Source organism: Cyprinodon tularosa, unplaced genomic scaffold (assembly GCF_016077235.1).
Source record: "Cyprinodon tularosa strain WSP-4 unplaced genomic scaffold, ASM1607723v1 ctg781, whole genome shotgun sequence".
Taxonomy (NCBI): Eukaryota; Metazoa; Chordata; class Actinopteri; order Cyprinodontiformes; family Cyprinodontidae; genus Cyprinodon; species Cyprinodon tularosa.
Genome location: NW_024039542.1, coordinates 207679 through 351857, shown reverse-complemented (window position 1 = coordinate 351857; position 144179 = coordinate 207679). Strand labels below are relative to the sequence as shown.

General features: G+C 42.1%; 5 protein-coding genes and 1 pseudogene across 5 annotated transcripts in view; 4 read left to right on the top strand and 2 right to left on the bottom strand.

Moving 5' to 3' along the window:
* Positions 1-3311: 3311 nt before the first annotated feature.
* Positions 3312-7131, top strand: LOC119773753 (annotated as a pseudogene).
* A 24491-nt stretch (positions 7132-31622) lies between these two features.
* On the top strand, positions 31623-80354 carry LOC119773752. The gene is made up of 45 exons (XM_038270879.1): positions 31623-31761; positions 32552-32840; positions 44077-44191; positions 45440-45613; positions 45888-45994; positions 46079-46216; positions 46774-46925; positions 47029-47055; positions 48661-48697; positions 48773-48836; positions 48919-48964; positions 49029-49201; positions 49284-51269; positions 52664-52802; positions 53676-53737; positions 53825-53924; positions 54120-54212; positions 57397-57461; positions 57536-57638; positions 58188-58394; positions 58478-58567; positions 58652-58722; positions 60701-61366; positions 63581-63732; positions 64646-64825; positions 65334-65364; positions 65443-65590; positions 65759-65972; positions 66068-66251; positions 66332-66478; positions 66559-67021; positions 71389-71894; positions 71976-72128; positions 72266-72441; positions 72688-72781; positions 72926-72952; positions 73284-73361; positions 73550-73684; positions 73751-73863; positions 74019-74148; positions 75290-75571; positions 75655-75881; positions 76041-76230; positions 79606-79651; positions 79736-80354. Exons 2-45 carry the CDS (start codon positions 32641-32643, stop codon positions 79864-79866), a joined length of 8622 nt encoding a protein of 2873 aa, XP_038126807.1. The 5' UTR covers positions 31623-31761; positions 32552-32640; the 3' UTR covers positions 79867-80354.
* Positions 80355-85374: 5020 nt separating this feature from the next.
* On the bottom strand, positions 85375-93363 carry LOC119773750 (myoD family inhibitor domain-containing protein-like). Its single transcript, XM_038270877.1, has 3 exons — positions 93216-93363; positions 88680-88925; positions 85375-85733 (listed from the first exon to the last, which is right to left on the bottom strand). The coding sequence occupies exons 1-3, from the start codon at positions 93271-93273 to the stop codon at positions 85462-85464; spliced, it is 576 nt and encodes a 191-aa protein (XP_038126805.1). The 5' UTR covers positions 93274-93363; the 3' UTR covers positions 85375-85461.
* Positions 93364-115169: 21806 nt separating this feature from the next.
* Positions 115170-129045, bottom strand: LOC119773756 (forkhead box protein P1-like). Its single transcript, XM_038270882.1, has 16 exons — positions 128959-129045; positions 128300-128468; positions 126552-126656; positions 125646-125723; positions 124355-124403; positions 124117-124231; positions 123720-123827; positions 119454-119541; positions 119174-119284; positions 118499-118637; positions 118336-118406; positions 116765-116866; positions 116567-116688; positions 115829-115898; positions 115635-115756; positions 115170-115559 (listed from the first exon to the last, which is right to left on the bottom strand). The coding sequence occupies exons 2-16, from the start codon at positions 128453-128455 to the stop codon at positions 115430-115432; spliced, it is 1566 nt and encodes a 521-aa protein (XP_038126810.1). The 5' UTR covers positions 128456-128468; positions 128959-129045; the 3' UTR covers positions 115170-115429.
* A 3103-nt stretch (positions 129046-132148) lies between these two features.
* On the top strand, positions 132149-137238 carry ppp1r3ab (protein phosphatase 1, regulatory subunit 3Ab). Its single transcript, XM_038270878.1, has 4 exons — positions 132149-132972; positions 133340-133407; positions 133506-133594; positions 134568-137238. Exons 1-4 carry the CDS (start codon positions 132149-132151, stop codon positions 137214-137216), a joined length of 3630 nt encoding a protein of 1209 aa, XP_038126806.1. The 3' UTR covers positions 137217-137238.
* Positions 137239-141799: 4561 nt separating this feature from the next.
* The window catches only part of bmt2 (base methyltransferase of 25S rRNA 2 homolog), an 11207-nt gene continuing 8827 nt past the window's right edge, over positions 141800-144179 (top strand). The window contains exon 1 of the mRNA XM_038270876.1: positions 141800-142079. Within this exon, the coding sequence (XP_038126804.1) occupies positions 141806-142079 (274 nt within the window). The 5' untranslated portion in view covers positions 141800-141805. The remainder of the gene's footprint in view (positions 142080-144179) is intronic.

Here is a 144179-nt window from a genome sequence, read left to right as displayed (position 1 = left end):
AATGAACCTGACAACAGCCAGAAATGATAGCCTATATGGAGAAAGGGAGAAATCTGGATGGATGGATGGATGGATGGATGGATACTCTGCCTTCTCAACCTACTGTATTTTTTATTTTAAACATTATTTGATGGCCTTTGGCAGGGATGGAGATCCATATTTTATGTCACACACAGAGTATACATCTAGATAGATAGATAGATAGATAGATGTTGCAGTATCTATAACAACCCAAACACACAGGATTTCAGAATTAGACATCCCCAGTTATTAATTTCATATACTCACCGGATCTGAATGTCCTGTTATAAAACTTCCCATGGCGTTCCCCTCTGATGTCATTTACGTTGAGTTGCAATAAATGCTAAACTTTCTGCAGGTTCTTGTCTTTGTCGTCCGCTCTATTCAGCTGGCTTTGGAAACACACGGCGAGAAGGTGGGGGTCGGGTGGTGAGGTTTACGAGGGCGAGAAACGCAAAAGTAACGCAATAGTTACTTTTACTAGTAACTAGTTACTTTTATTGTTGAGTAACTCAGTTAGTAACTCAGTTACTTTTTGGGAGAAGTAACTAGTAACTATAACTAATTACTTTTTCAAAGTAACGTGCCCAACACTGAAGATGTGTAACCACTGCACTGGCAGTCCTAAAACATTTTTTGCTCATTCAAGGAGTCATAAAAATCTTGCCAACTACAGATTTTCATGTGGCATAGAAACTTGTTCTGCCAGTTTCAGAACTTTTTCTGCGTTAAAGTCCCACATGTACAGAAATCACACTACTATGTCAAAAATAAAAGACTTTTCAGCATGATGGTGATCACAAGGGTAATGTTCCAGGATGTGATTTTATTGCCAATAGTTCTTATTTGCTTTGCATTCATTTAAGAGTACACATACGTAATGGGAAAAAAGTCACTTGTCCTTTTCAGGGGTGCTCAAAATGTTTCAGAGTGCGCTCATCTTTTGCCACGCACATCTCAAGAAAACATAGACAACCAGCTGTTCCACAGCTGGAAGTACCGCAAAATCCAGATGTCCAAATCCAAGATGCTCAACTTGAAGACTCTCAGGTGCAAGATGATGGTGTAAATTCACATTTTGGACATCCTGAAATAAATTTAGAGTTGAGCAATGACAGATTTTTAAAGAATCTATCATTGTTTTACTTAAAATTGCAGGCTAAAATGCTTTTGCCAGCAACAACAGTACAGTGCATGATTGAAGAATTTCAAGATATCCATAGCACTGGAATGAGGCAAGTAATTAAAAAAGTAGAGGAGAAACTACAACAGCTGAGGTTGAATGAGGGTCAGATACAGGAAATTGTTAAAGAACTTGAACAAGAGGATCTTTTAACTATTTACAATGAAGGAATCTTGAGATCGGATAGAACCAGAAAAACGTACTTTAAGGAAAAGTTTGACTATGTTGCTCCAAGCCAGATGTACCTTGGAACAGACATTAGTGGTAAAGAACGCTTTTGTCAGTACGTGCCTGTAAAGGAGACACTTGCTGCCTTGTTTCGGCAGTCAACAGTGAAAGACCAGTTTGCACAATCAAAATTACTAGCACATGATGAGATGATTTTGAATGATGTAAATGATGGTAAAAACTTCAAACAAAATGCTATTCTACAGACATTGCCATCCTCCATTTCAGTTATTTTGTACATGGATGCCTTTGAGGTGACAAATCCTTTAGGTTCTGGAAAAAAGAAACACAAACTCATGGCCATGTACATGACACTTGGAGAAATATTACCACATAATCGATCCAGTGTTGACCCTGCACAGCTTGTCTTGCTTTGCAGAGAACAGGACTTTAAATCTTTTGGACCAGACAAGGTATTTTCCCACCTTATCAATGATTTAAAAGATTTAGAGGTTTCAGGATTTAAGCTGGAAGATGGAACCAACCTTAGAGCATCACTGATTGCCATATGTGGAGATAATCTTGGTTCACATTCAATTGGTGGATTCACTGAAAATTTCAGCAGTAGCAAACATTTCTGTAGATACTGTTTGGTTGACAGAGAGACGTTTGTCAAATCTCCACTTGTTTTTGGCTCACAAAGAACACCTGCAAACTACAATGACAGCATTCAACAACTGACTTCTGACCGTAACATAGTGGATGGAATTAAATGTGATTCCATTTTCAACTCACCGACAACGTTTCATGTGTGCTCTGGTCTTCCTCCATGTCTTGGGCATGACCTTTTTGAAGGAATAGTGTCCAATGATTTAGCTCTTTACATTAAGCATCTGATCAAATCTGAAAAACATTTCACTTATGAACAGATAAATCAGGCAATCTCACAAACAAGGCTTTTTGGCAGTGACTCACACAACAAACCGTGTCAGATAAAGGAAAATGCTACAAGGCTTAGTGGTTCAGCAGCACAGAACTGGTGTTTCTTACGATTGTTGCCAGTTTATGTTGGTAAATGGATCAAAAATCCCTTAGAGAGCGAGATTTGGCAGGTATGCCTAAAACTCAGAGAAATAGTTGAGTATATCTGTGCTCCAAAAATTAATCATAATGAAATTGCATTCTTAAAGGTTTTGCTGGAGGAATATGTAGAGCTACGTAGCACCATGTTCCCTGACCATCCTCTTAAACCAAAGCATCATTACTTGTTGCATTATCCAAGCCTTATTCTAAAGTTTGGGCCCTTAATACGGTTGTGGACACTGAGGTTTGAGAGCAAACACTCTTATTTCAAGGAGTGTGCTAGAAAACTTCACAACTTTGTACATTTAAGCAAAACACTAGCAGAGAGACATCAGCTGCTTCAGTCGTACCTAGGATGTGGTGAGTTATTCCCACCTCTCATTCAGATTGCAGGTGAGGCAAATGAGCTTGATGAACAGTCATACAACAAAGGCATACAGATTGTTTTAAAGAGCCAATATTGACAAAAACAAAACCTCTGAAGTTTCGGCAGTGATTTATAAAGGGACCAAATACACAAGAGGACTTATTGTTCCTCTTGATCACAGTGGTGACACTTTAGTCTTCGGGAAAATATCCTTGATACTGACTGATGAAAAACAGGTCCACTTTGTTGTTCAGGTACAACACTCAGTTCTGTTAGTGGATCTGGGAGTATATCATTTATATAACTCAGATCATAACTATGCATATGTGAAAGCAGAAAAGTTGCAAGACTATTATCCACTGCAAGTCTATCATATCTTGAACCTCCCTGTTGTTTGTTTGCATCACTCAGTGCTTTCTTCTTCCTAGGAATGGATGTTGAATGGATCCAGGAATTTCAGAAAGTGCTGCCAGAGTTGGACCATGAAAAATGACCATTACAGGACACCTTTCATCTGTGGTTGGAGTAACAAAGAAGGAGGACCTTGCTTTTGTGGAGAAGGAAGACTTCCAAGAATATCTGACACCCATACAGTGCCGAAAAGTAATCCAGGCCTTCAAACAAAGAGGTGCGAAATGTATTCATAAGAGTCTTAAAGAAAATAGTTGAAGACACATTACCGTTAGAGTGTGTCCAAACATGTTTTGATGGAGTAATTGGGTGAGACAGCATTTGATCTACTCAAATACTTTTAAACAAGATTTATCCTATCATCTTTTAGTCTCAGATAGAGGAAATAGACACATGTAACACCTAATTTTCAATAGTATCGTCTGGTTACTGGGGATAGTCACAGGTTAAAAAATTATCCGACAGATATATGTTTTACTTCTTTTTAGTTTTAGTGTCTGTTGATGTCGTTTAATGCATGTGACATTAATATGAATACAAAACTGGTCATCAAACAGCTTCATCCAACACGTGTAAAATGTCTTGTTTATATGGGTTAAATATATCATGTTATTTACCTATCATCACTTATAGTGAGTTGGACAACAAAAAAAAACTAAAAAAGTGTTTTTCAGACAGTACTTTTTGTACTGTGCCTTTCCCTCTGTTTGGTTTACACAGAAGCTTCTTTGCATCTGTTTTCTCTTATCTGAGCTCTTATTGATACAGAGAAAAGTTACATTTTCATCTAAAAGTTTTCTGGTCCCTTTGGGTTATATTTGAAATAACGAAAAGGTGCTGTTGTAAATTGTTTGAGCACACATTGAAGTTTTAAACCATTCATAGGTAATTTGTCTAAATATGTATATAGTTAATAAAAGAATTGTACGTTCTGGTATATATACTTTTTTGATTAAATGATTTAGACTTATAAAAATGTATTATTGTTTTTTTTTTCTTCTTTAAAGAACTGAATGACAAAGGGACCAGTGAAGTCACCATCACTCTAAGTGAAGAGATGCCTCCCCTTTCATCTGTAGGTGCAGACAGAGGAACTGGTTGGTCCTCCTTCACACCTCATCAGACACAGTCATATTTTCCTGGATCCAGCCTGGCAAAAGCTCAAAACTCTTGGATTCTCCAATTCCAAATACCATGGGAACAGATGCCTGTATCCTTGTCCCAGGCAATCTTGAGAGGGCAGAGGGCTAGCCCAGCAGACAGGAGAGCAATGGTGCGGGTTGTGGTTTCTGCTATGCAGCAACACTGTCCAAACCTTAACAGAGCTGCTTGCATAGAAATAGCAAAGATGATAGTTTCAAAGTATCCACTGACCTTTTCAGACATGACTGAGGAAGGCGAACAAATTGGAATAGGATATTATTCCCTTATAAACCAGCTGAAGACAAGAGTGGAACATGTCAACAGAAACAATACAACTGAGAGAATACGTAAACCACGATCAACAACACAGAGCAATTCCAAACCCTCAGCTAAAACAACACGTTGTAAAGTGGACAGCTATGGCTGTGTAAACTGGCAGCCAAAATGTCTTCCCGAGGGAGAAACGACTCTTTGGAGAAAAGACGACAAGACATGGTTGCCATATTTCAGTCGGCTGGACCTAGAGCAGCAGATTGGCCAGATGTAGATGCTTCCATGTCTCTCACATACATTTATCAGCGGCACATGATCAATGGGTGCCCTCCTCCAAGTATTAATGACATACAAGAACAATGGCCTTTTCTGTTTATGAAAAGAGGACTCTGCGATCACTTCAAAATCCTCACAGAGATCGACATTTGTGGTCGCCTTGGAGTAGCTCTTCAGACAAAAGGGAAGAGAATTCTGGACTTCTTCCGAAGAAACCCTCACAACAAAAACATTCAGCGTGTTCTTCAGGATATTGACGGGATCTCAGCAATGCAGCAAAACAAGACAGCCATAGCAGCAGTACTTCTGCTGCTGAACCACTTCGTTGAAGAGGAGGAGTCCATCTTCATTTTGAAAGATGTAAGTTGGCAAATCGTCAGAGAAACAATTTGTGAATATGCTCACTGTATATAATTATTGGGCTGCATGTTAAGCATGTTGTAATTCCTAATTTAATTCTGTTTAAGACGACTTCAACAAAAGCATCCATTGAGAGGGGCGTGACATTGCCTTCATCACCAAGACTGATAAGGAAAGCTTTACATAATCTTGAAGAATTTTTTTCTTTGATTGTAAGTGTGCTTTTTTCAAAGTGTGCGTTTTTTATCTTTTAGGAACCACATACCTTGATGCAGCAAAGTGGATGGTGAGCATGGAGGGAAAGGTGGTCTACATTTTGGATGAGCACCTGGGCTTTGCAGATGCATTCTCTGTGTTTTTTGGAAGCTACTATGCCTTCAACCTTGAATACCAGGAGCCAGCATGTGCAACACTTGAATTTATTCAGCGGTAAGTGCACTTTTCTTTTTTTTAAGGCACTGGGAAGGCTTATACAGGCATGGATAAGCAACTCCAGTCCCTGGGCCCACTGTTGTAAAGATTTTAGATGGTTCCCTGCCGCTGTTGTGATTTTTGTGCTGTATAATTGTTATAGTGCTAGTCAGGACGCCATAATGTTATATAACAATAAATTTAATGCCCACCCAGCGGATGCTAAATTTATGTTTTGATATTTGGCATCAGCCTCTTAGGGGTGGCAGCAATATTATTTAATCAAGTTCTGTTTTGGCAGTTTTAACACCTGAAAGTGTGAATGAGCACTCTAATGTCAGGCATTAGATCAGACTTAGCTTTCAGTCCATTTCGAGATCTGGGTCTCGGACCTTGCTGGATATTGGCAGGGCTCCTTCGATGTGAATCTTCTGGGAGGGCTTCACGAAAGAGGAAGAACAAGGCACAGCCAGTCGCTTTTGTTATCCAGGCAGAATTCCCTCCTCTGTGGGAGGACTTTATCCTCTCTTGCGGTTTGGTCCCACATGAGTCCCTGAAGGCAAACTGCAGGCGACTCTCATTTTGCTCCCCCATTCATGCGAGATATCAAGATGGACATTGGTTTACCATGTCCAAAAATTCTCCATCATTATTTATAGCACTAAGCATGCAGAACTTGAAAGCAACCGTCATTTAATTTGAGTCAAGTGTGTTGCATGGGAACATCTAAAACCTTCAGGATAATGGTTTTCAAGGACAGGAGATGCTGATGTGGAATGTGTTCTGTTATTATTAAACTGAATTGTTAATAGAGTTTAAACTTTGAATATTTTCATTCTTGAATATTTACATTAGCTTGAATAAACATGATTATTCAGCAGTGGAACATAACATGTAGTTGAAACTACTTTAATCTTACTATAAATGGTTATTGGATTGGATATTGCGTCCCGCTGGGTCTTGGCAGGACTTTGTGTGGAGTTTGCATGTTCTCCCCATGTCTGGTTTCCTCTGGGTGCTCCAATTTCCCCTACCACTAAAAACATGCTCTGCTAGGTTAGGTTAAGTTGGGCAGCGCCTTCCACGTCAGCATGGCCTTGTACATCCAAGTTCCCCCGGAATGTTCCAAAATTGTAATTTCCCCAAGGGGATAAATAAAGTGTATATATATATATATATGTATAATTTTTTTTGTTTCTATTATTATTATTCATACGTCTGTTTTTTTGCTTGTGTTTATTTTGCCATTAATTTTCATCTTGCTTGAAGGTTCTTCTTGAGAATAAATCCAGAAGATGGAACAAAATGCACCGCACGGACTGGAGTGAGTCAGAAGACTGGAGTGTTGGTGAAGCGGAAGACAGCCACTATAAACAACAGAGTGCTGTCCTTTCTTTGCCAGCTAACAGACTTTGAGTGGAAGAACTTGAATTAGGTAAGATTCTTCCCATTAAGATATCTTCAAAATGGATGCTTGTACTGTAGTCTCGGATACTTATACTGATGTTCATTTTCCTTATCCTTTATAGGTTCTGTGCAGCTGCAGCTGAAGACAAATACAATCTCATGAAATGGGGCTACACCCTGTCCAGGTTCATCATCCATTACACACACAAAGAACCACATGCACATTCATTCTTACCTGGACTGTCATTTAGAATGTAAGCCTGCACCTAGCAGTCAATATAAGGTTCATTTGATCAATTTATGTTTATGTAAGGTTCTTCTTTTTTTCCTTTTTGAGTGCAATCAAATTCTTACAAAAGAGGTTGAACGGTTATACTGTTTAATGCTGTTTCTATTGTTTGTTACAACTGTTGTTCTTTGAACTACTGATTTTAATAATATGACTTGAATTTGAATGAATAACGACTTAACTAAATGTTTGAACTGGACGATCTTAAGGAAGTGATTTTGTTACATCTTTTAAGCTCTGAGCAAATGAAAAAAGTATTGTCTATAATAATATGAATTAAACTGAGAATTCTAGCTGAAAGTCACACATTATCTTGTGGTTCTTTTACCATTTGTTAGTGTTTTAAATAAAGACCAGAATTTTTTGGAATATATATGTCTGTTTTTGATTTATTATAATTGTTAATAACAAATCAATTAAGCAAAATTAGCAGGCTTATTGAAAAAACTGCTCAACCATTAAAATCAAAGCTATTTTAATTCAGTTGTTAAGAATTTTACATTAAGTCAGTGCATGAAAAATACTATATACAAATCTAAATTAATATATATATTAATACATATATATATATATATATATATATGTATATATATATAGAGAGAGAGAGAGAGAGAGAGAGAGAGAAATACAGTATTTTACTGTAAAGTAAGCATTTCTACAGTAGTGGTACTGTATGTTGAGTTTACAGTAACAACATTAGTTACTGTAAACTCAACATACAGTACCACTACTACTACTACTGTAAATGAAGATTACAGTAACTTACTGGCAACCGTGTTGCCAGTAAGTTACTGTACAAAACCCATTGAAATGTCTAACAGTGTAGGCTGCACCATGGCTTGCACATGGGTGCCTTATACCCGAGCTGTCTATTCTGGCAGGTGGGCAGCATTTGCTGCCTGGTGTGGTGATAGGTGGCTGGACCCCATGAATTGTCCCATCCCACCCTTGCTGACCTTTCTTTAAGGCTATGTGGCAACCATTCCCATTGACACACTTGGTTCAACAGTTGCCCTGTTGGAAGATGTAGGGACACCGTTCAGTTTGGCAGTAGAGCTTAATTGGCTCTCGGGGAAGACTGCCATCCTGCTTGCCATGGCCTCTGCTAGGTGAGATGGGTAATTGTATGCCCTTTCTCTGTCTATTGTTGCCAGTGGAACCAGGATGGCTTGGGGGTTACACTGTGGACTGATGCCTAATTTGTCCTGGAAGTCCCCATGGTGGCAAGCAGGCTCTTTCCAGCCTAACCTGGGCAGGTCAGAGTAACCTAACGGTGTCAACATTCTTACCTCCTTACCCAGTAAGGAGGTAAGTATGTTCATGTTCTTATCTTATATTCTACTTGACTCAGCCTTCCCTGATTACCTTGTCTTACCCTAAGGTTGTTGGGTTTTATACTAATCTAATGGTTCCGGCTTTGCAGGACCTGGACCTTTGACCCTTGGTATTTATGAGAGTTCTTAGAGGGGAGCATTTTATTTTTGGCATGCGCTCTTCTCTTAAACTGTGAGTCATTCTGCGAAGCAGCCTCCTGGTCGGCACAGAGCACCTTATCCAGGTTCTATCGGGTGAACATGGCCACACCTCATACTATACATCTCCTGTACAGAGCATCCTGCAGCAACCACATGGTGCATCCCACTGATGTAGGTGCTGTTGCTGCTGCCGGGTCATGGTGTTTTTTTTTTTGCATTTCTAGGGACCCTGTTGGCATACCTCATTAGGTGCCTGAAGAACCGCCTCTGGCAGTCAGAAGGAATAAAATTAAATGTGAATTAAGCATGTAACTACGTTTCTTTGAATCCCGGATGACCACCAGAGCATTTGGTTCCTCGGTCTCGCAAGAAGATGTAGGGACTGAACTGCCGGTGTAATGTGGTTATATAGACTTACATTGAACACCGGTTAGTCACAGGTGACTTTGTTGATACTAATTCTCGACCTGCACAAGTGCAACACTGATCATTCAGGGATAAAAAAACACCGCCTCTGGCTTTCATTTGGGATTCATAGAACCATAGTTACATAAATAAGTCATGTTATCCATAATCAATGGAGTTAGAGGTTGTTTCTAAACCTGCCAGTTTTAACTTTAACCATTTAGATATTCTTCTACCAAAAACTAAAATAAAAATATGTAAACACATTTAGTGAACATTTAACTGCACTTCCCTAAATTTTAACATGTATTGAGTTTAACATCAGTGCTAGCACCAATTCACTCACCTTTATATATGGTCCCAATCGGTAGAGTTATTAGACAGCATCAGGTTAATTTTCACTGTTATGCTGATGATACCCAGCTATATCTGTCTATAATCCAGATGAAGCTAACCCATTACATAGATTACAGGTATGTCTGAAGACATAAAAACCTGGATGACTCTTAACTTTCTGCTTCTGAATGCAGACAAAACAGAAGTTATAGTCTTTGGACCAGAGTCTCTGAAAAAGAAGCTGATTAGTCAGTCACTTCATTTGGATGGGTTTAAACTGATTTCAGATAATAAAGTAAAAAATCTTGGTGTTTTTTTTTTGATCAGGACCTGTTATTTAAATCTCAGATCAAAGAGGTTTCTAGAATTTCCTTCTTTCATATTGCAAAAATGAGAAATCTCTTTTCCAGGGGTGATGCTGAGAAACTAGTCCAAGCATTTACTTCAAGGCTGGACTATTGTAATTCTTTACTATCAGGAAGTCCACAAACTGTGGTTAAAAGCCTTCAGCTGATCCAAAATGCTGCAGCCAGAGTTCTGATGAAAATGAAAAAGAGAGATCATATCTCTCCTATCCTGGCTTCTCTTCATTGGCTTCCTGTTAAATCAAGAATAGAATTTAAAATCCTCCTTCTCACATATAAAGCCTTAAATGGCCAAGCTCCATCTGATATCAGAGATCTGATTGTTCCTTATGTTCCTAACAGAGCACTTCGCTCTCAATCTGCAGGTTTACTAGTGGTTCCTAGAATTTCTAAAAGTAGAATGGGAGGCAGATCTTTTAGTTATCAGGCTCCTCTCCTGTGGAACCAACTACCAGTTTTAGTCCGTGAGGCAGACACCCTGTCTACTTTTAAGGCTAGGCTTAAAACTTTCCTTTTTGATAAAGCTTCTAGTTAGAGTGGCTCAGGTTATCCTGAGCTATCTCTATAGTTATGCTGCTATAGGCTTAGACTGCTGGAGGACATAGGGACCCCTTTTTCATCATTCTGCTTCATTCTATCTCTATTCTCCCACTCTGCAGAATCTGTTAGTTCAATCTCTAACGTTCTGCTCTCTCTGCTTTTCCTCATAGTAGCTTCATCTGGTCTGTTCCTGTTTGGCTGTGACTCCATCCTGGAGAGAAATATCAGCTGTGCTGCTGCCATCAACACCTTTGTTTCTAGATGTTGGAGCTTGGCCTGTTTTCCAGTGTAGTCCTGTTTCTCTGACAGTGACTAACTGGATGTGCTCTCTTCATCCTCTGACATGGGAGCTGGCTCGGAGCTCGTCTGCCTGGCTGTGTGTTTCCTGGACGGGGCCGCCTGTGGAGCTGGTTGGCAGTTGCCTTTTGTATCTATGCTTCTTTTTCTATGTCTGCTTCTGTCTCCTTGAACCCCAGTGGGCCTCAGCAGATGGCCGCTCACACTGAGCCTGGTTCTGCTTGAGGTTTCTTCCTGTTCAAGGGGAGTTTTTCCTCTCCACTGTCGCTACAAGCATGCTTAGTGTGAGGGATTGCTGAAAAGTCAATGAGTCAATGCAATCAACTGGTTTTCCTTAGATAGAAAACTACATCAATTTAACTGTATGATCTGGTTAAACTGTAAAGTGCCTTGAGATGACATGTGTTGTAAATAAATAAACTGAATTGAATTGAACATATTTGATAAAGATTTTTTTTCTAAAGACGATCAAATAAATTTTTTCATCTCATCCAAAATTACCCTCTTCAGTCCATCTATTAGAGTAATTCTTCTCAAAGTTACATAATCCTAAACCCCAACTAAACTCGCATAACAAAACTAACCCAGCCCAGAAAACCTCAGAATATAATGTTCCATTACAGTAGCCAATCAGCTTCTACATCTACTTCAGCTGAAAAATCTGCATCATATCTGTGAAACTGTCACTTAGATCCAGCTCAACATCGCCATGGATGGAAGGCAGATGATTCGGGTTCTTCTCTTTGGTAATTTTCAGATTTACCAAGATATAAATTATGATGACCATGATATTTATAAAAACTAAAGTGGGCTACATTTAAAGTTTAGATCTCCTTAATGTTGGAGCTTTAATCCTGTAACAATATTAATGTACTGCTTCAATGCCTTTCTTTTTCAGGACTTATTTCCTGTAATCTCTGCTCCATTTCTGCTTTAACGCTGGAGACGATTGTACGACCTGGAGACAACATCACCCTCTACTGTGACTGCACCCGGTCCACTGGAGTACATATAGTATGGTTTAGAAACTGTTCCCGTGAACACCAGCCGACTCTTGTAGTGAAGACAGTTGGAGACATAGAGTATTTAGAGGAAAGGGAAAACTTGTTCCCTCGTTTTAAATTTTTAAAGAATGAGTCGTCCAACTCCTATGACCTGCTGATCATAAACGTCACTGGATCTGATGAAGGACGTTATTACTGTGGAACAACTGAGCCAAAAGTGGAGAGAGATGAAAACATGAAACATTTCATGAAAAATGTCTACATCTATGGAAACATCACCACAAGGATCACAGTCTGTAAGTTCTTCTTTCTAATTATATCCCAGAACTTCTAGAACAATTGCTCCACAAAAGTTGGAACCAAATGTTCCCACATAAATGTGCATTAAATAAAGATGAAACATTAAGATGTTACAGAGTGGATTAATTAAAAGGATTTATTTGTTATTAAAAAAACACAAGAGAAAACTTTTGAAAATTGGTATAAACTTTTTCTTAGACAAAAAAAACTATTATTCAAATTATTCAATCATTTGACCTTTATTTTCCTAGGAAAGAACCATTTAGATCAATATCCTTTTGAAGAGGGAAGTGGTGAAGGTTAAAAAGAACAAAAGAAATAAAGAACTCTAATAAAATCTTTAATTCATTCATTCATTATTAGTTAATTAATTAATTAATTAGAAACAGTTCCAAATGTACTGAGTGCATTAAAAAATGTTTTGGAGTTTTACAAACATTAGGTCGGATTTCTTTCATCAATCAGCAGATAACCATTCGTGATTGTGATTAATAAAGTGATGCAAATCATAGTTATTTACTGCTAGAGATCAGGAAAGGACATCCACAGTGTGAGGAGGCGATTGAGAAAAATGGATCTGTGTGTTAAAACTACACAGCAGAACAATGTTTAGCTGTCCATTTAAAGCTCATAAAAAAACTACAATACATTTTTTAAAATACTTTTACAAATAAAAAATCTTTCTATAAAACAAAAATTAAGACATAATTGAATTTTTCCCAAATGTTTCTCTGTTTTAGATGCAGAGACAGTGGAGGAGTGGGGTTTGTGCTGGAAGCTGCTTTTCCCCGTCTGTCCTTCTGTTTTTATTCTTTCCTTGGTTCTTGGTTCCTTCTTTTGCTTGAAAATGGGTACGATTATATACTAAATATACATCCTTATAAATCAATATTTCTATTACATTACTTTGATTTATTGCCTTTTACATGCTGCACTCCCATTTTAATTATTGCAGAAGCAACTGATGAAAAGAACAACAAATCTGACTCTATGGGACCTCACGGAAAAACAGAGGTAACCACCCGAAACTCATTTATCAGTTAGTTATGAACAGATTTTTAACACAAATTAGAAACAATAACTTCACTTTCTGCCATATAATTGATGGATTACAGTTTCAAATACCTATTTTATTTCTAATAGAATTGCCATAATTCTTAATCAGATCTATTATTTTAGGGAGAAAATGTGCATTTTGCTGCCCCGGGAGACCATCCAGCATTGCAGAAACCAAAGAAGAAGAAAACAATCCAAGGCTCAGATCTAAGGATTTTTACTGCTGTCATCTACACCTTGAAAGCTGAGGATTAAAATGTGCTGTAAGGTTGGATGATAGATAGAGGAATAGTGCTGTTGCTCTTCCTCTAGATCTGACATATAGTTTCCTCAGTGTTGGTCTTCAGAATGAAGCGATAATTTACAACGGATAACAAATACTCAGTTAATGATGTCTGTATATAATAAAAACTCAGACCCAGTCCTTTATGTGTGCTGTATTAGTCGGACTCTGACTCTGCCACTGACCAGTCAGTCATCATTTATTACCAACTGATGCTTTAAGATGCTAAGATGTGACGACATGTTTGAAGGTATTAAAGAGCTTATATCCATCCATCCGTCCCTCTTCTCCAGGTTATTCCATCAGGGTCCCGGTGGGGTGGGTCTCCTGCAGTCTATGGGTGGGCCTGTATCCTGTCAGTTTTTTAAACTTTTTAAGACTGATCCAATTCCTGTTCCTTCTAATCAGGTGAAATGGTGACTTTCTTTTGATTTTTGCATCTGTGATTAATCCCTGTTAGTTCTGCTGCCTGAGCTGCACTCCCTCTGTGAAACCTGTGAAAACAAGGAGATGGAGAATATCTAAATATAAAAGCTTCCTTGAAAAAGCATCTAGCTTAGCCAGTGCCTCCACTGCAAACTATTTCCACTTTGTCCAATCAGTGAACAGCAACACAAGACAGAAAGATGGTTCTGGATCAAAGTTGAGACCAAGAGGCTCTTTTAGAGGCAAATCTGGAGAGAGCAGCAACCTCTCTTCTTTCTTGTTAACATATTTTCTTTACCATGCAACAAATATCTAAGCTGAATTATCAGTTGAGTGATGTACAGTGCCTTGAAAGTAATAACCGACCTTTAAAATTGCATTTCCTTGTGAAGAATTAATGAAAAGTGGGACAGTATCAGGAAGTGAAAGAAGATTTGACTATTTTAAACTTTTGTAAGAAATAAAATATTGCAGTGGGGGGTGCTAAATGAATCAGCTCCTTTACTTTCAGTGCAGCAAACTCTCTCTAAAAGATCAGTGAGGAGCTCTAAATAATCCAATGACCTAAATGACTGATGATGATCAATAGAATCCACCTGTATGGAATCAGGTCTCTGTATAAATGCAGCTGCTCTGTGATTGTCTCAGAGGACTGTTTAAAGTGCATAAAGCATCATGAAGATCAAGGAACACACCAAGGACTGAACTTTAAGACCAGCATAGTGACTCAAGCATTCATCATCACCATCCTCTTCCAGATTGACATGGTCACTAACCTGTTTCTCTTCTGTAGAGGCTCCTGCCTAAGACGCCCTAGTTGCAGCCACTGCAGATCCCTTCCGTCTGTTTATTAATAAACACTTTTGAAGTTGTCCCACTGTCTGTCTGGCCTGATTACTTGGTGTTCTCAGTCATATTTAGGTTCTTCTTCACCTCTCTGATGAAGGCTCTACTCCCTTGATTGCTCAGTTTGGCTAGATAGCCAGGTCTAGGAAGAGTTTTGGACATCCCAAACTTCATGTAAGCATAATGAAGGCCTAGTGCTCTTAGGAAGGAACCTTTAGTTCTACAGTACCCTTTTTTGTAACTTTCACCAGATTTGTACTTTGCCACTATTCTGTCTCTGGGCTTGTTGGACTGTTCCTTCAATCTCATGATTCTCATTGTTCTGACATGCACTGTGAGGTCAGGTGTTTTTTTAAGGTTTGTGTTAGAAATATTTTTTTATACTCCGTTTGTGTTTCATGGGTTGTGTACTAATGAACTATTTTGATGTATAATGTGTGATTCATCGTTTATTAACTCTTGCTAAAGATCGTTCCAGATAAAGGTCATGCAACGGACAGGTTGTGAAAGAGGCCTGAACATCCTCTATCACATGTTTCTTCTAAACATGTGTTCTTGGAACAATTCGATTGTAAAACAACCACATGCGAGGTCCGTGGGGAGAGAGGGATATACAGCTGAGATCTCGCGAGAGCTGTGTGTAATTTGTAATTTTTGTAATTTTATTAAGGATCCCCATTAGCTGTTGCCATGGCAAACAGCTAGTCTTCCTGGGGTCCACATTAAAAACATACAGTAAAAACAGTTACAAATATAAAATTTTCCAAAAATGTAATTTCTTAAAATTACTATAGGAAGTACAAAAGAACAAGTAAAATAAAACAGGCAATAAAACAAGAACAAATATAATAAAACAGTCAATAAAACAGAAACACTTCAGGGCATCAAATGGAGTCTCAGATTCTTTTTAAAAGATAGTTTACTCTCAGTGTAGCGGATGTAGTGAGGTAGATTATTCCAAAGGTGTAATGATCTATATATAAAGGATCTCTTTAGAGCATTGGTTTTTGGACCTGGTAAAACAAGCTGCCCATTACAAGAACCTCTAGTGTTGTGGTCATGAACAGAATTACTATAAACAATTTGTGAATGTATAAAAGCAGGAACATTACTGCTCATGACTGACTTAAACAGGATAAGTGTATTAAAAAGCAACTTGTGCTCAACCGTAAGCCAGGAAAGGCAGGAATGCATCTGGTTGACATTAGATCTAATGTGGCAGCCCAGTACCAACCGTGCTGCCTTATTCTGAACAACCTGTAGCTTTTTGAGTTCACCCCTGGCAGCAGATGTCCACACTGTAGAGCAATAGTCAAGATGACACAACACTAGACTCTGAACTATTTGACATAAAAGGGGACGGGCCATAAAAGAGCAACATTTCCTTGCGGAACTAATTGCTCTTCCCATTTTCACAATAATATAATTAATGTGGTGAGACCAAGACAGAGAACAGTCTACCATCACACCAAGGAGTTTGGCACTTTCAACTTGTTGAACCGTCAAGTCACAAAACTTTAAGTCAAGCTTTGGGCTTGAGGACAGCTTGTGCCTTGAACCAATTACCATGCACTTAGTCTTAGAGATGTTGAGTGCCAGTTTGTTACTTACCACCCAATCATATACAACATTCAGTTCTTGGCTCAAAACCTGATTTAATTCACCGCATGAAGGTGCAGTATAATACAAAGTGGTATCATCTGCGTACAGGACAGTTTTGGCACTTTTTGTAGCCCAAGCTAGATCATTAGTAAAGATTGAAAAAAGTAAAGGACCTAAACAGCTGCCCTGTGGAACTCCACACTCCAAACTTCTTCTACTGGAGAGGCTGCCATTCAGATAAACCTTCTGTGATCTAAAAGACAGGTAGCTTTCAATCCACTTTAATGCCGAAGAATTAAAACCATAAAATTTAAGTTTCTCAGTTAATAAAGTATGGTCCAGAATGTCAAAAGCAGCACTAAAATCCAGGTACACAACACCTATCAACATAGATTTATCCATCGCTTTAAGCCAGTCATCAGTCATTTGAATCATTGCAGTAGAGGTTGAGTGGCCAGCTCTATATGCATGTTGAGAGTCTGTAAAAAGTTTGTTTTTTACAAAATAATCCTGAAATTGTGCATGTACCAATCTTTCCATAATTTTACTTAAAACAGGTAAAATACTTATTGGTCTAGAGTTCCCCTCATTAAAAGCAGATTTAGTACCTTTAGGTAAAGGAATAACTTTAGCCTCCTTCCAGATCCTTGGACATAGGCCCACATCCAAGCAACGATTAAAAATATGACAGATGGGAGCTGCTATGACACCAGCAGTCATTCTCAGCAATTTACTATCCAGGTTATCTAATCCAGCTAGTTTACTGTCAGGAAGAGAACGGAGCAAATGTTCCACCCTATGGACGTCAACTTGTTTAAATACAAATTCACAACTTTTACCTTTCATTATAATGTTCTTAATACATTCATATGATCTAATGTTGTGTGAAGTGTTCATAGTCTGCCTTAATTGAGATACTTTCTCAATATAATAGTCATTAAAATGATTAGCAATATCACCTGGCTTTGTGAGAACAAATCCATTTGATTCAACAAAGGGTGTGCACACAGTTGTGTTCCGACCCATGATTTCATTTAAAACATTCCATATTCCTCTACTATCGTGCCTCGCCTCATATAACCTTCGTTTAAAGTAGTCCCTTTTTTTTACCTTATTCAATTTTGTGACTTGATTACGTAGAGAACAGTATTTCCGCCTGTCATCAATAGATCCAGAAAGTACAAAGAGTTTTTTAGCTGAATCTCTCTCTGCCATTAGCGACCTAAGACTAAGGTCAAGCCAAGGGGCAGACCTATTTTTGACAACAAACTTTTTTAAGGGAGCATATTTGTTTACAGCATCCATAAACATTGACATAAATAGATCCAGTGCCGCTTCAGGGTTATGCTCACTACAAACCATATTCCAGTTTGCATTAGCGATTTCACTTACAAATAAATCTTCATTAAATTGCTTATAGGACCGTGTTAAAATGATTTTAGCTTTAGGTTTTGGAATCTTTGTTTTTCTACTAATAGCAATTATATTATGGTCACTAAAACCTACAGGCACAGAGATTACCTTAGAGCACTGGAGAGCAGCATTTGTGTAGATGTGGTCAATGCATGTCCCAGAAATAGTTCCATCACTACCAATATTTATTCTTGTGGGGACTTCAACAATTTGGGACAGACTACATGCACTCAATATAGAGAGTAACGTTTTCCTGTTAGGACAAGAATGCACCAACCAGTCAACATTTGCATCACCCAGCAGATAAATCTCTCTATTTTTATCTGATATCTTATCAAACATTTCACACAACCCAGTCATATACACAGCATCTGCATTAGGGGGTCTATAGAAGCAACAAACTAAAAGTGGTTTTAAATAAGGCACGTGTATTTGTACACAGCATGCTTCGATGTCCTCCCTCATCAAATCAAAGCGTATTTTGGCAGGTAAATTATTTTGTACATAAATAGCCACTCCACCCCCAAATCTATTTCTGTCTTTCCTAAAAACAGAAAAACCATCAATGGCTATGCTTGAGTCAGAGAAGGAATCATCAAGATGGGTCTCAGAAACAGCAATGATGTTGATACAATTATCTCTGACAATTTGCTCCACGTCCAGGTACTTGTAACGTAAACTACATACATTCACATGAGCCAACACAAGTCCCTTATGCAAGTTCAACTTAATGTAAAGCATATCCTTACTGGGCACAGTCATAAGCTATCAAAAAGAACATTAAATATATCCAACTATAAAACTAAAAACAGCATGACATCAAAAAAACCACAGACTCATACAAATTTTTCTAAATCCTTCTGACTCCTGACTACTAAAACTCGTGCCTGCTCAGGTGCACCATTAAGTTTTATATAAATCTTACAATTTGAGGACCATGTTGCCTGTATTTTTCCCTCTTTACGCAGGTAACGAGCTCTCTTTGCAATATCAGCATTGCTCTTCGTCAAATGTTCATTAATATAAACTTTTGAACCTTTTAGCTTCTTGGCTTGTCGCAAAAGACTGACTTTATATTTTCTGTTTGCAAATCTAATGATGATGTTAGGTGGTTTGCTTTTGTCTATTTGAGGAAAAGGGTGACAAGCTTCAATGTTCTCCTTGCTTATACTAATGCCTTTTCCGTGGAGAAAATTCACCACCTGTTGCTCCACAGAGTCCAAATCCTGGTCCATGGGCAAAGAACCCTGGATGCCAGACCTCACTGCAGTAGCAAATGAAGAGGGTCTTGTTGAAAGTCCTGTAATAATAACATCATTCATTCGAGTATATTGCTCTAACTCAGACAATCTGCCTTCGAGTTGTACAATCTTAGCATCTTTCTCCTCATTTTGTTTTTTCAGTTCCTTAATGTCTTTCATCAAGCCCATCAGAGAATCTTGCTTACTTGCCATAGTTTCCATTTGGTGTGCCATGAAGTCCACTGATTTCCTCAGCTCCTCATTTGCTCGTTTTAGCTCCTCCATGTCTCTTTTGGTGGCCATGGTTGGAGATAGAGCAAGGTGGCAGTCCCAGCAACCAGGGCAGATTACACAGAGGTGAGGTAGTCAGCTCACATCTGTGCCTGGCCTGGTGTTGAAAGCTGTTGTCTGGCCTGGTGGAAGAGGCTGCTGCCTGGCCTGATGGTGGAGGCTGCTGCCTGGCCTGATGGTGGAGGCTGCTGCCTGGCCTGGTGGTAGAGGCTGCTGCCTGGCCTGGTGGTGGAGGCTTCTGCCTAGCCTGGTGATGGAGGCTCCTCCTTGGCCTGATGGTGGAGGCTGCTGCCTAGCCTGGTGGTGGAGGCTTCTGCCTAGCCTGGTGATGGAGGCTCCTCCTTGGCCTGATGGTGGAGGCTGCTGCCTAGCCTGGTGGTGGAGGCTTCTGCCTAGCCTGGTGGTGGAGGCTTCTGCCTAGCCTGGTGGTGGAGGCTTCTGCCTGGCCTGGTGGTGGAGGCTGCTGCCTGGCCTGGTGGTGGAGTCTGCTCCCTGGCCTGATGGTGGAGGCTGCTGCCTGGCCTCAGCAAACAAAGTTAACAGGCAAGCATTCAACTCAAAAATCCATCAATGACCCGCTTAATGAGAAAGATTAATTAAAAAGTCAAACTAAAACAAAGCAAGACTGGTAAAAAGTGGAAAATAGTATGAGACAGTCCTGATGTCTCAGCTCCTCTTAGAGAGTCTAATGTTGAATTAATTTGTATCAGAGCGAATAAAAGCCAATAAAGCATGGAGCATCTGATCAGAGCAGAATGCATAAGTAAAATGGTGACATACAGGTAATTTAAACACAAACAATTCCACTCAGGTAAGTAAGCCAATAAATGTAAATAAAACAAAGCTGGTTTAAACGTTGACAATTGTACCGTATTTCTGAGGGAACAAACTGGAAGACGAGACCTTGACGAGCCTGGAGAGATACCTGGACGAGTGTTTTGACAACATCGTAATGGGGAAGCCGAGGAATCCCACATCCACAAACACACCTTCTACCAAACGATGTTGGTGTAGTTCAACCAGTGCTGCTTCTACCTCTACTTTTTCTCCCGCAGGAGCTCCAGCAACATCCTGGAATCCATAGACAAAAAGCTAACCAGCTTGGATGCCCGCCTTGCCCTGGTAGAAGTCCTACATAAGGAGTTTCAAGCTCTAATAGAGTCACTGGAATTCAGCCAAGTTCTGCTGGCCTCCGTCAGCGCCGAGAATGAAGCGCTGAAAGGGGAAGTCACCAAACTCACAGAGGGGATGATCCAGCTGTCCGGAGAAAATAAAAAGATTAAGAAATCCATTCTGGACATTCAGTCACGAAGCATGAGAGACAATCTTGTCTTTGCTGGAATCGCTGAACAGCAAGAAGCTGACCCTGAGGCGACAGTCTGTGAGTTCGTCCAGAAGAAGCTGAAAATCCCGGTGGACCAGGTAAAAAACATCACCTTCCATCGCGTTCATTGACTCGGGGGTAAGAAGCCTGATAAATCCTGTCCTAGACCAATTGTAGCTAAGTTTGGGCATTACAAGCAGAAAGAGCAGGTCAGGAGTCAGGGCAGAGAGCTAAGAGGAAAAGATTACAGCGTTAATGACCAGTATCCAAAGGAAATATTAGATCGCAGGCGAGTCTTATTCCCAATCAGGAAGAAATATATTAGTGAAGGCATCAGAGCTACAGTAGCAGTTGACAAACTTTATATTAACGGTCAGTTGTTCAGGGATCAGAAGATCACTCCTTGGCTTTATTAGATGCACAACATGTGGATTTAAAGCATGTGACACCTGATTAAAGTGTATAGAACATTTCACGGTGATAAATGAAATATATGCACAGCTCTAGAGCACGTTTACAAGGTATGACTGTTAGTTACAGCTGGGTAAAGGAAGCATGGGCTGGGGTTCTTCTTCTTTCACCTTTTCTTACTCATTGCACTTTCTTAATTCTCTGTCTTCCTTTTTCTACTTCGTCTGCTTCTTCCCTTTGGTCCACACAATTACAAGCACACGGTTTGATGATACCTGGGTCTAGGTATAACTATTTATTCAGAGGCATGTACTTTTCATCTTCTCACTCACACCTATGGTGAATGTAAGGTTTGTGACATGGAATGTGCATGGAGCCGGCACCAGAGAGAAACAGTTTAAGATTGGATTTATTATTATTATTATTATAAGATTTTTAACCAGCTTAAAAGATTAAATGCAGATGTTGTCTTATTTCAAGAAACACATAAATCAGCAGCAACTGTAAATGATCTTAACTCCCCTGAGTTCCCTGATGTGAATGCAGCCTTCTATAACTCTAGACAGAGAGGAGTAGCAATTTTAATCCAAAAAAACCTCAGTATTACTTTAGTAAAACAACCACATGCTTTGTTATAACATATGTGCTGAGGTTTAAAGTATGATAATTTAGTTTTCCTTTCCCTTAGTTAAACCTCAACTTGTGTAATTAGGGACATCCCCTGACTTCAATAAATAGCGAGGAGAAGGCTAAAGACCGGCAGAGTGGGTTGAAGATTTGTAAATTCTGCAGTCTCTTCCTACTCTCCTTGCGAGTAAAGCTAAATTATTGTCTCTGTGCCTTCTTTCTTTCCCTGTATATATGTATGATGTTTTAGGTGCTTAGACCTTACAGTTTGTGACAGTTCCCCCAAAAAACATTTTGTTGTTAACAAGTTATAAGGGAAACAGTCTCCCTTCTGTGATTTCCAGATTTCATTTACTATTTTTCAAGCAACAAACTAATATTGCAGGATGCTAACACCAGAATGCTTATTCCATTATTCTTGCTTTTGTTCCTGATGGAAATCAAGGACACCTGAAAATGAGGAGGTCAAATCATTGACTTTATTTGGTGATTAACCTAAAGATACTACTTCAATTTGATTTTAGTTAAGACACAAATGTAAAAACTATGAAAACAAGGTTAGGTTTAAGGCCTAAAAACAGCTGCTCATTAAGTGGCCATTTTATTGAAATATGTCTGCCTCAGTGAACAATCAGATAAACTTTTTGTAAAAAGCAAAATGACCCTTTGATATCTTGTAAAACAAACGATAGTTGCAGCATAAATCTGAGAAGACTTGTTTTATCATAAGTATTTTATAACATAATCAATGATAGTTGTATTTTAAAAATGATTTCCTTTGTATTTACTAGTGTCTTGAATAATGTCTTATTATTATTTTTGGAAAGTAAAACAATTCATGGATTAGTTTCTCAGTATCACCCCTGGACAAAATATTTGTATTTTTTGCAGAATTTCCTGGATGACAAGGGAAATCAATCTGGAGCAGGAGGGCCATATTAACACTGCATTTAATGGTTTTAGACTTGAAAGAGCAAATGGGGGATTTTGTTTTGGTTTTCATTGGTGATTTTGAAAAAGCATTAATCAATGAGGTAGCTGTGTCAACTGCTTTTGTGGTTATTGAAAAAGCACATGATATGCTCTGGAATGGTTTTAATGCAGGTGTCAAAGGGAGGACGCTAAACTGGATTAAACACCTTTTAAGAGTGAGTGAGGTTCGGGTTAAATTGGGTGAATGGTTTTCTGTTGCTCTTTTTATTAATAATAGGACTCCACTAGGCAGTGTTATCAGTCCTGTTACCTTCAATATTATGATTAAAGTTATGTTGGATGGTGTGCATTGTAATGTTGACAGATCATAGACAGATTCGCAGATGTTGGAGCCCTTTGGAAAAGTGGCAGAAATGTTTAACATCCATTTAACAATGGTGTGTGCATTAGAAAAGGTTCAAGGCTGTACTGACAAATGACTCCTACCCTGCACGGTTACCACCTTGAAAAAGTCAAGTCATTTAAGCTGATGAAGGTTCTCAGTCATCCAGGTCATAGTCATTCCGTAAAAATTCAAAAAATATCCACTGGACTTGGTTTCCAAGATTTGAAGACGTTTCTCCACCTCTCCAGGAAGCTTTCTCAATTCAAATGTCTGGATCCGCAGTGAGTTTGAGTCTTATATAGACAAAGCCTTGTATCGCTTGGAAACATGCAAATGGTAACCGATGAATGGGTCGTTTGGTACCATCGTTAGCCTGTAATATCTGAAACCTGTCAGACAGGTTGGATATTTTTTGAATTTTTACGGAATCAAGTCATTTAAGTTTCTTTGAATTATGATGGAGATCTCCTTGAGAGGTTTTGGACATTCTTCCACTCTGGAGTTGCCCCTGTTGAGAGGCGCCGAGCAGGAGTGGGCATTCTTGTTGCCCCTCATCTTGGTGCCTGTAAGTTGGGGTTCAGCCCGGTGAACGAGAGGGTTTCCTCCCTCCGCATACGTGTGGGGGGACGGGTTCTGACTGTTGTTTGTGCTTATGCGCCAAACAGCAGTTCAGATTACCCACCCTTTTTGGAGTCTTTAGAGGGGGTACTGGAGAGTGCCCCTCCTGGGGACTCCCTTGTTCTTCTGGGGGACTTCAACACTCACATGGGCAATGGAAGTTACACCTTGGGAGGTGTGGTTGGAAGGAATGGCCCATCTGACCTGAACTCGATGGTGTTCTGTTGGACTTCTGTGCTCATCATGGATTGTCCATAATGAACACCATGTTCAAGCATAAGGGTGTCCATATGTGCTCTTGGCAGCAGGACACCCTAGGCTGTAGTTCAATGATCGACTTTGTTCTTGTTTCATCTGACCTGTGGCCGCATGTCTTGGGCACTCGGGTGAAGAGAGGGGCGGAGCTCTCCACCGACCACTACCTGATGGTGAGTTTGCCATCCTCGGTGGCAATGTCCCAGGGGTAGATGAGATTCGCACTGAGTACCTTATGGCTCTGGATGTTGTGGGGCTGTGTTGGTTAACGCAGGTCTGCAACATTGCGTGGACATCAGGGGGAGTTCCCCTGGATTGGCAGACTGGGGTGGTGGTCCCTCTGTTTAAAAAAGAGGACCGGAGGGTGTTTTCCAACTACAGAGGAATCACACTGTTAAGCCTCCCTGGTAAGGTCTATTCCGGGGTTCGGGAAAGGAGGGTCTGTCGGATAGTCGAATCTTGGATTCAGGAGGAGCAGTGTGGTTTTCATCCTGGCCGTGGAACACTGGATCAGCTCGACACCCTCAGCAGGATTCTGGAGGGTTCATTGGAGTTTGCTCAACCAGTCTACATGTGTTTTGTGGATCTGGAGAAGGCATTCGACTGTGTCCCTCGGGGGGTCCTGTGGGGGTACTCTGGGAGTATGGAGTAGCGGGCCATTTAATAGGGGCTGTTAGCTCTCTCTATGACCGGTGTCAGAGCCTGGTCTGCATTGCCGGCAGTAAGTCTGACTCGTTTCCGGTGAGGGTTGTACTCTGCTATGGTTTCCCTATGTCACAGATTCTGTTCATAACTTTCATGGACAGAATTTCTAGGCGCAGCCAAAGGTGTTGAGGGGATCTGTCTTGGTGGCCTTAGGATTGCATCTCTGTTATTCTCAGATGATGTGGTCCTGTTGGATTCATCAGGGCGTGATCTACAGCTCTCACCGGAGCGGTTCGCAGTGCCTTCTCCAGGTTGGGGAGGGTGTACTGCCCTTAGTGGAGGAGAATAAGTATGTTGGGGTCTTGTTCACGAATGAGGGGAAGATGGAGCGGGAGATCGATAGGTGGATTTGTGTGGCTTCTGCTGCGAAGCGTCCTCTGTACCGGTCTGTTGTGGTGAAGAAAGAGCTGAGCCAAAAAGCAAAGCTGTCGATTTACTGGTCGATCTAAATTCCTATCCTCATCTATGGTCATGAGCTTTGGGTCATGACTGAAAGAACGAGATCACGGATACAAGTGGCTGAAATGAGTTTTCTCCCTAGTGTGTCTGGGCTCTCCCTTTTTCAAGATGGCTGCCAGGGTGCAGACACATAGTAAGGCAGGTCCTGTGTTTTTGCCAAAAAAAGACTCCAAAACCATCAAATTTCCTTGGATTTTGAAATCAACATGTGTATCTTTCATTGCTATATGTTGTAACCTTTTCTGGAGTTTAACAGGCCCTCGGAAAATGGAAAACTCAACTCCACATGCAGTAAAGAGGAATCAATAACTCTTGTTCACAAGATTTCTCAATTCTGGATATGCCAGGCTACCCCCAGGTAAACTTGATCGTTCTCCTGTGGAACCAACTACCAGTTTTAGTCCATGTCTAATTTTAAGGCTAGGCTTAAAACTTTCCTTTTTGATAAAGCTTATAGTTAGAGTGGCTCAGGTAATCCTATCCTATTTATGTTGTTTGCCTGCCTTCTATCAGTGCCAGATTATTCGAGCTGATGTGAGTAACTTACTAGATCATCCCTGGGGGCTTTGGAACTTGTGCTAATATTACTTTTAGCTGGTGATATTGAAATAAATCCTGGACCGGCTCTGAGCACATGCCATGTTGGACTACAGTTAGCAGGCCCAACCCCTGAGCTAACCAGGCTACAATTACAGCTACCCTGGTTCCTATCTCAGCTCCCTGGGTTACAACTTCAGCTAATTAGGCCTCCACCACCTGGGCTACAGCTAACCGGGCCTCCACCACCTGGGCTACAGCTAACCAGGCCTCCACCACCTGGGCCACAGCTAGCCGGGCCTCCACCACCTGGTCCACAGCTAGCCGGGCCTCCACCACCAGGGCCACAGCTAACCGGGCCTCCACCACCTGGGCTACAGCTAACTGGGCCTCTACTACCTGGGCTACAGCTAACCGGGCCTCCACCACCAGGGCTGCAGCTAGCCGGGCCTCCACCACCTGGGCAACAGCTAACCGGGCCTCCACCACCAGGGCCGCAGCTAGCTGGGCCTCCACCACCTGGGCTACAGCTAACCAGGCCTCCACCACCTGGGCCACAGCTAGCCGGGCCTTAAAAGCGCTTTAAAATGTAGACGGATAAACTGGCCAGAAGAAATCCAGCTCGAGTATGTTGGTGTAGAAATTTCACTCTCACCTGCAATGTCTTTTATTGTAATTTGCTTGTAATGTAAACCCTCTGCTAGATTGGATTTTTATAACAACTTAAAACTTCTTCTTAATCATTGTCATTTAAATAAAGAAATTATAATTCTTGGAGATTTTAATTCAATTTTCAATTCAGTTTATTTATATAGCGCCAAATTCACAACACATGTCATCTCAAGGCACTTTACAGTTCAACCTGTTAATGTAAACTAGAATGATAAAAAAGCTAGAAAGAACCTGAAACAAGTCACTGAACATTTTAATTTTAAACAGTTAATAGAACAACCTACTCGAATAACTTCACACTCCAAAACTTTGATAGACTTCTTGTAAATAAACCTGGAAGAATTATCAAAACCTTTAATTACGTAACTTGGTTGTCTGACCATAATGCCATCTTCTCAAGAAAACTTACAAAAAAACGTTTTAATGATTCATATAGGCCAAATGCAAAAGTCTCACCCACAACAATAATTCCCAAAAAACTACTACCAAATCTAGTGGAGCTCTGCAAAGCTGTGATTGGAACGAAATCACTCAAAGTAAAGATGTTGAAAATAGCAGCTGTCTATTTCACAAGAAAATTAACGAAGTAATGTTAAACTTTACCAAAAGGGGAAACCACAACAAAAGAAAGAGAAATCCATTACCATGGATGAATGAAGAATGTAAGAAATGGATGAGAGACAGAGATGAGCAACTAAAAAAATATATGAAATCCCATCTCATCACAGACAGGCATAAATTTACCTCATTAAGAAATAAGGTTACTCAAATTATGCGAAAGGTTAAAGGAACTTTTTTCATGAACATCATTTCTGAAGCAAATGGAAATTCCAAAAAGATCTGGCAAAGTTTAAATGAATTAACAGGGAAGGATAAAAAAGCAAAACAAGAAATTTAGTTCAACATTAACAATATTGCTGTGACTGATCCAGATGTATTGACAAATGAATTTAACAATTATTTTCTAAATTCTGTGAGAGAAATAAGCAAATTATTTCCATCTCCTGATCTTAAACCAAGGTCCATTGATCTCACACAGCATGTTTTTAATTTACGTGAAATAACAGGGCCGGAAGTTTCCAAAATTATTAGTTCACTAAAAAATTCGAAGGCTAAAGACAAAAGAGGCAATTCAGTGGCTTAAATCATACTTATCCTCAAGAAAACAATGTGTAAAAATTGACAGTATAAAATCATCGGTCATGGATGTCTCTGTCGGTGTGCCGCAAGGATCAATACTTGGTTCCCTGTTATTCTCCCTGTACATAAATGATCTTCCCAAAACATGTAATGGTGTGAATTTTCAAATGGATGCAGATGACGCTGTAATTTATACTCATGCAAGAAGTGTTAAAGAGGCAGCTTCTATTCTGACCTCAGCCATGGAGCAAGTGAATGACTGTCTTTTTAAATCATGTTTGCTTCTCAATTTAAAAAAAACGGTCTGTTTGATGTTCTCAAAGCAATCAAAAGAAATAAAAAGCTCCAGAGTATTCTTGAGAGGAGAAGAATTACAACTTGTCACAGAATTCAAGTACCTTGGCGTTATACTTGATTCCACTTTTTCCTTTAAAAATCATATCAAAAAACTTGCCAATACTGTTAAATTTAACCTTAAAAATTTTAAACAAATCAGGTCTTTTTTAACACTTGGTGCTGCTAAAATTGTTCTCTGCTCAATGATTTTATCTCACATTGAATACTGCATCACAAGTTGGTCTCTCACCACAGTTACCGATTTAAAATTAATTGAATCACTGTACAAAAAATCTCAAAAACTGTTTCACCAAAAACCTAATTCTTTCCATGTATGTAATATTTTAAACAAGTACAATCTTTAAAATTTTTGAAAATTGTATATATTTTAAGTATGTATGCTTCATTTATAAAGCGCTACATGGACTAGCCCCACCTCCTATGTCTACTCTGTTCAAACACAAGACTTCAAGTGGCCTGAGAAGCAGGGCCTCCTCAAGAGGAGACTGTGAGGTCCCTCACAGAAGAACAACTTTTGGTCAGAACACTCTCTCTGTGAGAGCCTCTAACATCTGGAACAGTCTTCCTCTGCACATACGGAGGGGCCCTACACTGATCAGCTTTGGAGCTCAACTCAAACTACAGATGAAAACAAACCAGTCATGTAACCACTAAACTTAACATTTCCTTGTGATGCTTATATTGTATATTATATGTTCTTTCTTATGTGTTTGCCTGCCTAGGGACTACGGATGAAAACTAGCTTTGTAGCTATAATCCGGCGTATTTACATTTGTTTTTATACTGATGTTCATTAATGTGCATTGTCCCTATTCAAATAAATAAATAAATAGATAGGATGAGGAGCTCAATCATCCGGGGAGGACTCAGAGTAGAGCCACTGCTCCTCCACATGGAGAGGAGCCAGTTGAGGAGGCTGGGGCATCTGATTAGGATGCCTCCTGGACGTTTCCCTGGTGAGGTGTTCCAGGCATGTCCCACCGGGAGGAGGACCAGGGGGAGAGCCAGGACACGCTGGAGGGACTATGTGTCTCTGCTGGCCTGGGAGCGCCTTGGGATTCCCTCGGAGGAGCTGGACCAAGTGGCTGAGAGAGAGGGACGTCTGGGCCTCCCTACTGAAGCTGCTACCCCCGCGACCTGACCGCGGATAAGCGGAAGATGGATGGATGGATGGATGGATGAGTAACTTACTTATAAAGATCATATAAAGAAAATGGAAGAAAATTGTAATAAAGAAAACATTAATATTATGAGGTGTCTGACTGGAACAATGTGGGGGGCAGGTAGAACTCTAATGTTAACCACTATAAAGCTTTAATTAGGTCAATATTTGACTATAGCTGTGTGGTAAGGACTGCAGCAAAATCTTTGGAAAAACTTGACAGTATACAAGGTAAGGTATTAAGATTGTGTATTGAAGAATTCCTGTACTTTTCGTTGAATGAGGGGAACCCCTGCTCATCCTGCTGTCTTTTCCCCCAGGCTCCGCTGTTACTCTGTCTGCCTGACCACTCTCCACGGTTTGGTCTCCAGCCCACTTTCCAATCCACAAGCCCCCTCTGAGATCGGCTCCTGATCTGGAACCAAGCAGCTGATCTGTCTGAACCAAGCTTAAATACTGTTTTCTGTTAAATAAATAAGATAAACCGATCTTTTGAGTCCTGCCGGTGGTTTCCTTCATGTGGGTCAGAAAAATCCCCTTGATCATGACAGAGTGTCTCCCACGTAACAACTCATTGATTGGATAGAATTCACTGACATCATCTGTGAGAAATCACATGTATTTGGCTGTTAGATATATATCAGATCGATTCCTACTAGACAAACTGGTCTAGAGGCAGCACAAAGGAACAGGGTTTACTCTGTACCTAGAGTTGAAACCAGACCAGTCAGCTGATAAGCTCTTCTAATCAGACTCTTGCTTCAAAATGAATAAATCAGGTTAAAGTTCTTAATCAATGAAGTGCCCTTGAGCAAAGCATAGCGATTCTAAAAGCTGCCAGCGCCCTTACTTTAAGTCAGTTATTATATCCATTAAATTATCGATACCTTCTCTTTTAACTACCTCAGCCATTCTTTAAATGTCACAGACCCGATGTTTCCTGTAGAGAGATATTAATTAACATATATTACACTTTATCTACTGGAATGTTTAATTCCTTACAACAGTTATTAGTTTTGGGGAAAACAGAAAGTGGCCATCTATGGAAGAGAACATTCACAACGTTTCCTCATCCTAAACAAAAAAATGAAGTAACCCAAACTTCTAAGACATCAGGATATCTCTAATTAATGTTAAAACATCTAACACACAGATTAAATAATTAAAAGAAAAATGCCTCTGTAGGACAGATGCTGTTTCTTATTTATTAAATTTGTAGGGAAGTCTTATTTAAATGTCAAATCATTTTGGCTAAAAGTGTATATAAATTTAATCTTTATCAGACAACATTGTCCCAAAGTTTAGAAAATTTCTATTTAAAAAGAAATTCTGTCTGAAAATCCGTTTTTTTCTTTCTTTTTCCGTTATCTTCTGCAGGCCAGTTAGTTTTTGCAGCCTGAATACCTAAATTCGGCCAATCATATATCAACGGTCATCTGTCAATCAAATGTTTTCGGTCATAGCATCTTGATTCATATGTCGCAGCTAATATACGCAGCGGTTGAAACCAGAATCCTTTCCTTTCCCATTGAGTTGCGTCCCAGTGTTCACGGGGATGGACGTCTGTGTCCAGAGCTAACAGAACTGGCAGCGTTGCGAGGCAAGGGCTCAAACATGTACGACTGGAAGCCTTCTACACCAAACCAAGCTTCTGCCGCCCTGGCGTCCTCTTCCACAACATCTTCGTCCCCGCTTTCCTCCTCTAAATAAAAAATGGATGACGGAGGAGACTCATCCACGACCTCCGACACTAAACTCTCCTCCTCTTGCATGTTTCCGCTGTCCATAGCGTTCCTTGACAGCGTCGTTTCTAAGTCACCAATTTAGTGCTACTTGGTCCCAATGGAATTTCCCATTGGGAACCTGCTAGCACTAAGTTTCTAACTGGTTAGCAAGATGCTTCCAACAAACTGACTACAACCAAACTTGCTTGCGAACCTTCCTTCACAACAATCCCGCCCCCTTGATAAACGACCAATCACATTCACTTTATTCACTCGTGTAAAGTCGCGCACCACTCCGTAGAATTCGGAAATGCAACGGTTGTAGCGGCTGTTTCCCTACGACTCTAAGGTGAGAACCACTTTGTACCTTAACATTGGCCATATCAAATGCATCTTAAGTGGTTGAAGTCCTGATTAGTTTCCTAAACTAGGGGTTTCCAAAGTGGGGGTCAAAATCCCCTGTAGAGTCAGGCGACACCAAATCAGGGACGACTGAAATATATGGGGGACCAAAAGGGAAAAATAAATAAATACATTTGCTGTAAATTTAGACAATATACAACTAATTGTGCATTTAAGTTTATATGCAGCACTTTTTATTTGATAAAATATCAAACAATATATAATACCTTTAGATATACCACAAAATTGTACGGGGGATGGATCTAGAATTGTGCAGCCATTATACTCTAGTACCACCTATTAAAATTTAAAAAGAGTTGCTCAATCAAATATGAAGTCTTTTCCCCGGTAATTTATGTATTTGCATGTAGAATCTATAAATTGGTAATGATTTTTTCATATAAGGAAAAAAAAACAAACGGAGACTCTGTTTGAAATGATGATAACACTGATGAGGATGATCTTTTTTTTTCAAGCTTTTTAAAAAAAAGCATATTAAAGAAATGGATCTAATATCAAGAATTTGTTGATGTGCCAAAATTCTAAAGCAGTCAAACATTCAAGAATAGCACCACCGTGTGGTGAAATTCTACTATTACAGCCTAAGGTCTCAGGCTGGTAACCATTTTTTTATATATATATATCTCGAAGTCTCCTATTGGCCCGTTTGCACCCCCTGCTTATTTTTCATTGGTTCCTTGTAGCTTAAACTGCAAGCATGTTCATATGAGTGAACTTCGTTAGCTTCATGAAATAAACTACAATCGACAATCAACAGGTTAGTAACTGAGCTTTTATTCTGCTTTAGCATTTAATCAATAACAAAGTATGTTGGATATGTGGTTTAAAGTCTCACACACGTATTATTACATAATTCCGTTTTCATTTTAAGTCGCCCATAGTTAACAATCAGTTAGTAATGTTTTATTTGCTGCTCTTTCATATTATTTTAACTTCTGCTAAATGATGAAAGCAAAGCGCTGCTGTTCGTTTATAATGGAAGTAAATCTCTGCTGCGCTTCTTTGCCGTAAACCGGTTTTAAATGTTTTAAATGATCCTGTTTGATTAAAATGACGCCGTAGCATTAATCACTGATGGGATGTGAATCAAGGTTTCATTAAAACCGATAAATGTTTAGTTATGTTAAGGGAAGCCAAACGCTTTAGTGTTCTGTGTTAGCTGGAGCTAATCTATGAGTATCTCATACCAACAGTTTTACGGTAGGTTGCTATGGTAACAACCTAACAACAGCAACGTAATGATTGGAAACTTTAGGGTAAAAACATCAGTGAAACATCTACCCGTGGTTTTTATATATATAGTTTATTAAATAAATAGTTTTTTCTGACACGGTCCTTCGGAGGAAAGCTAGGAATAAGCTATGCTATAGTTAGCATACCGTTAGCATAGCTGCTAATTCAGTCATTGAGCACCGTAATAAGACACCGCATCACAGCGCCAGGACTGTTAGAGCACTATTGGTGAGACCGGCACTATTAGACTGATCACCAGGACAAACTGAGCGAGGCTTTCAGTACCTTATTCGGCTTTCTCCGTCTTATTTTAGGGATGGGAGAGCCTCCTGCGGTGAGCCCTCAGCAGCTAACAGGAGGCGAGGAGTGACGCTGAAAGAGGCAGCTGGGATTGCTCTGGGAAATGAAGAAGTTATTCGGCTTTACGAAGAAAAAGAAGAACTCATCTGGCACCTCTGACAATGTCAGCGCTCTCTCTGATGGCTACGAACTGAAAGACAAAGATCTGGGCAAAATCCACAAAGCTGCCCTCCAGGCTGACTTGGCAAAGCTGAAGCAGCTGCTTAAGAAAAATGATGTCAATCAAGTTGACAAGGAAAGCAGGTAATGATGTGCATTAGCTGCTGCTAAGACACAATGGAGATGATTTCTTCCTTGTTTTTACCAATTTCTTGGTTGTTTGGCCTCATTTAGGCTGCAATAATGCTTTTATATGGAGGTTCATCCGGTCCGGAATAATGCTTTTATATGGAGATTCATCCGGTCTGGAATAATGCTTTTATATGGAGGTTCAACCGGTCTGGAATGATGCTTTAATATGGAGGTTCATCCGGTCCGGGATAATGCTTTTATATGGAGGTTCATCCGGTCCGGAATAATGCTTTTATGTGGAGATTCATCCGGTCTGGAATAATGCTTTTATGTGGAGATTCATCCGGTCTGGAATAATGCTTTTATGTGGAGATTCATCCGGTCTGGAATAATGCTTTAATGTTGAGGTTCATCCGGTCTGGAATAATGCTTTTATATGGAGGTTCAACCGGTCTGGAATGATGCTTTAATATGGAGGTTCATCCGGTCTGGAATGATGCTTTAATATGGAGGTTCATCCGGTCTGGAATAATGCTTTAATATGGAGGTTCATCCGGTCTGGAATAATGCTTTTATATGGAGGTTCATCCGGTCTGGAATAATGCTTTTATATGGAGGTTCATCCGGTCTGGAATAATGCTTTAATGTTGAGGTTCATCCGGTCTGGAATAATGCTTTAATATGGAGGTTCATCCGGTCTGGAATAATGCTTTAATATGGAGGTTCATCCGGTCTGGAATAATGCTTTAATATGGAGGTTCATCCGGTCTGGAATAATGCTTTAATATGGAGGTTCATCCGGTCTGGAATAATGCTTTAATATGGAGGTTCATCCGGTCTGGAATAATGCTTTAATATGGAGGTTCATCCGGTCTGGAATAATGCTTTAATATGGAGGTTCATCCGGTCTGGAATAATGCTTTTATATGGAGGTTCATCCGGTCTGGAATAATGCTTTTATATGGAGGTTCATCCGGTCTGGAATAATGCTTTTATATGGAGGTTCATCCGGTCTGGAATAATGCTTTAATGTTGAGGTTCATCCGGTCTGGAATGATGCTTTAATATGGAGGTTCATCCGGTCTGGAATAATGCTTTAATATGGAGGTTCATCCGGTCTGGAATAATGCTTTAATGTTGAGGTTCATCCGGTCTGGAATAATGCTTTTATGTGGAGATTCATCCGGTCTGGAATAATGCTTTTATATGGAGGTTCATCCGGTCTGGAATAATGCTTTAATATGGAGGTTCATCCGGTCTGGAATAATGCTTTTATGTGGAGATTCATCCGGTCTGGAATAATGCTTTTACAGGTGCTGGTCATAAAATTAGAATATCATGAAAAAGTAGATTGATTTCAGTAATTCCATTTAAAAAGTGAAACTTGTATATTATATTCATACATTACATACAAACTCATATATTTCAGATGTTTATTTTGTTTAATTTTGATGATTACAAATGACAACAAATGAAAATCTCAAATTCATCATATCAGAAAATTAGAATATTGTGAAAAGGTTCAAAATTGATGGCCCCTGGTGCCACACTCTAATCAGCTAATTAACTCAAACCACCTGCAAAAGCCTTTAAATGGTCTTTCAGTCTAGTTCTATAGGCTACACAATCATGGGGAAGACTGCTGACTTGACAGTTGTCCAAAAGACGACCATCGACACCTTGCACAAGGAGGGCAAGACACAAAAGGTCATCGCTAAAGAGGCTGGCTGTTCACAGAGCTCAGTGTCCAAGCACATTAATAGAGAGGCGAAGGGAAGGAAAAGATGTGGTCGAAAAAAGTGTACAAGCAAGAGAGATAACCGCACCCTGGAGAGGATTGTGAAACAAAACCCCTTCAAAAATGTGGGGGAGATTCACAAAGAGTGGACTGCAGCTGGAGTGAGTGCTTCAAGAACCACCAAACACAGACGTATGAAAGACATGGGTTTCTGCTGTCGCATTCCTTGTGTCAAGCCACTCTTGAACCACAGACAGCGTCAGAAGCGTCTTGCCTGGGCTAAAGAGAAACAGGACTGGACTGCTGGTGAGTGGTCCAAAGTCATGTTCTCTGATGAAAGTAAATTTTGCATTTCCTTTGGAAATCAAGGTCCCAGAGTCTGGAGGAAAAGAAGAGAGGCACTTCATCCACGTTGCTTGAAGTCCAGTGTAAAGTTTCCACAGTCAGTGATGGTTTGGGGTGCCATGTCATCTGCTGGTGTTGGTCCATTGTGTTTTCTGAGGTCCAGGGTCAACGCAGCCACATACCAGGAAGTTTTAGAGCACTTCATGCTTCCTGCAGCTGACCAACTTTTTGGAGATGCAGATTTCATTTTCCAACAGGACTTGGCACCTGCACACAGTGCCAAAGCTACCAGTACCTGGTTGAAGGACCATGGTATCCCTGTTCTTAATTGGCCAGCAAACTCTCCTGACCTTAACCCCATAGAAAATCTATGGGGTATTGTGAAGAAGAAGATGCAATACAACAGACCCAACAATTCAGAAGAGCTAAAAGCCACTATTAGAGCAACCTGGGCTATCATAACACCTGAGCAGTGCCACAGACTGATCGACTCCATGCCACGCCGCATTGCTGCAGTAATACAGGCCAAAGGAGGCCCAACTAAATACTGAGTGCTGTACATGCTCATACTTTTCATGTTCATACTTTTCAGTTGGCCAACATTTCTATAAATCCTTTGTTTTTATTGGTCTTCAGTAATATTCTAATTTTCTGATATGATGAATTTGAGATTTTCATTTGTTGTCATTTGTAATCATCAAAATTAAACAAAATAAACATCTGAAATATATGAGTTTGTATGTAATGTATGAATATAATATACAAGTTTCACTTTTTAAATGGAATTACTGAAATCAATCTACTTTTTCATGATATTCTAATTTTATGACCAGCACCTGTATATGGAGGTTCATCCGGTCTGTAATAATGCTTTTATATGGAGGTTCATCCGGTCTGGAATAATGCTTTAATATGGAGGTTCATCCGGTCTGGAATGATGCTTTAATATGGAGGTTCATCCGGTCTGTAATAATGCTTTTATATGGAGGTTCATCCGGTCTGGAATAATGCTTTTATATGGAGGTTCATCCGGTCTGGAATAATGTTTTTATATGGAGGTTCATCTGGTCTGGAATATTGCTTTTATATGGAGGTTCATCCGGTCTGGAATGATGCTTTTATATGGAGGTTCATCCGGTCTGGAATAATGCTTTTATATGGAGGTTCATCCGGTCTGGAATAATGTTTTTATATGGAGGTTCATCCGGTCTGGAATAATGCTTTTATATGGAGGTTCAACCGGTCTGGAATGATGCTTTAATGTTGAGGTTCATCCGGTCTGGAATGATGCTTTTATATGGAGGTTCATCCGGTCTGGAATAATGTTTTTATATGGAGGTTCATCCGGTCTGGAATGATGCTTTTATATGGAGGTTCATCCGGTCTGGAATGATGCTTTTATATGGAGGTTCATCCGGTCTGGAATAATGCTTTTATATGGAGGTTCATCCGGTCTGGAATAATGCTTTAATATGGAGGTTCATCCGGTCTGGAATAATGCTTTAATATGGAGGTTCATCCGGTCTGGAATAATGCTTTAATGTTGAGGTTCATCCGGTCTGGAATAATGCTTTAATATGGAGGTTCATCCGGTCTGGAATAATGCTTTAATGTTGAGGTTCATCCGGTCTGGAATAATGCTTTAATATGGAGGTTCATCCGGTCTGGAATAATGCTTTAATATGGAGGTTCATCCGGTCTGGAATAATGCTTTAATATGGAGGTTCATCCGGTCTGGAATAATGCTTTAATATGGAGGTTCATCCGGTCTGGAATAATGCTTTTATATGGAGGTTCATCCGGTCTGGAATAATGCTTTTATATGGAGGTTCATCCGGTCTGGAATGATGCTTTTATATGGAGGTTCATCCGGTCTGGAATAATGTTTTTATATGGAGGTTCAACCGGTCTGGAATGATGCTTTAATGTTGAGGTTCATCCGGTCTGGAATGATGCTTTTATATGGAGGTTCATCCGGTCTGGAATAATGTTTTTATATGGAGGTTCATCCGGTCTGGAATGATGCTTTTATATGGAGGTTCATCCGGTCTGGAATGATGCTTTTATATGGAGGTTCATCCGGTCTGGAATAATGCTTTTATATGGAGGTTCATCCGGTCTGGAATAATGTTTTTATATGGAGGTTCATCCGGTCTGGAATAATGCTTTTATATGGAGGTTCAACCGGTCTGGAATGATGCTTTAATGTTGAGGTTCATCCGGTCTGGAATGATGCTTTTATATGGAGGTTCAACCGGTCTGGAATGATGCTTTAATATGGAGGTTCATCCGGTCTGGAATAATGCTTTAATATGGAGGTTCATCCGGTCTGAAATAATGCTTTTATATGGAGGTTCATCCGGTCTGAAATAATGCTTTTATATGGAGGTTCATCCGGTCTGGAATAATGCTTTTATATGGAGGTTCATCCGGTCTGGAATAATGCTTTAATATGGAGGTTCATCCGGTCTGAAATAATGCTTTTATATGGAGGTTCATCCGGTCTGAAATAATGCTTTTATATGGAGGTTCAACCGGTCTGGAATGATGCTTTAATGTTGAGGTTCATCCGGTCTGGAATGATGCTTTTATATGGAGGTTCAACCGGTCTGGAATGATGCTTTAATATGGAGGTTCATCCGGTCTGGAATAATGCTTTAATATGGAGGTTCATCCGGTCTGAAATAATGCTTTTATATGGAGGTTCATCCGGTCTGGAATAATGCTTTTATATGGAGGTTCATCCGGTCTGGAATGATGCTTTTATATGGAGGTTCATCCGGTCTGGAATGATGCTTTTATATGGAGGTTCATCCGGTCTGGAATAATGCTTTTATATGGAGGTTCATCCGGTCTGGAATAATGTTTTTATATGGAGGTTCATCCGGTCTGGAATAATGCTTTTATATGGAGGTTCAACCGGTCTGGAATGATGCTTTAATGTTGAGGTTCATCCGGTCTGGAATGATGCTTTTATATGGAGGTTCAACCGGTCTGGAATGATGCTTTAATATGGAGGTTCATCCGGTCTGGAATAATGCTTTAATATCGAGGTTCATCCGGTCTGAAATAATGCTTTTATATGGAGGTTCATCCGGTCTGGAATAATGCTTTTATATGGAGGTTCATCCGGTCTGGAATAATGCTTTAATATTGAGGTTCATCCGGTCTGGAATAATGCTTTAATATGGAGGTTCATCCGGTCTGGAATAATGCTTTAATATGGAGGTTCATCCGGTCTGGAATAATGCTTTAATATGGAGGTTCATCCGGTCTGGAATAATGCTTTAATGTTGAGGTTCATCCGGTCTGGAATAATGCTTTAATATGGAGGTTCATCCGGTCTGGAATAATGCTTTAATGTTGAGGTTCATCCGGTCTGGAATAATGCTTTAATATGGAGGTTCATCCGGTCTGGAATAATGCTTTAATATGGAGGTTCATCCGGTCTGGAATAATGCTTTAATATGGAGGTTCATCCGGTCTGGAATAATGCTTTTATATGGAGGTTCATCCGGTCTGGAATAATGCTTTTATATGGAGGTTCATCCGGTCTGGAATAATGCTTTTATATGGAGGTTCATCCGGTCTGGAATAATGCTTTAATGTTGAGGTTCATCCGGTCTGGAATAATGCTTTAATATGGAGGTTCATCCGGTCTGGAATGATGCTTTAATGTTGAGGTTCATCCGGTCTGGAATGATGCTTTAATGTTGAGGTTCATCCGGTCTTGAATAATGCTTTAATATGGAGGTTCATCCGGTCTGGAATAATGCTTTAATATGGAGGTTCATCCGGTCTGGAATAATGCTTTAATGTTGAGGTTCATCCGGTCTGTAATAATGCTTTTATATGGAGGTTCATCCGGTCTGGAATAATGTTTTTATATGGAGGTTCATCCGGTCTGGAATAATGCTTTTATATGGAGGTTCATCCGGTCTGGAATAATGCTTTTATATGGAGGTTCATCCGGTCTGGAATAATGCTTTAATATGGAGGTTCATCCGGTCTGGAATAATGCTTTAATGTTGAGGTTCATCCGGTCTGGAATAATGCTTTAATGTTGAGGTTCATCCGGTCTGGAATAATGCTTTTATATGGAGGTTCATCCGGTCTGGAATGATGCTTTAATGTTGAGGTTCATCCGGTCTGGAATTATGCTTTTATATGGAGGTTCAACCGGTCTGGAATGATGCTTTAATATGGAGGTTCATCCGGTCTGGAATAATGCTTTAATATGGAGGTTCATCCGGTCTGGAATAATGCTTTAATGTTGAGGTTCATCCGGTCTGGAATAATGCTTTAATATGGAGGTTCATCCGGTCTGGAATAATGCTTTAATATGGAGGTTCATCCGGTCTGGAATAATGCTTTTATGTGGAGATTCATCCGGTCTGGAATAATGCTTTAATATGGAGGTTCATCCGGTCTGGAATAATGTTTTTATGTGGAGATTCATCCGGTCTGGAATAATGCTTTAATATGGAGGTTCATCCGGTCTGGAATAATGTTTTTATGTGGAGATTCATCCGGTCTGGAATAATGCTTTTACAGGTGCTGGTCATAAAATTAGAATATCATGAAAAAGTAGATTGATTTCAGTAATTCCATTTAAAAAGTGAAACTTGTATATTATATTCATACATTACATACAAACTCATATATTTCAGATGTTTATTTTGTTTAATTTTGATGATTACAAATGACAACAAATGAAAATCTCAAATTCATCATATCAGAAAATTAGAATATTGTGAAAAGGTTCAAAATTGATGGCCCCTGGTGCCACACTCTAATCAGCTAATTAACTCAAACCACCTGCAAAAGCCTTTAAATGGTCTTTCAGTCTAGTTCTATAGGCTACACAATCATGGGGAAGACTGCTGACTTGACAGTTGTCCAAAAGACGACCATCGACACCTTGCACAAGGAGGGCAAGACACAAAAGGTCATCGCTAAAGAGGCTGGCTGTTCACAGAGCTCAGTGTCCAAGCACATTAATAGAGAGGCGAAGGGAAGGAAAAGATGTGGTCGAAAAAAGTGTACAAGCAAGAGAGATAACCGCACCCTGGAGAGGATTGTGAAACAAAACCCCTTCAAAAATGTGGGGGAGATTCACAAAGAGTGGACTGCAGCTGGAGTGAGTGCTTCAAGAACCACCACACACAGACGTATGAAAGACATGGGTTTCTGCTGTCGCATTCCTTGTGTCAAGCCACTCTTGAACCACAGACAGCGTCAGAAGCGTCTTGCCTGGGCTAAAGAGAAACAGGACTGGACTGCTGGTGAGTGGTCCAAAGTCATGTTCTCTGATGAAAGTAAATTTTGCATTTCCTTTGGAAATCAAGGTCCCAGAGTTTGGAGGAAAAGAAGAGAGGCACTTCATCCACGTTGCTTGAAGTCCAGTGTAAAGTTTCCACAGTCAGTGATGGTTTGGGGTGCCATGTCATCTGCTGGTGTTGGTCCATTGTGTTTTCTGAGGTCCAGGGTCAACGCAGCCACATACCAGGAAGTTTTAGAGCACTTCATGCTTCCTGCAGCTGACCAACTTTTTGGAGATGCAGATTTCATTTTCCAACAGGACTTGGCACCTGCACACAGTGCCAAAGCTACCAGTACCTGGTTGAAGGACCATGGTATCCCTGTTCTTAATTGGCCAGCAAACTCTCCTGACCTTAACCCCATAGAAAATCTATGGGGTATTGTGAAGAAGAAGATGCAATACACCAGACCCAACAATTCAGAAGAGCTAAAAGCCACTATTAGAGCAACCTGGGCTATCATAACACCTGAGCAGTGCCACAGACTGATCGACTCCATGCCACGCCGCATTGCTGCAGTAATACAGGCCAAAGGAGGCCCAACTAAATACTGAGTGCTGTACATGCTCATACTTTTCATGTTCATACTTTTCAGTTGGCCAACATTTCTATAAATCCTTTGTTTTTATTGGTCTTCAGTAATATTCTAATTTTCTGATATGATGAATTTGAGATTTTCATTTGTTGTCATTTGTAATCATCAAAATTAAACAAAATAAACATCTGAAATATATGAGTTTGTATGTAATGTATGAATATAATATACAAGTTTCACTTTTTAAATGGAATTACTGAAATCAATCTACTTTTTCATGATATTCTAATTTTATGACCAGCACCTGTATATGGAGGTTCATCCGGTCTGGAATAATGCTTTAATGTTGAGGTTCATCCGGTCTGTAATAATGCTTTTATATGGAGGTTCATCCGGTCTGGAATAATGTTTTTATATGGAGGTTCATCCGGTCTGGAATAATGCTTTAATATGGAGGTTCATCCGGTCTGGAATGATGCTTTAATATGGAGGTTCATCCGGTCTGTAATAATGCTTTTATATGGAGGTTCATCCGGTCTGGAATAATGCTTTTATATGGAGGTTCATCTGGTCTGGAATAATGTTTTTATATGGAGGTTCATCTGGTCTGGAATATTGCTTTTATATGGAGGTTCATCCGGTCTGGAATGATGCTTTTATATGGAGGTTCATCCGGTCTGGAATAATGTTTTTATATGGAGGTTCATCCGGTCTGGAATAATGCTTTTATATGGAGGTTCATCTGGTCTGGAATAATGTTTTAATGTTGAGGTTCATCCGGTCTGTAATAATGCTTTTATATGGAGGTTCATCCGGTCTGGAATGATGCTTTTATATGGAGGTTCATCCGGTCTGGAATAATGCTTTAATGTTGAGGTTCATCCGGTCTGTAATAATGCTTTTATATGGAGGTTCATCCGGTCTGGAATAATGTTTTTATATGGTGGTTCATCTGGTCTGGAATATTGCTTTTATATGGAGGTTCATCCGGTCTGGAATGATGCTTTTATATGGAGGTTCATCCGGTCTGGAATAATGCTTTTATATGGAGGTTCATCCGGTCTGGAATAATGTTTTTATATGGAGGTTCATCCGGTCTGGAATAATGCTTTTATATGGAGGTTCAACCGGTCTGGAATGATGCTTTAATGTTGAGGTTCATCCGGTCTGGAATGATGCTTTTATATGGAGGTTCAACCGGTCTGGAATGATGCTTTAATATGGAGGTTCATCCGGTCTGGAATAATGCTTTAATATGGAGGTTCATCCGGTCTGGAATAATGCTTTAATGTTGAGGTTCATCCGGTCTGGAATAATGCTTTAATATGGAGGTTCATCCGGTCTGGAATAATGCTTTAATGTTGAGGTTCATCCGGTCTGGAATAATGCTTTAATATGGAGGTTCATCCGGTCTGGAATAATGCTTTAATGTTGAGGTTCATCCGGTCTGGAATATTGCTTTAATATGGAGGTTCATCCGGTCTGGAATGATGCTTTTATATGGAGGTTCATCCGGTCTGGAATAATGCTTTTATATGGAGGTTCATCCGGTCTGGAATAATGTTTTTATATGGAGGTTCATCCGGTCTGGAATAATGCTTTTATATGGAGGTTCATCCGGTCTGGAATGATGCTTTTATATGGAGGTTCATCCGGTCTGGAATAATGCTTTTATATGGAGGTTCATCCGGTCTGGAATGATGCTTTTATATGGAGGTTCATCCGGTCTGGAATGATGCTTTAATATGGAGGTTCATCCGGTCTGGAATGATGCTTTAATATGGAGGTTCATCCGGTCTGTAATAATGCTTTTATATGGAGGTTCATCCGGTCTGGAATAATGCTTTAATATGGAGGTTCATCCGGTCTGGAATAATGCTTTAATATGGAGGTTCATCCGGTCTGGAATAATGCTTTTATATGGAGGTTCATCCGGTCTGGAATAATGGTTTTATATGGAGGTTCATCCGGTCTGGAATAATGTTTTTATATGGAGGTTCATCCGGTCTGTAATAATGCTTTTATATGGAGGTTCATCCGGTCTGGAATAATGCTTTAATATGGAGGTTCATCCGGTCTGGAATGATGCTTTAATATGGAGGTTCATCCGGTCTGGAATGATGCTTTAATATGGAGGTTCATCCGGTCTGTAATAATGCTTTTATATGGAGGTTCATCCGGTCTGGAATAATGCTTTTATATGGAGGTTCATCCGGTCTGGAATAATGCTTTTATATGGTGGTTCATCCGGTCTGGAATAATGCTTTAATATGGAGGTTCATCGGGTCTGGAATAATGCTTTAATATGGAGGTTCATCCGGTCTGGAATTTTATAAAACGGGTGAATCCAAACGAAGCACCTAGTTGAAGTGAACTCGGGGATGTTTTGCCTTATTTGGTTGTGGCCGGTAGTTTTGTCGCGCTGATATTGGCATCCAGACCAGCTCACTGGCTCAAGAATAGAATAGAGGAATAGAGAATAGAGGAATAGAGAATAGAGGAAGATGGAAGACAGCAGTTTAGCTGTTTCGCCTACAGTTGGGTTTACTTCTACTAGAATTAGAGAGCAGGAAGTTTCTCTATTGAAGATGAAAAACAGGTGGAAATGCAGCGTTCCAGGCTGACCGGAGGAGGCGGAACATTTTCACAGTCTTGGCTGGGCGGCTGACTGGACCGTACTGGGCGAACCGAGCCGTCAGCTCCAGGGCTGGTCCAAACCCGACCTGCTGACTGATAGAACATATTAATGGACAAAAAAAGATTTTTGGATGCAGAATGTTTGTTTTTCACAATTGTGGTAATAATTTCTCTGAGTGGGTTGCTCTTTAAGCTAAAGGCATGTTTTAGACTCTAAACTAAAGTTAACGATTAATCGATTAGTAAATTAGTTAATGATCATTTCACTAATTGATTAATTATAATTAGTCTGATTTATCTCTTCCAGTTTAGGGATAAACTGGACCGATTGTCAGAATATCTTGTTATTTTACAGCATAAATAAGAAGATTGGGATTAAATTCTTTAATAGAAATTAAAAATCTTGAAAACTTGAAAATCTTTTGCTGAGTTTTGAACTCAGAAAAAAAGACAAAATTAAGAAGTAATTATTTGATTTCAACTGTGTATGATTTTTATTAAAGTTAAACTACTGCATCAAAGTGCATCAATTGGTTGGATTTCTTGGTTTTTCAGTGCAGCGAAATAAATAATTAGATTCCGATCTGTTTGATTTATTTCTATTTATTTGGAGATTTTAAAAAATGCCTGTTAAATGTTTAACGAGATGAGAAACTGTTTTCTTTTTAACAGAACTGCGCTTCATGTTGCCTGTGCTACTGGTCATGCTGAAGTGGTGCAGCTCCTTGTTGATAGCAAAGCCAAGCTTGACCTACGAGACAATCAACACAGATCCGCCTTAATGAAGGTAACGGCGATTCTCAGAGAAAACATGAAGCCTCTCTATTATCTCATGGAGTGTTGCTGATCACATTCCGTCGCTGCTTGTGACGTCATTGCATCCTCTGCTGCCATGCAGGACAAGTTGTATGAATGCGGTTCACACAGGAGATCACAATAAGTCGCATATTTGGAAATCTAAACGACCAAACTAAAGAATCGGACTTCACTAAAAAAATGGACTAGAGCATTTAAAGCTGCAGTGTGAGCGCAGCCTTGGTTACTCATTCAGCTGTTTTTAAGCTGGAAAATAATTTTTTCATCAGGCATCATCAAGGAAACCCAAACACCGCTGCCATCTGCTGGCAGAACTTTCTTATGATTCCATCATTTGGTAGCTTCCAGTGCTTCTGCTCCCGCTTCCCTCGACTTTCAGATTTTATCTCCTGCTTTGTCTCGTCCCTCTGGGTATCTTTTTTACTACCAGTCAATTCCTGGACGTTTCCTCTTTCGTTTCTCACCTCTGCTGGGAGAAGCTTGGCTCTATTGCTGCGACTAATTGCTATTAAAAGAAAAAAAAGGGTTAAACGCAAAAACAGCATAAGTCACCAGGGGACCATAGTGGAATTGGCTTTAGTTTAGCTAACAGCGCTTTAACATCAGGTATGAGGTTGGTTTGATCCAGAAAAGCTTAAATAAATAAAAGTACTGCAGCTGTTCATGTTTATGCTATAGAGCGATAAAGTTAAGCTTCCTAATGTTACTGCTGGCTTGTTTTATTTTTGGGATGTTTTTTCAGTGCAGTTGTGTTTGTAGGCCTTTAACTGAAGTCACATGAAGCCTTACTCTATTCTTTTCCATTATTATCTTGTTATTTTTTAATCATATTTTAAAGTCTCTTTAAGGCCCTTCATCTTTTTTCCTATTAGTGTTGTCTTTGCATTAAATGTGCGTTATTAGCAGATTATGGTGACATAATCAAAGCAATGATTCTATTAACCAAACAGACAATGTTTGGGAGACAAAGGGAGAATGAATTAGAGCAGGAGTCTACGGCTCTGCATGGTCTACCCCTCGACCACATTTACTGACATTTGACAGAAGTTGGTTTAATCATCTTTAGAAGGTTTGGGACCTGGAAAAAAGGACCCAGATTAAAGGCAGAATTAGTCAACATGAGGTTTTGCTTCCCTAAACTCAATGAAATAAAATTTTTTCTTTTCCACTGGGGTTCTTTTCACCATTTCCTTCCTCCTTCATTATGTTTGGTTCACAGGCTGTTCAGGGCCAGCATGAGGGCTGCTTGACTATATTGTTGGAAAACGGAGCCAGTCCCAATCTAGAGGACATCAATGGGAACACAGCCCTCCATTTAGCAGCAAACATCCCGTCGCTATCCATGGCAGGACTGTTGCTGCACCATGGGGCCGAAATCAACGCTCAAAACAAGGTGATTATCGTTCCTGTTTGAATTATAGATTTGGTTGAAATGCTTCGGATTGGAGAATTTGGATTTATACTCTTACATTTTTATCGAGAAAAGTTAAGCTTCTTATATATTTTTGGTTCATTAAAGGGAATATTTAATACTTAATAAGGTGCCTAACCTCTACAAAGACGTTACGGCTGTTTTTATTTACCTCTACATCTCATTTTGCTGAAGAAATATTTCCTCTGAAAACATATTTTGATTAGTTTCAAATGATGTTTGATCTGTGGTTCAGGAGGGCTTCACGCCGCTGACCGTAGCAGTCCGTGAGGACCGGTTAGAAATGGCCGAGTTTCTCCTGAAAGAGACGGCTGACGTGAATTCTCTGGACCGAGAACACAGGCTAGTATTAAACCATCATTTGTCGGCTCTGGGTAATGACCCCCGTGTTTCATGTTCTTCTGCTGCCATCGATTCCACATCCAGGTCTCCTTTGATGCTCGCTGCCGGCGGCGGGCAACACAGGATGGTCAAGCTTCTCTTGCAGTTCCAGCCAGACGTCACGATTCAGGACGACAAAGGCTGGTCAGCTGATGACTACGCAGTAAGAAATGGCCATAACAGGTGAGCTTTATTTCTAAAGCAACAACGGTCTATTAAAGTGAAAGAATCACACCTTTAACTGGAATTCCTGTTAAAATATCAAAACTTATTTATCCTAAATTATACAAACATTATTTTTGCTGGTTTTGATTATTTGTCACAACTGAATGTTGCAACAAATAACCAAAGTTACTGGAAACAGAATTTCCCTGAAGGAGTAATCCCAGCAATTAAATAAAGCTGAGTCTAAGTCTAGATCCTGGTCTGGAAGCAGTTTTCAGCCTGGTTTTCATGCCGTTAGCAGATCCACGGTTTCCACTAATGCAAAGCAAAGGTGACCTGAGCAGATTTTAGGTTTACACTGCAGCCGAGTTTCATTTGATGTTTAGAAATAGATTGTTTTCACTAACATGACCGATATCTGATCATCAAACAGGTTGGTAATCTAAGTTTAAGTGTATCTAGTTTAATTGTGTTTAAATAATGACAAAGCAAAGAAAAATGTGTTTTATCATTTTCTTCACTCATCTTGCATTTAATCAGCGCTTTGATAAGATGACTGTGTTTGTTTTTTGCAGTTGTTGTCTATTGATCACAGAACATGGAACCAAGCAGACTCCTAGAGCCTCCGTCTCACATCCAGGTCCAAGCAAGAAGAAAAACATTTTGGCTTTTCCTTCCCAAGATGTTGACACAAGCTTTTCTTTAGGAGGACCAGCCACTAATAAAGGTGGTAGGCATTTATTGTAATAAGATGATATATGAGTAAGTTTGTTTCCTCATGTCTGACCATCTGATCGTTTCATTTATTCCTCATGCATAACCGGATCTAGAGCGTGGAACAAATGAAGCAGGGGGAGGTACTATGCTTGGATGATCTTAGTCAGTTGCAGAGGGTTGAATGGTCTTCCACTGCGCTCACCAGGCGCAGGGTCGACCTGATCTCCTGCGCGCCGCGCTGACCATCGCTTTGCTAGTCAGACGAGACGCTCACCGCTTTCAGTGTTCAGACAGAATCCTTCTGCCTTTTAAATGCTGGAAATGTTGAGAAAATGATTAAACTCTAAAAGGGCCAAATGAAGCGATTGATTACCTCTTTTTCACATTTCATACAAATTTAGATGTTGCTGCTTATTTGGATATTATGGGATAGAATGATTCAAAGAGGCAGAGAAGAAAAGTCTGAAAACAGTGTGGCGTCCATACGATGTGTAAAGAAGCACCTTAAAGACTTGCAGTTATATTACTGGAGCTACTGACTGCTTTAAATTTAAGGATTTTCTAACTTAACATCAGAGACCTTAAAACTCACGTGAGCTTCCCTGATGTTCTATCTTATAAATACATCCTCCCTCTGGCTCCGATTATAGCAAACAGTCTAAATTACTTTGCAGATGATACTCAGCTTTATAAATGCTAAGTGGAAATCAATGCATGGCTTTGCTAAACTTTACTTCAGCTGAATAAAAACAATACATGAATACATATAATTTATATTTTTTAATTCAAAGGAGGACTGATTAATAAAGGCAGGAAATCTTGGCCTTCAGAGGCATGTAGAAACAGTCAGTCACCCTTTTATCAATTTGAGAACATTTCCAGGATTAAAGGACTAATTTCTCTTCAGGATCTTGATAATTGAATCCATTAGTTGAATTGATTGTCATCATCAGTCTGCTTAAAGTGGATCATTGCTGCCGCCGGCGTCGTCACCAACGTATGGAGCACATCACGCCACTTCTAACGTCCTTCCACTGACTCCATCTTTTTCACCTCAAACACTGTAAAATACTTCTAGCTTAAAATCAAGGTTTAAAACCTGTTTCCTTAACTGCTAAAACTTTTAAGAACGGGATTTTTGATTCATTGGCTTAAAGTCTAAGACGTTAACTTTTGTGTCTAGTGTTGGTCCAATTGCTGTTTTTCTAAGTTAATTGATCAAACTTGTACTTAGGACTAAAACAATTAATTCGAATTAATAGATTATAGACATAATCATAAACTAATTTAGTTATTAATTAATCATTAACTGGAGTATAGAGACTAAAACAGGCCTTTAGCTGACAGAGCGACTCACTTTGAGCACCAATTATACAGAGATTATAAAGAAAACATGTTAACATTTCACATTTAAGATTTAAAAAAAAATCTTCTGTCAATCTGCTCTATAATCCAAAACTCCTCAAGTGGAAAAGTTTTAGTTCAGTTGATTACATTTCTTTTGTTATCCTTTGACTATCTAATTATTAATCGATTAATCGGAAAGAAATCGACTGTTTAATCAATTAGCAAAATAATGGTTAGTCTCAGCCCTACTTGTACCATTGTGTTAGTAGTTGATGCTTCAGTTTAAAATAGAACAATAATACTTCTATCATTTTAAAGTTTAGTCCTGCTTATTCCTTTGTTTTCTATAAATCCCTCTGAATGATCCTTTTAATTAAATGTTTTATTTTGTTTTGCAGATTTGGAAGATGATTCCTTGTCAGAGTCAGTTAGTCGGTATGCATGTTTCTTTTGTTGCATTTAAACTTTGTGACTGATTTCCTGGTTGTAAAGTATTTTCTTTCCTCTTAGAGCTTCTAAAAGTGCGAATGATGAGTGGCCTTCAACAGAGGATGAGGATGAATCTGCAGAAAAGGTTAGGAAGGCTTATTTCCCATCATACACAGCAGCTAATATTCTTGGAATTTAACGTTCAGTTTTACTTTTCTGAATTTTAGAAACCATCTAAGATCAGCCAAATATTTGGATCTAAAATGGGAAAAGGTAACAAGAATCACTAGTTTAGTCATCTTTTGTAAGCGATCTCTGATCCCCGCCTGCCCCGTAGCTCCTGTGCTACCCGAAACGTCCCGGAGTGACACAGAATCAGAGGAGGAAAGTGAAACTGGTGTCCAAAGAATCCCAGCCTCTCCTCAGCACCCAGTAGATCTCCCAGCCGTTTCCTCCCTTCTTCCCAAATCACCCCGGATGGCTTCTACTCCTCTCCCAAGCGCTAGAAAGGTACATTTGTTTGTGAAAAAGCTTTTCTTGTGACGACTTTCTCTCCTTCTGTTTTTTTTTTTTCCTGAATGCCAAAAAATAAGGAGAAAGTTCACTAAAAGGAGTAAAAGGAGAGCGATATTTAGGGGCTAACAACTCCCAGCAGGCAGCCTCTGTCAGTGAGGACTCTGAAGAAGACGCAGAGGAAGAAGAAATTGAGGAAGAGGAGGAGGAAGAAGAAGAAGAGGATGATGATGAGGAGGAGGAAGAGGAGGAGAGTGTAGAAAGTGATGAAAGTGAAGAAGAGGAGGAAAATGAGGCTTATGAATCTGAGGCAGAAGGCTCTACGGTGGATTATACCACAGCTGATGCTCAAAACGCTCCTTACACTGATTCCCCTCCTCCCACTGGGTCTGCTGTAAAACTCCAGATTAATTATATATCGGAGAAAAGTGACAAAGCAGAGGCAGAAAACACGGATCTCAACAGACCCGATGGAGCCCAAAGCTTTGCCCGGCCAGCAACACTAGATGTTGCAGAGGACTGCATTGTTTCTGCCATTAGGGTGGAATCTAAGCTGTCTGATGAAGACGAGGAATGCATGAAGCCATCACATCTCCAAATCAATCCAAATCAATGTCCAACAGAAAGATGGGTCCGGTCACCTGGCAGGATCAAAGATGTAGGGTCAGACAGAGAAACAGGAGATGAGGACAAGGATTCCTTGAGCGATAAGCAAAACAGTGCAGACAGCCATGATGATCAGGGAGGCAATGAAGAAGAGGGAATGGGCGGCAGCGCTTTGATCGCCCTTCCAAGATCGCTGTTAGCCAAGGTCGGAGAAAACACTGAATCTGATGTGGAAGACCATGGATCGTCAGAGAGGGAGCCTTTTAAACGTAGATCCTCATGGGGCTCCTCGATGGAGGGAAGTGACGCCGACGAACCTGAAGAGAGGCAGGCAGATGATCACGTCCTACAACAAGAACAGGATGTTCCAGCACTGGGAAAGCAGCAGCAAGCAGCTTCTTTACCTCCAGAAGTGGAGCAGCATGCTACCTCATTGGAGTCTTCCTCACCTCTATCGCCATCTGCAAAACCAGGTCTGCAAAGTTCTCCTGAGGCTCGAATCAAACCAGCTGCAGCAACTGCAGGTGAATCTGACTGGGATTCTTCCGAAGCCGACAACCAAGAAGATCCTGGTGCTAAATATGACGCTACCTCAGCTGATTCTCAAGCAGCTGCTGAGGCTCACTGCAAGGTGAAACATACGCACCAATTCTCCTTGGAAGAAGAGGACAGACACGGGATTTATAAAGAATCCAGTGACCCCTCCCTGGTAGCACCCGAGAATGAAAGCCCTAAACAGGCAGCGTTTGAGGACGGAGAACCAGCAGCGTCTTTCTTGAAAATGGAAGAAAGGTTTGATTCTGAAAAGGAGGAAGGGGGCAGCAGTAGTTGGGAAGATGAAAGTGCTGATTCAGAGAAGCAGCTAACATCACTTCCAACTGATGTCAATTTGCCGTCACTGAACCCCGAAGACGGAAGGTCAGTCGATGAGAAAGACGCCAAAACAGACTTTATTCAGGCTGATGACAACAAAGTGATTCCCTGCTCCCTTATTGATGGACGTTATGATGGCAAAGATGAAACCAAAGCTCAGGGAGAACAGATGCATGCTGGGAAAATCCAGAGTAAAGACAGTGAGTCTAGTGAGGACTCAGACAGCAAGCATCAAAAACTCCAGTATAGCTTTGCTAGCGCTACAATCAAACCACTAGATGTTCCTGATTCTGTTGGCGCTACTGGTTTGAGTGGACATGTAGGTGGCAGGTCAGTGGATGAGAGTGAAGCTAGATTAACATCATTTGCTCCACTTGAAAATAAAACTGGAAAAACAGGAGGGTCGTATGACGACGGACGGAGCAAAGATCTGGGTGCCAGTGGCCAGCTTCTGAGTTCAGAGGTGTCTGATGAGGCGTTACCTCAGACTGACATTGATGATGTGGACCTAAGCTCATCTGATCCATCTGAGAACACCAGCATGAGATTCCCAGAGCTAAAACACACTGCAGAGACTGATGTTCAGGTAAATCAGAGGCTAACGTTCAGGTAAATCAGGGGCTGACGTTCAGGTAAATCAGAGGCTGATGTTCAGGTAAATCAGAGGCTGATGTTCAGGTAAATCAGAGGCTGATGTTCAGGTAAATCAGGGGCTGACGTTCAGGTAAATCAGAGGCTGACGTTCAGGTAAATCAGGGGCTGACGTTCAGGTAAATCAGAGGCTGACGTTCAGGTAAATCAGAGGCTGATGTTCAGGTAAATCAGAGGCTAACGTTCAGGTAAATCAGAGGCTGATGTTCAGGTAAATCAGGGGCTGACGTTCAGGTAAATCAGAGGCTGACGTTCAGGTAAATCAGAGGCTGACGTTCAGGTAAATCAGAGGCTGACGTTCAGGTAAATCAGAGGCTGACGTTCAGGTAAATCAGAGGCTGACGTTCAGGTAAATCAGAGGCTGACGTTCAGGTAAATCAGAGGCTGACGTTCAGGTAAATCAGAGGCTGACGTTCAGGTAAATCAGAGGCTGACGTTCAGGTAAATCAGGCTGACGTTCAGGTAAATCAGAGGCTGACGTTCAGGTAAATCAGAGGCTGACGTTCAGGTAAATCAGAGGCTGACGTTCAGGTAAATCAGAGGCTGACGTTCAGGTAAAGCAGGGGCTGACGTTCAGGTAAATCAGAGGCTGACGTTCAGGTAAATCAGAGGCTGACGTTCAGGTAAATCAGAGGCTGACGTTCAGGTAAATCAGAGGCTGACGTTCAGGTAAATCAGAGGCTGACGTTCAGGTAAATCAGAGGCTGACGTTCAGGTAAATCAGGGGCTGACGTTCAGGTAAATCAGAGACTGACGTTCAGGTAAATCAGAGACTGACGTTCAGGTAAATCAGAGGCTGACGTTCAGGTAAATCAGAGGCTGACGTTCAGGTAAATCAGAGGCTGACGTTCAGGTAAATCAGAGGCTGACGTTCAGGTAAATCAGAGACTGACGTTCAGGTAAATCAGAGGCTGACGTTCAGGTAAATCAGAGGCTGACGTTCAGGTAAATCAGAGGCTGACGTTCAGGTAAATCAGAGGCTGACGTTCAGGTAAATCAGAGGCTGACGTTCAGGTAAATCAGAGGCTGACGTTCAGGTAAATCAGAGGCTGACGTTCAGGTAAATCAGGAAGGTTTTGTTAGCTGCCTCGTTCTTGGTACATCCTACAGCCGAGATTCCACAGGGCTGTTTTTCACCTACAGCCTCAGTTGGACCGTCCATCCTTCAGTCTCTGGACCAGGTGTCTCACAGGACCATGCAGGTCTACTCTGGGCCCTACAGGGACTCCAGTCCCCAGGAAGACCTCTAACCTTTCTTTTTATCTGTTTGATGTGACGTCAGAAACCATTAAACTTGGTTCCTAACATTTTATGAATCCTTTTCACCAGCAACTAAATTCCACTGAGGATGAGGATGAGCAAGAGGGTGATGAAGAGGACCATGACAACCAGTCTGAAGATGGTGGGAAGGTCTGTGACGCAGCTTCCACTCTTCACAAAGCAGAAGGTGGTCAAGTTATAGAAAGAGGTATGAAAAACTCCTATCAACAAAGATTCCCCATCCACCCACCATCATCATCCACCCACCATCCCTCCATCCATCATCCATCCATCCATCATCATCCACCCACCATCCATCCACCCACCATCCCTCCATCCATCATCCATCCATCCATCATCATCCATCATCATCCACCCATCATCCACCCACCATCATCATCCACCCACCATCCCTCCATCCATCATCCATCCATCCATCATCATCCACCCACCATCCATCCACCCACCATCCCTCCATCCATCATCCATCCCTCCATCCATCATCCATCCATCACCCGCCCACCATCCACCCATCATCCCCCATCCATCATCCACCCATCATCCATCCATCATCATCCACCCACCATCATCATCCACCCACCCACCCATCATGCCCCATCCATCCATCATCATCCACCCACCCACCATCCCTCCATCCATCATCCATCCATCCATCATCATCCATCATCATCCACCCACCATCCCTCCATCCATCATCCATCCCTCCATCCATCATCCATCCATCACCCGCCCACCATCCACCCATCATCCATCCATCACCCGCCCACCATCCATCCATCATCATCCACCCACCATCCATCATCCATCCCTCCACCCAAAGTGATAGCTGTCAGAGTGATAGAGAAAGTTTAGTGAATGGATGATCTTTATTGATCCATTATGTCTGGGATTATCAGCTTTATTTTTTTATCACATCTTGGCTGGATGAACAGGAGAATCATTGTATTTATAAAATATAATTAAATATATTGAGGATCTAAGGATAAAAAATCCTGCTTTGTAATGTATTCTGTATTTTTTTTATTTCCATTGAAAGTAATCAACTTAATTTGTGATTTAGATTTTCGCTCAGAGCTTGGTCTGACCACAGAGGAAGAGGAGGAAAGTCCATGGGACTCTGAAGTATGAAGCAAACAACCACTCCTAATCACATTATTGTTGTTTGGTTTTTCTCAGTTTAAAGGATTCTAATTTATTTTCATTTTTCAGCCCAACTCTGAACTTTCCAACATACCTCATAAAGAGGAGCAAGATCTAGATGGTCTAATTCTAGAAGAAAAGCCTGCTCTTCAGGATCCCCTCAAAGAAAGTAAAACAATATATTAATGATCACTTTTTTCAATGTTTTTTCGCTGTAAAAGTCGTCATTCCAGCCAACATTCCACGCCGCAGAAACCTTTACCTATTCAGTGTTGATGACCAGTGACTAAACCTCCATATAGCTATTGATGTATAGAATGTCCCTTAACCCAAACCTTCCAACAGTTTGTTTTTTCTTTTGTAGATATGTTTTACATTCCTTCTTTTTTAAGAGGGAAGGGATGCAGTAGGATGGCAGAGGTGTGTGTAGGCACGCCACAAGGCAGCCAGGGAGAGGGTACGCCTGTCTTTACTCCCAACTAATCAGAGACCTCACCATCGCTTCATCGTCCGATCACTAGATGCATGCATCATTCACTCTTCCTGCTTTATTCAGCCATATTGGCCTCAAGGGATGTTTTTATTCAGTGCCTTGCAGAAGAAAAGTTCCTAGCTTTTTTCCAAAAGGTTTAGAGTCCTCTTTAAACATATAACAACAGCTCTCAATGTATTTTATTTTAATTGCGCATTGTAGACCAACCCTAAGTAGTGCATATGGCTTTCATAGAGTTTTAGAAGAAAAAGCAAAAACATGGCGTGCGTTTGCATGCTGACTCTTCTTCTGTTGTATCTAAAAAGCTGGTCCAGGGGAACCAGTTAAGGTTAGGTCTGGTTTCCAACACATTATGGGTGAGAAGGATGACACCTAAACCCGCCTTTCTTTCTTGGTGTTGCTTTTGCTAACTCTCAAGCTATGTTTGGAAGAAGTGTCGTAAACGAGAGATGAAGCCTTTTTAGGAAACATTAAGTCTATTTAGTCCTGGATTACAGAGTCAACATCGATTATTGAGGGAGGGGTTTCCATCTATGAGGTGCTCTGTCTTGTATGAATGACAGGTTGGATACTTCTGCACAGAGCCATGGAGATAGAAGAGTTCTGCCAGCGGGAGACCAAGAGAGTTAAGGGCATATTAGACTTCTGTATCCGCACACATCAGATGTCGCTTGGCGCTGGTCGCCAACCAGTTCTGCTGGTTTGCTTCTGCACCGTCGGTCTGGAAATTCTAGGGAGGCACAGCAGTTTGCTGCCACAGCTTAAGGGGAGCCTATTGGAGAACTCGCGAGAACCTCGACGGATTGTACTTCCAAACTTCCTCGATTAACCTTTCGTCGTAGTTGCTCCTCAGTTTTTGATAATGGGGCCCCCGGCACCAAATCGAGAATAATGACCACAAAGACAGCCGGAAAGGCATAGCAAGGACCAATCACAGCGGCTTTTTGTCACTTCTGCTTGAGGACTGTGCGGGTTTGCGACCGTCCGACGCATAGTCAGGATATTTTTTTTAGGTGTGCGACGACAGTTGCAGGGGGGTGTGATCGCGCACAGAGACGGGTTTGACGGTTGAAGAGGCTCTGCGCGGAGAGGGTGGTCATGCACAGAGACGGGTTTGACGGTTGCAGAGGCTCTGCGCGGAGGGGGTGGTCGTGCACAGAGACGGGTTTGACGAATGAAGAGGCAATGCGCGGGGGAGGTGGTCGCGCACAGAGACGGGTTTGACAGTTGAAGAGGCTCTGCGCGGAGGGGGTGGTCGCGCACAGAGACGGGTTTGACGGTTGAAGAGGCAATGCGCGGGGGGGGTGGTCGCGCACAGAGACGGGTTTGACGGTTGAAGAGGCTCTGCGCGGAGGGGGTGGTCGCGCACAGAGACGGGTTTGACGGTTGAAGAGGCAATGCGCGGGGGAGGTGGTCATGCACAGAGACGGGTTTGACGGTTGAAGAGGCTCTGCGCGGAGGGGGTGGTCGCGCACAGAGACGGGTTTGACGGTTGAAGAGGCTCTGCGCGGAGGGGGTGGTCGCGCACAGAGACGGGTTTGACGGTTTAAGAGGCAATGCGCGGAGGGGGTGGTCGCGCACAGAGACGGGTTTGACGGTTGAAGAGGCAATGCGCGGGGGAGGTGGTCGCGCACAGAGACGGGTTTGACGGTTGAAGAGGCAATGCGCAGAGGGGGTGGTCGCGCACAGAGACGGGTTTGACGGTTGAAGAGGCTCTGCGCGGGGGAGGTGGTCGCGCACAGAGACGGGTTTGACGGTTGAAGAGGCTCTGCGCGGAGGGGGTGGTCGCGCACAGAGACGGGTTTGACGGTTTAAGAGGCAATGCGCGGGGGAGGTGGTCGCGCACAGAGACGGGTTTGACGGTTGAAGAGGCAATGCGCGGGGGGGGTGGTCGCGCACAGAGACGGGTTTGACGGTTGAAGAGGCTCTGCGCGGAGGGGGTGGTCGCGCACAGAGACGGGTTTGACGGTTGAAGAGGCAATGCGCGGGGGAGGTGGTCGCGCACAGAGACGGGTTTGATGGTTGAAGAGGCAATGCGCGGAGAGGGTGGTCGCGCACAGAGACGGGTTTGACGGTTGAAGAGGCAATGCGCGGAGGGGGTGGTCGCGCACAGAGACGGGTTTGACGGTTGAAGAGGCAATGCGCGGAGAGGGTGGTCGCGCACAGAGACGGGTTTGACGGTTGAAGAGGCAATGCGCGGGGGGGGTGGTCGCGCACAGAGACGGGTTTGACGGTTGAAGAGGCTCTGCGCGGAGGGGGTGGTCGCGCACAGAGACGGGTTTGACGGTTGAAGAGGCAATGCGCGGAGAGGGTGGTCGCGCACAGAGACGGGTTTGACGGTTGAAGAGGCAATGCGCGGGGGAGGTGGTCGCGCACAGAGACGGGTTTGACGGTTGAAGAGGCTCTGCGCGGAGGGGGTGGTCGCGCACAGAGACGGGTTTGACGGTTGCAGAGGCTCTGCGTCAGAAGCATAAATTAGCCTTCGGGGTCCAGTAGTTTGTGTCCCTCACAATATGCAGGCAGATGTGTGACAGACTTTATACTTTTGGCAATTATTTCTCAAAATACAAAACCATTTGGAAAATGTTCACTGATTGAGACGTTGTACCTTTTTTAGTTCTGTTCATTTTTTTTTTTTATATATATATATTTTTTTTTATCTTCTAGCTCCTGTATGAATTATATTGACTCATAGATAATGCTTTTAGATGTTAATGTTTTGTTTACATGTTTTAAGACGGGTAGAGCTACCTATATATCATTTTCTACTGCCATGCTCAGCTAATGTGTTTGGAAATGTTAGCATGAGCAGCTAACTTCCCTGTGCCATTGCTCTTTGAAATGATGCCAGTTGTTGTCAGAACTCCGTTACCCAGACTGCTGTGCTTCTGCAAAACACTGCATGAGGCAACCTAAGCTTGCTTTCTTTTGAAAATGATGATGTGGTTTAAATTTTGCTAGTCTTGGCTGTTGCTAAAGCCAGTCAGATCAGTCAGTTGGCATGGATCCCACTAAGGCATGTAAGTTCATACTAACCTCCAGCTCATATGCATGAGAATGCTTCTCACCTCCCAACAACAGGAAAAACTCACCGTTTACAGAAAAACTTGTAAGTTGCTGATGTTAAAAAGTTTCCCTTCTTTTGCAGCTGGAAAAGACGGTAAACAGGATGTAGGGGGGGGCGCTGATAAAGACGCTACACTACAGAAAAAGGTGAGTCTGGTTGAGCCTCAGAACTTAATGAATAAAGGCTAAAATAACAGAAATGTGTTTTTAATTTCAACCAGAGTGAAAGTCCAAAACGGGAACTGCGAAGAATTTTCAGCAAACCTAAAGAAGAAATGGACATCGGGGAAGAGCTCGGCGTGGGAGACGTCGACGATCTGGAAGGTGAGATTATTGTTCTTTTTGTTTTGTTTCTACACTAGAAAATCGGATCCTTTATTTTTGAATGATTCCCATCAAACAGGAGAGCTACCGTGTCTAAACCAACCACTTATACCTGCTTCATATTATACTTTTAGAGGATTTCACTTTAAAAATACTTAGTTTAGGACAAGTTCATTCTGTAAACCTTTTCTATTTTCCTTTAAAACTTGTTTCCAATAGCAACTGACTAACAGAAAACTGATAGTTTATAATACAAGAGTGACAGTTGGTGCAGAATGAGGAAAATCATGATTTGATCTAAAAGCTGGTTTGATGTGGGGCTGACTGTTCTTTTCTGTCCACCATCAGCAGGAAAAGTCGCTCAGTCGCAGTAAAAGAGTTTAAATAAAATTAAAGCACTTCAGCTTTTAAACACGACATCTAACTTCTTTAGAGTGGATTGAAAGGGTGTAGAAGCACCCATGGCTGAGGGGGGGGGGTTGATTCGAGATGAACTCTTAATAAACATAATTGATTCCTAACATAGAATGTCTTGTTTATATGGTGCAGATGGATCAGACTGGGATTCTACCAGTATTCCCAGTAAGGGGGCCTTGCCTGGGTACCCTGAGCTCAAAGAGTTTCAGGAAGATGCTAATTCTTCTGGTAGCGAACAGATTGAAGATGCTGCTCCTGCCGGCACACCAACCCAGTCCGCTCCTCAGCCCCGACCCCGTGTGAGGATGAGGATCCCTCAGAAACCGGACAGCGAGGAAGGTGCGTATTTTTTTATCCTCGTTGCATTTCTTAGCGTCTTAAACTATAGATTTTGTTCTTTTATTTATTTTTCCTGCAAACAGAATCAGATTCAGAGCCAGAGAAAACGACAGGCTCTGAAAAGAAGTCTTTGTCTGACAATCAGCTGCAAAATGTTGCTGAGCAGCTGGCAGGTCTGGTTCACTAAGGCTTCTATAGATGACCTGTATGTCTTCACATGCCTGCTATTCTGGCTGCTGACTCTGATCTTCCTCCAGGTTCTGCTGAACTCTCAGTGACGACAGGAAATACTGAAAGAGGCTTAGACTTTGAAGACCAACAAGTAAAGGTGAGAAATGTTGACTCTGCCTTCTAGTCTCCAGCTCAACTACATCGGTCTAAAAATACACCAGATATCCTCACTTTGGTTCCAATAAGTCCTACCTTTGAATATCTTGATCTAAATTGGCTAAACTAAAAATATCATTCAGGTTTTGGCTTTCAATAGAAGCAAAATCTAACCACTGTCTTTCTCAAATGTCTTGAATCTCTTCCCATTTTAAAGTCTGCATCCATGAAGGGTCCCTTAGTCACTGGCAGAGGTTACACATGTCTAATATGCGATAAGCTAAGCGGCTGTAATGCATAGCTGTAAACTGTAGGACAAATTATTTTTGATTTCATTATTTAATCAGTTTCCTTCACAAACAGCTTAAGCTTTAAGGTAACAGAGGCTGGTTGGTTTGAACATCTGTTTTCAACCTACTTAAATGTGGCTGTTTAACCCAATCAACATACTGATTGGTTAACCATTTAATCATCACTGGGATATTCCCCTTTTTAACTCAATTCTATTCAGTTTATTTCTATAGCTCCAATTCCCATATTGCAATGACTGCACTATAGATCACTGTACTGCCTCCAAACTTGTACGATACACAGATAACCTCATCTGGATCAGACTAAAACTCTTACTTTGGGAACTTAGGCCAAACTGTATTTTTGGAGATTTATTCATTGTTATTATAAGCAGATAATAGCCAATAATTACACTATAGATCACTGTAGTGCCTCCAAACTTGTAGCACACATAGATAACCTCATCTAGTTCAAATTACAAGTCTTAATTTGGGAAAATTTGCTAAACTCTATTGTTTGAGATTTATTAATTGTTATTATAAGCAGGCCAGGTGTGCAGTGAACACAACGCTCAGTGCTGTGGTTCCTGTTGCAAAGTATAAATGTCACAAATGCAGGAAGGACTCACCTTGGGTTTGTAAAAACTACTAAATGGGACAATTGTAGCTTCATATGTAGAGATTTTTCTTTGGGTGAAATACTGAAATCAGACTGTTTTTCATTCTCTAACCCGAAATGTTGAATGACATAAAAAGGTGAGAACAGACAAAATACAATTATTCTCTAAGTTTCTTTCACATAGTGAGGTTTGCAATATAAATGAGTCTGTTGGTGAATGGAAAATATAAATAGGCTCTTCTTTGCCTTGTTGGAAAAGCTGGTTATAACCTGTTCTCAGCTCAGGAACTAGGACCCGTATGATATCTGGTTGGTCAATAGCTTTAAATAAAAGATTTAGATCTGACTTTTCAAGATATTCCTGCAGAAAGGTCTGATGTTGCAGAGGAAGGTAATGAAAGTGTTTGGAGCATGCTCTGGTTCTGATGCCAGTTAGTTTCAGCCTTTATCCAGCCTCCTGTAGAAGGACTGGTCACATCACAGGTAATTAGCATTACAACAAGGACACTTAGCAAGTTAGAGTGAATACACAGACTGGAAGAGGGGAGGGGGGCCTGCAGGAAATCTGGAATTCTCTGGGAATTCTAGTGATATCTATGGGAGCTCCATGTGATGACTGAGGAGAATTAGGCAGAGCAAGAGCAACGACGGATTTACAGGAGAAAAGTACATCAGTTTATTATATATATAGAATTGAAAATGGAGGTACGCTGATGCTCTAACAGAAAATTATTAGATGAATAACTATGAGTCCTGATTGTAATTTATCCTTTTTATAGATTCTGGATAAAACAGTTTAACATTTAGACTTCTAATAAACATCACAAACCAAATTCTTCCTGGACTCCTGTAAAACATCTGGAACTAAAAATGCTCCTTAAATCCATGACAGAAAGCACCGCTTTAGTTTATTCTACACGTGAAAAGATCTTTATATTCTAGATGTTAAACGCATCTCACATATAACTAATAGTTCTGAATGTATGTCCCCCCCATGTTTTGAATATTATTATCAATATTATAATTTCTTGTATTTTTGTCGTTTCTTTTGCCTGCTCATAACATCAAAGGACAACAAGGGTGCAGAAGGTGGATGCGACTTCAGTTTGCAAAACTTAGGCCCCGCAGGCTCTGACACTGAAGAACAGGACGATGATGGCCTTAAAGAAAAGTCTGGTGGAGATAAACCCTGGGAGAAGCGCTACGAGAACCTCTGGGTGGAGTTGGAGAAAAAGGAGGTCAAATCCTCCTTTAAGAGTGTCGCTGGGGAATTAAAAGAGAAGTTTGGAGAAATGTTGAACTCAGGGAGTCTGTCAGAAAAGGCTAGCCCTGCATCCAGCTCTGCAGATGATGATTCCAGTGAAGAAGTGGATGAAGAAGTCACTGTTGGACCTGCAGCTAGAGCGACATCTACTGTTCTGCTTACCAGACAGGAGGGGTCCGCTTTAGGGCCCCCTGATCACTCCATGTGTGAGGAACGGTGGCAGGACTGTGATCAGGCAGTTCGGGATCATAAGTCCGCTCTAATCACAGCTGATGTTCCAGGCGCCTCTTCATCACAGCTCAGCGCTGCCCAGGAAAGGGAAGAGCATTTAAACCAAAGGGATAAAACCAAAACCCAACTTCATGAAGCTGGGAGGAGCATTTCACCTTCAGGGTCTGAGCCGCCTCTACATCTAGACGTCTCCAACAGAGAAGGACACGATGAAGAGGACGTGGCAAAGTTTACCTCTGAGGTAGGAATCCTGGGAATGGTGCTCAGAGCAAAGGCCAAGAGGCCACCTATGATTGCTGCCTCTTTCACTGATGCTTCTGAACTTCATCATTCTCTCTTTTCTTAGATACCTGAATGCATCTCTGTTTCAGTTCAGGCCCGTTTCCTTGTTGTTCCATGTTAATTATTCCTTGTCTCGTGTTTCATCATTCATACTACTTTCCCTTCAACACACTGAGCTCTTCCCAGTCCAACCAGTCAGCTAACAGTCAGTGGATGAGATGGTACAAGTCTCAGCTTGTGGATGATGGATGGAATGAGGTTGCGACTACATAGATCCCATCAGGCTAAAGATCACTACTATCTGATTTTAATTTACTCCCATTCTGACAATCTAGTTTTGAAAACCTTTGATCTGGATGAATTAGACCTTTAGTGAGTTTTTAGCATCTTTTCCGTTTAGCACCTCATTGAAAGCTGTTCTTTCTAACGCTCTCTTTCTGTCGTCAAGGAGACGGACTTTCCTTTCCAGCCTCTTTTATAAAGAGATAAAGAAGCTTGCTGAGGACTAACTAACTTCCCATTACATAATGTCATTAAACTTCTACGTTATGCTTTGGTGTTAAACTCCACCCAACCAGATAATTGTGGTATTTGAAGTCCAACAGCTGTAAGGGAAAAATAGTCCTGATTATATTCATTTCACTATGATGGTTTTCCTGCAGAAATAAAAGGGAAAGGCCTATTCCTTTACTTCTAAACAAATTAAAAGATTTTCAGTTCAAAGTTAAAAAACTGTCCTCATAAAGACGTCTATTAGTGGCTAAACATAGTTAAACATTGGTTTGATCAACCAAGACCAACTTTTCATCCTTTTCTAGATTTGCTTTGAATTTATTGGCAAAAAATGTCAAATGAATTAATAAATCTACAGTTTCTCAGGCTAAATAAAAACGGAGCTTCACTATATTAACTGTGGAGACGTACGGCTGATCAGCCATTGGGTCAGAGGGGCGGCAGGACCCTTAATCTGATTAGCAGTTTGAGTTTTAGACCGAATAAAAACTCCTTTTGCTCTAAAACTAATCTGTTTTTACACCATTTAAAACACATTTCAAAAACTGTTAGTACATTAGATTAAATTTAAAATCAAATTAAATGTAAAAACCTGAATCAATACAAACTCTAAAAATATGCTACTATACTCTAATCCCAGACTAGCTTCTGTGATTTTGTTCTATATTCATGTGTCATACATGTACTTTGCATGTTTGTGTAAAACGTGAGTGAAGGTTGCATGAATAATAATTTTCTTTGATGCATGAAATGAGATGATGCGTTTCTTTTAGTTTAGTTTTCTTCTTGCATCCTGGGGAAGCTTTTAGATGTGCTTTAACACGAGATGGCTCAGATAAAATGTTATTTAGTAAAACCATTGAGTTGATGCCAGGAAGCGTTTAATTGAACTTGTTCCACAGTTTTCTAACCTCTTGGTTTATTTTTTGTGCTTCTTAGTTCAGCAGTGAGAATTTAGTTCACTTTGCAAAACGTTTCACCTCTTGAGCTGTTCACATTTTCTTTACCAAATACAAACCTTTGTGTTTTCATGTGATTGATAAAGTTCAGTGCATTTAGTTTAGCATTCAGTGAACCCTCCAGAAAAGGGAAAATGTTTTCCAGCACAGTCTACAAACCTCGAGCTGAGATAATAAAGTAAAAAATCTTGGTGTTATTTTTGATCAGGACCTGTCATTTAAATCCCAGATCAAAGAGGTTTCTAGAATTTCCTTCTTTCATCTGAGGAATATTGCAAAAATGAGCAATCTCCTGTCCAGGGGTGATGCTGAGAAACTAGTCCATGCATTTGTTACTTCAAGGCTGGACTATTGTAATTCTTTACTATCAGGAAGTCCACAAACTGTAGTTAAAAGCCTTCAGCTGATCCAAAATGCTGCAGCCAGAGTCCTGATGAAAATGAAAAAGAGAGATCATATCTCGCCTATCCTGGCTTCTCTTCATTGGCTTCCTGTTAAATCCAGAATAGAATTTAAAATACTAGATCCACTCTTGTAGAATAAACTCAGTAGCTTTCAGGTGTTGGGTCTCCAGTGGAAGCGGCATTACTGAATTATGGATGACAAAGTGCAAAGATCCAAAATGCAGGTTGAAGTCAGGCCTCAGCCTTTCTCAGCCGGATGGTTATTCCTCAAGTATTATATATTTTCTCATTCTTCAGATCATCAGCAAACCAGCAGCTAAACTAGAGGAGGGAAAGCCGTTAGCCTCCTGGGATAGCAGTGAAACGGGGGGAAAACCTGAGACCTGCGCAGGAAGCCGGATGGATCGAGCTGAAGAATGTGATCAGGAGCAGCTTTTTCCTTCAAAAAGGTACGAATCTTAGTTCTGTGCTTTTGTTTCCAGAATAAATAGTGATTCAAGATGGCAGTGAGACATTTGTTTATGGAGACCGTAGGATTAAATGATTATTCCCAAAAAGGATATATGAAGCTGAAAAATAAACTCCTCCCACATGTCTTTGCACTGGTTTAAAAAAAAAAAAAGCTTAAAAGCAAATCATTCATTAATTTATTCATTCAGCTCCTCTCTCTGAATGTTTTTACCTTACTGGTCTCCAGGCTGACCAACATATTTTTCCCACCATCAGTGAGCAGATGGCTTAATGTCGCTCATCTTGTCCTTTATGTTCCACCATCACTAAAGTAAAACAATCTGTTTGCTTCGGAAAGTTTTGGACGAAAGCAGCGAGTGGTGAGCAGAAAAGCTCCTCAAAAGCAAGGCGGCGGAGGAATGATGTTGAGGGTTGCTTTCTCTGTTCTCATGGAAAGTTGTTAAAGTGCACCCCCCTCCCCCATCTGCTTCTGTGGGCACATTTACAGCAGGTTTCATTACAGGCAGAGGTGTGCAGCTGTAAATGGCAGAAATTGGACGCAGCAGTATTTCCCAGAAGCTCCCAGGGACAGAAACCCACAGAGTTAAAACATCAGCGTGTTTTAATTGGTGAAGTGGTTCAGTAGTTGTTCAAGAACGCTATTAATGGGATGTTAAGGAGCTTCTCAGCATGATAGGATCCAAAACGAGCAACAGGTCAACGATGAAATAGTTCAACAAGCAAGAGATTTATCAAAACAAAATGTTCTCAACATTTACTTAAACAATGTTTTTCAACCAGTGTTTGCCGGGGGTGCTAATACTTTTGTCTGCTTAGGTTGCTTTTTTTTTCTCTCAGTTAGACGGGCAGCTCACTGACTATCGGGTTTATTACTCTCCTTCGCATCGACAGAGCTGCAGTCCAGCAGAGCAGCAAGAGGAAAGAGAAGCCAGGTGTAGCAGGAAGATTCCAGATGGAGCTGCAGGCCCCAGGGCCCCCGTCCAGCGGGGCCCCTCAGACCTGCAAACATGAAGATCCCTTCTCTGTGTTTGAGGAGAGTCCTTTAAGTGACGTGTCGGACGATGAAAAAAGGTAAATATGCAATATTCCACTGACCCATGTGGTGTTGCTAATCTGAACACAAAGCAAAGACGTGGGTCTTTGTTTGAAGTCATAAAACCTTTAATTTATTTTGCTGTCACAGTTTGCCCCCCCCCCTTCTTCTGTTCCTGCTGCTTTTGCTAAGCGTAAATATTTTAGGTCCATCGCTTGTTTGACTTCATGAGTAGTTGTGCCTCCTCAGGCAGAAACAGAAAAATATTCAATAACTGATGAAGGTCATGTTGAAGGAGAATGCCGTAACATCTCTGCGTGACCCTAAACTTACCCATAATGCAGCAGGACAATGATCCGAACTCTGAATAACAAAAATCCACATTTTTCACACACGTTAAATAGGCGTTCCCTCTGAGGAGCAGGGATGTCCTCCAGCGTTAACGTTATCGATGATGATATTTGTAACCGTTCCTGCAGACTGCATTCTACCAACAATCATGCTGATCCGCCATCAAAGTGACCTTTCTTTCTCCTCTTTGCTCAGGTTGTTGACTAGAAGGCAGCAGAAAAGGAAGGTACAGTAACAGTTACTGGATTAACCGCTTCTTTCAACCTGATATAGGATTATTTTTAGGTCACTTTTTCTTTTTAAGATGCAGAAGCCTGAAGACATAGACACAGCAGATGATTTAGATGAGCTGACCGAGTCCTCGGACACAGCCACAGATGACATGGACTCGCCCACCTCAGGCTACCGTCACGCCTCCCTCCTCATGCAGAGGCTGACTTCATCCACTTTTGGTAATGAGCTTCTGCAACGTCTAAGGAATCATTTAGGGTCATTCTTCTTTTATATGCAACATAAAAGCAGATAATTCAGTTTGAACGTGTTATATGAACGCTGATTTATTGGTATTATAAAATCTTTTAGGATGTGGAAGTTGGATCTGACTTTGTTTCATTCCTCAGACTCAACCAGTATCACAAAGCTGCAGAACATTTTCCATGAGTATGAACGCGCCATCGAAAAAGTGAAAAGCCGCCATGGGTATCTGGAAGAGAAGGTTAGCCACCTGGAAATGGAAAGGGAGGCGCTAAAGGGCTCCCTGGAGGAGGTTAAAGATGCAAAATCTCTGCTGGAGCGCAACCAGTTAGAACTGCAGACCCAAGTCACAAACCTGAAGTAAGAAAACGTTTCTCATTTTCAAATATTTAGAAAATAATCTCCTCTGGACTCAGGTTTGCTAACAGGATTCTTCTTGGTTTCATTTGATGAAGATTTCAACTGAAGCAAGAGCAGGAAAACCGTCATAATGCCACCATGATGTACAACGCTACCAGGGACAAGCTGCGGAGGTTGGAGGAGCAGCATCAGATGGAGGTTCAGGAGAAGCAGAAAGTGGAGCTGACACTAAGAAACGTGGAGCTGGATATGAGAACGCTGATCAGCAACGCCAAACAGGCGCGTTCTCCTCCTCCTGCCTTTTTCTGCTGCTAACAAAAGCTTCTGTCTATTAAATGTGCATCTATGAATCCTAACAGCTGGAAGAGGAGCACGCCGAGACGCAGAGGCTGCTGGCTCAGGAACGCAGCACACGGGCCCTGCAGGAAAACCTGCTCAACAGTCATCTCAGAAAGCAGCAAGAGATGGAGGTGGAGAACAAGAGAATCATCAGCAGCAGCAGTGAGGTGATGCCAGCGACCTTTTGATCCAGTCTCTGGCTGGTCGTAAACTCCAGATGACCAGTAGGTGGTGTTTTTCTCTGCAGGCTTTGTCTCAGCTCACAGAAGCCAGTGACAGAGAACGAGAGCTTCTCCAGCAGACGGCTTCGCTGCAGGAGCAGCTGTCCATGCTGAGGACCGATCTTGAACGATCGCAGGCGAACGGCGAGCTTAAAGAGAGCCATCTGCTGGAGGAGAACGAGACGCTGAAAGAGCAGCTAGAAGACGCTCGGCGAGACCTCAAAATCAGCAACGACAGCGTAGCCCAGACCGTCTTCACCTGCCACAACCAGCTGGCCGCCCTCAAGGCAGAGCTGGCAAAAACGGCGAGCCGACTGGAAAACGAACGGCAGGCCCGTGAGACGCTGGAGGCAGAGGTGGAGTCGACGCGCAGCCGCCTGGCCGGGGCCGTGAAGGAGGCGGAGCTCCGTCTGGCGGCTCATTCAGACTCTGAGAAAACTTTGATCTGGGAGAGAGAAGAACACCAGAGAATCAGAGACCGACTCAATGGTGAGCAGCGACTTCCTGGGCAAAAACCTCCATTTATTCATCCATTCATCCATCCATCCTTTCATCCATCCATTCATTCATCCTTTCATCCATCCATTCATCCACCATCCATCCTTTCATCCATCCATCCATTCATCCACCCATCCTTTCATCCATCCATCCACCCATCCATCCATCCTTTCATCCATTCATCCACCCATCCATTCATCCACCCATCCTTTCATCCATCCATCCACCCATCCATCCATCCACCCATCCTTTCATCCATCCATCCATCCATCCTTTCATCCATCCATTCATTCATTATTTCATCCATCCATTCATCCATCCTTTCATCCATCCACCCATCCATCCATCCATTCATCCACCCATCCTTTCATCCATCCATCCATCCTTTCATCCACCCATCATCCATCCTTTCATCCATCCATTCATCCATCCATCATCCAACCATCCATCATCCATCCATCCATCCTTTCATCCACCCATCCATCCATCCATCCATCCTTTCATCCATCCATCCATTCACCCATCCATCCATTCACCCATCATCCATCCATCCATCATCCATTCATCCATCCACCCATCCATCCATTCATCCATCCACCCATCCATCCATTCACCCATCCATCCATCCATCCATCATCCATCCTTTCATCCATCCTTTCATCCATCCATCCACCCATCCATCCATTCATCCATCCTTTCATCCATCCATCCACCCATCATCCACCCATCCATCCATTCATCCATCCTTTCATCCATCCATCCACCCATCCACCCATCCATCCATTCATCCATCCTTTCATCCACCCATCCATCCTTTCATCCATCCATCCATTCATCCATCCTTTCATCCATCCATCCACCAGTCCATTCACCCATCCTTTCATCCACCCATCCATCCGTTCATCCACCCATTCATCCATCCTTTCATCCATCCATCCATCCTTTCATCCATCCATCCATTCACCCATCCATCATTCATCCATCCATCCATTCATCCTTTCATCCATTCATCCATCATTCATCCATCCATCCATTCATCCATCCATCATTCATCCATCCTTTCATCCATCCATCCATTCATCCATCCATCCATTCATCCATCCTTTCATCCATCCATCCATTCATCCATCCATCCATCCTTTCATCCACCCATCCATTCATCCATCTATAGAAACGTTTCATTGTTAGTTTAACTTTTTCTGAGGAAGCAGGTTTTTCTAACCACCTGATCTAATCTACTCTAATGTGATCAGGAGCAAATATTAATTTCAGAAGGTTTAGAAATCATCCTCCTGGGGTTAGGGTCGTGATGAAAGCATCTCCATCTTCAGGGTTAGGGTCGTGATGAAAGCATCTCCATCTTCAGGGTTAGGGTCGTGATGAAAGCATCTCCATCTTCAGGGTTAGGGTCGTGATGAAAGCATCTCCATCTTCAGGGTTAGGGTCGTGATGAAAGCATCTTCAGGGTTAGGGTCGTGATGAAAGCATCTCCATCTTCAGGGTTAGGGTCGTGATGAAAGCATCTCCATCTTCAGGGTTAGGGTCGTGATGAAAGCATCTCCATCTTCAGGGTTAGGGTCGTGATGAAAGCATCTTCAGGGTTAGGGTCGTGATGAAAGCATCTCCATCTTCAGGGTTAGGGTCGTGATGAAAGCATCTCCATCTTCAGGGTTAGGGTCGTGATGAAAGCATCTCCATCTTCAGGGTTAGGGTCGTGATGAAAGCATCTCCATCTTCAGGGTTAGGGTCGTGATGAAAGCATCTTCAGGGTTAGGGTCGTGATGAAAGCATCTTCAGGGTTAGGGTCGTGATGAAAGCATCTCCATCTTCAGGGTTAGGGTCGTGATGAAAGCATCTCCATCTTCAGGGTTAGGGTCGTGATGAAAGCATCTCCATCTTCAGGGTTAGGGTCGTGATGAAAGCATCTTCAGGGTTAGGGTCGTGATGAAAGCATCTCCATCATCAGGGTTAGGGTCGTGATGAAAGCATCTCCATCATCAGGGTTAGGGTCGTGATGAAAGCATCTCCATCTTCAGGGTTAGGGTCGTGATGAAAGCATCTCCATCTTCAGGGTTAGGGTCGTGATGAAAGCATCTCCATCTTCAGGGTTAGGGTCGTGATGAAAGCATCTCCATCTTCAGGGTTAGGGTCGTGATGAAAGCATCTCCATCTTCAGGGTTAGGGTCGTGATGAAAGCATCTCCATCTTCAGGGTTAGGGTCGTGATGAAAGCATCTCCATCTTCAGGGTTAGGGTCGTGATGAAAGCATCTCCATCTTCAGGGTTAGGGTCGTGATGAAAGCATCTTCAGGGTTAGGGTCGTGATGAAAGCATCTTCAGGGTTAGGGTCGTGATGAAAGCATCTCCATCATCAGGGTTAGGGTCGTGATGAAAGCATCTCCATCTTCAGGGTTAGGGTCGTGATGAAAGCATCTCCATCTTCAGGGTTAGGGTCGTGATGAAAGCATCTCCATCTTCAGGGTTAGGGTCGTGATGAAAGCATCTCCATCTTCAGGGTTAGGGTCGTGATGAAAGCATCTCCATCTTCAGGGTTAGGGTCGTGATGAAAGCATCTCCATCTTCAGGGTTAGGGTCGTGATGAAAGCATCTCCATCTTCAGGGTTAGGGTCGTGATGAAAGCATCTCCATCTTCAGGGTTAGGGTCGTGATGAAAGCATCTCCATCTTCAGGGTTAGGGTCGTGATGAAAGCATCTCCATCATCAGGGTTAGGGTCGTGATGAAAGCATCTCCATCTTCAGGGTTAGGGTCGTGATGAAAGCATCTTCAGGGTTAGGGTCGTGATGAAAGCATCTCCATCATCAGGGTTAGGGTCGTGATGAAAGCATCTCCATCTTCAGGGTTAGGGTCGTGATGAAAGCATCTCCATTCTCAGGGTTAGGGTCGTGATGAAAGCATCTCCATCTTCAGGGTTAGGGTCGTGATGAAAGCATCTCCATCTTCAGGGTTAGGGTCGTGATGAAAGCATCTCCATCTTCAGGGTTAGGGTCGTGATGAAAGCATCTCCATCTTCAGGGTTAGGGTCGTGATGAAAGCATCTCCATCTTCAGGGTTAGGGTCGTGATGAAAGCATCTTCAGGGTTAGGGTCGTGATGAAAGCATCTCCATCATCAGGGTTTAGGGTCGTGATGAAAGCATCTCCATCATCAGGGTTAGGGTCGTGATGAAAGCATCTCCATCTTCAGGGTTAGGGTCGTGATGAAAGCATCTTCAGGGTTAGGGTCGTGATGAAAGCATCTCCATCATCAGGGTTAGGGTCGTGATGAAAGCATCTCCATCTTCAGGGTTAGGGTCGTGATGAAAGCATCTCCATCTTCAGGGTTAGGGTCGTGATGAAAGCATCTCCATCTTCAGGGTTAGGGTCGTGATGAAAGCATCTCCATCTTCAGGGTTAGGGTCGTGATGAAAGCATCTCCATCTTCAGGGTTAGGGTCGTGATGAAAGCATCTCCATCTTCAGGGTTAGGGTCGTGATGAAAGCATCTCCATCTTCAGGGTTAGGGTCGTGATGAAAGCATCTCCATCTTCAGGGTTAGGGTCGTGATGAAAGCATCTCCATCTTCAGGGTTAGGGTCGTGATGAAAGCATCTCCATCTTCAGGGTTAGGGTCGTGATGAAAGCATCTCCATCTTCAGGGTTAGGGTCGTGATGAAAGCATCTCCATCATCAGGGTTAGGGTCGTGATGAAAGCATCTCCATCTTCAGGGTTAGGGTCGTGTTGAAAGCATCTCGATCTTCAGGGTTAGGGTCGTGATGAAAGCATCTCCATCTTCAGGGTTAGGGTCGTGATGAAAGCATCTCCATCATCAGGGTTAGGGTCGTGATGAAAGCATCTCCATCTTCAGGGTTAGGGTCGTGATGAAAGCATCTCCATCTTCAGGGTTAGGGTCGTGATGAAAGCATCTCCATCTTCAGGGTTAGGGTCGTGATGAAAGCATCTCCATCTTCAGGGTTAGGGTCGTGATGAAAGCATCTCCATCTTCAGGGTTAGGGTCGTGATGAAAGCATCTCCATCTTCAGGGTTAGGGTCGTGATGAAAGCATCTCCATCTTCAGGGTTAGGGTCGTGATGAAAGCATCTCCATCTTCAGGGTTAGGGTCGTGATGAAAGCATCTCCATCTTCAGGGTTAGGGTCGTGATGAAAGCATCTCCATCTTCAGGGTTAGGGTCGTGATGAAAGCATCTCCATCATCAGGTAGATCTGCAGCCGCCACCTGTTGTGGAGGGAAGCTGCATCACTGGCTTCTAGTCTCTATAACAGCGTCTGACTTGATCTGTTTCTCCTCCTAAAGCAGGCTGTCCTTCTTTTATTTGACCGCCTGTTTGTTAACTGTTTTAAAGGTGAATTAGCCTCCCAGCGTGAGGCAGTAAGCAGCCTGTCACAGAAGCTGGCCAAAGCTGAAGCTCGTGCAAACAGCATGGAGAACGAGGTGCATCGGGTCACTCTGCAGCTAACGGAGAAAGGTCTGCTGCTGGACGTCCTGCAGAGAGAGAAGGAGCAGGCGGCGACTCGCACCAAGGAACTAGAAAACGCTCTGCATGCAGAGAGGGAGCAGGTCAGCCGTGCAGCGGCGCGCCATGAAGCAACGCAAGAACGGCTAGCCCAAGCCCAGAGCGAGGCCATGCTGCTACGGCAACAACTAGAGGAGGCCAACAACAAGGGGTCTGCAAAGGAGCGTGCCGTCACAGACGCCCAGGAGCGCTTCACGGACATCCTGTCCAAGCTGCGCTCTGATGGCGAGGGGAGGGTTCAGATGGTGGAGGACAGAAACAAGGAGCTGGCTGCCAAGGCTGCAGATCTTCGTGATCAGATTTATAAGTTAGAGGAAGAAAAAAATGAACGAGAGGTAAGACCGTAGCAACAAGTTCTCCAGGGTTTCTTGTTCTGTTTACCTGAATCCTTCCTGCTCTGCTGTTCGTCTGCATAGACCAGCATGAGGCAGCTGCAACAGGAGCTAGCCGACTCTCTGAAGAAGCTGTCAATGAGCGAAGCCTCCCTGGAGGTCAACACACGCTATCGCAACGACCTGGAGGAGGAGAAAGCTCGGCTCCTCAAAGACAACGACCGACTCAGAGGAAAGGTACCTGCAGAACGAGATCAATTAAAAACAGTCACTGATTAAGGAGCAGAATGACACCAGTTTGAACACAACCTTTGAACCATTTTAGCTGAGCGTACACACTGCAGAAACGCCATTTTCTTTTGACTCTTGCTCAGCTTGATGAAAGCGAGGATCAGTACGTTCAGGCAGAGCGACGGATCAACAGCCTGAAGAGCAGTCTGGGGGACAGGGAGAAGGAACTTAGCAGTGCAGCTCAGAAACTCCAGGAGGCGCTGTCTGCCGCCGCTGCTGCCGAGCTGACCGTCAAACAGCTGGAGGGCGCCGTGCAACGGTACGAACAAACTCAAGCTTTGAGTGAATCAGGTTAAGCATAGAAAACGTTTCTCTGGGTGTTGGAGTTGGTTGGATCTCCGTCACATTTTATTCTTTAGGATTCTGGTTAATTCTGCATGTTTCACCAGAAACCTTTGATTAGATGCTATGATCAGCTTGTTTTTTGAACGTTAACTAATCCAGGGAGCCTCCGTTGTTCTGTGAGGTCAGTGTTCGGCTCTGATGATGATCTAATGTCCTCCAGGCTGGAGATCGAGAACGCCCGACTGGAAGCTGCTGCAAAGCAACAGGCCAATAAGATTGAGGTTCTTCAGAAAGGAGCTCAGGAAGCTGCTATGGTGACCAATCATTTTCCTTCTGAGTCTTTATGCTCCTACTTCAAGCTAAAAAGTAGAAAAAAGTCTCTGCTCTGCACTTCAGTCAGATGTGAGTTTCTTTATTGAAGCTGATGTTAAATTGAAGGCTGTGCGATCTTTTCCCAGCTAGCTGACAGCTCAGCTGGAGGAGGGGTCAGTATTGTAATGTCGCTTCTCTGTGTGGCTCGGTTCTTCTTGCTTCACTGGTTCCTTTTATCCTTTTTTATTTTTAACTAGTTTAAAGTAAATCCATTTGATCATTAAGAGGAAAAAGAAAAGTCGCTTTAGTTTCATCAGGCAGAGCTGGAATAATGAATATCTTGGTGATGGAGATCCTCTTTCCTCTCAATCTGTGGTCTTTCTTTCAGTGGTGACTTTACTAATGCATGTTATGACCTTTAGTTTGCTCTCAGCCAATCAAACCATACATGTTTAGTTGTTTTTAACAGCAGCAGAAACGTTTAAGTTGGGTTCTTTTCTCTAGGTGCGAGGCCGTCTGGAAGACATGGTAACTAATCTCCAAAGCAGCAAAATGACCTTAGAGGAGCAGCTGAACAAAGAGGCAAGTTTCTTATTTTCTCCTCATGATGCCATTTTATTTGTTCAATGTTGTAAAACAAAGAAGTTTCTGTAGGACAGAAGTGGAGGGGAAAAAATATCTGTAGTCTATATGCCAAATCATTAAAAACTGCTTATGATGAGATGATTTTAACTTTAACCAGCAGTTTTTTTGTGTTTTATTGTCCATAGGTCCAAAAACAAAGCAGGTTATCTCACAGCGCTCAGGATTCCCAGACGCTGTGGGAGGAGGAGCTAAAGAGCCGCTCTAAGTTAGGCCTGCGTCTGGCCGAGCTGGAAAAGGAAAAGGGAGAGCTCACCTCTCAGGTGTTTACACTGAAAATATGGACGATGAATCCATCAGCTTTTGACTCACTGAGATGTTAACTCTAGATGGAGATGGAAAAGAAGAAAGCGAAGAAAATGGCCGAGCAGAAGAAGGCGGCCGACACGCGCCTCGATCAGGAGATGAAGAGGAACATGGAGCTTCAGAAAGAAATGTACAGGTGACCTTTGGTCTCTTCTCCGTGAGTCCAGCCTGCTGCTTAGACCCCAACAGGATCCACTAGAACCATCCATCACTGTGCTGTTTATAAAAAGATTTTTATGTCATTTATGAACTTTGTTCTTTGCATATTTATTTAGTAAATCTGTGTTTAAGGCTACGCACTTTATTGAAGACTGCAAAGAAGAAGCTGCGGGATCAATACGGCGGTGGAGCCGAGGCGGCCTCTCTGCGGTTGGATCAGGGCCGACCGGCTGACGCCACTTTGGCATGGATGAAGGAAAAGGTTTGTCCATCCCAGGCTGCCGTAAACTCCACATAATGTGCTGCTTAGATTCTCCGCTGCCTCGAAACAACAGAATCCATTGCTGCAGATTGGGTTTAATAATAAAAAAGATCGATGCTCTTATAAAACATTTAGTTTGAGAGATGCTGAAAAGTTTGGCCTCTAAACCACAAAGTTAAACTCATTATCAAACCGCTTCAGCATCACGACGTCTTCAGGACGATCCGCCTGCTGCTGCATCAATCAGGTGTTAGTTTTTATCCCTTTACTCCCGTATTATAGATATACTTTAGCAGGTTTGGCTCTTTTTTACAGAATCTATATCTTTAGGAAATGTTAATCTATATCTTTGGGAAGTTTTAATCTATATCTTTGGGAAATGTTAATCTATATCTTTGGGAAATGTTAATCTATATCTTTAGGAAATGTTAATCTATATCTTTAGGAAATGTTAATCTATATCTTTGGGAAATGTTAATCTATATCTTTAGGAAATGTTAATCTATATCTTTGGGAAATGTTAATCTATATCTTTAGGAAATGTTAATCTATATCTTTAGGAAATGTTAATCTATATTTTTAGGAAATGTTAATCTATATCTTTGGGAAATGTTAATCTATATCTTTAGGAAATGTTAATCTATATCTTTGGGAAATGTTAATCTATATCTTTGGGAAATGTTAATCTATATCTTTGGGAAATGTTAATCTATATCTTTGGGAAATGTTAATCTATATCTTTGGGAAATGTTAATCTATATCTTTGGGAAATGTTAATCTATATCTTTGGGAAATGTTAATCTATATCTTTAGTAAATGTTAATCTATATCTTTAGGAAATGTTAATCTATATCTTTGGGAAGTTTTAAGGTCTTATAAACGGCCGTAATGAACGGGGTTTAGCCTGCAGGCCTTGAGTTTGATGCAGGCTCTAACAGATTCTTAATTTTCTAACCAGCTTCTCTGTCTAACGGGCATCCCCTCGGCATGACGCTGCCACCACCATGTTTAAGCTATTTCTGTAGATCAACCATTAATAACTCCTGATAAGTTGATTGATTGTTCTTGATTTTAGAAGGTTTCAGAGTGAATTCAAAGGTTGAGATGTTTCTTTGCTTTCCGACCCTTCCTCTGTCTTTAGGTGGATGATCTGCAGGGACAGCTGGAGAAGGAAACGTCTCGTCGTAACCAGCTAGAGAAGATCAACGAGCAGCTTAAGGATCAGGTGGCGTCCCTAAAAGGATTGGGCCGTAGTCACGATGAGCAGGAGAGAAGCAGGAGGCTGCTGGAGGAGGAGGTGTTGGAACTGAGGCGCCGACTGGAGGCCAATCAGATCCAGAGGGAGCAGCACCGCCGTGAGATGGAGGAGAAAGCCCAGCGGGACCTTAAAGACAAACTGGAGCAAGTCAACCTGTTCCTGCAGGTAAAAGCTGGTCCAGCCAGCTGCATGAATCCAGTAACTAAATAACCGCTGCTGCTGCTTCAGCTTAATAAGCTCCTTTCTAGTCCCAGGCAGCTTCTCAAGAACAACTAGACCAGCTTAAAGCTGCCAACGAGGCCAACCTGCGCACCCAGCTGGAGCAGAGGATCCAGGAGCTGGAGGCGGAGCTTGGCCGGGCCCGCAGCGGTCAGCTGGAGAGTCTGAACCAAAGAGAGTCTGAGCTGGAGCGCCACCGACAGCTCTACAATGAAGAGATGCGCCAGCGGAAGTCCCTCGCTGCTAAACTGGACAGGTTGAAGCTTTCTTCACATTTCATTCAATTCAGTTTATTTCTATTGCACCAATTCACACACGTCGTCTCAAGCTCTTCACAGTTCATTTTATCCTTCTGCTTTTCAGCAGCTGAACATGTAGAAGCAGTGAAACTGATTAGCTTCTCTTTGTGCCACAGGGCCAACAGTCGGCTCTCAGAAGCTAACTCCAAGCTGCTCAGCGAGCGCAGCAGGTCTTTCCTGGCTAACGGGAGCCCGGTGCGTCTCTCCCCAGTGGACCCCGGGGCCGCCGTCGGGTCCCTCAACAGGAGCTTTGGTTTTCCCCTCAGTCCTGTGACAGAGCGCGGGGTGGAGGACTACCTGGCTAAGGTCTGCCCAGTCCTGCATTTCACCCTCAGTGTGAGAAATTAGAGAACATTTCATCTGATTTCTTTGGAACTGGAGTTTTTATGTTAAAGTATTTGTTTTCTTTTATAAAAAAAAAAAAAGGATTTGACTTCAGAGAAGAAGTTAGATATGAATAAAACATCCCTACAATTTAGTCTCATAACTATATTTAATGAGGAATTTCCCCAAAAATCACTTTAGATTTATTTTTCTGCAACGTGAAAGATTCAGTTTTTTTCTTTATCATTTCTGTCCAAAGTCTTTTCACTATTACCTCTAACTTGTCTTCTATTTCTCACTCTTTTAGCTTCTAGCTCAAAAGTCTGTTTTCTCCTCCCTTCAGCCAGACTCATAACCAGGTGTGTTGCTGCTTTCAGCTGACTGGTTGCTGTTTCCCTGCTTTGGCCTCAATTGACGCTTCGCTCATCAGAGTCGACAGAAAGTCGGCAAACAAGCTTCAGAAGATTTCGTTAGAAAAAACCTTTTTACCAGAATTGGAGCAAACAGCATCAAGTAGCAGATAATAATTCAGTGTGAGGATAATAAAGCATCCTGCTGTGTGAAAACCTTTAGGTTTGTAGAAAACTAATGAACAAACAGAAACATAAACGCATGAAGTCAGGATTAGAAACTAAAAATCAAACTTTCTTTAGTTGGAAAAGCAACACGGCTTTCCGAAATTAAACCAGAAACATTAACAGGATTATATCAGATAGTTTATAAAGAATAATTATATAAACAATCATTAAGTTCTTGGATGACACGGTGGTGGCAGCATCATGCTGTGGGGTTAGTAAGTGCTGGTAAACAAGGCTGGAAGACAATCGGGTAGATTAACAACTTGATCTCATCAAATCCCAACAGAAAAGCTGCAGATTGTCTCCATGGAAACACAGTAGGGCTGTTTACCCAGCGGGAAATGACTGACCGGTGCAGGACTGCTGCACAGCTAACGATACCTGGGTTTGCTTTGAAATGCAGCTTCTCTGCATGTTTTTAGAAATATCTTCAAACGTTTCACTCTTATCAAAGTAAATCAAAGTTTTCTTTTTCCTCACTTAGTTTTTTTACACTTAAAGTCAAAGTAGGATTTAAAGAAAAGTTCTCTAGATTTTTCTTTGTATTTTCAGCATCTCTGCTGTGGAACCATGAATGATGTGAAAGATGATTCAGTTCTGCTCAAACCAACAGAGTTCTATTAGCTTTCATTGTTTTTATTTTTTACTGGCTCCCTGACCCCCAAATAATGCTGCCTTTCCTAAAACCAAAGAAAGCAAACCTGTTGTTATGCACGTGTCTGGCCAGTAGGTGGTGATAATTGTTTAATTATAAACATTAAGAGGCTAAGTGGAAGAATATAGGAGCATTGGTTTTATTACTATTATCCATCATTTCCTTTTTATTCTGAACATTTTCAACCTCCAGAATAAATAATAACCCATCGCCTGCTGCTGATGACATCATTAAACAACAATCTCTGTTTTTTACAGCAATATGCTGAAAGTTGTTTTTCTTATCTGCATTGGGAGAGAAAAAGCAGCAGAAATCTTTACTTCTATTAAAGTCCTTTTAAACCGAGCCTCAATTCAATTTAGTGTATTTATATAGCGCCAAATTCACAACACATGTCATCTCAAGGCACTTTACAGTTCAACCAGATCATACAGTCAAATTGATACAAAGTTTTCTATCTAAGGAAAACCAGTTGATTGCATCAACTCATTGACTCAAATACAATCCCTCACACTAAGCATGCTTGTGTGTGTGGGGGGGGCAGATTGATGCATTTGTTAGAATCTCACCTGTTGGGTTAGAATCGTACCTGTTGGGTTAGAATCTCACCTGTTGGTTTAGAATCTCACCTGTTGGGTTAGAATCTCACCTGTTGGGTTAGAATCTCACCTGTTGGGTTAGAATCTCATACGTTGGGTTAGATTCGTACCTGTTGGGTTAGAATCGTACCTGTTGGGTTAGAATCTCACCTGTTGGGTTAGAATCTCATACGTTGGGTTAGAATCTCATACGTTGGGTTAGAATCGTACCTGTTGGGTTAGAATCTCATACGTTGGGTTAGAATCTCACCTGTTGGGTTAGAATCTCACCTGTTGGGTTAGAATCTCATACGTTGGGTTAGAATCGTACCTGTTGGGTTAGAATCTCACCTGTTGGGTTAGAATCTCACCTGTTGGGTTAGAATCTCACCTGTTGGGTTAGAATCTCATACGTTGGGTTAGAATCGTACCTGTTGGGTTAGAATCTCACCTGTTGGGTTAGAATCTCACCTGTTGGGTTAGAATCTCACCTGTTGGGTTAGAATCTCACCTGTTGGGTTAGAATCTCATACGTTGGGTTAGATTCGTACCTGTTGGGTTAGAATCGTACCTGTTGGGTTAGAATCGTACACGTTGGGTTAGAATCTCATACGTTGGGTTAGAATCGTACCTGTTAGGTTAGAATCTCACCTGTTAGGTTGACATTTCTTTGTAGTTTTATTGTAGGGTTAGGGTTAGCTTCTAACTGGCTAATCTTCAGCTGGATAAGAGCCAGCAGACCTGCTTGGACCTAAACCATCACCTCAGGTTCTGGGCCGGTCCACTCCTTCACACTCTAGGTCCTTCATTTCTATGAGATGCTGAATTTTAGTTTCTTTTAAAGGTGAAAGTTGAACCACGAGGAAACAAAGTTAATTCCAATCAACTTTCCCGTCAGACACATGAAGCGGCTAAAACCTGAACAGCCACTAAGTTACAGTCTTATACAGAGTTTCTTTGGGTATAGAAATAAATCAAAATCTATTTTATATCAAATCATTTCTTTTAGCTTTATTCTAGTTTCTAAACTGGTTTCTATTAGCTGTTAGTATAAGAAAAGAAACAAAGGTTTGAATTATTTCACTTTGTAATAAATCTGCAAATAATAATCATATATATATTTATATATCTTTAATGAGTTTGACTTTTTCACTGAATTAATAAAATCAAAGTGACTTTAATTTTAACTTAGAAAACACAAACATGAGTTTAAATAAAGCCTGTGAAGCTTTAACAGTAAATAAAATCAGTTGTTTCTGTTCTTATGTCATAAATCAGGTCAGACGTGTTTTTATTGGCTGCTCAATGAGCGCCGAAGTGTTGGATTGATTTATTCCAACATTTCCTTCAGAAAAGATATTTCTCATTATTTAGAGGTTTGAATTTTTTTATTTTTGGAAGAATTTCTATGGTAAAATGCCTCTGAGTTTTTTTATCTTTAACTGGAAGGTTTGCATGACCTGCTGTGTTTGACTGGTTCCTCTCCTGTTTCATCTCACCTGCACTTATTGATTTCACCTTCATTTGTGTTTTCCTGAAAATCCAGATGCAGAGTGAGTTGGATAAAAACATATCGAAAGAACTGAGCAAAGGTGGGAACCAATCCTCCTGTTTCTGATCTTCTTCTTGGATGAAGCTGCAGTTTTTAACCTCAGGCTTTTCTGTTGGTTGGTCAGCTGCAGCAGAGCTGGACGCCGCCTCCATCCGTCTGTCTCCTGTGGGCTCGGCCGGCGCAGCCGAGCTGGACCCCCTCAGCAGAGCAACGCAGCAGTATTTGGAGGTGCTGAAGAAGAACCGTAGGATCTAACTCCACATTTTAGCTGCCAACCATCAGAAACTAAGAAGATTTTAACCCATGTTTGGTTTTTTATCTTGTGTCATGAAAAAAAATCTACTTTATTGCACATTGAGGGAGGAGTCTCTGAACAGGAACAATTTAAAAAAAAAAAAAACCTCAGAAGTATTTTTCTGGATGAAATCCTAGTTTGGATTTTTATTTTGGAGAATTTCTGTATTTGTATTTCTTTGTTTTGGCCAGTTTATGTCGTCTGGTACGTGCCATCCAATGGTGCAATATCTGTTGCAGTCTTAAATATCGATTTATTTATTTACTTAATGAACACTATAAACTTGAAGATGACGAGCTGGATTCCTCTCCGGCTATAAAACATTTCAGATTTTTTAGTTGGTTTGATTAAAAGGCCAGTTTGCTATTTGTTTTTTCTTCAGATAAAGTTTTTATTTTGAAAATATTGCTGTAATGCATCAAATAAATGAGGAAAAAGAAACTATAAATGATTGTTTTCTTTTACCAAACTAATTTTATTTACTGTAAAGTAAAAGATGCAGAATTGTGTCGATAAATAAGAGAAGCTGAGTTATTTTAACCCTTTGATTCCTGATATTTATTTATACATAAAAGTTGTGGTTTTTTGCCTTTAAGGTACCAAAGGTTGATACTTTAAATATTGCACTAGAGGATAAATAGAAATAATTCTAACAGTTTTAATGGTAGATGTTGACATTCAGCATCCAGGACCAGTTGTACCAGAAACAAGTGCTTGTCAAAGGTTCCTAGATGTAGAATAAATAGAATAGAAAATCCCTTTATTGTCCCCCAATGGGGAACTTCTGGTGTTTACACTGAAATCACTCATATTGTCTTTGCTGTTTAAGGAGCTAAAATAATGAGACCAAAGCACAGACGCCCATCTAGATGCTTTATTCTTCAGAGTTAAGATCAGTTTCTTCTTCTGGTGTCTAAATATTTCTGACTCTCAGTCCAAAGAAGAAGATTATTCCAGAAGGTGGGATCTCTGTCGGCCGTCTCAGTGGCATATGTTGAGCTTTTCATGCTACAGAACCTTTTACCGTTAAAAAGCGCTTCGCAAACATTCAATATTATATAGTGAGAATAGACAGACCTCTCTGTCGCTAGAACGACTTTACCAGAATTTAAAAAGATCTTTGCTTCACTTTCATTGCTAGAATTTTTTCTGCATTGTGAAAAAGATCAGATATATTAATAAGTTAAAGATAAGTTACAGATTTAAAAAGGTAAACGGGAACAGGAAGTCAGCTTCTCTGTTTTCCTCATTTCTGAGAACTAATCCTGCAAAAGTTGCTAAAATAATCCAGGATCTTCTTGTATTTAAATGAGAGATGCTGCTTTCCATCAATCCTGGACTCTCATTAGCTGCGTTTTGATGTTCTTTAAAAGTCCCCCTCCTCCTGAAGTGATGCGCTGCTTTAGAAACCATTTTCCTCTCTTATTAAGACAAGGCGGCGTGTTTATGATTGCCCCCCTCTGGTGCGTCTCTCTTAGCTTTGATCCATCCACTCTGCGTCAGCCGCAAATGTTAAGATATTCAAATCTTGTTACATTTATTTTGGTTTCCTTTATAGTGGATGAGCATATCTGACAGACTGACTATTAGCTGTTATTATTTCCCCTTTTTTATAAATACAGACGGCACTTCATAGAGCAGGTATGAACCTGCTTTTGATTGAGGAGGTTACAGCCGTCGTCGTGCAGCTTTGGAGGCGGCGAGAATAAAACAAACAGAATAAAAAGGAGCTTTTTATAAAAATATATAAATTAGCTTGAAAACAATCCGCTCTTCGTCGGGTCATCAGTTGTCTGTAAAACTCAGACTCTTATTCTCTACCTGTCCAACAACTGCGAGGCTAGATGAGCTAAACATAAAGGCTAATTCATTGTTAGCCATCTGTCAGGTGTCCCTCAGTCAGACTTTCCTGCTGGAAGGGGAACCTCCCAATCTAAAATCTTTGGTATCCCATCATGCCGTTTGTTTTTGTTACCCTTGGCCCCGCTAAAGTAAAGAATCCCCACAGTATGATGCAGCCTCCACTGTGTTTGATAATGGGCTCATTTTTCAGGATGATGGTCTCACCAGTTGTTTACATCAATAACAACTGGTGTAAAAATGCTAGAATAGTCACAAATTTTTGCTCTCCGGACATAGAGCTTCTGACTGTTAGCTACAGACCCTTTTACCTGCCCAGAGAGTTCACTGTTGTTACCATCACAGCGGTGTATGTCCCCCCCAGCGCTGATACAAAGGAGGCCATGAGTGTTCTCTATCGGACTGTCTCTGAGCTGCAATCTACACACACAGAGGGCGTTTTCATCATTGCTGGAGATTTTAATCAGGCGAATATGAAAACTGTTCTCCCTCATTTTTATCAACGCGTGGATTTTGCTACTCGTGGAGAGAACACTCTGGACTTAGTTTATACAAACATAAAAGACGCATTCAGAGCAGCCCCCCGCCCCCACATCGGCTCCTCAGACCACCTTTCTGTGATGCTAATTCCTGCATACAGACCCCTGCTGATCAGAGCAAAACCTACAGTGAAGCAGGTGAGGGTCTGGACGGAGGGGGCCATGGAGGCACTCCAGGACTGCTTTGAATGCTCTGAATGGGACATGTTCAAATCAGCAGCAACATATGACAACAAGATCAATGTTGATGAGTACGCCATGACTGTTTCAGCCTACATCAACCACTGCATCGAGGACGTCAGCACAACAAAGACCATCACCACCCGAGCCAACCAACGGCCCTGGATGACTGAGGAGGTCCGCCATGCGCTAAAAGCACAGAACTCAGCCTTCAAGTCTGGTGACAAGGAGGCACTGAGGACAGCTAGAGCCACCCTGAACCGTGCCATCAGGTTAGCAAAGCGGAACCATAACCAGAAAATCCAGCATCTGTTCCACGACGCCAACAACACCAGGAGCATGTGGCAAGGCATACGGGCGATCACAGACTACAACACGCCCCCTGCCCCGGCGGATGAAGTTGATGCTGACTTCCTAAACGGACTAAATAACTTCTTTGGGAGGTTCGAGGTACTAAATCGCACTCCAGCAGTGAAGGCTGTCCCACATCAGGAAGAGGAGGTGCTCTGCCTTGACACAGCCGACGTGTGGAAGACTCTGAGGAGGGTCAACCCGCGGAAGGCCCCAGGTCCCGACAACATACCTGGGCGGGTGCTCAAGGAGTGTGCAGGTCAGCTGGCTGGTGTCCTCACGGACATTTTTAACACCTCGCTGGAGCAAGCCACAGTGCCAGCATGCTTCAAGTCTGCCTCCATCATCCCAGTGCCAAAGAAACCTCAAGTCACCTGCTACAACGACTACCAGCCCGTCGCACTGACTCCCATCATGATGAAGTGCTTTGAAAGGCTGGTAAAGGAACACATCGTCTCCAGTCTCCCCCCAACACTCGACCCGTTCCAGTTTGCCTACCGGCGAAACCGCTCCACGGAGGGCACCATCTCCTCTCCTGTGCGGATGCTGTTCCTGGACTTCAGTTCAGCGTTTAACACCATCATCCCACAGCACCTGGTGGAAAAGCTGGAACAGCTGGGCTTCAACACACCCATTCGAAACTGGCTGCTGGACTTCCTCACCAACAGACTTCAGTCGGTCCGGGTCGGTCAGAACACCTCTGACGTCATCACCCTCAGCACGGGCTCCCCTCAGGGCTGCGTCCTGAGCCCCCTGCTGTTCACCCCGATGACATACGACTGCGTCCCCAGGTTCATCACCAATCACATCGTGAAGTTTGCGGACGACACCACGGTGGTGGGCCTCATCAGGGACGACAACGACCTGGACTACAGAGAGGAGGTGGAGCAGCTGGTGGGCTGGTGCAGTGAAAACAGTCTGATCCTGAACGTGGAGAAGACGAAGGAGATCATCGTCGACTTCAGGAAAAACCGCCCCCACCATGCTCCACTGCTCATCAACAGCTCAGCTGTGGAGGTGGTCAGCAGCACAAAGTTCCTGGGGGTGCACATCACGGACAACCTCACCTGGACTGTAAACACTTCATCTCTAGTGAAGAGGGCACAGAAGCGCTTGTACTTTCTGCGGAGGATGAGGAGAGCCCGCCTGCCCCCGCCCATCCTCACAGCCTTCTACAGAAGCACCATAGAGAGCGTTCTGACCAGCTGTCTCTCTCTGTGGTGTGGAGGCTGCAGAGCTTCTGACTGGAAGAATGTGAGGAGGGTGGTGAGGACAGCAGAAGGAATCATTGGGGCTCCTCTTCCCTCCATTAAGGACATTTCATCACAGCGCTGTGTGTCCCGAGCCCGTAATATCATCAAAGACCCCTCACACCCCCACCATGGACTGTTCTCCCTGCTGCCCTCTGGAAAGAGGTTCCGCAGCATCCGCTGCAGATCCACCAGGTTGTGCAACAGCTTCTTCCCCACTGCCATCAGACTGTTGAACCATTGATCCACAAACCGAACTCTGCACCTATTGCACATTATCGGGCATCAATGCTGCTGAACGTTTAACTTTTAGCCCTTTAATTGTTCATCTCATTTCTATTTTCAATAACGCATTTTTTGCACAAATGCCTATTTGCACTGAACCACTGCAACTTGCACACTGTCTCTTATCCTCTGCACTGTTCACACTTTGACCACTGCTGCACTTTTTGTATTTTTGTATAACTTGTGCCATTTGAAATATCAATGCAACGTTCATAAGCTGTATGTAACGCAATTTTGTCTGTATGCACACTGTGCATACAGAATGACAAATAAAGAAGTCTAAGTCTAAGAACCAATTCCTCTGTTTTCTTTCTAAAGCTTTGGGCCTTCAAGCTGCATCTCTGATCTGCGTCTTGGTATGAGAGCAGTTTATTTTTCCCATCTTCAGTTTAAATGTAACAGAACTAAAAGGCACATAATGTTTTAATAAACGACCACAAGCAGAAAAGGTCTATTGCTTTACATCCAAACTGCCTCCAATGTGACTCCCTCTACACTGCTAATAAAAAACTTGTCATCTCTCGCTTTAATCCTTTATCATATTTGTCAAATAAGGCACTTTGAGGCATAAAGAAGATGCTTACTGTCTCTAGATCTCAGAAGATCTGAGCTGGCTTCATTAAAAAGCTGCAGAGCGAGATGACAGCAGAGAAGCAGACGGTAAACAGCCAAAAATAAATCTAAGTGCCGATAAAGACACTGCTGTCAGTCTGTCCAGGAGAGCAAAGATGCTCATTTAAATCATGTTAGAGCAAGTAAATAGAATTTAGGCTTTGGGTTTTTTGGCCCACAATGCAGCTGTGTTCTGTTAGGGACAACAGGCAGCAGTGGTATCTAATTTAGAGGGTGACGTTCAGGCGGCACGAAGTAAGCGAACCGGCTTGTTCCTCAGTTTGTTCTTATCTTTACCTGCAGCAGAAGTGGCCCTTCACTCATCAGAGCTATAGAAACACATGAAGCATGTAGACACTGTATGAGCAACACTACCTTTCATTGCAACTTCTTTCTATTTTGTTGAACTTTTAAGACAGACCAACAGTCATCTTATTTTCTGGGTGCACGTTTGCATCCCTTCAGATAGACTACTGGCTTAGCCGCGGTGACAGATCTCACAGCAGTCCAGGCAGAACTCCAGAAACTCTGTGGGTTCACAACAAGACTCAAACAGCACCGAGTGGCAGTGGGTGGGGCAGCTGAACTCCTCAGCGGGGGCGTCCTGGATGGCCGAGCAGCAGGAGGAGCAGGCGTGGCAGCAGGAGGAGCAGAGGCCCTGGAGGCAGCAGGAGGAGGCCTCCAGAACACCCAGGAGCACCGCAGAGAACCGGCACCACAGACACGCCAGCAGCAGCTGAAAGCAGGAGTCTGTTAAAATAGGAAGGAAACGACTCAGAAATCTGAGGTCACACAGCAACTTGTCTTGTTTCCTGAAAGCCTTTTTTTGTGTTCACAGAAAAACAGGGATTAGCAAAGCTATTAACCCAAATTAAACGCTTGTGTTGTTTGTGGTGTCAACCAAAAACTTTAAAGAGAAAATGTTGCAGTGATCAAGTGTGATTGTGTTTTTTTAATCACAGCTTGTTTCAGTCCTCGAGGGAAAATCAAAAAAGGCCACAGAGGCTCGCAGGGATGAAAAAACAATCCAGAGGAAGCTGTCACACGATAATTGCTCCGCTGCCCAAATTAGGCACAGATGAAATTGCATACGTTAACCTGACGGTGCGCTGCAGTGCTTATGGTGGGATCATACCTGCTGTATTTATTTATTCATCTGCAGAAGGACCAGAGGGGAGCAGGCTGATGCAAATCCAGCTGTTTTATCCTTTTTACTCTGGAAAGCGGTGAAACAGAGGAGGCAGAATTCCCTGTGGAGCGGGGCCCAACATTTCCCTACTTATTCCACTGATTTATACACAACCCACATGTAACATATGCTAATGCAGGTGTGTATATGAAAGAGGGGCATTGTGGGTAGCTCCTTAATGATATAAAAACTCCTTGGTAAACAAGCATTAACAGGAAGGAAGCAACTGGGAAACTTTCAGATTTGTTATTTGCATTTTAAGTTTTATATTTACCAGAAACATGATTTGACCAAAAAATATGTATTTTTTTTTCTTTTGCTGTGAAGTTCATAACCTTATTCAGTTATTTTAATGCTTGATTAAGCTTCACTTTTTAATTTGCTTAAAAAGTGTTGCTTTTAATCATCTGTTCTCTGGCTTCTTACCATTAGGATCCTATTTGATAGACAAACGGGAAGTAGATGTGATTTGACTTAAAAAAATATAAGACGTCTATAATGTTTTAATTTCTATGACCTTTTTACTTTGCAGGAAATGTCCTTTTCTGGTTTAACCGAGGTCGGTCTCTTTGAGACATGTCTGCCAGCTTTACAAACCTAAAGCCTTAAAGATTGTTTTTCTGTCCAAATAAGCTCAGTTGCAGCGGTACGTTCACACCGAATGCTAAACCACTAAAATCTTCCCAGTTCCGTTTGTTTCTGGTCGCCTTGAAATTCGCCTGCACAGCGAAAGACTTCTATATCATGGAATCTGTTGGTTTCACCTCATCATGGTGGGAATTGGATTTACAGAGCGACAGGCTGTGATTTTTTACTCTAGAAAGCTGTTGCCGTTCCTAGGCTCAACAATTCCTAGAGATGGAACGAGTATGGCGAATACCACCACCTCAATCAGAGTCTAGGTCTGGATGACGGTTACTTTCAGAGGTACTTCCACCTATCATGAGCCATTTCAGGGCCCTGCTTTCCCACCATGGGGGACGAATCACCCAGACAACAGAGGGTTTGGTAAGACGGCATTCTGGAGCTCAGACAAACAGTGGGAAGTCAGGGAGGAAACACCAGCAGATAAATAAACAGAACTAGCACCAGGCTACCAGCCGTCTCACCCTCTGGAACGGAGAACTACAGCGAGGGATTGGAGGAGCTCCAGGGAAGCGGTGGACGAGAGCTGGGAGAGAAGCAAGAGCTGTAGATCAGAGAGGCCTGTCGGGGAAACAGCGAGGAGAGGCTAAAGCAGGCTGGGGCTAACTACAGAAGCTAACTGCAGAGGAACAGAGGAGCACAGTGACAGGTCAGATAATTTACTGAGAGGACAGAACACTGAAGGCGGGGTAGAGTCTATGGCTGCCCAGGAATTGGACACTGGTACATCAGAGAAGCCAGGAGAGGCTATGGCTGGTTGGAGGCAAACTACTGGAGATGAAAGGAGTACCAGGGTGCATCAACGAAGCTTGCCTGGACAGAGAGCAGCGGAAATGGGTAAAGAAGACATCGGCTGGCCATCTACACTGGAGGTAGGATGAAGAAACAGTCCTTTATTAGCCACCCTATCCTCTTGACAGCATTCCACTTCCTCCTTTGTCAACATTATTTTCTCTACCTAGTATTTCTAATTTAAAAAAAACTTGTCTGTTAGGCTAACATAGGTGTAGGGTTAGGCTTAGGGGCAACTGATCCTCTATCCAAGGGTTAGCCAAAGTCGGTCCTCGAGGGCCACTGTCCTAAAAGTTCTTGGTGTTTCTCAGCTTCAGCAGAGCTGATTCTGATGCCTGTTATTCAGTTATCAATGAAATCGACTGAAAAAGGAAATACATCGCGGTTTTATTTTAGATATCATTGTAGGGGGAAAGTGATTACAAACAGGCTCTTTTTTAAAGTTTTATTCATGTAAAATATTGTGGGGTTAGTTGGTTTTGTTGGATCAGATTAAACTGAAAGAAAAATGTTGACACTTGGTGCTTTATTGAACTGCATTAAGCAGATTAACTTGCTTTATTTTAGTGCTATAATCTTCATTAAATTTTTACTTCATGAAAAAATCAAACTAGCTGTCCTGTTGCCTTACACTGCAGCTGCTGTTCATTATTCCATTTCTCTAGCCCAAAAAAAAAACAAAATAGAGAGAAAATACCATAATTTTGAATCTTTTACGATTTGAATAGATGTCTAAAATAGTTTTTATTGAATTTACAATTGTTTAACGTTTGATTGAACCTATAGGATTTGACTCAAATAAAAAAACTGGCCCTGCTATAGACCTGTGGAGGGTGGACCCGGCTATCGAGGGTGGATAGACAGCAGCGCCCCTCGCCACCCTGCTTGGGATTAGCGTCATAGAAAATGGATGGATGGATATAAAACTGCTGCTCAAATATGGAGGCCATCCTTTCCTAACTACCTTCCTAAATATTTCTGTAAGAAAGTGAGAGTTTTGAACATTCTTTGATAGTTTTGGTTCCTTTTCTCTGCATCTATTGAAACAGATCATTTAAGGTGGAGGTTACCTGCAGGTGTAGGAGCAGGTTGGTTGGATCTGGCCCTTCCTCTCCTACTATCGCTGCCCTTATGGCCGCTGTGCACTGAGCCCTGCGGTTGGCTCTGCAGCTGTGAGGCAGGTTTGAGTCTCTTTTCAGTGACTGGGACGCCACACCGAGGACATGTTGGCCTCTGAAGGTCATGTCCAGGCTTCTTCAATGCGTCTGATAGCTGGGAGGCCTCCGTTAGGAGAGCTGGACCAGGAGGAGGCTGGACTGAGAGACACGAAACGAGACATCATGTTAAACAACAAAGCTTTAGGATGTTGGTTTTGATTCATTTGTGTCTTTTTGATGATGCAGACAAAATAGAAATACATACAGAATACAGAATCTATAGTTATATACAATAGAAAACATAAAATATACTATATATAATATATAGCATATAGCTATATATTATATACACAGTAATTGTTAATGTAAGGTAGGAGGACTGGAGATTCTACGCTGGTGTAGCTTCTAGGTCCTGAGCGGGGGAGGGAGAGGCAGTGTCAGGGTGACGGGGGTCTCTGGGCCTTGTTGATAAGGCTGGTAGTGGATGGGAAGAACGGCAGGGTTTGGTCCTGATGGAGCGGGGCTGAAATAGTGAGGGATCAGCCAAAATCTTCTCTGCAGGCCTCAGAGTCCTGGAGGCGTACAGATCCTGGAGAGATGGAAGATTGCAGCCAATCAGCTTCTCTGCAGACCGTATGACATGCTGCAGCAGGGGATGGCAATCCCAGTTCTTGGGGAGAGTAGAGGGGAGGAGGGGTGGGTCTTTTAAGGTAGGGTCCCAGCTGCGGTGGGGAAGTGTCATGGGGGGGTTGACTGTGTAGAAGTCATTCAGGTGATTGGCTAAGTGTTGGTGGTTAATGGAGGGGGGGTCAGGTTAAAGGGGGCCGTTTAATCTGGTAATCTTCTGAGGTCGGATTAAAGTTCCACCTGCTAACCGTAACCCTGAGGTGAAAGATGATCGTCTGCCTCCTAAAACACAGCAGACGTGTCAGAGAGAAGTTTGAGGGAAAGTTTAACGGCTGGAAAAGAGGAAATTAATCAGACACACAAGCAGGAGGCTGGTGGGAACTCTGGAGGAGCTGCAGAGATCCACTGCTCAGGAGGAAACATCTGTGGTGTTAGGTTTATTCTTTATACATCATGTGGATTGTTACTTTGTTAGCCAGATTAGACAGAGCAGAAGGCCTTCCTTCACATGGTGGATGTCACGGTGTGTACGGAGGTCATCTAATCAGGACAGCCTTTGTGTCTTTAAGATACACAGGATATGGACACATCTTGGAGCCGGTCTGATAGAGGATAGCTATCTGTAACCCTGAAGTATAGAAGCAAGCTGCATGGAGTTCAAGACATGGATGGCGTGTCAGTTTCTGATACGGACAGCTAAGCATCAACATGATGCAACACATAGACCCATGAGCTATAAGAAGCAGGAGATGACGTTGTTCCAGGCTCAAACTTTGCCGGACGCTCGCTGACGTGATTTTTGAGCCCACAGCTGTGCAGCTCCAAGCATTTTCTCTGTCCTGTAACGACCTGATCTGGAATAAACTCTGTTACTTTTTTAGTCCTGTTTTATAGTCCTTTATATGGTTTTACCCAGTTTGAGTTAAGAGTAGTAAATAACTTGCTCCCAGGAAAAGAACCTGGGCGCTACAGCCTTCCGTCCAAGGGGACAAATCCTCCTCATTTTAACAGTGGGTAGGACAGCGATTATTTCAACCACCCAACTTTACGGATGAACAACAAGAAAGTTTAATGTTAAAGAAATATAATAAATCAGCATTTTCACAAAACCCAGCAGGGAATCTGGATCAAGGCAGAAATATTTTCTAAATTAATAATATTATCTATGGTTGAAAACCAACATGTATTTGTGGTTAAATATACATTTTCAGCAAATGTACAATTATTCAATAACTTATGAGTGAACATTTCTTCCTATAGAATAAACAGCGTGAAAATGTGATTGTTGCTGTTTTCACGAGGGCCCCTTTGGTTTCCATGTGCACCACTAACCATGAGGTCATCGCCGCTGGTATTTCCTCTGCTAATGAGGTCAAACCTTCAAAGGATTTCCTCTTCTGATCTTAGAGACGAAGCTACAGAAAGCAGCTGGATAATATCTACGTTAGAGACGAGGCTCAGCGACACGGAGACAAACAGCCTCAGACTTCCTCCCACCTGACCCTGCATTCAAAATGGCCTCCGAATTATTAGCAGAAGTTTGGCTGAATCTCAGTTCAGTATTTTACAGATTTGCACAAGCAGACGGGAATCATTCAAATAAAAAGAAAGACATTATGAGTTTTCCTGCTTTGCGCTTCTAAATCACCAACATCTGGTTGTTTCAAAAATGGAGAATAATTTATGGAATCAAGAACCAAACTATTAATCTGGCATAAAAAAAGAAAACCATTTATTGTAATAAAGATAGAATAGTTTATTACTGTAAAGGTTCACTTCTATCAACAAGATGAAGCAGTAAGATTTAAGAGACTTTCTTATTTAAATAAAATCAGTGAGCTGTTGTCCAGTTAGCAGCAGACCTGCCAGATTTTCAGAAATCTGACCCAGATAGAGTAAACAGATAATCCTAACATAAATAATCCTAAACTATTATACTGAGATAAAGTTAGCATTCATAAATCAATGGTACACGAGCTGTATTTATATAGCCTGATAAACCAGACTAAATGTGAGATTAAATGTGTAATTTGTGTCATTTAGTCTGGCCCCGATTAATGAGACATCAGGAGATTATTGATGTTGTTTTTCAAACCATATCTGTGCCTATTGGCCAATGCTCTGACCAATGAGAGCCACTGACTGTGACGTAGGAAGCGCGACAGGAAGCTGGTAGGGGGGTGGAAACAAACAACCTGTTGGTAAAACGGCGAATACGTCCATCTCCAAAATGAATGAGTGTAAAGCCTCTTCATGTTTCAATGGAGATCCCATTGCGCAGCCATGCTTCTGTCTGTAAAAATTACCTCTGAATGTGAAACAGGTTGTGGAAAGACAAAGGCCCTGTAGTGTGCAGATCTGGTCCGGAGTGAAACTAGTCCTGTTGTTTAAATCAACATCTTGTTGAAGACGTGTCCTGACTGTTTCCACTGCCTCTGTTATCGGTATGCATGTGAAAAGTGAAGTAACATCAAACGATACCAGGGTTTCTCCTGCTGCCATCCTTAAATGTTTGACTTTGTTAGCAAAGTCTTTGGAGTTTTCTATGTGATGTGGTGTGTTCCCCACCAAGGGAGCTAAGATATTAATAAGCTGTTTAGCAATGTTGTCTGTTACTGAGTTAATGCTGCTGACAATGAGCCTGAGTGGAGCTCCTTCCTTGTGATTTTTTGGGAGTCCATATAAGCTGGAATTTCCTCCCCTGGATATAATCTGAAATAGACTGTGCTGTTAATTACCGTGTCTTTTTCAAGTTGTTTGAGATAGTTTATTATTTTCTTTTTGTAGCCGCTGGTTGGATCTCTTTTCCAGGATTCATAGGTATTACTGTCCTTCAGTAGAGTGATCATTTTGTCCTGGTAGTCTGAGGTGTTGAGGACTACGGTGCATCTTCCTTTGTCTGCTGGTAATATGGTGATGCTTTGGTCCTGGCTCAGAGATGTTATGGCTTTCATCTCCTGGGGTGTGAGGTTGGAAGGAGGTGGTTTGGCGCTGGACAGGGTAGCTGTTACCTTCATTCTGAGTCGCTCTGCCTCAGTTTCAGCAGGTTGTTGTTCCTGATGGCCGATTCAGTGGCAGTGATCAGTTCCACAATGGGTACTTCTTGTGGAGAAATGGCAAAATTCAGGCCTTTGCTCAGAACATCCGTCTCTGGTTTAGTCATTGGTCTGGATCTAAGTCTAATGACTCTGGAAGTCACGCCCCTTTTTATTGTACACCTGCTGATGAGAGCTCATTAACTCCCAGACGACCAATATAACTTTAACTAAGATGGGAGTTCATGTCAGACATAAGAACAGAGCTAATAAAATGGTAACTTTATAACGATGTTTGACATTAATTAGCAGCTTCGAAAATCCAAAGGGAGCCTTGACTAAACTAAACTGTAAAACTTTACTAAATGTTTCTTTAAGAAAGTAAAAATAATGGAACCTTTTGCAAGAAAACAGTCTAAAATGAATTTTATCATTTAATTATTTGCAAGTCAACAAAGATAAGAAGAAAATGACATCAGATGTGATTTATTTTCTTAAGTCTGAATCTAAAAGAAATTTTCCTTTAGATTCGGCAGAATCTGACGTTTCAGTTTTAACTTTATTACAATAATCGTTTGCATCGATCGCTTTAAGAGTTGAAAACTATTATTAAATTATTCACATGAAACATGATAAACATCAAGTAAAAATCTGTTTTAGGATTTTAACAAAACTTAAATAATTAAAACTTCAGAGCCCATTTATTTAACAATGTGTTTTTTCTGAGAACAGACCTGTTTTTGTAAATAAAAGGATAGAATATATTTTAAAATTGAACCATCCTTGCCTTCAGTTGCGTTGTTCTGTTTTCCTCTCGTTTCCACAGACGCTTCTTCTTGCAGCATCTTGGATTCTCATGACTGGTTTTTCCCAGTCTGTCGCAGGAGCCTCTTGCCTTTTGTCCAAAGCAAAGGGTCAGGAAGCCCCCAGCAACACCCGTCATGCTGACATGAGTCACGGCGCCGCGAGCTGCTATGCTTTATTGTTCTGTGCCTTAACAACAAACCCACTGACCAGCATACTTTAGCAAACATTGCACACGTGTGGTAACTATGCCTGCAATACCAGCATAAACCTGATCAAGTGGCCCACATCAGGCTTAAAATTATTTTCATTTTGTTATCATATTAACATAATCTATAAATTAGAACTAAATGTTGGAGTAAATGACTAATAATCACTTAACAGGTGATATCTACCATCTAATAGGTTCATGTTTCATTCATTCCTTTTTTTCACACTGACTCGTAAAATTCCTTTAAGTTTTTCCATATCTTCTTCAATAACAAGTTCAAGACTCATTATTTTAGCCGAACTCTCTATAGAGAGCGACACACAGAGGCACAGCTTTGTGGTTTATTTACATTATTTAACAAGGGAAAATCAGAAAAGTGCTGCATACATTTAATTCCTTCTCAGCCTTTTCCAGGACGTCCTCCAGGATGAGCCTTAGATCCCTGCAGCTCCTCCAGAGGGACCCTGGATGTTTTTGCAGCTTCTCTGGTCAACACGCCTCTTGCCATTGGTCACATTATGAGATGTCCAGAAATTAAGATCTTTCTCCTTTTTTTATTTAGGGGTATTTAAGTCATGGGAGCTTTTGAACTGCAAAAGAAAAAATCTAAAAACAATATGGTGTTGCTTATAGTTTAAACATTTCTAGTTTAAAATTTTTAAAACTCCTCCACCGCACGATCCCTGCGTCATTTTTGTTATTAGTCACCGCTGTCGGGTAGCAACAGCCTATGGCGGGTCGCTGTGACAGCATGTCCCAGAATGCTTTGCGAGGAGAGCTGTCACAAAGCATTATGGGATATATCTGCTCATCTAGTGATCATGGATGATCACTACTTTTAAGGTGCATCGTGGGAAATTTCAAGTCCACTAGACGTTCATCCTGTTTTAACCACAGGATGAGTTAAAATCATATTACTGCTGAGTTCTGGGCCCACTTCTCTTTGCCCTTTATCTGCTGCCGCTGGGAGAATAATGAGAACAGGGTTTCATTGTTGTGCTGATAACAGCCAAATTTATATTCCATGAAGCACAGAAGATGGGAACTCTATTAGCCTGATGTTGGAAAGACCTGAAGACCTGGATGGTCCTTAACTTTTTAAGATTCACTAAGAGTCAGACTGAGCCGCACAGCTGAGCTTTCCTCCATTGAACTAGGTTTCTATTCCAGAACAGGAAGTCAGGTATCACAAACCTTGGTGTCAAAGTGAATAGAATAGAATAGAATAGAATAGAAAACACCTTTATTGTCCCACAATGGGGAAATTCTGGTGTTTTCAGCAGCAAAGAGATTATAGAAAAAATGGTCACACAAATGTGGACCTTAGAAAAATGTATAAGAATAAGATAATAGTGAAGAGTTAAAAGATAAACAATAAAATACTGTAAAGGAGTTTAACAATATAAAACTGGAGAATAAATAACCAAATATGCAGCTATGGACATTTTTACCAGTAATAGATGTTTGAAAATAGCAGCAACATCAGAGATGTGCAGGATGACAGCAGCAGGTTATTTAACTGACTGAGGTAGAAACTGAGCAGAATCAGCATGAATGGAAGAACTGGTTGACGTTGCTGGGAACAGTGGTGGTTCTAGAATCTTCCAGCTGCTGGGAGGAAGGATCTGTGATAACGCTCCCTGGTGCATTTAGGGTGGATGCTGATCTTAAATCTGACAGCAAGATAAAGGAAACTTTAAGAAAAGTTTCTTTCATTTAGGGCAGGTGACCAAATTCTCTCTAGAGATCATTTAGGGATAATAATCCACGCCTTCATCATTACCAGGCTGGATTACTGTGATGCACTTTATCTGGAGGTTAGTGTCTCCACCATCGCTTAACTCCAGAGAGTGAAAAATGCTGCAGCATGTTTTTAATCTAGCAATTTTAAAAATGAACACATTACCCCCATTTTAGACTCACTACACATCCTCCCTGAACAGTCTATGATTCATTTTAAAGTTTATTTGGTTTTAACTTCCAACAGCGAGTTGTCCTTTCAGCGGTGTTGCTCCATCTTATCTTTCTGTGTTGCTGCACCATTATACACCCACCCACTCACTCAGGTCAGCCAATCAGCTGCTTCTCTCTTTTTTTGGGGGTGGGGGGGGTCGTGCTCCAAGAATGTGGAAGGACCTTCTAATGTGGATTACAAAGTCTACCTCTCTGTCTGATTATAAATCGCCTCTAAAACTTAGATTTCAAAAGATGTTGATTTCAGCCTGTTATCAATTATTTTAAATTATTTTAATTTCATTTTATTTTATTATAGATTTTATATTTCTGGTTTTAATTTTGTTATCTGCTGAGGATGGTTCTCAGGCATCCAGGTCAGAGTCATTCCGTAAAAATGTAAAAACATCCACTGGACTTGGTTTCCAAGGTCTGAAGACGTTTCGCTTCCTCTCCAGTAAGCTTTCTCATTCTAATGTCTGGATCCGCAGTGAGTCTTTATAGACAAAGCCTGGTATCGCTGGGAAACATGCAAATGGAACCGATGAATGGGTCGTTTGGTTCCATCGTTAGCCTGTAATATCTGAAACCTGTCTATGATTCTGAGGGTCGGTCATTAAAGGGGGGGGATTGTCGTTATGGGGGGGATTGTCTCCTGTAATACCTGAAACCTGTCTATGATTGATAAGAGTCGGCCGTTAAAGAGGTTCACAAAAAAAATTAGTTATCTCTTTTATGCTTTTATTTTTTTATTTTATGTCTCCCATTTTAAAGTGGTTTATAAATAAAATTGGATTGGATTGAAAGAACATAAGATAAATTAAACAATTTTAGCACAAAACATAGTACTGTATATATGTATATATATATATATATATATATATATATATATATATATATATATATATATATATATATATAAATGTATAAACTCTTCCTCACCCATTGTGGGGGGTCTTCCCCCCTTTTTTCCCCCAAGCTGGGGTCCTCTCCCAGAGCCCTGGGAGTTTGAGGGTTCTGCCAGTATCTCTGCTGTTCCTAGAACTGCACTCATCTGGACCGAGATGTCTGATGTATTTCCAGGGATCTGCTGTAACCACCCCTCCAGTTTGGGGGCCACTGCCCTGAGGGCCCCAATGACCACGGCTACCACTGATGCCTTGACCTTCCAGGTTTTCTACAGATCTTCTCTGAGCCCCTGGTATCTTTAGGCTTTAATTTTCTTTTTCCTGATGTTGCAGTCACCTGGTGTTGCTATGGCGACCACAACGGCTTTCCTCTGCTTTTTGTCCACCACCACAATGTCCGGTTGGTTTGTCATTACCATTCGGTCTGTCTCTGTGGTGTGGTGGGTCTGGGTCTCTATTGCTCTGGTGCTCAGGGCCTGCTCCTGTGCAGCCATGATGAGAGCCTCTATGCAGATATATGTACATATATATATATATATATATATATATATATATATATATATACATACATATATATATATATATATATATATATATATACATATGTGACCAGCAGAGGGGGTAGATGTTTTTTTTAGGCAAGACGCACCAGAGCACGGAGTAGTCTCCAATGATTTATTAACCAATTTCATTAAAACATTTTTCTTTTAAAACATGGCCTCAGGCCCACTACTCAGCCCCTAGAAGGAAAAGGCATCAAAATAAGGACAATTTAAATTATTCCCAAAAAATTAATGAACAAACAAATCATGCAATGCAAAAGAAAACAAATTAGTAAATCAAAACAAAGGAAAGCAAACAAATTAGTAATTTAAATAATAAGCAAACAAACGGCAAAGAAAAGAACACAACCACTGCAAACAATGGGACAAACTGTCGTTGTCTGACTTTAATGTCTTTTCACGGGGCCAGAGGAGTCGTGCCCTGCTCGTTCCGCCAGCCCAAGCGTCAGCAGGCTCCACCGAGAGCGGCCCAAACAAAACCGGCAAGACAAGACAAGACAGCAGGAGCATCCAAGCGCTGCAACTCCGGAAGAATCCTAAATTAGAAAACTCGTTAATGGTGGATTCAGGTAAAAATAAATTAAATTCTAAACCCGTAGCTTACCCAGATGTGGTGACACAGCCGACCAGGGAGGGAGCGGATCAGCAGGCGAGGGCCGGATGGAAGCCGCTCGCCGCACCAACCTCCAACTGCAGCCGCCAACGCCAGCTGCGCAACGCTGCAGAAACGCACGGCAGGTATTGCACCAGAACCCGACAACAATCCCCAGCCCAGATGGCAAAATGGCACTTACTATTTTGGATGAGCGGATCAAGCACACCAGCCACTTGGGCAGCCGACATACAGTAAGGAAACAAGGCACACGCACCTCGCAGCGGGCTGCTCAGCTTTAAAGCTATCTGCCCCGCCCACCAATCAGTCACTACACCTGGTGTGTGTAGTTGGGAGGGTGGAACACCATCCCACCACATTCTACCCCCCTGTGTTGCATCGTCGCCCCGACGATGAATCTACAAACCTCAGCACCAAGGACGAAAAACTGCTAACTGGGAGTTGGAGACTGGCTGACTAGATCCTGCAGTATGACCCACAGGTCGAGGATGGTGATGGACATTCGAGTGCTGACCAGCCCTGAAACGAACAGTGCGACGCAAGGGTAGAGGAGCTGTCCCAGAAGTTTGAGCAGGGTGACCATGTCCTGAAGCAACCTGTGGAGCTGCAGAGGTGGATGGTACTGAAGTATCGGGGACCAATAAGCACAAATCATCCTCCAAAGAGTCATCCAGTCCCCCTGAAGGAAAGGTAGGTTTTAACTGCAGGGGTACTGGCGTAGGCTCTGGCCCAACCCCAGCTTTCAGCATGTCACGATGCACCTTTCGAGTTCTCTGCAAATCACCTACAGGCGCCACAGTATAAACCGGCCCTCCAGCTGTTGGAGCTCTCACGACCTGATGGATAACCGGGCTAAAGAGGTCCTGGATTTTATGGCGACCTCTAGCACCATGATCGCGCAGGTAAACCAACTGTCCCTCCTGCAATGGAACCTCCCGGATGCCCTGATCATGATGCTCTTTTCTACGCCCTGCAGCAGCCAACAAGTGATCCTTAGCATGACGGAACGCCATAGTTAACCTGGTCTGATGCTCAGCCAGCCAGTCCACCACTTCACCTGGTGCAGGGTCCCGAATGCGACCCAACAAGAAATCCACAGGCAGTTGAGGTTCACGGCCAAACATAAGAAAAAACGGAGACTCGCCAGTGCTCTGATGAGGGGTAGTGTTATAACAAAAGAGTACTTGTGGAAGAGAGGAAGCCCAAGATTATGAAGTGTTCTATTAAAGCGCTCACACTGCCCATTTCCAGCAGGGTGGTAAGGGGTATTGCGCGACTTTTTAACCCCATACAGGTTACAGAGCTGCTGAATTAACGCACTCTCAAAACTCCGACCCTGATCTGAATGAATGCGACTTGGAATCCCAAATCTAAAGAACCATTCAGTGAGCAAAATCTGGGCAACAGTGGCTGCCTTCTGATCCCGAGTTGGAACAGCAATGGTGTACTTACTAAATACATCAGTAACTACAAGAACATTTTCCAGGCCATTTTGTGAATGCTCCGACATGGTAAAATCCATGGCAACAATCTCGTTTGGCCGAGAAGCCAACAGATGACTCATGAAAGTGCCAGAGCTAGATGGTACATTTTTAGCAACCTGGCACCGTTGACACTCTTGTACCCACTGTTTGATGTCATTAGACATCCCCGGCCAGTAACAGCGCTGCCGTACCAACTCTGTGGTGCGCTCCACACCCTGGTGTCCATGCTCTTGATGTAATTGAGTCAGAACATCCGGTTTAAGAACTGACGGCAAAACCAGCTGTAAGACCTCCTCACCACCATCTGACCGATGGACCTGACGGTACACCACACCATCTCTCTCCACGAGACGACCCCACTGTCTCAAAAGAACCAAGGATAATTTGGGAAAGCGCTGCCTCTCCTCAGGAGTAGGATAAACCTGCCTCCTCCAAAAACCCAAAATGTCCTTCAGGAGAGGATCAGCTTCCTGCAAAGCACAAAGATCAGACACAGAATGAGACGGCAAAACAGTCACCATAGATTGGGTTACCGACAATGGAGCAGGAATCGGGGCACACTGAAGAGCCTCTGGAACAGAGGTACATGACAAGAGTTCTGCCAGGCTGGCTCCTGATGTTGGCTGGCGGGAGAGCGCATCAGCATTAGTATTGCTGCGTCCAGAACGATACTTAATATCGAAATCAAAAGCAGCAAGTTGCGCAACCCAACGGTGCTCCATGGCACCAAGCTTGGCCGACTGAAGATAACTCAACGGGTTGTTATCTGTGTAAATTATACACCGGTGGCCCAATAGATACTCCCGGAACTTCTCAGTCATGGCCCATTTTAATGCCAGAAACTCCAACTTCATAGAGCTATAATTGGCCATGTTACGCTCTGAAGGTTTAAGACCTCGACTGGCATATGCAATGGGCCTCACTCCATCCTCTGTTTCCTGTGACAGTACTGCCCCAAGTCCACTGTGACTGGCATCAGTCTCTAAAATGAAGGGACGTGAAAAATCAGCATATGCCAACACTGGTGCAGATGTTAATTTAACTTTTAAGGCCTCAAAGCTCTCCTCACACTCTGATGTCCAAGCAGATTGAAAAGCCTGGCCAGACCCCTTCCTGGGCTTTGTGCCCACTTGTTGGGCCACCAGCCTATGAAGCGGACCTGCTAGCCTAGCAAAACCCTCCACAAAGCGCCTGTAATAACTTGCAAAGCTCAAAAAGGAGCAAAGCTCTGAAACATGTGTGGGACGTGGCCATTTAGCCACAGCTTCAGTCTTGGCTGGGTCTGTAGCTACACCTTTATCTGAGATAAGGTGTCCCAAGTATTTAACCTGTCGCTTGAAAAATGAACATTTGTCAAGCTTTACCTTCAGACCTCTCTGGAGCCGAGCAAGAACGGTTTCCAGGCGCTCAATGTGCTGGGAGACTGAACCTGAAAACACAATGATGTCATCCAAATACAAAAGAAGAGACTGGCACTGCTGGTCCCCAAACATCCTCTGCATTAGACGCTGAAAGGTACTAGGTGCATTACAAAGCCCGAAGGGCATACGGTTCCACTCAAAGAGTCCAAATGGCATACAAAAAGCAGTTTTTGACTTATCCTGTTCTGACACAGGAACCTGATTGTACCCACTGGCTAGATCTAGGGTGGAAAAACACTGGGCCCCAGAAAGATGGTCCAGGCTTTCCTCAATGCGAGGCAATGGGAAAGCATCTTTTCTCGTCTTGCTGTTAAGCTGACGGTAATCCACACACATACGCAGGCTGCCATCTTTCTTCCTAACAAGAACGATGGGAGAGGCATAAGGACTGCTGCTTTCCCTTATTACCTGGTTCTGTAGGAGCTGATTAATGTGTGACTTGGCAGCCTCGTACTCTGAGGGAGGGATACGTCGGTACCTCTGCCGGACCGGGACCTCATCCAACAGGGGAATGTCATGGGACACCAGATTAGTGCACCCCAAGTCACCTTCATGAGCTGAAAAGACAGAGCTGTACTTCTGTAGAAGTGACTGGACCTGCCTTTGTTCAGTTTCTGTCAGTGCAGACAAATCAACAGAATCAAGCAAACTCTGTTCTGGACCAAGAGCGTCCTGAGAAGAAACTGTAGCACAGGGTCTTATTTCTGTCACATCACGGGGCAGGCTAACCATTTCAGTTCGACTCAACAAACCAAGGTGAGTTCGGGGATAGAGTACAACATCCTTAGTTCCAAAATTTAGGACAGGAACATAAGCAGTACCATGCACAGCCTGAATGAGACATGGAGAGGCTAATAAGCCAGCTTGTAAGCCGGACTCTGGAGGCTCAAACAATAAAACCTGACCAGCAAGTTGTTCAGGGCAGGTTGCAGCTACAAATTTCATAACCCCACCAGTTATCCTCACTGGTCGAGGGCCCCGGACCCTAACAGCACCAGTCAAATGTGTTGGGGACTTAGCTGCTGCTTGATGACACTGCTGCAGGGCCTCCACAACTGGACCAGGAGACTGTGTTACTGAAGGTAAATCAAAGAAAGAGCCTCCATGTGCCCCAAAAAGTTCTTGGTAGACACGATTAATTATGTTCATTCCCAAAATGCCAGGAACAGAAGAACCAACATTAGTGGGGTCCTTCACAACCAGAATTCCACAATGAGGAAGCACTTTGTTACACAGAGTGACATCCAACTCTAAATAGCCAATGTATGGGATGGAAAGACCATTGGCTGCCCGAAGCTGCAGCCAGTGACATGACTGAAGGCCATCATGCCCCAATGATGCAAAATGTTCCTGAAAACAGCTCTCGGTGATTGTCGACACCATGGAACCTGTATCTACTAAACAAGTAACAGAGACACCACTCATGACGACATCAATGACTGGGCAGGATGCCAACAATTTTGACATGGCTGCTGTTTGCGAGCCTGCTATTCCCCCACCTGAGTTGTGGCTCAACAGCTCAGTGGGTGCTAGTTTTCCGCCTGGTTAACATTAGCTGGCCTTGCCACAGAGTTAACCCGGGCACGAACCCGCTCACCATCACACTCTCTGGCAAAGTGACCCGGCTGTTGGCACCTGTGGCAGACCACAGAACCTGGACGAGGATGCCGCACCTGTGGTAAAGAAGTCTGCAGAGAAGCAATACACTGGGTGAGTTGTTTAATCTGTTCTTGTTGCTGTTTTAGAAGTTCCCTTAACTCACTAAACTCAGAACAGGCAGCAGTAGGTGGAGTTAGCCGAGAACTGCCGTACACCCTGTACTGCAGCCCATATGTAGAAGGGAGAGAATGACTATGCTCCCTAGCGCCACCTGGAAACCCTTGCCTCTCCCACCGAATTGCCTCCCCACGCACATCCAACAAGGTGGCAGTGGGATGACCCCGAACATACTGCTTAAGTTCCCGGCGGAGAGCACTATCCAACACATGTTCTACAAACTGGTCACGCAGCAGAATATCAGCATTCAACAACCCATCAGGAGCATTCTGCTTAACTGGTTCCATAAGGGCCATCAATGCTAGGGAAAACTGCAACAGTGTTTCCTCCTCTTGCTGCTTCCTAGAAAAAAATGCATGCTGAAGAGTTACATAGGACTCGGTGCAACCATACAACTCCCTCAAAATAGCCAAGATCTTAGCTGGATCATTCCTCTCTGCACTGGTGCGGTACTTTATTTCCTCCCTTGCTTCCCCCTCTAGATGATCAAAAAGGAAGACAGCCTGGTCTGCCGTTGACAAATGGCGGGCCCGAATACATGATTGGGCCTCCTCGATCCACTCACCAATCCCAATGCCAGTCCTACCACCGAACATGGGACATCGCCGGTCCCTGGGCAGAACCACCAACCGCTCAGCAACCACAGCGCCAGCAGGCATGACACCACCAGCCACAGCTGGGGAAGGAGCAGCGCCCAGCAAACCTCCAACCGTCACATTCCGCTGACCAACTCCATCCACCGGGCGGCCTGCCACCTCCTCCATACCTACAGGGGAAGACTACCAAAAGGAAACGCGAGAAAAAAAAGAAAAAAAAAAAAAGAAACAGTGAAAATAAATCCTGAACCCAGTTAAGTCTTCCTTGGACAGCTACTACTGTCTTGTCTTACAACATCATGAATAAAAACACAGCTAAGACCCTAAACACACAAAAAATATAAAAAACAAAGACAAGTCCGTGCTCAATGGTGTATCCTACCAGCAACGCCAAATGTGACCAGCAGAGGGGGTAGATCTTTTTTTTAGGCAAGACGCACCAGAGCACGGAGTAGTCTCCAATGATTTATTAACCAATTTCATTAAAACATTTTTCTTTTAAAACATGGCCTCAGGCCCACTACTCAGCCCCTAGAAGGAAAAGGCATCAAAATAAGGACAATTTAAATTATTCCCAAAAAATGAATGAACAAACAAATCATGCAATGCAAAAGAAAACAAATTAGTGAATCAAAACAAAGGAAAGCAAACAAATTAGTAATTTAAATAATAAGCAAACAAACGGCAAAGAAAAGAACACAACCACCGCAAACGTTGGGACAAACTGTCGTTGTCTGACTTCTAATGTCTTTTCACGGGGCCAGAGGAGTCGTGCCCCGCTCGTTCCGCCAGCCCAAGCGTCAGCAGGCTCCGCCGAGAGCGGCCCAAACAAAACCGGCAAGACAAGACAAGACAGCAGGAGCATCCAAGCGCTGCAACTCCGGAAGAATCCTAAATTAGAAAACTCGTTAATGGTGGATTCAGGTAAAAATAAATTAAATTCTAAACCCGTAGCTTACCCAGATGTGGTGACACAGCCGACCAGGGAGGGAGCGGATCAGCAGGCGAGGGCCGGATGGAAGCCGCTCGCCGCACCAACCTCCAACTGCAGCCGCCAACGCCAGCTGCGCAACGCTGCAGAAACGCACGGCAGGTATTGCACCAGAACCCGACAACAATCCCCAGCCCAGATGGCAAAATGGCACTTACTATTTTGGATGAGCGGATCGAGCACACCAGCCACTTGGGCAGCCGACATACAGTAAGAAAACAAGGCACACGCACCTCGCAGCGGGCTGCTCAGCTTTAAAGCTATCTGCCCCGCCCACCAATCAGTCACTACACCTGGTGTGTGTAGTTGGGAGGGTGGAACACCATCCCACCACACATATATACATACATATATATGTATATCTATATATATACAGGTGCTGGTCATAAAATTAGAATATCATGAAAAAGTAGATTGATTTCAGTAATTCCATTTAAAAAGTGAAACTTGTATATTATATTCATACATTACATACAAACTCATATATTTCAGATGTTTATTTTGTTTAATTTTGATGATTACAAATGACAACAAATGAAAATCTCAAATTCATCATATCAGAAAATTAGAATATTACTGAAGACCAATAAAAACAAAGGATTTATAGAAATGTTGGCCAACTGAAAAGTATGAACATGAAAAGTATGAGCATGTACAGCACTCAGTATTTAGTTGGGCCTCCTTTGGCCTGTATTACTGCAGCAATGCGGCGTGGCATGGAGTCGATCAGTATGTGGCACTGCTCAGGTGTTATGATAGCCCAGGTTGCTCTAATAGTGGCTTTTAGCTCTTCTGAATTGTTGGCTCTGGTGTATTGCATCTTCTTCTTCACAATACCCCATAGATTTTCTATGGGGTTAAGGTCAGGAGAGTTTGCTGGCCAATTAAGAACAGGGATACCATGGTCCTTCAACCAGGTACTGGTAGCTTTGGCACTGTGTGCAGGTGCCAAGTCCTGTTGGAAAATGAAATCTGCATCTCCAAAAAGTTGGTCAGCTGCAGGAAGCATGAAGTGCTCTAAAACTTCCTGGTATGTGGCTGCGTTGACCCTGGACCTCAGAAAACACAATGGACCAACACCAGCAGATGACATGGCACCCCAAACCATCACTGACTGTGGAAACTTTACACTGGACTTCAAGCAACGTGAAGTGCCTCTCTTCTTTTCCTCCAGACTCTGGGACCTTGATTTCCAAAGGAAATGCAAAATTTACTTTCATCAGAGAACATGACTTTGGACCACTCACCAGCAGTCCAGTCCTGTTTCTCTTTAGCCCAGGCAAGACGCTTCTGACGCTGTCTGTGGTTCAAGAGTGGCTTGACACAAGGAATGCGACAGCAGAAACCCATGTCTTTCATACGTCTGTGTGTGGTGGTTCTTGAAGCACTCACTCCAGCTGCAGTCCACTCTTTGTGAATCTCCCCCACATTTTTGAATGGGTTTTGTTTCACAATCCTCTCCAGGGTGCGGTTATCTCTCTTGCTTGTACACTTTTTTCGACCACATCTTTTCCTTCCCTTCGCCTCTCTATTAATGTGCTTGGACACTGAGCTCTGTGAACAGCCAGCCTCTTTAGCGATGACCTTTTGTGTCTTGCCCTCCTTGTGCAAGGTGTCGATGGTCGTCTTTTGGACAACTGTCAAGTCAGCAGTCTTCCCCATGATTGTGTAGCCTATAGAACTAGACTGAAAGACCATTTAAAGGCTTTTGCAGGTGGTTTGAGTTAATTAGCTGATTAGTGTGGCACCAGGGGCCATCAATTTTGAACCTTTTCACAATATTCTAATTTTCTGATATGATGAATTTGAGATTTTCATTTGTTGTCATTTGTAATCATCAAAATTAAACAAAATAAACATCTGAAATATATGAGTTTGTATGTAATGTATGAATATAATATACAAGTTTCACTTTTTAAATGGAATTACTGAAATCAATCTACTTTTTCATGATATTCTAATTTTATGACCAGCACCTGTATATACATATATACATACATACATATATACATACATATATATATATAGCAAAAGCAGGCTCTAACCAGAGTAGAAAAAGAAGTGGGAGGCCGCGTTGCACAACTGAGCAAGAAGATAAGTACATTAGAGTCTCTAGTTTGAGAAACAGACGCCTCACAGGTCCCCAACTGGCATCTTCATTAAACAGTACCCGCAAAACACCAGTGTCAACATCTACAGTGAAGAGGCGGCTGCAGGATTCTGGGCTTCAGGGCAGAGTGGCAAAGAAAAAGCCATATCTGAGACTGGCCAATAAAAGAAAAAGATTAAAGGAATAGTACACCCAAAACATGATTAGCCTTCGTTTTCTACTCACCCCCATGCTGAACAACACTCTGGAGTACTTTTTTGATATCTCAAATGCATCTGGAGATCTGGGAGGCTTCTTGCTGTCTACTGACATTCAAACAATGGAGGTCTATGGCGCCCGAGGCAGAAAGGTCCATAAAAGTCCACAAAAACGTGTCAATATTCCTCCATACTGCTCGTCCAATGTATTCCAAGTGTCCTGAGTGGGTAGCATCCAGAATTTACTCGAAACGAAGTCATTTAGAATGTTTTTAGAGCATAAACAGTAGTGTATAGGATTTCCTGAAAGCGCGCACATGCGCGCTCACGACGCTACGGAAGCCGGCAGACCAAACCAGCGCATTCAGCTCGGCAAAGAACTCATGCTCTTCCTCAACACTGAAGTCCTCAGTCATTTTTCTTTCGTTGTTTCTTTCTTTGCACAGGTAAACAGCACATTTCTTCTTCTACGCTTGCATTATTGGCAGAGCAGACGCTGAATGCGCACTTTCATCTGGCTTGGTCTGCCGGCTTCCGTAGCGTCGTGATCGCGCATGTGCGCGCTTTCAGGAAATCCTATACACTACTGTTTATGCTCTAAAAACATTCTAAATGACTTCGTTTCGAGTAAATTCTGGATGCTACCCACTCAGGACACTTGGAATACATTGGACAAGCAATATGGAGGAATATTGACACGTTTTTTGTGGACTTTTATGGACCTTTCTGCCTCGGGCGCCATAGACCTCCATTATTTGAATGTCAGCAGACAGCAAGAAGCCTCCCAGATCTCCAGATGCATTTGAGATATCAAAAAAGTACTCCAGAGTGTTGTTCAGCATGGGGGTGAGTAGAAAATGAAGGCTAATCATGTTTTGGGTGTACTATTCCTTTAAGATGGGCAAAAGAACACAGACATTGGACAGAGGTAGACTGGAAAAAAGTGTTGTGGATGGATGAATCCAAGTTTGAGGTGTTTGGATCACATAGAAGAATGTTTGTGAGACGCAGAACAAATGAAAAGATGCTGGAAGAATGCCTGACGCCATCTGTTAAGCACAGTGGAGGTAATGTGATGGTCTGGGGTTGCTTTGGTGCTGGTAAGGTGGGAGATTTGTACAGGGTAAAAGGGATTCTGAATAAGGAAGGCTATCACTCCATTTTGCAACGCCATGCCATACCCAGTGGACAGTGCTTGATTGGAACCAATTTCATCCTACAACAGGACAATGACCCTAAACACACCTCCAAATTGTGCAGGAACTATTTACAGCAGAAGCAGGCAGCTGGTATTCTATGGGTAATGGAGTGGCCAGCGCAGTCCCCAGATCTGAACCCCATTGAGCTGTTGTGGGAGCAGCTTGACCGTATGGGACGCAGGAAGTGCAACCAATCCAACTAGTGGGAGCTGCTTCTGGAAGCGTGGGGGGCAATTTATATATATATATATATATATATATATATATATATATATATATATATATATATATATATATATATATATATATATATATATGTATATGTATATATACTAAAACCCAATATGAAGGGTTATGGTGAAACAATAACTAATCACAGTATTCCTGCAGAGCTGACTGATCCCATAAAGGACTTTGCGATCATTATGAAGGTTAATCAGAGAACAAAAACCAACCAACCATTTTGGATTGACTGTTGAAAAGAAAACATGCTGTCAGAAGTGCTGTGCTTGATAACATGTTGGTTTGCCTGCTTCTCTCTGCACATCAAAGCAACGCATAAATGAAGCTGTTGAAGTTGTCGAGCACAATGCTAACTTTCAGTCAGCGAGCACGCCATGCAGAGTGGCAATCAGAGGAGAATGTCATGGATGGGCTGACAGCGAATCAAAGGAATAGCAAAACCAAAAGCAAACATGTTATCAGCTCAGACAATTACTGACATTAGTCAAAACAAGCAGCCTTTTGTTCCAAAAACATCTCCATCTTGATGAGACAGTGGGATGCACTTTGATCTGTCTTTTCATCATTTTCTTCTGGCTTTTATGTTTTCTTGCAAACTAAATTTGCTGAAGTGTGAGAAAAAAATTGGAGCAAAGTGAAACATCAACGAATATTTACACAAACCAAATAAAGTGGTTAACTGTGGCTAGAAAATGGCTTTTTAAACATCTTGCTGCCTTTCTGCTAGTTGGATTTGTTTTATTTTAATAAATATTTTTTTTCTCAGCATTTTGTGAATTTTTATACACAACATAACACAGTTATTCATAGACTGTTGAAATAGCCTAAAACCAAAAACAGTTTATGTTATCAGTTTAGCACACGGCCGAAACATTCAGCATGAAAGTTCAAGCAAAAACACCTTCTGGAGGAAATATTAGTATTTCAACCTACTTTTAATTGACAACCTGCCCAGACAGTTAAAGTGGAAAAAAGAGGAAATATTTAACTTTTTAAATTGCGTGCTTTGGTTGGAATGGCAGCATCTTCAATGAAGGAGAAATGAGGAACGGTTACCAGTGGGGGTTCTGCCAAACAACCCGGTCCACAGTTGGTCAGTCACCTCTGGGAGGGAGCAGGAATTTAAAATCTCCAATAACCTTTAACTTCTTCTCTGCTCTTTCTCTTTGATCAGAAGAGCCTCAACCAGAAATTCTGCTACTGGTTTGAACAAAAGCCAATTGTTCCATCATGAATGATGCGCAGGAAGAACTGGTTTGATATGATAGATATTGTTGCAACTCAAAGGACTTGTTTCAGGTCCTACAGAATGGAAAGACTGGTGTGACTGGTGAGACATTAGAACTATCATCGTAAACATGAGTTTGTTCAGAGCGTGGGGGTGTAAGAAAATGACATTATAGATCTGTTTTCCTGCAAAGGTAACTGATTTGACATAGAAGACAGTACCTGTGGATTGAAATGCTGAAAGTATCGATAGTCTCCACAAAAAGGGACTGCTATGACATCAGGGAATATTGTCAGATTAAAGTAATATGTTTTTGCAGGAGGGACCCCTGTGACATCATAGATATCAGTTTCTATAGAAGGGACTGGTGATGTCATAGATGTCAGGTTCTATAGAGGGACTGATGTCAGTTATGCAACATTTAATAGTTTATACATCCTCAAGAAGGGAGGATATAACTTTAAAGATCTCACTTCCTGAAGGAGGGACCGATATGACATCATAGATATTAGTTTTTGTAGAATAAAGATATAACTTTCTGTAGAAGTTATGACATCATATTGATTTGATCCTGAACCACAAACTAATGTGACTTTATAGATATCGGTTCCTGAATGAGGGACCGATGTGACATCATAGATATCAGTTTCTATAGAAGTGACATCATATAGATCTGTTCATGCAGAAAAGACTGATGTGATGTCATAGATGTCAGGTCCTATAGAAGGACTGATTGACGCCTCAAACCAGCCGAAGGGACTTTTGTGATATGAAAGATATTCCACCAGAAGGGATCGATGTGTTTTTATAGATGCTTTGATCCTGCAGGGATACAGATCAGTTCTTCCAAAAGGACTAGTCTTGTATTCCTGATAGCTAACTTGGTCGTGTTTGGATGTCATAGATATTTAGGAACAGACTGTGGAATGTAGAATGCACCATTAACCCTCCTGGGTGTACCAGAGGCAAAAATAATAACACTTGGTTCTACAATGTAAAAGAAAATGACATTTTATTTGAAATCACCTGCAGACACAGACTTCTGTTACAAACATTGGAGTTTATTTCTGCAATTTGCTTAGAGTTTTTCGTTATAATGGGGAGTTAGATGCATATCTAGTCTAATTGAGCTCCTGAGTAAAGAAAAATAAAGGAAGCTGTTTTCAGACTCCTAACCTACAAACAAGACATTTCAGTTTTACAGAGATTATTTCTCTGCTCTAGTTCTGAGGTTTTGTTACACATAAACATGGACGACACGCCAACATCTTTCCACACGCTTGGAGGCAGATCTTTCTGTGCTCACAGGAATATTTATTCACCCAATTTTCTAAACAAATGTTTTTCATGTAGGTGCATGTGTCTCTCACCCGTCTGTCTTTGCAAGTTTTTAATACAGAATTTATGTGATCTGAGAAAATAAAGGCCCGGAAGTAATGGAAGATGTAAATGTAATTTATGATGCCAGAACTGACAAATAGGCCTTTAAATCTATCTCTGGATGAGAATCATTAGCATCATAGTTTTGATCGTGTTCTATAACCACGGCCTGTTACTGCAGAGACATTCTGACAAACTGGTAAATCTGGATGTTTGTATGTAACAAACTAAATGACTTTAGTGACTGTCGGACTTATAAGTTCTCTGATAAATGAGCCAGAAAATATCATTTACATTTTAAAAAGCTTCTGAAGCTCATTATGTTCAGTCCAGTTCCCTTAATGCATCATTAGTAGGAGCAAACAAAGGCCTGTGGTAACTGTGGAGGAGCTGCAGCGTTCCACTGCTCCTGTAGGAGGAATTAACTGGTGAAACAAATTTGAAGAAGTGCCATGCAACAGTAAAAACAAGCAAAGGACTCTGCTCTGGTCTGATGAGACAAAAATTAAACTTTTTGGGCTACATGGGATGCATGTGGAGAAAAACCGAACATCATCCTGAAAAAATCAATCCTCATATTAAAACCCGGTGGTAGCAGTAGCATGCTGTGGGGTTGCTTTTCATTAGCAGGAACAGGGAGGCTGGGAAAGAAGGTAGGAAGTAAATATGAATCTGAAAAAAAAACAGCTTGAATCTCCAAACAGAAAGCAGAAAGAAAACTGATCCTTAAATCAAACATCTGGATGGATCCTTAAATCAAACATCTGGATGGATCCTTAAATCAAACATCTGGATGGATCATTAAATCAAACATCTGGATGATTCTTACATTAAACATCTGGATGATTCTTACATTAAACATCTGGATGGATCCTTAAATCAAACATCTGGATGGATCCTTAAATCAAACATCTGAATGGATCATTAAATCAAACATCTGGATGATTCTTACATTAAACATCTGGATGGATCCTTACATCAAACATCTGGATGGATCCTTAAATCAAACATCTGGATGGATCCTTAAATCAAACATCTGGATGATTCTTACATTAAACATCTGGATGGATCCTTACATTAAACATCTGGATGGATCCTTAAATCAAACATCTGGACAGATCCTTTAATCAAACATCTGGATGGATCATTAAATCAAACATCTGGATGATCCTTAAATTAAACATCTGAATGGATCATTAAATCAAACATCTGGATGGATCATTAAATCAAACATCTGGATGGATCTTTAAATCAAACATCTGGACGGATCATAAATCAAACATGAATGGATCATTAAATCAAACATCTGGATGGATCCTTAAATCAAACATCTGGATGGATCCTTAAATCAAATATCTGGATGGATCCTTAAATCAAACATCTGGATGGATCCTTAAATCAAACATCTGGATGGATCATTAAATCAAACATCTGGATGGATCATTAAATCAAACATCTGGATGGATCCTTAAATCAAACATCTGGATGAATCATTAAATCAAACATCTGGATGATTCTTACATTAAACATCTGGATGGATCCTTAAATCAAACATCTGGATGGATCCTTACATCAAACATCTGGATGGATCCTTAAATCAAACATCTGGATGATTCTTACATTAAACATCTGGATGGATCCTTACATTAAACATCTGGATGGATCCTTAAATCAAACATCTGGACGGATCCTTTAATCAAACATCTGGATGGATCATTAAATCAAACATCTGGATGGGTCCTTAAATCAAACATCTGGATGATCCTTACATTAAACATCTGGATGGATCATTAAATCAAACATCTGGATGGATCATTAAATCAAACATCTGGATGGATCTTTAAATCAAACATCTGGACGGATCATAAATCAAACATGAATGGATCATTAAATCAAACATCTGGATGGATCATTAAATCAAACATCTGGATGGATCCTTAAATCAAACATCTGGATGGATCATTAAATCAAACATCTGGAGGGATCCTTAAATCAAACATCTGGATGGATCCTTACATTAAACATCTGGATGGATCATTAAATCACACATCTGGATGGATCCTTACATTAAACATCTGGATGGATCCTTAAATCAAACATCTGGATGGATCCTTACATTAAACATCTGGATGGATCATTAAATCACACATCTGGATGGATCCTTACATTAAACATCTGGATGGATCATTAAATCAAACATCTGGATGGATCCTTAAATCAAACATCTGGATGGATCATTAAATCAAACATCAGGATGGATCCTTAAATCAAACATCTGGATGGATCCTTAAATCAAACATCTGGACGGATCATTAAATCAAACATCTGGATGGATCCTTAAATCAAACATCTGGATGGGTCCTTAAATTAAACATGAATGGATCCTTAAATCAAACATCTGGATGGATCATTAAATCAAACATCTGGATGGGTCCTTACATTAAACATCTGGATGGGTCCTTAAATCAAACATCTGGATGGATCCTTAAATCAAACATCTGGATGGATCCTTAAATCAAACATCTGGATGGATCCTTAAATCAAACATCTGGATAGATCCTTAAATTAAACATCTGGATGGATCATTAAATCAAACATCTGGATGGATCCTTAAATCAAACATCTGGATGGATCATTAAATCAAACATCTGGATGGATCCTTAAATCAAACATCTGGATGGATCCTTACATTAAACATCTGGATGGATCCTTAAATCAAACATCTGGATGGATCCTTACATTAAACATCTGGATGGATCATTAAATCAAACATCTGGATGGATCCTTACATTAAACATCTGGATGGATCATTAAATCAAACATCTGGATGGATCCTTACATTAAACATCTGGATGGATCCTTAAATCAAACATCTGGATGGATCATTAAATCAAACATCTGGATGGGTCCTTAAATCAAACATCTGGATGGATCCTTAAATTAAACATGAATGGATCCTTAAATCAAACATCTGGATGGGTCCTTAAATCAAACATCTGGATGGATCCTTAAATCAAACATCTGGATGAATCATTAAATCAAACATCTGGATGGATCCTTAAATCAAACATCTGGATGGATCCTTACATTAAACATCTGGATGGATCATTAAATCAAACATCTGGATGGATCCTTACATTAAACATCTGGATGGATCATTAAATCAAACATCTGGATGGATCATTAAATCAAACATCTGGATGGATCCTTAAATCAAACATCTGGATGAATCATTAAATCAAACATCTGGATGATTCTTACATTAAACATCTGGATGGATCCTTAAATCAAACATCTGGATGGATCCTTACATCAAACATCTGGATGGATCCTTAAATCAAACATCTGGATGATTCTTACATTAAACATCTGGATGGATCCTTACATTAAACATCTGGATGGATCCTTAAATCAAACATCTGGACGGATCCTTTAATCAAACATCTGGATGGATCATTAAATCAAACATCTGGATGGGTCCTTAAATCAAACATCTGGATGATCCTTACATTAAACATCTGGATGGATCATTAAATCAAACATCTGGATGGATCATTAAATCAAACATCTGGATGGATCTTTAAATCAAACATCTGGACGGATCATAAATCAAACATGAATGGATCATTAAATCAAACATCTGGATGGATCATTAAATCAAACATCTGGATGGATCCTTAAATCAAACATCTGGATGGATCATTAAATCAAACATCTGGAGGGATCCTTAAATCAAACATCTGGATGGATCCTTACATTAAACATCTGGATGGATCATTAAATCACACATCTGGATGGATCCTTACATTAAACATCTGGATGGATCCTTAAATCAAACATCTGGATGGATCCTTACATTAAACATCTGGATGGATCATTAAATCACACATCTGGATGGATCCTTACATTAAACATCTGGATGGATCATTAAATCAAACATCTGGATGGATCCTTAAATCAAACATCTGGATGGATCATTAAATCAAACATCAGGATGGATCCTTAAATCAAACATCTGGATGGATCCTTAAATCAAACATCTGGACGGATCATTAAATCAAACATCTGGATGGATCCTTAAATCAAACATCTGGATGGGTCCTTAAATTAAACATGAATGGATCCTTAAATCAAACATCTGGATGGATCATTAAATCAAACATCTGGATGGGTCCTTACATTAAACATCTGGATGGGTCCTTAAATCAAACATCTGGATGGATCCTTAAATCAAACATCTGGATGGATCCTTAAATCAAACATCTGGATGGATCCTTAAATCAAACATCTGGATAGATCCTTAAATTAAACATCTGGATGGATCATTAAATCAAACATCTGGATGGATCCTTAAATCAAACATCTGGATGGATCATTAAATCAAACATCTGGATGGATCCTTAAATCAAACATCTGGATGGATCCTTACATTAAACATCTGGATGGATCCTTAAATCAAACATCTGGATGGATCCTTACATTAAACATCTGGATGGATCATTAAATCAAACATCTGGATGGATCCTTACATTAAACATCTGGATGGATCATTAAATCAAACATCTGGATGGATCCTTACATTAAACATCTGGATGGATCCTTAAATCAAACATCTGGATGGATCATTAAATCAAACATCTGGATGGGTCCTTAAATCAAACATCTGGATGGATCCTTAAATTAAACATGAATGGATCCTTAAATCAAACATCTGGATGGGTCCTTAAATCAAACATCTGGATGGATCCTTAAATTAAACATGAATGGATCCTTAAATCAAACATCTGGATGGGTCCTTACATTAAACATCTGGATGGATCATTAAATCAAACATCTGGATGGATCCTTACATTAAACATCTGGATGGATCATTAAATCAAACATCTGGATGGATCCTTACATTAAACATCTGGATGGATCATTAAATCAAACATCTGGATGGATCCTTACATTAAACATCTGGATGGATCCTTAAATCAAACATCTGGATGGATCATTAAATCAAACATCTGGATGGGTCCTTAAATCAAACATCTGGATGGATCCTTAAATTAAACAATGGATCCTTAAATCAAACATCTGGATGGATCCTTAAATTAAACATGAATGGATCCTTAAATCAAACATCTGGATGGGTCCTTAAATTAAACATCTGGATGGGTCCTTACATTAAACATCTGGATGGATCCTTAAATCAAACATCTGGATGGAGTCCCAGGACGTGCTGAATAACTGCAAACCTAACAAATCATGGGAATCTTAATCTACTGATGCAGGTTTTATTATCTAAATTAAAGTGGCAGCTCTGAGCCACACCTGAAGGGTCATTCAAGGCCAAATAAAAGCTCCTCGTTGCTTCCATGAATGTTTCGCTGCAGACTGACAGGTTTGACTCTCGGCAGCTGAACCTCTTCCTCATTTAAATTCAGCTCCCCATCTTCCAAAATAAGTTGCCTGTGTGAAACAAGAAAGTGTGATTTTCAGTCATTCGATAGGTTCATGTTATAGACAACTGAAAGGGCAACTCACTGTTGGACCTCAGAAGAGGGGTTTTGTTTTTGGACGCTTTTGCCTTCTGCTGTTTTGTTCTCCTCTCTAAGTCCGAAACTCTCCTTATTGAGTCGGTTTAGCGATGCTTCTCCCAGCGAGGCCTGAAATCAAACAGCAAAGTTTAAACCAATGTCTTCAAAGAGAAGCTACTAAAAAAGCAAAAATCATCTGACCTGAAAGCTGGAGTGCAGAACTGCAGCCAGAGGAAGACCTGAGGAGACTCTTTTCATCAGTGATGGACTCCTAAAAGGGCCAGGTGGGATTTTAAAAGAGGAAAAATTACATTATTCAAAGAAAAAGCTCATTTTCAGGTTTGCTTTGTCAAAAGTTTGTTTAATCTTTTACTGCTTGGCTTAGAAAGTGAATTAGTTACCTGTTTGGTCTTTTCAAAGGGATGCCAAATAGCAGACAGTTAAAGCTAGTGTTTGTTTTTCAGTGACATCTAGTGGTCAGACTGCAGACTGCAGCAACATCTACTCAAACATCACCTAATCAAGTGATGTTTGTTAACATAGATCATTAAAAATAGAATACTATTATTTATTCTACTAATACTATATATCTACAGATAATTGTATAAACAGTATTAGTATAAATAATAGTCTGTGGATAAAAATAAATAAAAAGCTGTCCTATGTGGACACACTGTATATGCTGTATAAATCCCATGCAGCTTTTTTTTCCTTTGGCACCTCCTTCTTTGACTATTTGATCTGATGTAACGAACAACGAGTCCATTCTGATGTCAATGAAGTCAATCAATCAATCAATCAATTAATCAATATAGGTTTCATTAAGGCAGTCTCTACAGTCATTAGTTTATCAGCTCTGCCCTGCCGTCCTTCAAAGATGTCTGCCACTATAGAGGGTAGATCAAGTTTGATGTGATGAGTCGATAGGAGGCGAATTACCCTGTGATCCTCTGAGACCTCCTCCTCTGATATTCCTCCTCATCCACCGTCCACACTGCACCTTTCACGTTCTCCACGCGCACAAAGCACTTGTGGAGGCTCAGGTTGTGCCGGACAGCGTTCTAAATCAGACGGATGGAGAAAGTTCTGCTGAACCAATCTGAGACACACGAGTCTATGGTGAGCGGCGGTGTTTACCTTCCAGGTGGCAGCGTTGCGTCTGAAATATGCAAAGGTCCTGGAGAACCAGTTGTAAATCTCATTGAGTGTGAGCTGCATATCTGAGGCTTCTATTATGGCCTATCATGCAAGGAATAAAAAATAATAAAGTACAGCATAGAATTAAATCAGTGCTTCATGAAATGCAAAGTATCAAGTGGAAACTTCACTGCCTTTTTGCTAAATGCCTTGTTTGCCAGACATTGGTAAGACTGCACTCTCTCCATTCTACTGATCCCTAAAAAATAAATGTGAGGCTTTCAGTCTCTGTTTATACTGACAGTAAATCACACATTAGCTCCGGCTGGTTTAGGTTTGATTAACAGATTATTTAAAGGGGAACGCCGTTTTTTTTCCATTGGTCCCTTGATTTTCCGTTATTCCATCATGTTCTATCACCCATATGAGTTTAGTGTCATTTGGAGCCGTTCTGAAGATATTCCGTTAGGTTATATCCAGTAACGTCTTCCTATGGGCAACGACTTGAAGGCACAAACTAAACTGTTCATCATTTATTCTTTATGGCACGCCAGCATTCAGAACATGGAGGCCAATCACTGTCCCCCAGACATTAGATTTTTTATATTTATATTTTTCAGAAACGAAGCGGCGTGTATGACATCATCAGCGTGCGCCGGCTACCGTTCCTTCATGCTGTCCGCTGAACTGCTGCTAGTTTTCCTCTCATGCCTGGAAGATGTCTAGTGCTGCTACCACAGATGATCTCGCTCTCCAGATGAACGATTCAGATTAGCTAGAATGAATAGAAGGGGTAGAGAGTAGCCGCCTGTGGCCCGGGCTGCCTGTCACACCTCCAGCCCGCCGCGTGGATGACGTCATACACACTCCGCTTTGTTTTAAAACATATAAAAATATCAACATCTCAGTTTTCCCCCAACTCTCATTTAATCTCAGGCTGTTTTATAGTCTCAACATCGCATTATATAAATGCACAAACGCGACGGAATATCATGTCGAAAGCTTACTGGAATTCACGTGTGCTGGTCGAAGCCAGAGGCTGTTTTGACATTTGGAAGAATGTTTATACAGACGTTCTCTGTTTATGCAAAACCTCTTAATATATCATCTAATTGTGTATAAATGAGCCATTAGGGACTTTATTTTTGCTAAGATTCATACTCGGCCTTCAGCCTGTACTGTTAGGATTCAAACACCCTTTCAACTGCATCTTTTGTTGCTAAGTAAATATAAAGCCATGAATAAGGATATATAAGGCAGTACAGCTGCTTCTATATAAGTCAGCCAGATTTCTACATTCTACAATCCTCCTTCTACTTCAAAATACGCACCACTTCGTATTGGTCTGTAAAATGCCAACAGTTTATTTCTGGCTGTAGTGTAAAAAATATGAAGAAAAACAGGTATGGATACTTTAGAAGCCAACTTAATATATTTCATAAACATAAACTGTAAACATGTATTATGTGGTTTGTTATCTGTGTTCATATTTTTATGGAAAACACATTAAAGTAGGACAGTAAAGGTCCAGTATTAGTTGAAAGGCAGCGGCCCTGAGGGTTTGATCGTACCTGTCGGATCAGGGCTGCGTAGGTAAAGGGGGGTCTGATGTCAGCGTTTCTGTAGAGCTCATACTCATTTTCTGCAGGAAGACGAAACATGACGAGAGAAAAGCCATAAAAAGATTAATAATCAGCTGCGTTTGTTATTCGTTGAATAAAATCCAGCCTTTACCTGAAGACAGAGAGAACAGAGGGGGATGATGCCTCATGGCCCTCGGGGAGTATCTAAAAATGGGCCCCTCTTCCTCACAGCCTCGAGGTGGAGACCTGGCAACGCTCCGAGGTTTGGAGGTGAACGCTGCTGGGCGGAGCTAAAAGCAAATTACATCATTTAACTAACAAAAGACTGCTGCCAAAATGACAGACAGAGAAACCAAACAAAACTGAGACATTTTTAATCAAGCGTGAAGAGCGATTGGACTCGCCTCCTCTGAGCAGCTCCCACTAATATTACAATAAGATTGAAGCCAATTATTGTTAATTACAGGGTGAAATCGTTTGCTTAGTGTTGCAATTAAGGTTCAGTGTTTGCAAGATTAACAAAAGATTAGTTTCCGCATGATGAGAGCGTGTCCACGGTCTGGGAACATGGCTGCTCCCGTCTGCTGGGCCCAACGCTCCAAAACAAAGAGTCAAAAACTGCATAGAAGAGAAAAATGTTGACGAGAGAAAATGCATCCAAATCCACCTGCGTCGGACTTTCATCTCTTCTTAGACAAGTTTTTCTCTTTTTTTTGGTAAAATACTGACTTTTCTTTTACAGCCTGATCAACTGGAGACGATTTGCTCAATTATAATCTGCCAGCATTGAAATCACAGGAGTTTCAGCTCGATGACATCAGGTTACCTGTGAGCCCAGAAGGTCTGCAGCTGCATCAGATTGAGGTGAGTGAGGCTGCAGCCAAGGCAGATGCAGGTGAGTCATCATGGCGTGCAGACGCTGCCGCTCTTTGCAGAGCTGTTCAAGAAGAAGAAACGCTTCTGTGTTCAAATCTGAAAGTGGCTAATTAGCATAGAAATGTTCAATCCTCTGAATAATAAAACCTAAACTATTTATTCCTTAAAGTTATATACAGATAGATATTTTCTAAGCAGGCTGATGTGGGTTTGGTAGGACTGTTGCTCACTTGCAGCTGGAGCTGCTGGACTACTTGCATCTGGACTCGGCATTGGGCGGTGCTCCGCTCATCCAACCTGTGTTCACTGCTCAGATGCCTAAAAATAAAAATAAAACTTTGAACGACATCTTTACCAAAATCACACAGATGTTCACAGCTTCCTTCTGGGCAGATGTGGAATCTGGATAAAATATCTTCTAAGAAAATAATCCAGAACTAGTTTGATCAATTTAACACAGATTGAAAAACATAACGGTTGTAAAAGATAATTAGATACATTTTCCGTTTTTCCAGGAAAGAAAAACTGAATATTTTCCTTCACAAAAAATTATTTCAAGAATAAAGTTGAAACTTTTAGAGACCAAAGTGGAGAAAAAATAAACTTCCATGTTCCTCTCATGGGACCTTTGGGGCCCAGAGGACCTTTGGGGCTCAGAAGACCTTTGGGGCCAGAGGACTTTAGGGTACTTTTGGGGCTCCGGTGACCTACAGGGGCCCAGAGGACCTATGGAGGCCCAGAGGACCTTAGGGGACCTTTGGGGCTCAGATGACCTATAGGGGCCCAGAGGGCCTTTGGGGCTCAGAAGACCTTTGGGGCCAGAGGACCTTAGGGTACTTTTGGGGCTCAGAGGACCTACAGGGGCCCAGAGGACCTATGGAGGCCCAGAGGACCTTAGGGGACCTTTGGGGCTCAGATGACCTATAGGGGCCCAGAGGACCTTTGGGGCTCAGAAGACCTTTGGGGCCAGAGGACCTTAGGGTACTTTTGGGGCTCAGAGGACCTACAGGGGCCCAGAGGACCTATGGAGGCCCAGAGGACCTTAGGGGACCTTTGGGGCTCAGATGACCTATAGGGGCCCAGAGGACCTTAGGGGACCTTTGGGGCCCAGAGGACCTTTGGGGCTCAGAAGACCTTTGGGGCCAGAGGACTTTAGGGTACTTTTGGGGCTCCGGTGACCTACAGGGGCCCAGAGGACCTATGGAGGCCCAGAGGACCTTAGGGGACCTTTGGGGCTCAGATGACCTATAGGGGCCCAGAGGACCTTTGGGGCTCAGAAGACCTTTGGGGCCAGAGGACCTTAGGGTACTTTTGGGGCTCAGAGGACCTACAGGGGCCCAGAGGACCTATGGAGGCCCAGAGGACCTTAGGGGACCTTTGGGGCTCAGATGACCTATAGGGGCCCAGAGGACCTTAGGGGACCTTTGGGGCCCAGAGGACCTTTGGGGCTCAGAAGACCTTTGGGGCCAGAGGACTTTAGGGTACTTTTGGGGCTCCGGTGACCTACAGGGGCCCAGAGGACCTATGGAGGCCCAGAGGACCTTAGGGGACCTTTGGGGCTCAGATGACCTATAGGGGCCCAGAGGACCTTTGGGGCTCAGAAGACCTTAGGGGACCTTTGGGGCTCAGATGACCTATAGGGGCCCAGAGGACCTTTGGGGCTCAGAGGACCTATAGGGGCCCAGAGGACCTTTGGGGCCCAGAGGACCTTTGGTGCCCAGAGGACCTCCCACCAAACAAGCATTCCAGGTTTTTTCTGTAATTTTGATGATCAGACGGATAAACTGAAGATAAAAGAAATAAATTATAAACTTAATCAAGACCTGAAACAAATTTGTGGAAAATCACAGAAGATAAAACGAAAAAAAAATAATGACCTGTTGGTCCCTGTTGGCCCCTGTAGGCCCTTCAGGGCCCTGTTGGTTCCTGTTGGCCCCTGTAGGCCCCTGTAGGCCCCTTTTGGTCCCTGTTGGTCCCTGTAGGCCCCTGTAGGCCACTGTAGGCCCCTGTAGGTCCCTATAGGCCACTGTAGGCCCCTGTAGGTCCCTATAGGCCCCTGTAGGTCCCTATAGGCCCCTGTTTGCCCTGTAGGCCCCTGTTGGTCCCTGTTGGGCCCTGTAGGTGCCTGTTGGTCCCTGTAGGCCCCTGTTGGTCCCTGTAGGCCCCTTTTGGTCCCTGTTGGTCCCTGTAGGCCACTGTAGGCCCCTGTAGGTCCCTATAGGCCACTGTAGGCCCCTGTAGGTCCCTATAGGCCCCTGTAGGTCCCTATAGGCCCCTGTTTGCCCTGTAGACCCCTGTTGGTCCCTGTTGGGCCCTGTAGGTGCCTGTTGGTCCCTGTAGGCCCCTGTTGGTCCCTGTAGGCCCCTTTTGGTCCCTGTTGGTCCCTGTAGGCCACTGTAGGCCCCTGTAGGTCCCTATAGGCCACTGTAGGCCCCTGTAGGTCCCTATAGGCCCCTGTAGGTCCCTATAGGCCCCTGTTTGCCCTGTAGGCCCCTGTTGGTCCCTGTTGGGCCCTGTAGGTGCCTGTTGGTCCCTGTAGGCCCCTGTTGGTCCCTGTAGGTGCGTGTTGGTCCCTATAGCTCCCTATAGGCCCCTGTAGGCCCCTGTTGGTCCCTGTAGGCCCCTGTTGGTCCGTGTAGGCCCCTGTTGGTCCCTGTTGATCCCTGTTGGCCCTGTTGGTGCCTGTTGGTCCCTGTTGGTCCCTGTTGGCCCTGTAGGCCCCTGTTGGTCCTTGTTGGGCCCTGTAGGTGCCTGTTGGTCCCTGTCGGCCCCTGCTAGCCCCTATCTAGAATGGCCCCTGTTGGCCCCTGTAGGTCCCTATAGGCCCCTGTTGGTCCCTGTAGGCCCCTGTTGGCCTCTGTTGGCCTCTGTTGGGCCCTGTAGGTGCCTGTTGGTCCCTGTCGGCCCCTGCTAGCCCCTATCTAGAATGGCCCCTGTTGGCCCCTGTAGGTCCCTAAAGGCCCCTGTAGGTCCCTGTAGGCCTCTGTTGGTCCCTGTAGGCCTCTGTTGGCCCCTGTAGGCCCCTGTTGGTCCCTGTAGGCCTCTGTTGGTCCCTGTAGGCCCCTGTTGGTCCCTAAAGGCCCCTGTAGGTCCCTGTAGGCCCCTGTTGGTCCCTGTAGGCCCCTGTAGGTCCCTAAAGGCCCCTGTAGGTCCCTGTAGGCCCCTGTTGGTCCCTGTAGGCCTCTGTTGGCCCCTGTGGTCCCTGTAGGTCCCTAAAGGCCCCTGTAGGTCCCTGTAGGCCCCTGTTGGTCCCTGTAGGCCTCTGTTGGCCCCTGTAGGCCCCTGTTGGTCCCTGTAGGCCTCTGTTGGTCCCTGTAGGCCCCTGTTGGTCCCTGTAGGCCTCTGTTGGTCCCTGTAGGCCCCTGTTGGTCCCTGTAGGCCTCTGTTGGTCCCTGTAGGCCCCTGTAGGTCCCTGTAGGCCTCTGTTGGTCCCTGTAGGCCCCTGTTGGTCCCTGTAGGCCTCTGTTGGTCCCTGTAGGCCCCTGTTGGTCCCTGTAGGCCTCTGTTGGTCCCTGTAGGCCTCTGTTGTTCCCTGTAGGCCCCTGTTGGTCCCTGTAGGCCCCTGTAGGCCCCTGTAGGTCCCTAAAGGCCCCTGCAGGTCCCTGTAGGCCCCTGTTGGTCCCTGTAGGCCTCTGTTGGCCCCTGTAGGCCCCTGTTGGTCCCTGTAGGCCTCTGTTGGTCCCCGTAGGCCCCTGTTGGTCCCTGTAGGCCTCTGTTGGTCCCTGTAGGCCTCTGTTGGTCCCTGTAGGCCCCTGTTGGGCCCTGTAGGCCTCTGTTGGTCCCTGTAGGCCTCTGTTGGTCCCTGTAGGCCTCTGTTGGGCCCTGTAGGTACCTGTTGGTCCCTGTCGGCCCCTGCTAGCCCCTATCTAGAATGGCCCCTGTTGGCCCCTGTAGGTCCCTATAGGCCCCTGTTGTTCCCTGTAGGCCTCTGTTGGCCCCTGTAGGCCCCTGTTAGTCCCTATAGGCCCATGTTGGTCCCTGTAGGCCTCTGTTGGTTCCTGTAGGCCCCTGTTGGTCCCTGTTGGGCCCTGTAGGTGCCTGTTGGTCCCTGTCGGCCCCTGCTAGCCCCTATCTAGAATCGCCCCTGTTGGTCCCTGTAGGTCCCTATAGGCCCCTGTTGGTCCCTGTAGGCCCCTGTTGGTCCCTGTAGGTCCCTGTAGGCCTATGTTGGTCCCTGTAGGCCCCTGTTGGGCCCTGTAGGTGCCTGTTGGTCCCTGTCGGCCCCTGCTAGCCCCTATCTAGAATCGCCCCTGTTGGTCCCTGTAGGTCCCTATAGGCCCCTGTTGGTCCCTGTAGGCCCCTGTTGGTCCCTGTAGGTCCCTGTAGGCCTCTGTTGGTCCCTGTAGGTCCCTGTTGGTCCCTGTAGGCCCCTGCTAGCCCCTGTCTAGAATGGCCCCTGTATAATCCTAATCCTTTTCATTCATCTGGTTTTCTTTTCTCTGCGCTTCCATTCGGCTCTCAGACAAACTTGGTTTGGAGGCGCGATTCAAACTCACGTGAAAAACTGGCGGCCATTTTCACAAACGGATTCACAACCAGGCCAGTTGCACACGCCGTGACTGAAGAGCACGTCTGCTGAAGCCTGATCCTCGTTTGCAGCACAGCTGGATGATCAGGAGGAAAAACAGAAAAAACATTAAAGTCAAAGCGACAAAAGACCAGAAATCCTAAAAGAAAACTTTCTTTGTTTTCTCCCAGACTGAGGTGATGGAAGGAGCCCAACATAAACGAAAAAACATGTACTTTTGATTCAGGACATTTTCTCAGTGATCCACCTCAGTTGGTAGAAAAAAAACAAAGAGGAGAAAATAAATCGGCCCGCAGGGAATTAAAGCGAACATGCTGCTGAAGACACAAAAAGGCAGAATCGTTTCAGCAGAACAAAGATTTTACCGATCAGATCTGAGAGGAGAATCATGCAGCTCCTCGCTGCTCCCTAGTTTCTCCTTCATCTTCGGCCCACTGATGGAAAGAGCAGATTTGATGTCTTCCCATAACTGCTGCATCTCTGCAGGAATCAAACAAATTTATTTCTAATTACTAAAAAAAAGTGTAATATCATAAAAAAAGTTTAAAGTAAAAAAGCCTGAGAGAAAAGAAAAGACTGAAAATGTGCAGAAAAAGGAGGAACCTGAAGGTTCAGACGGTTTCTGCTCCTGCAGGAGGTGCTGAGCAGGAAGCTGCAGGAGCAAAACATAGGAGGTCAGAGTTTGCTGCTCCTCCTTCAGAAGGAGGTCAGAGCATTTCTCACAATAAACAGCTCAACATTTATTAATGTTTCATTCTTTTTGTTTAAATGTTTCAGTAATATTTTATAGAAATGAGTAATAATTATATTAGGAGCATCTGATTGGTTAAAGCAGGCAGTAGCTTATTAAATGTCCTGATTTTCATTCAATCTAATTAGCTGCAACAAATAAAAGGTTTAAAATTAAACGTTTTAATAACAATAGATGTTTTAACATGATAAGTTATATTAGATGATATATAAAGAATAGATCTTTTCTGCATAGATTAGAACTGCTGCAGCTTCAGTAAAGCAACTTTATTTTCTTTCTTTCTAATGATTCACATAAATAATCACAGCAGCTTTAACCCCAAAAATAAGAGCAAATTATTCATGTTTAGAAATTAATAAAATAAACTTTCAATATTTGAGCATAAATAAAACATGAATATCCAATTCTAAAATGTTAATCAGCAAATCATAATGTTGAATTAACAAATCTTTATAGAAATAAAGAAAACCGTTGTAATAATGGAGAAATGAGGCTCTGCCACACATTTCTATGCAAAGATGATGATAATATGATTCTCTATATTAAACACATTAAAATTACAAACAAAACAGAAAATCATTATGAATTAACAGCAAAAATGTCATAATTTAGATTATATTTATAGAAAATAGTAATAAGGAACAAGTTTAAGCAGTTTTATAAGCAAACCCTCATTTCATCTCATTGTCTTTTCTAATATCTGTTTTCTATGTTGGTTTTCTAACTGATAAAATTCACACGATTTACAGCATCGGCAGATTTTCTTTAAACCAACAACCTTGTTTCTCCTAAAGCAGGAAACTATAAGAAAAAACTAAAATCATGTCATATTAGAACATTTGGAGAAAAATGACAACAAACAATCTTTCAGTTATTTGAATTTTATAGGGGAAAAAAAGAATTATACTCTCAAATAGGAAAGAAAAATTTGGCTATTTTCTCCATTTATCTTTAGTTCTGAGGATTAAGGCTGGACTCTTTACCATTACCCTAATCTTAACTCTGTATGATCCTTAACTGCTTCACTGTTTGGAGACGTAAACAGAACGGAGCCTCAGTCTTCCAGGATTTAGCCGTATATATAGATACACATAAACAGACGTGTCTACATGCATAATGAGTTGGAGATGATGAAGCCGTTACCTCTTTGACTTTCCTGCTGGACGGCTGATGAAGTCGCTGCTGCTGCTGCTGCTGCTTGTAAAATTCCTTCAGGTTTTGCTAAAAGGTAGAAAGAATTAATTAAATTCTTTCCAGTTTATTTCTAAAGCGCCACATGTCATCTGAAGGCACTTTACATTTCCCCAGATCATCCAGTCTATTCTATTTTATGTCTTGTTGGCTCCCGTCCTTTAAAATGTCTTTAATTTCATTTCATTTTAAACACAAAGAGTATATTAATGACCCGATCATTTTATTCAGGTTTGTTTAAGTTTTTTCAAATGATCCCGAAAATAAAAAGGCTAAAAATGTGTATTTTTCTTTTAGAAAAGCTTTTCCCTGGAGAAGAACCTGCTTAGAGAACAAATTAGAAAAAATTCTACAAAATCTTTTTGTTTATGATTAAAAATGAAAAATCTTTACATATAAATACACATATCTATCTCTCTCTCTATTAATAGAAAAATTTATTTAAAATGTGCAATAATGTTATTATTTTTATTCTTACGGTATATTTTTTTTTATTTTGAATGAACTTAGGAAAAAATAAGTCATTAGATTATTCGATGACTTTAGTTCTTGCTCTTCTGAAAAAATCTTGTTGCTGTCTTCATATAATTTATTTTATACATTTATTTAAAACAGAATAAAAAGAAAAGCTTCACAAAGATTAAACATTTCTTAGCTCCTTCTGATATTTTTATGTTAAAAATCTCAGTTTGCTAAAATTAAACTTAATTCAGATTTAATTATGAAATCTTTAATCCAGTTCCTGGAGTGAGGGGTTCTCTCTCTTCAGAGGGTTAGGGTTAACCCAGATGTACCTGCTAACTACCCTAGTTAGCAGGTTTACCTGGGTTAGCAGGTAGATCTCTGGTGCAGACGTACCTGCTGCAGCAGCAGGACCTGCTGCTTGTGGTGGATCATCGCCTGCAGCTGGTTGGGCGACAGAAGCTGCTGCAGCTGCTGAGGAGCCATCATGGCCAGAAAGACCTTCAAGAAAACAAGAAAACGTCACAATCTGCAGCAAGACATCAGGAGAATCAACCAGGGAAACTTTGCAACTACACCACCTGGTTGTAAAGGCCTGATTGAACATTGTGATGCTGGACAGCGCTGTTGACCCTGAACGAGATGCGAGACGCATCAAACCTAATTAGTGCCACAATTTCATGCTGGTTGTGGCCCCTGATAGGAGTGTATGGTTGTTAACGCAGGCAAACCCCCTCAGAATAATAACTGATCTGACTCAGGGACAAAGAACCGATGGATTATCTGCCGCTGGGATACGGCTGGATTACAAACAGCATCAACTCAGAAAATGTAATAATAAGCTGAATATAATCAAACATAATGTTTTGGGCCGCCCATCAAATCTGTCTAATTCAACCAGATTAGAAACGTCAATAACTACAGAAATGTACATTTACCATTTTATCTGGCAGCTACTGGTGTAATTTATTCCAAGTTTGTTTGCAAGTAATCAATTTAATTCTATTCAGTTAATTTCTATAGCTCCAATTCACATCATGTCATCTCAGGCCACTTTATAGATCCAGATCAACCAGATCATCCAGTCAGATCAAAGGTTCAAAGTTTTCCATCTAAGGAAAACCAGCTGATTGCATCGCATTAATCCCATTAATCCCATTAGAGACAGAAACGAGACACTGGATCCAAGTAAGGAGGTGAAATGAAGACTTTCTGAAATCGGAACAATAAGTCAGATTTTTCTTTTAGCTGAGATCTGATTTATGAGAATTTAGATTCTTTGCGTAGCGCCAACAGGGAGACTCATTTCTCAGGAGAGATTTTAGATTTTAACAAAACTTTATTTACACAATTCAAACAATAGAATTAATTATTTATGTAAAACAAAGTCAGTTAAAAATCACTATCAAGGAAAAAAACAAGTGTCAGCTAAAAACCGTTAAATGAGGAGATTGTTAAATTGTGATTCTCTATCATCTGACACATAAAATGTTGTTAAAACCCCAAAGCTGAATAAAATCTGAATAAAAAGTGAAACTCCATCTTTAACCTCCACAGAGCCGCGGCATCAAGGTGCGCTCCTTCCTGCAGCCGGTCTCTGCAGGACAGGTAAACGGCCATTTGCCTTATTTCTCAGGAGAGACATTTGAGAGGAATGAGAAAACCCGTCTGGTCTGGGTCTCATTTATATCCAGGAGATGAAAATGAGACATAAAGAAGATCTCATCTTCAACTGAACATGTTTTAGTTTCCTGATCAAGTGGATGATTCATCTCATTCGGCTAAATTGTAAAACTCTAATTTGAGTTCTTCTCATTTAATATAGTCTAAGTTTTTCTCTCTATTTGTTTTTGCAAACACTGATTTTCACCAATGAAAATATTTCTGTGTTTTATCATAAACATTTGAAACCACAGTCCTCAAAAACAGAAGAATATGATTAATAAAAGTGGAAATGACTGTTTATCATCTGCTGGATTCACAGTTTCAGCTCTTTTAGCCTAAAGCTGAGTGATATTTGATTAAATCTGCTTCTTGGATAATTAAGGTTCAAACAGGAGATCTGATCTGTTCTCCATCTGAACTCCTGCCTGAGGTCCACGGCTCCTCGCTGCCGGTTTATCCAGGCTGTGACTGAAGGATACCTGTTTGTTGAAGAGGCTCTGGCAGGTTTGTGCCCTCGATCCACTGCAGGAGCCTCCATCAGTGACTTTCTCTCCTGCTCCTCCTCCTGTGTGGCTGAGGAGGCTCCTGGCTGGAGTTTGACGGGCTGCTGAGGGACTGAGAGGAGACTCGGGCATCTCAGCACAGGTCCTAAAAAAAGACACACAGTAAATAAGCTTCAGACTGGAAGTCCCAGTGGAATCACGTTGTTGTCCCAAAACCAAAGATGTTTATTTAAGGAACCTGCAGCGTCATTTTAAAAAAGAAACGACAGATTCTAGCAAATCTGCATTAAAAGGATTTAGATTCCAGAAACAGAGAATCTATCTGCAGATATCAGGTAAAAGAAATAAACATCATGAAGTATAAATCTGCTTCTGTTTTACACATTTAAAAATATTAGACTTTTTATTGACAGCTAAATGTTTATATTAATTCCCAAGTGGGAGGATTAATAATGGGGTTTATTGATGCATTCACATCTTTTAGGTAGAAGATGATTGCAGACCTTAGTGATGATGGGTTAGTTTACTAACTGCAGCATGCACAGGACCAAGACTGCTTCTCATTTCCCATTGAGGTTCTTAACACAAACTAGACTTCTGAGCCTTTTTAGACGTATTAAATAAAAAGGACATACCTTAATCAGCCAGACAGAGATGGTGTCTCCCAAAGAAGCAGGTGTGGACTGAGCGAAGGAGTTCTCTGATGGAGATGTGAGCCTACCTGAGGGGGGAGGAGTCCCTGTATCAGTCACTGAGTATGACAGCCATGATAGAAGCTGATTACTGGGATGTAAAAAGCTGCAAATGAAGCTGCTGATAAAAAAAATCTCATGTATTTTGCATAGAGGCCATTTTAATGAGCATATTTCACTCTGATATGAAGAGAGAGAATTAAGAAACAAAGCTGCTCACAGATTTCTTCTTTGTTCCTTGATTTCAATTTATTAACTAATTTAAAGAAATAAATTCCCCTAGTTTGAAAATTCTTGGATCTTCTGGCTTGTTTACAAAGACTAATAGTTTCTAACTTCATTTAGCAGATTTGGCAGCGTTATCTGTTTATAGATCTGGATTTAAATCAAAATAAAGGATGCTGGATCATTCTGTATCAGACACCTTTATCTATTTTGATCTATTTGCACTCATGCCACTAGAGGGAGTAGTGCCAGCAAATAGAAACAAAGACTGAAGGGTTCCTCTTGTTTTAGGGCGCACCTCCTTTTTTACACTTTCTGGAGCATCACTGACATGGAAGTTTGGCTCCTTATACTGTATTGCTATATATTCTTCCGCCTGGTTCCTACATTATGTTTCTTCTCAACTGCTTTTACATCATAACTGAATATCTAAAATGGCAAAAAGATGAACTTAGAAGCCATAAAGATGGTTTGGTAACCATGTAAACAAAGATGGGTTAAGAGAAATAAGGGAATCTTTTCTGGTCTGATCCACATGCAGGGAAAGTCGGTTTGAACTAATGAGGCTGATTGTAACGGGGAAGGGATGTGGGCGCTCAGGTTCTCTGAGGAACGAGAAGTTGTCAGGGTGATGTGAGAACATGTGCAGGGTTTGATGGAGGAAGTGGAGCAGCTGGGAAAGCTCCCACTTTGGTCGATGAGGTCCTTTCTGTTCAGCATTATTCAGTCCACAATAAGGCAGCTTAATGTCCAATGAAGCCATTATAACAGAATTTAATTTGGCGTATTTTATATGATCTAAAATGAATTCATTTTGTAATCTGTAATTAACGCACCTTGTGTAATTAATGGATCAAGGATAACTTTAACTCGCTATATGTTTCATAAAACGGGACAGATGGACGCAGTATTCAAGGGAAGGTTTTGAAACCTTTAATGACAGAAAATGAACAGAAACAAAACAAGTGCAGCTGTAGACATGCACTGGCTGCAGGGGGGGGCAGGGCACCACCCAATCACTGACACTCTTGTTTAACAGTTCAGTCCATCCTCTCCGAGGAAGGCAAGATCCAGCCGATGGACTGTCAACGAGATGCGGCGCAGAGCCGCTCAAAGCGTCCCTGATTCAGCAGCCCCAGTGAGCAGGCAGGAGACCGATCCAGGTCAGGGAAACAGATCAGAACCGGACAGTTCCCAGATTCAGGAGTCTGCAGCCTGACCAGAGGTTCCGATCCACACTGGAACTCACAGATCCAGGGTTCCAGGAATCCACAGAGAGTTCAGGCAAGTTCAGAGTTCCAGTGAGTCCAGCTTTGAGCTCAGACAAGCTCAGATATAGATAGGTGAGCTAGTAGTTGAGAGGAATGGAGACAAGGCATGGTACCAGGAGAATGGCAGAACTTTAAACTGGAGTCCATTTCGAAGCCAGGATCACAGGATTTAAAACTGACCTCCCCCCGCACTCCGAGTGAAAAACCCTGAGGGCTCAACGGAGAAGAGCTGGCACACGATCAGGAGACAAACACCAAATCCTCTCAATCCACTGGCCTCCAAGAGTCAGGACTTGAACCACAAACATAAAGGAATTACAACTCAAACAAACATGAATAACTACATGAAAATGTAACATGAATACAAACGAATAAGGATCTGGACCTGATAGCTGGGCTGAACCGTATATATAGCAGGTGGATAAGATGAATGGTAATTAGAGAGCAGGGAGTGAATGGCAGGTGAATGAGGTGAGTAATGAGATCAGCTACTGTGATCAGACGTACTTATTACACAAATAGCTTAAAAGGCATTGCCCATTTTAAGTTTTTGCTTTTTTTGTTCCATTGATTTTCCACAGAAGTCATTCAAAGTTTCACTGTTCTCAGAAAATACACATATTTAACCCACTTAGATATTTAGGTAATGAACAAATTCCAGCGGATGTTGAAGGAAAGTCTCCTGACTCCTGACTGGTCTAACATTCTTTAAGGTAAAACCGTCACAAATGATCCAGAGTGCGGCGGCATGTCTGGTCTTCAATCAGCCTAAAATGTCTCAGGTCACCTCTCTGTAATACGTCTACATGCCTGTAGAAATCAGCTCCTGCTCTGGCCTGCATTGATCCCCTGGAACCAGTCCACAATGCTCTAACTCCACTGTCTGCACTCCGAGCTGTGATGAGACTGACTATGGCAATCCATCAGACAACTTTAGTAGAAGATTTAACAGAGAAGTCTGTAGTATAGAAGATGAAGAGGGATAGTTCCTGCACAGTTTTGCATTGTTTATGATTACCATAAGAGACGGAGAAAAGCAACGTTAGGAGAAACCCACTGCTGACATCTTTATGACGAGACAATAAGTTGCATCCTGCATCCTGAAGCCTGTCTGTGATGATTTAGATAGAAAACTTTGATTCAATCTGACTGGATGATCTGGTGAACTGTAAAGTGCATTAAGATGACATGATGTGAATTGGCGCTATAGAAATAAACTGAATAGAATTGATTTCAGGCTTATTTGCTGCATTAGGACCGGGGTGATTTCTCAGAAATGAAGTGAACTAAAAACTGCAGAAAACAGCCCAAATGATTGATCCTCTAAATCTGAGAGTATGTGTTCCTCGGAAAAATGGTGAGAAAGGAGATCTACAAGAAAAAAGAAAAGGAATGTTTACATAGCTTTAACCCCCACCCCCCAGAGCTGTTTAACCAGAGTCTGAGAAGCTTTGGTTTTACTAACTGAAGGGAGCTAAAGACCCCCTCAGACTGAAAAAGCAGGGGTTCAACAGATCCATCTACTTAGCTTAGACTACTGTATACATTTCACGTCCCTTCAGGCCTATTTATAGTGTTGGCCCTAGCAACAATGTCATCTGTAACTGGACCCCGTCTGTTAAGTCAGAGCATGTTGAATGTCAGCTGCCAGAAGTCCTGCAGTTGACACTCACTTCATGGAGTTTGCAGGACAGCTAAGAGCTTCGGAGGCCTGTAACTATCTATCAGTCCCAGGCCTCAGCCCTTTGGACCCCGATGAAGATGAAGGAGATTTAATAGTCGGCTTCAGACCCAGATCCTCTCCCATCCCATCCAGAAGGTGCTCAACCTCGGACGAAGACTCAGATCCTGAGCCTCCTTTCTGCGGCTCCCGGAGGGTGTCGTTTGCTGACGCCAAGGGCCTCAGTCTGGTGCAAGTAAAGGAGTTTAATACGTCGGACGTACCAAAACTGCCAGGATATGACTTTGTAGATGGCGAGGGTAAAGATTCAGTGGAATACCACCTCTCACCCTTAACGTTCTCTCTTCCACTTTCACCCAAAGAGGTTTTTGCCAAAGTGTTGAATCAGAAAGTAGAACTGGAAACAGTGGAGTTACTTCCAGGGACCACGATTCTTAAAGGTGTGATCCGTGTCCTCAACATCTCCTACGATAAGTCTGTCTACATCAGAACCTCTTTGGACAGGTGGGCCACCCACTTTGACCTTTTGGCAGAGTATGTCTCCGGCTCTAGTGATGGCGTGACAGACAGCTTCTCGTTTAAGCTCACCTTGGTGCCGCCGTTTGGGGATCAGGGAGTCAGGGTCGACTTTTGTCTGCGGTACGAAACTCCTGTGGGGACATTCTGGTCTAACAATAACAACGCCAACTATGTGCTCTCCTGTCAGCGCAGAATGAAAGAGGGGATAGAGAAACTGCAGAGGGAAAACGCAAACAAGAAAAGCTGCCTGAAGGCTGTCAGGTAAGGGATACTCAGGGATTAAAAGATAAAAGCAGCAGAAGTTCAATTTTTAACGTGTATCTGGTCAGTTCAGCTGCACACTGTTGAAGCTCAGCAGCTAATTTGTTTGAATCTAAACTGTTGTTTTAGTTTGAGTCATTTGCCAGAAAAAGAGTCATCAATCTCCACAATGTCATTTTCTTTAGTTGGGAATGAAATCCTCACCAAATATAACAAATTAAATAAAACCTTTGACCTCTGATGGAAGAATAGAAACTGCAGAACATCTCAGTCTATCAATTCTCTCATTGTGCTGATTGGTGAATTAGTGAACATGAAGTAGAAGGAGAGCCAAACTGAGTGTGACTGCTCTCTGATTGATCCACAGTCAGAGTGCCTCCACTGTGGAAAACATTTCATCAAAGAAAGCTTCATCACAGGAAAAAATGTCAACAGGTGATTTTTTCTTTTGCTGGGAGAGAAATAAGGAATTTGTCCTAAATGTAAAACCAAATGTTTGAACTGCGCAAAAACAAAATGTCTCCTTTCTCCAGATGAGTCTGTCGGGGCTCCAGAGGTGGGCACTTTGAATATCCCTGAAGGTCAGTCAGCAACATCTAACGCAGAGGAACAGACGCTGTTGGTGAGAGGAATATTTCACTTGGTTAACTTTACTGCAGTTTTGCTCCATCAAATAGTATTTATACCTTTAAACTGAAGAGGTAAGAAGTATTTTTAGGAATGAAAGAAGCACATGAAGAACAGAGAACTTGATTTGGTTGCTTTTTCTGTGTGAATGTCGTGACACCAGCTTCAGTGCTACAACAGTAACATCATGAATCAGGAGACTTTGTACCTGCCTTTCGCACTTTATCACGTTCTCATGTTAGCACGGCTGCTAACTTGTAGTTTAACTCAATTTTTCTGATTTAAGGCTTCAGTGCTTTAGCAGCATGAGTTAAAATCAAAGCATGAGGATGTTGGTCCATGTCTGGACTTTGCTTGGCCCGTCTAACACATCTGAATCATGTATTGATCTGAAGCAGGTCTCTTTAATTCCAGTCCTTGAGCTCCAGTGTCCTGCAGCTCTGAGACGTTTCATTCCACATCAGAATTAAACTGTTACCTCAGCATGCAGTCCAGTTGTCTGGAGTCCTGCTGACTCAACTATCTGACCCCGGCGTGTTGAACAGAGACACATCTAAAGGTAGCAGGAGACCAGAAACCAAGGACTGGAGCTGAGGAACTATCTGTAGGTCTATATTATTAGGATTCCTTACTGGGCTTCTATTATAAAGGACTCCAGCTGTCAGCCTCCAACCTGACCTATTTTCCTTTATCAACATGATCCTGTTTGTTCTCTAAAGCTTTCTAACAAACCTGCGACTTTCATAGTACAGCTGAATAGTTTTAAAGCTGAAACTGACTGAAACCGATTTTATTTAGAGGTATTAGATTAAGAAGTTATAATATGAATGCAATGTTAGACATTACTTTGTGTTGATCTGTCAAATAAAATCAAACATAAGTATACTAATATTCTGGATTTTTAAGCAGTTTTAACAGGGACTGTTTGTTTAAGAAAGCTTAATGAATCTATCCCTGTTGATGGACAGATGGAAAACAAGCAGAACAGCAGCCGGAGGAGGAAAAGACAAGCTGCACGGATGGCCAGGCTGAGGAGCTACTACGCCGCTCAGAGAGAAGGGGGGGAAGATGATGCTGGGAAAGACAATAAACCCAAAGAAACCCCAAAACAGGAAACTCTAGAAGAAATCCCAGGAGACAATTTTGTCTCACTTCAGCCTTTAAATGAAGGGAAAAATAAGCCAGAAAATGATCAGTTTGTTTATGAAGACCTTGGAGTGAGTAGCATACCTCAGTATAATGACGACGCATCCAACCAGCAGGTTAAATCTGACTCTGCTGTTATAGCACGAGCTGAGAGCGCGTCAGGCATCTCAACCAAGTCCCTGCCTTCAGCCGGAGAGTCTGCTGCAGCAGAACCACAACATTTCATAGAGTGTTTCACCACCAATCAGGATGGAGACGGGAGTTTGGGAAGAACTAACGGCTCAGGAACAGCAAGCAGTGAAATCCTCATTAGCAAAACCGACCGCGTCACATTCGGCATGGTGGTCGCTCCGCTCTACTCTCAAGCATTTGAGAAGGTGTCAGCTGCAAAAACTGTAAGCAGTGGAAACTTCACTCTTCCCTCTGAAACCAGAGAAATCTGTGGGGTTCTTCCAGTTAACACTGGGAGTAGCATGGGTGAAGTACAGGGAAATGTGACTGATAGTCAGGGATCAAATGATTTGGTTATTAAACTGATTAGCCCAACCTTTGAGGATCAAGAGGCAGTTAATAAGATCCTAAAACACACAGAAAATGTTGAGAATCCAACCGAGATGGAGAAGCAGCCTGACCAGAACGCTATTTACTCATCTCTGAATCTGCAATCTGGTTTTGAAGACAAAGTTCCTCCTTGGAGTCTTTATTCTCAGACAGAAGCAGATGAGGAGATTCTGGCTAATAAAGCAACTAAACCAGGAAAATATAAATCACCAGAGCAAAGTCCTCCTGTGGTTTCAGTGAACGAGGATGAAACACCTGCAGAGGATGAACCTAAAGTGGGTCTGAAACCTCAGATTATATTAGAACACAATGACGAAGGAGGGGTTCAACTGAAAAACTATGAGAGCACAGAGGTCAAAAACAAAAGTTATAAAACTTGCAAGTCTTCCATAGAAGACAATCTTTTACAGAATCTCGATGAATTGAATTGCAACCAAACTGACGGTAGAGGTTTCATGGAGAGTGTTGAGGATCTTTGCGAACCAGAGAAAATGCTTCTTAAATCACAAAATACATGTTTAGAAATTCAAGAGAAAAAGAATATGGAGAACAAAAACATTTCAGGCTCAGAAAACGATGAAAGCAACTCTGATGATATGCATGTGATGTACGAAGCTGCTCAAAGCATCTTAAATGAGGTTAGAAGTAGCAATCACTACCATGCTGGGACATCTGGGAGACTCCATGATCAAGATGTCCAGGAAAAGAAATGTGAAATGGAACCTTCTTTCTCAAACCAAGATGAGAATTTCCTTATAGATGAGGGGAAAAACTGGGAAACGATGGTTGAAGAGGAAGTCAGCGTTTTATCAAATGAAGAGGAAGGTGAGCAGATAGATTCAAAGACAGAAGCCAGTAGAAGCGACGGGAAGGAGATCAAGGAGGGGAGTGCTGTGGCGTTAGAGAGGAAGGTGAAGCAGGGTTATGTCATCATGGCAGACAGAGTAGAAAGTACTGAAGAAGATAAAATGGATGGGCAAGAAGCAGCAGAGCTGCAGGATGAAGCAGAGTTTGATTCAGTCGGAACAGAAAAGGTAAATGTTGAAGATAAAGAAGAAAAGATGGAAATAGAGATGAAGGAAGACATTCTGACACAGTGGAACAAGGAAAATGGAGGACAGAAGATTTCAGATTTTAAACAGATCATTGTTGTAACTGCAGATTCAGAAATAGCAAAGCAAGACAGAGAGGATAAAGTCTGGGCTTTTAAACTCAAGTCAGACTTTACTGGAAATAAGGATGAAGATGGGGCTTCTGCTCTGGTGAGCAGAGCTGCGAATAAGGACATAAGTGAAGGGAAATACGGTTGTGTCCAGATGGACACCAGTCCGTCCCATGAGGCAGGGCTCCAGGATCTCACAGACCAATCAAACGGCATGTTTCACTCTTCCCACAGAGGAACATGCGATCCAGTGGAGGAAGCTGACAGCGCTTCAGCAGAGTCAGATTCAGACGAAGAGCTGCAGTTGTACGTACATTGCCTGAGGGCTGCTGGTGCATCGCCGCAGGCCCACAAAGCCAAAGTCAGAGGTGCAGGTTTCACTGCACACAAAAAAACATCAGTCGGCAAAGTGAAAGTACCACCAACTCTCATGCCATCAATCAGCGAAGCTCTGGATGAAGAACAACAACAAAGGTTCCTCCCAGAGACTCACAAAGACATAAAAATAGCTGCTGAGGCAACTTCCAATCCACAGGAGAGAATGAACCAAAACCAATGGAGGTGGAAAGAAGTGTTTTCCTGCAGTAATGTCTCCAAATCATTGCTCTGTGCCTCCTTAATGGTGGTGTTTGGTGTGGTGGCATACCATTATGATTTCCTTGCCTGTTTCCTGCTTTACCTGATATCAGTCATTTGGCTGTGTTGTCAAGGGGAGAAGCCACCAATTAAGAATAAGCAAAAAGACTGAAATGCACTGGGAAAAAAAAAAACTGTTTCAACTGTTTTTAAACTGACTCCTTGGCATTAAACCTTATTTATGATGCATATGAGAATAATTGTTGTATTTTCCCTATGGGAGGATGTTTAGTCTCTGTTGTGGAGAGAATAAACAAACAGCTGTATGCCTTTATGTTTCTGACTAAATCTAGTGGAACCCCAATGAATCATTATTATTAATCAGTTAAAAAAGGCCTGTTAAAGTGAAAATAAAAGCAAAGCCTGTGCTTATGAAACAAGCTGTTTGTCTTTTCATCCTTATGATGTCAAAAAAAGACTTAACTTCTTATGCATATTTCTCATTTAAGAAAAAAGTCTCATCTAAGCTTAAACTGCAGAAGCAGGTTTTCTGAGCAGGTAAGTTCCAAAGTTCATTTCCATTCTATGCAGTTTATTTCTATAGCTCCAATTCGCATCATATCATCTCAGGTCACTTTATAGATCCAGATCAACCAGATCATCCAGTCAGATTGATTCAAAGTTTTCTATCTAAGGAAAACCAGCTGATTGCATCGACTCATTGACTCTTCAGCAATCCCTCACACTAAGCATGCTTGTAGCGACAGTGGAGAGGAAAAACTCCCTTTGAACAGGAAGAAACCTCCAGCAGAACCAGGCTCAGTGTGAGCGGCCATCTGCTGAGGCCCACTGGGGTTCAAGGAGACAGAAGCAGACATAGAAAAAGAAGCATAGATACAAAAGGCAGCTGTCAACCAGCTCCACAGGCGGCCCCGTCCAGGAAACACACAGCCAGGCAGACGAGCTCCGAGCCAGCTCCCATGTCAGAGGATGAAGAGAGCACATCCAGTTAGTCACAGTCAGAGAAACAGGACTACACTGGAAAACAGGCCGAGCTCCAACATCTAGAAACAAAGGTGTTGATGGCAGCAGCACAGCTGATATTTCTCTCCAGGATGGAGTCACAGCCAAACAGGAACAGACCAGATGAAGCTACTATGAGAAAAAGCAGAGAGAGCAGAACGTTAGAGATTGAACTAACAGATTCTGCAGAGTGGGAGAATAGAGATAGAATGATGAAAAAGGGGTCCCTATGTCCTCCAGCAGTCTAAGCCTATAGCAGCAGAACTATAGAGATAGCTCAGGATAACTTGAGCCACTCTAACTAGAAGCTTTATCAAAGAGGAAAGTTTTAAGCCTAGCCTAAAAGTAGACAGGGTGTCTGGCTCAGCTTGTTCAACTTGTTGGTCGTTTCACTGGTTTGAACGTTCACTACACAGCTGTCCAAAATGCAGAGCCAGAACTCTGGGGGAGTGGCGGCCTAGTGGTTAGGGCCCACTCCCACAGACTGCCACTCTGGGTCCCTGAGTAAGACCCTTAACCCCACACTGCTCCCCTGGTGCCGCACAATGGCAGCCCAGTGCTCCCCCAGGGGAGGGGTTAAATGCAGAGAGGGAATTTGGCTGCTCTGTACTGCTGACAGTGGAATGAGAATATAAAGCTGGAAAAAAACTACAGAAGATAAATAAATCTACCTGTAATCTGAATTTAGTTTGAAACACTTGAATTTTGCTGTTCCCCGATGATCATCACCCAATCAGACTAATTAAAAGTTTTCTCTACAAAATATTGATTAAGGAATATACAAAAAGTTATAAAGTCAAGGAAAAAACATAAAGCTTCCAAGTTATTGATAATAACATTGGAGGATTTCAGAGGGAAACTGCTCTTGATTAATTATTCATCAGGACATCCATGTGAACAAAGGGCTGCAAATGTTCTGGCTTTGAGGTGTTAACAATAACCCAGAAAGAAAAGACACCAAAAGTGATGGAGTTTAATCCTGCACCTATTCTAATAACTACACTAACAGCTCAGTGATAATCATCCAACTACTGATCTGTTTACGACGGCTCTATTATCTATAATCTATTACTTCTATTTATGAATATCACTGATCAATCAGTCTAAACAACTCAGCAGGAAAACTTTTTGCATGCTCATATATTAATATTTTACATGTACAAAAAACATTTCAGTTAGAGGAATGAGAAAAATACAAAAATTATTGTCAAGCGATCAAAAATGTATATATATATAATTAAAGGTTAAATCTCGATGAGTTTAACAGAGAGAATCTGAGATTATTAGTCCAGATTGGAGCTGATTCACAGGCAAACCTCAATAAACAGCATAGCAGCCGTCATCATCAGCCTGTCAGGGATATTTCTGACTGCGTACATTACCAAACACCAAACACTCCTTCCTTTGCTAAAAATGTGTTATAAAGCAAACAGGAATTACATTTTATATTTCCTTCAGGCATCTTTTTTTATTAAACCCAAACCCTGATTGTTTACACCCTCAGTAAGACAGATATAAAAAGTATCACAGATTAATTTACATGGAAACTTAGAACATCTTTTTAACACAAAATTTAGTTTATATTGAAAAAATATCACAAAGAGTTTAACATCAATAAATGAAACATAAAATTAATGAATTTCTTCTATTTTTATGTTGTTTTTTTTTACCTTTTGTTGTAATTTTCAGAGCCTTAGAAAAGTTTTTATCCAACTTTAACTTTTAGCAGTTTTATTTGGAAAGAGATTTTATGTAATGAAGTAAAACAAAGTGTGACGCGGCAAAAAATTATAATTAGGATAAACATTTCTTACAATCTGGAAAATCCATATTTCGATGGACTTTCTTTTACTGCATTTAATGCAGCAGGTCTACCTGCTTTGCTCTACTAGACACTGACATTTTTGCCTATTAGACAGTAGAAGTGTAGAAAATCTGTAAAATGATTTGGATTTAGGTGATTTAGTTGTGTCTTTCTGGCTAAGGGACGTGCTAATCTATCGTACCTGCAGGTTTAGTGAAGTCTTTTCTCCTTTAATGTGTATTTTCTTACAGGTGTGGCCAATGTGTTGAACAGCTGTCCCAAATATTTGCAGACATTTTAACACCTCAATGGAGACATGTCATAATCCAGCTAGCTTCCAATCCTCCCCCATCATTCCTACAGAAGCATCACTCGGCCCTAACCCTAACCCTCTGTGACAATGAAGTCATTTGAGCTGCAGGGACAAAGGCAAGCTGCAGTATGTTACTGCCTCTGCAGAGGGTCATTGGCTGCAACTTTCCTCTCCTAAGGAACCAAACGCCTCTAGATCCCAGAGGCCAGCAGAAAGGATGCAGTTGCACACAAACTGTTTCAGACTCTTCCCTCTAGCAGGACTATATGGACCATTCAGCCCAAAACTTCAAGCCACAAAAACAGCTTCTTCCCTTCCAGCCTCATTATCAGGCCCGCCCCCGAATGTCTATATGTTTACACTCCTTGCCATAAGGCTGTTTTGTTCTGTATTAAGCTTCATTTGGGTCTGTTTTAACACCACCCAGCTTCCATATCACTGCTGAGGAAGAGTATCCTCCCAGTTGGTCTCCACCAGTGCCATGTTCACGGTCAGTTGAAGTGTCAGGTTTCTCTTATGCATACAATTTTGCAGCAAAAAGAAAATTGGTTTCATCTTACATGTGAGCTGCTAATTTGCTTATTCTGCAGAAATAGGCTTCTTTTGCTTTCTTTAAACAAGTTCTTACTTCTTACCCTCAACCCTTGTTAAATTATCTGGCTGCAGAATGGTTTTCCTGACTTTGTTATTGAAAATCCAGTAAGTATTGTATAAGTAATGTATCCAGTAAGTTAAGGAGAAAGGTGGTGTCTTGGTAGACCTGCAATCACATCGGGGGGGGGGGGGGGGGGGTATGACAACTGGGCCAGTGGTCCCGGGCCCAGCCAAGGCTGTCTGCAATCCTACTCTACTCTTTTCAATTCTCATGCCTTGAACTTTGTTATTTAAAATTCAAAAACTTGATCTATTATTCCAAATCTATTCCTGTTTTAACCCTGTGTTTAGACTGAACCCTGGCTGATCTTAATGTGGCCGTTTGTCCACTAATCATCTCCTGCAAATATCTGAGGCCTTCACAAAACAGATTGTTTTAATACAGCATTAAAATATAAACATGTCTATTCTTTCTGTTTCTTCATTTTAAGAAGGTGACTTTTGGAGACCATTATAATGATGTTTTTACTCCTACTTTTAGATTTTCAAACATATTTTTTAACTTAGACTCATAATTAAACATTAGTTTGTGTTTCTCACAAAAAAAAAATCTCAGATAAACAAAAATTGGATCAACAAGGAAATAACAGAATATCAGTGTAAAAACATAAGCTGTCTTACATCCAGTCACACAGTGACTATAAAGATCGTTTGACTCGCTACAGCTGCTTGTTTGCATCAGAACTGGTCCATTTGAAAAATAAATCAATAAAAACGCACATTTTACTTGGCGCTTTTGATAAGATTACTGAGCTTTATGAAGGAAATGGTCTGCTTAAAGATAACACCAGAAAAGTGAGGAACAATGGGAGAAATTATATTACTCTATGAATAACTTCTGTTGTTTTGTCGGCCTTGTTCCTTCTCTGTAGAAAAAGCGAGATTTACAGATGCCCTTAAACGCTTCACGACATTCCGTCAGATTCTAGAGCTCTCTGATTGGACAACACGCTGCCATTACTGGAGCATGTGGGACGGATCAACCAATCGGCTCTTCCGTTGCTGGCTGCCGCCCTTCGCCGGGTCAGATGTCCGTCTGGTGGAGGGGGAAGGCGTCTCTCTGAGGCAGCACCGGAGGATCCGAACCATGAACCCCAGGGTGGAGGCCGAGGAGACTGAGAGGCTCCAGGAGAGGCTCCGTGGGGCCATTTCGGAGGAAGTACCCTGCAAGCAGGTGCAGGAGAAACTGTCTGGCTTAGTTAAAAACGTTCACAGGAAACTGCGCAGAAAATACAGAGAGGGTAAGAGCAGTCTGGAACTGATTAATTATAATTACATTTATTTTAATTTCCATGTTCTGTAGTTTAGCCAGCAAGCATGTTTTCAGGTCGATGTCGCTGTTAGCTTTGTAGCTAGTTAGCTTGATAGCCGACACTCAGTGATTGGTCTAACAGCCCATAGAGCTGTTAGCTTTGTAGCTAGTTAGCTTGTTAGCCGACACTCAGTGATGATTGGTCTTACAGCCCACAGAGCTGTTAGCTTTGTAGCTAGTTAGCTTGTTAGCCGACACTCAGTGATGATTGGTCTTACAGCCCACAGAGCTGTTAGCTTTGTAGCTAGTTAGCTTGTTAGCCGACACTCAGTGATGATTGGTCTTACAGCCCACAGAGCTGTTAGCTTTGTAGCTAGTTGGCTTGTTAGCCGACACTCAGTGATGATTGGTCTAACAGCCCACAGAGCTGTTAGCTTTGTAGCTAGTTGGCTTGTTAGCCGACACTCAGTGATGATTGGTCTAACAGCCCACAGAGCTGTTAGCTTTGTAGCTAGTTGGCTTGATAGCCGACACTCAGTGATGATTGGTCTTACAGCCCACAGAGCTGTTAGCTTTGTAGCTAGTTAGCTTGTTAGCCGACACTCAGTGATGATTGGTCTAACAGCCCACAGAGCTATTAGCTTTGTAGCTAGTTAGCTTGTTAGCCGACACTCAGTGATGATTGGTCTAACAGCCCACAGAGCTGTTAGCTTTGTAGCTAGTTGGCTTGTTAGCCGACACTCAGTGATGATTGGTCTAACAGCCCACAGAGCTGTTAGCTTTGTAGCTAGTTGGCTTGTTAGCCGACACTCAGTGATGATTGGTCTAACAGCCCACAGAGCTGTTAGCTTTGTAGCTAGTTAGCTTGATAGCCGACACTCAGTGATGATTGGTCTTACAGCCCACAGAGCTGTTAGCTTTGTAGCTAGTTAGCTTGTTAGCCGACACTCAGTGATGATTGGTCTTACAGCCCACAGAGCTGTTAGCTTTGTAGCTAGTTGGCTTGTTAGCCGACACTCAGTGATGATTGGTCTTACAGCCCACAGAGCTGTTAGCTTTGTAGCTAGTTGGCTTGATAGCCGACACTCAGTGATGATTGGTCTTACAGCCCACAGAGCTGTTAGCTTTGTAGCTAGTTAGCTTGTTAGCCGACACTCAGTGATGATTGGTCTAACACCCCACAGAGCTGTTCATGGCCGCTCACACTGAGCCTGGTTCTGCTGGAGGTTTCTTCCTGTTCAAGGGGAGTTTTTCCTCTCCACTGTCGCTACAAGCATGCTTAGTGTGAGGGATTGCTGAAGAGTCAATGAGTCGATGCAATCAGCTGGTTTTCCTTAGATAGAAAACTTTGAATCAATCTGACTGGATGATCTGGTGAACTGGAAAGTGACCTGAGATGACATGATGTGAATCGGAGCTATAGAAATAAACTGAATAGAATGGAATTGCTTTGAAGCGCCGCCATCTCTTGTTGGCATCTGTGATACTGGATCAACATTAGTGAACTTTTTATACCCGACATATTGATCTATTTGATCAGTTAAATGTCTCCAAACGCCCCAATGTTAGCCTCATGTTTATTTACAGTCACTCAAACATCAGTGTTTACAGTCTGGGAAGGACAACGTGTCAAACTAAGAAAAAATTATTAATATGCAACTTTCAGAAATGTTCCGACTTTTAATGGTTCTAATATTGTGCAGCTTGTTTAATTATGTTACAGATATTTGCTAATTAAAGGTCTATTGCAAGCATTAGGATTCCCTAGATATGGAGAGGACAGAAAACAAATGCAAGCCACACTTTTCAGTTTTGAACAGCCATGTAATCACTTTTATTTCCTATTCTTTTACTTTTCATTTAATTGCTACTTTTTGTTGGACTAGTTTGCAAAATGAAAATCAACTTCCATGGATTTAAAAACAACAGATCGTTTTTGATGTTGATGAACTTTGAACTTGATGTTTTCTACGTTTTGAGTGCGACTCAGTCGGATGTTTTTGTTGCAGCTTCTCAAATGAAACATCTTGTACGGAAACTGCAAACGCGTGAAAAGAAAAGCGGTTCTTATTTTAGTTGAGCAGCTGTC

Coding starts and splice junctions, on each gene's coding strand:
- LOC119773752 (XM_038270879.1), top strand. CDS start 32,641: ATGAAGAAGTTATTCGGCTTTACGAAGAAAAAGAAGAACTCATCTGGC. Junction 47,056..48,660: donor AACAAATGAAGCAGGGGGAG/GTACTATGCTTG, acceptor TTTGTTTTGCAG/ATTTGGAAGATGATTCCTTG. Junction 73,362..73,549: donor AGGAGCAGCTGAACAAAGAG/GCAAGTTTCTTA, acceptor TATTGTCCATAG/GTCCAAAAACAAAGCAGGTT.
- LOC119773750 (XM_038270877.1), bottom strand. CDS start 93,273: ATGCTGCAAGAAGAAGCGTCTGTGGAAACGAGAGGAAAACAGAACAAC. Junction 88,926..93,215: donor ACAGAACAACGCAACTGAAG/GCAAGGATGGTT, acceptor CGTGTCTCTCAG/TCCAGCCTCCTCCTGGTCCA. Junction 85,734..88,679: donor ACCTGCTCCTACACCTGCAG/GTAACCTCCACC, acceptor CTATTTTAACAG/ACTCCTGCTTTCAGCTGCTG.
- LOC119773756 (XM_038270882.1), bottom strand. CDS start 128,455: ATGCCCGAGTCTCCTCTCAGTCCCTCAGCAGCCCGTCAAACTCCAGCC. Junction 118,638..119,173: donor CAGACCTTCTGGGCTCACAG/GTAACCTGATGT, acceptor ATTTGCTTTTAG/CTCCGCCCAGCAGCGTTCAC. Junction 116,867..118,335: donor ACGCAGCCCTGATCCGACAG/GTACGATCAAAC, acceptor CTTGCATGATAG/GCCATAATAGAAGCCTCAGA.
- ppp1r3ab (XM_038270878.1), top strand. CDS start 132,149: ATGTCAGCTGCCAGAAGTCCTGCAGTTGACACTCACTTCATGGAGTTT. Junction 133,408..133,505: donor ACAGGAAAAAATGTCAACAG/GTGATTTTTTCT, acceptor TCCTTTCTCCAG/ATGAGTCTGTCGGGGCTCCA. Junction 133,595..134,567: donor CAGAGGAACAGACGCTGTTG/GTGAGAGGAATA, acceptor GTTGATGGACAG/ATGGAAAACAAGCAGAACAG.